The sequence below is a fragment of the Mustela erminea genome, chromosome 10 (assembly GCF_009829155.1).
Source record: "Mustela erminea isolate mMusErm1 chromosome 10, mMusErm1.Pri, whole genome shotgun sequence".
In the NCBI taxonomy this organism is placed as follows: Eukaryota; Metazoa; Chordata; class Mammalia; order Carnivora; family Mustelidae; genus Mustela; species Mustela erminea.
In genome coordinates, this window is record NC_045623.1 from 658,847 (window position 1) to 802,666 (window position 143,820).

The following is a 143,820-nucleotide window of genomic DNA, read 5'->3' on the forward strand; positions in this document are numbered from 1 at the left end:
CTATCAAAAATTCTCGAGGACCAGACCAGCTTTATTTCCCAGTCTTCAGGACTGGTCTGCGCACAGTAATTATGTGTCCAGTAAATGTAACAGATTCCATTTTCTTGTATGTAAAGTAAAGGAGTTCAGCTCGATGGCAATAAAATGTATCAAATAACAGCAGTCCCAACTGAGCAGGAATGCCCGGATTTTTTCCAACTCGGCTTCACAACCTAAGAGCACGAGTCGCCAAAGCTCATAGACTACAATTCCCGTTAGCCCTCGGGGCATCACGTGGGGCCTGCCCATGCCTTTGCTGCGTAGCCAGGACTCCATTTCCCAGCGTGCCTCAGGACGCGACGACAGCATTTGTCCGAGAACTTCGGGAGTCCGGTCCGTGAGCCACAACTGCGGTAGCCAAGGCTGAGCGGAAGGTAGAAAGGGTCCAGCCTGGGGTTTAAAGGGGACACTGGCTCAACCACAAACCCCGAGTTGCGCGTACCCGGTCTTTGCAACCCCTGCCCTCCCTGCTAAATGGGCCTGCTAAATGTGCCTGCTAAATGTGCCTTGCACTTCCTGCTAAATGTGCCTGTTCGCGGGCCCTTTCCGATCCCTCGTAGGCCCTCTGCTGCCGGCCAAATTCCCCCACGTCACACAGAGGGGAGGGTTGGTGTCTGGAGTTGAGGCGGGCACCCTGCAGGAGCGGAGTGCGGATGTGGGCGGTTTGGGGTGGGAAGCCCTGACCCTCACTGCTCTGGGCCTTGTCTCTGCGGTAGCCGATGCTGAGTGGGCAGCTGGTCCGGCGCCTCTTCTCCATGGCTGGTCGCGTCTGTTTGTCCCGGAGCAGCACAGGACTGGGGACTATCGGTCCCGTCGAGGCAGCCATTCGCACGAAGTTGGAGCAGGCCCTAAACCCCGAGGTGCTGGAGCTGCGTAACGAGAGCGGCGGCCATGCGGTCCCACCAGGCAGCGAGACGCATTTCCGCGTGGCGGTGGTGAGCTCTTGCTTTGAGGGACTGAGCCCCTTACAACGGCACCGGCTGGTCCATGCTGCCCTGTCTGAGGAGCTGGCTGGGCCAGTCCACGCACTGGCCATACAGGCGCGGACCCCGGACCAGTGGAAGGAAAACCCTCAACTGGACATGAGCCCCCCTTGCTTGGGTGGGAACAAGAAAACTCGGGGAACCCCTTGAGCCCCAGGAGAGGGAAGACCAGGATGCTAATGGTTTGTGAATAAACTACGGGCTTTCTTCCGGTCAATACAGTCTGGTGTTTGTAAGGGATAAGGATTCTTGGGCCCCATTCAGCCAGCATATATATATTCTCTGGAGATAGCAACTCATTTCAGATCAGAGCTTACCCAAGGAAAGAGTAGCCTCGGGTGATCGAGGAAGGGCTTCCCTGGGGGGAGTGACCTAATTGGATCTTTAAAGGAAAGTCTACTTAAACCGGAAAGGAGAGGAAAGATGTTACAAGTAGGGGGAAGAGCTCAAGCAAAGGCAGAGAAGCTGAACGAGACAGTGACTTGCTTGGACAAGACAGGAGTTACAAATACATTTGAACTGTATTTCTATCAACCTGTCCATTTCCAAAAGGATTTGCCTTTTTTCTCAGAAAAATCCTTACCAAAACAAAAACTAAAACACACTAAGGCAGTGCAAAGATGATATTACAAAAAATGGATATAGAAGGAGAAAACTTCATATATAGTTCTTTTCTTTAGGAGTCTTTTAAAGTTGTACTTCTGAGGGGAGCTGAAGTGATGTCCAGATAAACAACTTTAATGACCTCAATGTGGTAATAGACTCTAGATACTAAAGAAAAAGATGAACATAAATCTTGATCATTTTGAGCTATAGTTTAGACTGCATCTGGTTGGACAATAGGAAGTCAGAGTTTTGAGGAAGGGCATACCACAGAGCATTCTGGGGCAGAGTGACCTGGCAGTGATGTGTAAGTGAATTGGCATAGGAGATGAGAGGCACAGAGATCAACCAAGAGGGAAGGTGGGACCCTGACTTCAAGGTCAGCTGTAGGCATGGAAAGGATGGAGTTTTATTAGAGAGCTACCATTTAAAAAAAAAAAAAATCAGAAAATGGCTTGATTAGAACACAGCACAGACATAGCCATTTGGGATTTTAAGGATTTATTTCCTTTTTATTTTTCATCGTAATTTTTCATTTCATTTTTCACATCAACAGAGTTGAGTTTAGGGGGGTTCTCCAGGAGAGCAGGAGAGATGGATGGGTCCCTTCAGAGGGCACAAGGGAGAAGGCTGCGTCCAGCAAATGAAGGGTAAGGAAAGGGGGTACACACTTGTACACTGGGCACTGGAGAAGGTGGTCCTTTGAGCACAGACACCAAAGAGTTAAACAGTCCCCACCTGGTTCAGTGTTACAAAATGGGGGGAGTGACCACAGGGTGGGGGCACCAGACGCAGCACGAGGAGGGTGAATTTGGATTTTCTTGTTGTTGTTTTCACTTTTTTCCTTTTAACTTTTTTTTTTTTTAACATTTTACAAACAGCTAAAAACTACAACACGTCACAGCTACAGTGGGGGGAGGGGGAGCAGGAGGGCACCAAAGAAAGCAGCCACACAGTGGGGTGAGACAAGGGCAGCTTAACTTACTGGGGCTATCATGTAGAAAGGGTGAAATGGGGAAACCGAGGCTTCTGGTCCCACATTAGGAGGTCCCTGGCTTATTGCCCAACCTCTTCCCACTTCAGAGGAGTTGCTAGGAGGGCCCCTGCTTTCTGCCCCTGCCCCAGCTCCTTGTGCTTTTTGATCTGCTGGTTTGACCCCATGCCTGGTTTCTTTCCCTCCCCTGCTACCCTGCCTGTGAGGGGACAGGTTGGGGGTGGGAGGGCAGCTGTGCCGTCCCTGTCTGTGCTATTGTGGGTAGAGCCTCTCACTCCAGAGGCCTGTGCTTCTTGAGAGGAGGTGAGGAGATGGACGTTGTCAGGTGCCCTTGGTCCGGCTAGACTGCAGGACTCATCCTTGCCTGACCTGGGACTCCTCCCTCCTAGGCCTGGCCCAGAAACAAGATTAGGGGAGGGACTATGGGAGGCAGGTAGTGTGTGTATCCACAGAGATCACTCTTGGCTTATATCTTAGGACAGTGACACCCTGCCCCATGGCACATACATACACATACGTGAAGTGTTACACACACAATCACATACACACAGGCCTGCTGAGCTGCCTCAGAACTTAATATATAAATAAATAAGAATCAGCTAATTTCATAAAACTCAGGCTCCTTACTTGTAGCCCAAATTGGGGGGTTGGGAGTGGAGGCCAGGGGGCTGAGGTTTATTGCTACTCCTCCAGCATCTGACAGCTGTGAGAGGGCACCTGAGGCCCTTCCAACTCTGAGAAGTTCTTTTGGTCCATGGACTACACAGAGCCCCAGCCCCCCACCAGCCCACAACCACATGCCCATGGTTTCACCAGGGCCTAGGTAGAGGGGATGAGGGGGAGGGCAGGAGGCCTGTTCTGGACCCCCTAGAGCCGGGAAGAGCTAGGACCCCTCACTAACACTGGGGGAGAAGGGGGAGCCCGAGCCTTCTCCTGTGCAAAGTCAACGGGGGGGGGGGGGGGGGTAGGAGGTGGGGAGGAGAGCTGCATCCCCAAATGGGGATGAAAGAGCCTTCCCTGTAGTTCCTGCCCACGGGGTCACACACATGCACACGCGCACGCGTACACACAAACACACGGCTAAGACACGGAACACAGGGGAGTGGGGAGTGAGGCTGCTTGGGCCGGGATGGCAGGGCAGGGAGGGAGAAGGAGCCGTTGGCCTCACAGTGTGCCTGCCACCCTCGAAAGCCCGGCGGCCCTCTCACTGCAGCACCTGCCCCCGGGTCTCAGGCAACTTCAGGGCCAGAGAGCTCCCGAGGGCAAGCGCAGCCGAGGCAAAGAGGATGGGGGCAGCCTTGGTGATTCCCACAAAGGATGTGAAGATGCTGATCCCCAGCACGGCCGCCAGTTTACAGAGGGCGTTCAGGAAGCCGAAAGCTGTGGTCCTGCTCCAAGTCCCCAGGGCAGTCCGAAGAGGAGATAACGAAGAGGCACGGGAGGATTTGTGGGGGATGGGCAAGTAGGTGGGAGGGCAATGAAGAGATGGCAGGTGGTGTCCAAGAAGGAGAGGAAGGATGGAAGGAGAGGTGAGGCATGGACATCAGGGAATAGAGATTGGGAGGCAAGGTGAAAAGAAGACCAAAAAATTTGGTTAATAGCTAAGACTTCAAGGAGCAAATACTAAAGTTAACAGCCCTTAGAGGAGAAACTCCATGGGAATGTGCATCCTTCTAACCCTAAAGATGATCTCCCATTTAGCCCACTTCCTTATCCCACCTCCCCCAAAACCGGCGGCCCTGCCCCCACGACACTCTGACTACCTCTTGTCCGAGGGGTAGAGTTCAACGGTCAACACGTCCAGCGCATTCCAGGATGCAATGCTGACCCCCCCAAAAAGGCAGAGCAGGGCGATCATGGCTGACTCGCTGTTCCCAAAAGACAGGAAGAAGCAGGAGACACAGGACATCACGCTGGAGCCAGCTGGAGCCAGGAAAGGAGGGAACATGAACCCAGCCACAGTGATGCCCATCCACGACCCACCCCATGCCATCAACCAGGCTTGAGGGTAGCCCAGGATAAGACTCTTCTTCCCCAAGGACTCAAAACGAAGGCTCCTCCCTCATCCCCAACCTCCCTTATAATTCTCTTTCTACTAGTAACGTCAGTAACAACCATCTCTTCAATGACAGCTATAGGCCAGCGAGCCTGATCTTTACATGCATTGATCTAGTGCATCAGGCAGATACTGTCATCACCCCCATTTTGCAGACAAGACACCTGGGCTCAGAGAGGTGAAGTAAATTGCCCAAGGTAGGTGGCAGAGCTGAGATTCAAAACCCATAGCCTCCAAGCCTGCGTGCTCGCTATTCTGCCTACTCCTTTACCCCCCCAGAGAAGCTTCCACGCCAGGCCCCACCCCACCTCGCAGCCAAGACCTAAACAGAAGAGAGAACCTTCTCTGACTAAGTTTTTCCTTCAGTATCAGGGGAGAAGCGTGTTGACAGCCTCGCCCTGGGTCCCCGGCCCCCGAGTCAGTTCTGACACACCACCACCCACCAGCCCCCTTACCAAGCATCCGGAGCCTGCCAATCTTGTCCATAAGCAGGGCAGACACGATGTTCCCGGGAAGCACAGCCAGTGTCCCCAAGAAGCTGACAAAGTACACCATGTAGGCACCTTCGCCGGTCCCTGTCACGTCCAGCGGGCAGCCCTCCTTGTTGTGCAGGAACGTACTGTTCACCAGACGGCTGTTCACAAACTTGTACTCAAACAGGTCTGGGGGCCAAGACCAAGGAAGGCAGGTGGTCAGTGAAATGTGATAAGGAGGCTCAAGGCAGGGCTCAAGGCGCTGCCTTTGTGGGGTTAGTGGGGCAGGGCGGAGGGGGTAGTGGGGGGCAGGGCTCTCAAACTTGCTCAGGGCATTCATTATAAAATATCAAATGAGAGCACCTTGGCAAACAGGATTGTTCCTATGGTGCAGGAAATGACCACAGTCTATGAAACGGAACAGTGGTACCGGCTGTTTCCAAGTTATCTCACTAATAATCTTTGCTTCTTAGTCATTCCTTTTGTCTGCCCTAGCTGACTTTAAGCAGTAGTGGTGCTGTGGGTCTAGGAAAAATTCCTGAGCCAGATATTAAAAATCATTAGAAGTCCTTTCCATTATTTTTCCTTGCAAGGTGGGAAAAACTTACCCAGTACTCCATTAGAGGTGGGATCCTCAGTCTAGCTGACAAAGCAGCAGTTCATGTTTGAGAATCACTGTTTTAAAAACTGGACTAATGTGGGGTGGGGGCTCACTGAGTTAAGCAGCAGACCCTTGATTCCCACTCAGGTGGTGATTTCAGGATAGTGGGGTCGAGCCCTTCGTGATGCTCCCTGCTTAGCAGGAACTCTGCTTAAGGCTCTTTCTCTCTCCCTCTGCCCCTCCCCGCCCCACCCCTCAAATAAATGTTTAAAAACAAAACAAAAACAAAACAAAAATAAAAACAAAACAGGGTGCCTGGGTGGCTCAGTTGGTTAAGCAATTGCCCTCAGGTCAGATCGTGATCCTGGAGTCCCAGGACCGAGTCCCACATCTGGATCCCTGCTCAGCAGGGAGTCTGCTTCTCCCTGTGCCCCTCCCCACCCATGCTCTTTCTCTCATTCTCTCTCTTTCAAATAAATAAATAAAATCTCTTTTTTGAAAAGATTTTATTTATTATTTATTTGACACACAGAGAGAGATATCATAGGTAGGCAGAGAGGCAGGCAGAGAGAGAAGGGGGGAAGCAGGCTCCCTGCTGAGCAGACAGCCCGACATGGTGCTTGATCCCAGGACCCTGAGACCATGACCTGAGCCAAAGGCAGAGGCTTTAACCCACTGAGCCACCCAGGTGCCCCCACAAATAAATAAATAAAATCTTTAAAAAAAAAAAAAAAACACCAAAAAACAGGCACTTTAAAAAAAAAACACACAAAAAAACAGACTAATGCAATGATTTCCAAACTTTTACCCACCAAATATCCCTTTTATGATTTTTTCCCTGAAGACCCTGTTGGAATGAGTTTTGCCCTCTTCAAAAGTGCATTCATAACATCACACAGTTACTTGAATTCCAGCTCAAAGGCAAAGAACTTTGATGTTTTTGCCAGGTAGTCTTAAAACAGAGAACGTTTACAACGTTTAATTACAGAGAATGTTCCATTTCCGTTTGATTTTTTGAATTCTTGGTAGTAGCTCACAGGCCCGCGTACCACCTTCCTGCAGGGCCCCACAGATCTCAGCTTGTGAACCCTAAGCTAAGGAATGAGCAAGGTTCCTTCTCCCCCCTTCAGGGTCCACCCAGACCTTTGGTCTGACAGCCACCGGCCACACCACCTTACCAGTGTTATAGAACACAGTGTTGATGAACGTGCAGTTGCGGAAGAATGTGTTGCTCGAAGTGACATCCTCGAAATAACACTCCTCAAACAAGGAATCCTCAAAGGACACTGACTTCAGACGCAGCCCGATGAACCTGGAAGGCCAGGATGATGAGACATACTTTCCCCTCATCCTCATACCCTCCTCCAAGACTCATTCCTTGGAAGTGAGGAGAAACCCCAGGTATTTACCCCCCAAACACCCTGTCTCCGAACTCCCAGGCTCATACAAGAGGTAGAAAGGACAGGGATGAGGTGACATGGAAAGCTCCCCATGTACTTGTCATTGAAGTACTGTCCCCCACGGTGGATCTGATTCTCCAGCGTGAAATTAAAGGTCACGTGCTCCACACGCTCCCCAGAGAACAACTTGGTCCGGGCTGCGTAGTCCACCGCCTGGAGATGGCGGATCATATCAGGAAACCAGACAGTCAGGCCGTAGTAGCTGGAGAGTCATGGACGATGGAATCAGACAAGGCTCAGGATTAGGACCAGAGGGTCCAGAAATGAGGGGGGAGAGAGGACCTTGCTCACCTCTCTAGCCTCATCCCTCCCCCCTCCTCCCTTCACCAACTGCCCAGAGTCTGGGGGGACTTCACATTGGTCTACTCACCCACTGCACTCTTATCTCCCATGCATCTGCTCTTCCCTCGGCCTGGAACAGTCTCCCCACCCCACCCCCAGCCTGTCTAACTTCCATCTGGTCTTCAGGACTCTGATCCCCACCACCCCCACACACCCCCTCACCTGAATGACATGGTGAACCACACGCCCATCATCATCAGAGTGATGCGTCGATATTCGGGACCAAAACAGGAGAGGAAATTGCCCCAAACCTAGGTGGAACAGAAGAGTCAGACGGAGGCTGCACTAACTTCTAGTACCCCCAGGTCCCCCCTTCTCTAACTCAACCCCTTCCCTTCAGGTCACCCACCATCCCCACACACAGGCTCCAGCCCTGCCTTCACCTCCACCTCTCCCGCTCCCTTCTCTCTCTTCACGGAACCATCCCTCGTTACCTGCCCCCCCAGGCTCAGGGCCCGGACCCCCCAGCGCTGGTACCAAGTCCCCGTGTCTGACTGGATTTCAATCAACTCATCCTCCTGATGAATCGTCTTAATGTGGGTTACCTGGGGTCAAGAGAGGGGGTTAGCCATCATATAGTCTCTATTTCCCAACCCCATTCTGGAGCCTCGGTTTCTCCTCCGGGAGCAAAATGCAAGCAGGGGGCGGGGGACAGACGTGCCACGATACCCCAAGAGATGACATCGAGGGAGGGTATGGGGTATGGTTGGAGAGGTCAGGGAAGGTAGAGAGGGGCTTGTGGGGCTGGGACCGGAGTGCTATGGAGGATCATGGGGAGGGCTGTGGCTTACAGAGAAGACTCGCTCAGGATGGCCCTTGGCTCGCATGTTGGTGTCATGAACCTGCTTCAGCACCATCCAGGCCTCATCATGCTTCCCGTTCTAGAGCCACAGACACAGTTCCCATATCTGCGTTAGCTCCTGCCTGAGCCAGGGCAACAGGCCCCCTCCCTGTGGCTTCTCTAGTCCCAAGATACAAAAAGGCTCCCCCCACTACCTCCAACCTCTGGGCACAGACATCACCTGCTCTGAATGAGGCCCAAGAAGGGATACGGCAAAATATAATTGGACTTGGGCCATAGCAGGGGGAGTCCCGGAGACAGATACAACTACAGGTCCTAGGGATCCATGGAGACAATGAAAAGAGAACTGAAAACAAGGGAATTGATGGTCAGAGGAAGAGCAGCTTCCTAACCCTGCTGGACCAAGATCTACTTGGAGAGGGAAGAAGTAGAGGATGGGAACGTCTCTTGAACTCTAAAGTCGGGACCAGGCCCACTGCCCACAACATCTTAAGCCACTCCTGGGTGAGGAGGTACCCTCGTTTCTCTGTGCACAGAGACCACCCCCTACAGAGATACAGCACCAGACAAAGGAAGCAAGCCAAAGTCCCCAGAAGTATGGACCCTGCGAGGGTCCCCTAAACCAAACCTACCGTGAGTGCTTGAACACAGAACCCCCTGCCTCCCCTCCCCCAGGCCACCCCCCACCCCACTCACCTCCAGGAAGAAGCGGGGGCTCTCCGGCTGTGTGGTCAGTGCGCCAATGGCAAACACGGAAGGGAAGGCGCAAACAAGGACAAACACCCTCCAGCTGTGGAACTGGTAAGCAGACCCCATCTGAAAGCTCCACCCTGGCAGGGACAAGTCAGCATCAGCAGAGAGGCCTGAGGCTGCGGGGGCTCCCACCACCAGGCACCCAGGCGAAGAGGGAGACACTGGGGCACGTTCCCTGGGGGCTGCTCACCGTAGTGGGGGATGATGGCCCAGGCCATGGCAGCGGCATACACTCCACCAATCATCCAAAACATGCAGAGCCAGCTCAAATGCTCCCCACGTTTCTCCTGGGCCAGAAACTCCGAGAAATAGGAGAAGACAATGGGGATGGACCCTCCAATCCTGGAGGGCATCGCAAGAACTGAGCATTAGAAAACAGCCCGTTCCTGATCCCTAGCCCCAGCGCTCTGCATCCCTGAGCGCCTTTCATCTGCCACACCTTAGTAAAAAGATTTCGCCCACAGTGCCCTGCATACTCCCTCCCCAGGAGCCAGGAACACCCATCCTGGGGACCCTGAGAGACAGGCAGGGAGGCCTCAGGGGCAGAGGAGGCACAAACGTTGAATCTTGAAGATGACTGCAGAGTTGCATGAGGGAAGATAATTATGGACAAGAGGGGAAATGCCCAGAGGAGAAAGATGGGAAAAGAGTCTGAGGGTAGGCCTGTGGGGAGCAGGCCAAGGACAAGAGCTTGTGGCCCGGGCAATAAACACATGCTGGTACCTCAGGGAGTGTGGGAGTGTGATGGGTCAAGGCTTCCAAGTTCTGGCCGCTGTGGGTGTTAGCAAGGTCTTTTGTCAAATGCAGGAAATATGTCAGTAAGAAAAGGGATAACTCAAGGGTTTGCAGGCACCCAGGGCTAAGGCTGAGACCCACCAGGCCTCTTCATGAAGCCAGTCTCAGAATGGAATTAGAGGGTGGGTGGCAGACTGAGGAGTGGACCAGACAAGGGATGGTGTTCTGGACAGGCGGTAGATGGGTCCTGGACAGGGGGAAGCGGGCCTGAAGTTGGTAGGAGAAAGGAATTCATTCAACGCATACAGATTGGAGGGACATCTGGTATGCCGGCACTGTGTTGGGCTCTAGAAATACAACAGCGACCATGGACGGTCCTCCTTCAGGACTCCTCCAGGGGCTTAGGAAATGGCCACTCACCCAACCCCGGAAAGGAGGCGGCAGAAGAGGAAAGTGCCATAACCCTGGACGAAAGATGAGAAAAAGGCGAAGACGCTGTTGACCGAGAGCGAGATGAGCAGACACTGCCTCCGGCCCAGCCGATCAGCCAGACCTCCCCAGAGGAAGGCTCCCACCATCATGCCCAGGTAGACTATAAGGCCTGAAGGAGGGAAACAGAGGCAGTAGGGGTATGAGAGGACATGCTTCCTTTCTCGCACTTTGTGAGCATTAAGTGGGATAGAGCTGCAGCAGAATGGATTGAGGAGCTGGAGGACTTCTAGAATAGCTAAGTCTATCCAGAGATGAGAGCAAGTAAGAGAAGGTGAAATATGAGCGAAGATGGAAGGCCATCCCCGCAGGCCAGGGATTCAAAGGCAAGAAGGCAGACATGAGAGACCCAAGAATTCTTTCTTTCTCGTCCCACCCCCCCAACCCCTGCTCTCTCTTGCTTGCTCTCAGCTCTTGCTCTCTGTCTCTGTCTCTCTGTCCCTCTCTCTCTCTCTCACACACACACACCATCCCCATCTCTGGCTTGCCTGGAAGGAGCAATGGATTGTCCCACTCTCCCAAACCCTCCTAGGGTCACCTCTCCCCTCCCAGCCTTGATGCCCTCAAAGCAGCAGGAGGGGTCTCTCGTGTACCTGGGAAAGCAGCTCCATTCCTTCTGTCCCCCCCATGAAATCCCCCACACAGAACCTGTCTTTTACTCCTCCTAGCTCTAGGGCTTCTGGACCTAAAACTCTCCTGTTTCTTACTTCTTTCCTATATTCGGAGTTGGAGCTGATCTTAAAAATCATCTACTCCAAACTCTGCATTTTAGCCATGCTTCAGCCAAGCCCCAAGGAGTGGGGATCTGCCCAAGGTCTCATGGCAACTTGGGAGCAGGGCAAGAACGAGAGATCCTTTGTGGGTGAGTCTGGGGAGTTTCCTCCCTCAGGGTTCACATTAGGAAGGGCCATTAGAGACCACTCACTGGCCCTTGAGCACTCCCAAGCCTGGCCAAGAGCAAGTATGACCCATCTTCTCTGGCTGAAGACAGGCCTAGGATTGTTCCCCTATCCTAGTCAGCCCAAACTGACTTCCCATCTAAACTAGGAAGTTTAGACACTGATTTGTTTCCCAGATCAGGGAAAGGGTCAAGTTGACAAAAGAGAAGTGTCCAAAGAAACATGGCCACCTCCTGGAGAACTAAGCAGACCACCACCCAAGCCCCAGCCCAGCACAAACGACCTCACTGTGACCCAGCCTCAAGAGTAGGGTGTGTGAGGGGAGAGTGTGCAGAGGAACTCCAAGCTCTCTGGGCACATCTTGGGACCAGGCTTCTAGGAGCCCAGTGGTAAGGTCAGGGGTTCTCACGACCAGAGGTGTTTCTAGAGTTTGGGGCAGGACAGGGCTAGAGTGCCTCCCCAGTGTGTCTTACCTAGCATGCCTTTGTTGGAGTCTGACAGGCACATGTCTTTTTCAGCGCTGGGCAGCACAAAGCCCACCACAAAGACTTCGACACCATCAGCCATCAGTGCCAGGCCAAGCACGAAATAGAGTGTCCACTGGAAGCGGCCATGGCCACACTCCCGGAGGATGGCTTCATACTGCTGAGCTAGTTCTTCCCGTTCTTTCCGCCGTTGCGCCTCCCCCCGGCCGCCAGGGGGGCCCTCCCCGTCACCCAAGCCCCCCCTCCCTCCAGCCAGGGGAGCCCCATCTGCCATCCGCTCGCCTTTGCCCCCAGACTCTGCCCGGGGGATGCCCTGATATTCCCCCTCATAGATCTCATCATCCTCATCGTGGCCCTCAGTGGCATCACTGGACGCACCACCTTCCTCCTCGTCCTGGGCCCCTTCCCCACGGTAATAGCCATCAGCAGGGGCAGGGAAGTCATCATCATCGTCCTCCTCCTCAAAGCGAGAGTAGGATCTACGGGAATATTCATCCTGGACTCTGTCCAGGCCCTTCACCACCTTCTTGGCCGCATGCTTCTTGACTTCCTTGGCAATGTCTTTGGCCCCACGGATGAAAGCTGCCCGGTCTCTGAAGCCTTCTTCCATGATGTCTTTGGGAATACTTCACTATACCTCCTCCACTCCCTGCTCCTTATTCAGATTTTGTTCAAGGATTTGTGAAGTTAGAAAGCCTCCTTCCTCCAGGTACTTAGATGAAGTGTGTTCAAATATCTCTAGCCACGGAATGAGAAAATAGGAAAGTCTAGGAGGGGAAATGAGGGTGAGGAGTGCTGGCCAATTCAGTTGGATACATGGGGAAGGGAGATGGGGAGCAGGGGAATAGGAAAGGAGAGGGGAGTCAGGTTGTGGGGGCTAAGACGAAGAGCCAGGATAACTCAGGAAAGTCCGCCTACTTTTCTTCTAGAAGCTTCGGGAGATCTAGAAAATATAAAAGGAGGGGGGGAAAGGAGGTTGTGAAGCCTAAGATGGTAAAGAAGGCCAAGATAGAGCTCCCATCAACCAGAGCCCCTCTGGGGCCATGTATTACAGATGGTCTCCTTGCTTCAAGCCCACGCTCAGTAAAAAGGGGTGATTTCCTGGACCAACTGTGGACCATTCAGTATAAGGCCCCTTACTTTGACCTTGGAGATCAGCCCTATGAGATTTCTCTAGAGTCAGGGTCACCTAGAGCCCTCCTCTTGATCCCCTGTCCCACATAAAGATCAGATTTCTTGCTTTACCACCAACCTGCAAAGAACAAAACAGGAAATATGGGAAACCAGAATTCTTTATTCTAATCCGCTCTGGCTTTCTAACTTGGCGCAGAGCTTGGAAAGAATGTGTATAGGGACCAAGTCCTCCTAACTGTTGACTTCAGTCACCTGAAGTGAGGCTTCTGCGCTCCTCCCCTCAAGTTCTATGTTTGTAGGCCTCACGGGGAGGGGTCTTCTCAGTGGGTAAAAGATGGGTTCCAGAGTTGGAGAGACTTAGGTTTGACTTTTTGGCTTCAACACTTACTAGTTAAGTGACCTCAGGCATAACTCTGAACACCCAAGCCTCAGTTTCCTCTTCCTTAAGAAGGGGAAAGAAAGGACTAAATGACACAATATGTAGAAGTTCCTTAGGATAGTACCCAGCACATACAAAGTGATGAATAAATACTAGTCATTACTCCTTGCAATGATGATAATACGGTGGGATCCTCTCCACTCCATCACGAGACCCCAGGACAAAAGCCACCTCTGAATGTTCATGGAGAAAGCTGGTTTAGGGCAAAGCACACGACAGTTATATGACCTCAGTTGAAATCCCAGCTCTGCCATTTACTTTACTGACTGCTTTTGGGGAAATTATTTAATTTCCCTCAACCTCAGTGTCCTTATATTTAAACTGGGGATAATTTTATTTTTCTGAGTCCACAAGAGAATTCAATCTCATAGTAGATATTCTACAAATATTAGTTTCCCTCCTTCCTACTAGACTTAAAAAAAAAAAAAAAATGTGAAGGAAGCAGGAAGCAGCAAGGGAAAAACTGAAGGTTGTACTTGGAGGTTGTTGTCCGGTATCCTCCCAAAACAGAGTCCAAAGACCCCTCTGTGTTCGAATTAATTCCAGCAGATGGGCCCACACTGTCTCTCTCCAGACAAACTAGGAAAGACTCAAAAAAGGGGAGACCTGGAACCTGAGGTCATGGAGAAGAGGCAATGTCTGGCTGCTGCCACTTTCCCTCAGGACATCATCCATGGCTCCTTACCTGGTGTGGGCAGGAATAGAAATGGCTGATCAGATCTATACTTTTCCAGCATGGGGGTCTAATGTCCATAGCTGTGACTCTTTTCTCCAGGGCCTCCCTTCCTAATCTCCCTTAATCCTTTCTGCTCCTCCTCCAGGAGTCAAGGAAAAAGGAGTCCACAAATACCGCACTGCGTAGGAGGCTAGGAGAGAATGAAGGGGGCCTTGGGCCTCCCCCCAAAAAAGACATCCTCCAGAGGGAAGCACAGGAGAAACCCCTTTCCTTCACAGAAAAAGAGGAAGCAGGATGAGATTCTGATCAGAGAACATTCCCCTAAAAATATCCTGCCTCCTGCTCCCACCCATCTAGGGCCTTCCTTAAATGTCACACATGCATACAGAAGCTTGGGTAGAAGGGTAAGTCACACTACGTGGCTCAGAGAGAAGCACTGACAAGCAGGGCCTTAGCCCCTTGGGCCTGATGAGAGCAGTAGACCACAATGACCAAAACCAGTGACCCCTAGGTCACCTTCTTTTCTTTGTGATTCAAGTCCCCAACCATCCCCCATGCAAGAGAGGGAAATGTGGAGTCCCCTCACTGCATATCCTTTTGCTTTCATCTCTTTTGATTTCCATCTAGGATCTCCCGCAACCCCCAAACCCTGAAGGAGACAAATGGACCCATCAGGAGCCACATCCTGTGTTTGTCAACACTAGTTACCCCAGAGAAGGTATATGGAGGGTAGGTAGATAAGGCCCCAGAGCCACAGCCGGATATGATGGCTCAACAGTCAGCTCCCCCAGGGCCAATGAGCCCAGGAGGTCAGAGGGAGAGAAAGAAGAAAAATTCTTCGAGTTGGTGAGGAAGTGGTGCTATTTTTAGCCCCCAAAGCAGCACAGGGTGGCTAAGCCTGTGGGAGAGAGACAGGACTTGAAGAGGTGGAGGTTATAGGAGACAAGATTCAGGGTTACACGTCCCTTTAAGGTTGGCTGGCTCCTCCTGACCGGAAAAAATGGGCCCAGGAGATTTTACGCAGAACAGGGGAGGGGGGCTCCCGAGCAAAGGCTTCCCTTCTGGACAATAAGGAGAGGGTCCAGAAGCCCCCACCCCCCATCAAAATCCCTGACTTTGGGAGTCACCCGCATTCCCCAACCCTCCCTAGTCCAGGTGACAAGGTCATTAAGAAGCAGTCAGTTAAAACATCCACCAACCGGGGAGGCTGGGGGTAAGACAGGAGCGGGGGGGGGGGGGGGGACAGGGCTGGAGCTCCCCTTCTTGTTACAGCTGGGTGACTGAGCCTCGGCTCCCACCCAAGATGCCCCAGGCTGCACCTCCCCTCCTTACATCCTATCCCAGGCTTAGGAAGATGGAGCATTCGCAGTTCGGAAGGGGAAAAAGATGAAGGCACAGCGGAGGAATACGGAGACGCTGGGCGGCAGGGAGAGACCTCCACAAGCACAGGCATAGAGACCGCCTCGACCGGCATTTGCAGCAATAGCCAACCCCCTAGCACCCCCCACCCCATCTCCCCTCTGCTCTGGCATAAAAGAGGAGCCCCTAGAATTGACTGAACCTATTCTCTGAGTGCCTCCTACCCCCCCCCCCCCCACCACCCTTAGTCCTGCCTCTGGGCAAGTGCCCATCTCGCTCAACACCCCCCGCCCCCGCACTCGGGAGCAACGACCCAAAGCCCCCTCCATGCGCGCTTCAATCCCGGTGGTTTACCATCTTTCTACCCAGCATCTCCATTCTTCCTTTCCCTTCCCTCCCTCCTTCACCTGCCCTTCCTCCTCTGCCCCCACCTCCCCAACTCCAGGCAAGCCGACTGAGGCAGTGTCCATTCTCTGGCCCCAGCCAAGGTCACTTATCATTGCGGGGGGGGGGGGCGGCGGAGGGTGTGCAAGGTGAGGAGGGCATTGGACTTTGAAGGAACGCTAGCCCACCTAACAAACCCCCCACCCCGTCCATATCTGAGAGGTAGTAGCGACTTGGCTAAGGTCGAGAAAAACACCCCTACTCCATATATGTATTCTGATCCTCAAAGCCACTGAAATAAATATCCATTCAGACCACCACCAGCCCCCTCACCCCTAAAGTGGGGACGGTCAACCCCCCTCCCCACCCCACCCCCCACCCCCAGCAAAGCATCGGAGGATAAAATGGCTGCAAGGCAAAGCAAGGATGCTTCTGCCCCGGGTGGGGTGGAGGTAAGACACTGAGAGACGGGTCTCACCTGGCCGGGGCGCCCCGGGTAAGGGGAGTCCCGGGTGCGGGCGGGGGTCCCGGGCGCAGGGCTGGCGGCAGCGTCGACTGCTGCTCCGGGTACCAGGGGAAGCGGCAATGCAGACCGGCCCCCCCCATACACGCTCCGGCCCCGCCTCCGCCCGCCTCCTCCCCCCCCACTCCCCCCCCCCCCGGCGCCACTGAGCACCGGGAGAGACCATTGTTGGGGGGTGGGGAACGGCAGAAGAAAAAAGGAGGGGATGGCCTCAGGGCATCGGGGAGCAACGATGGAGGGGCTAAGGGGGTTGTCACAGACACAGCTAGAGAGGACACACAGCACTTCCCCAGCCCGCTCCTAATAAAAGATGAAAGGAACTAAGGAAGGAATAGTGATGTTAGGAAGACAAGTGGGCAGACAGAAAGGGAGGTGGGGAACAAGGCAGCCCCTTTCCCAGCGCCCCATTCCTAGTATGACACGACTCAGGAATTTCAGGGCTTCTCTCTGCCTCCAGAACACCTCCCTTCTTCCCCTTCTCCACTAATCCCAGCCATACCCTTTTCCCACGACCCTCTCCCCAGTCCGGAGTGCTCAGAATCCAAGTTTACCTGGCCGTTTTAGAGAAAGCAAGAATAGCAAGGTTTTTGATTCTGAACTGCCAGAGGTGAGACTCGTGGAGAGATCCCTGCCATCTTTTCCCAGAAACAGAAGCAGCCCTCATTAGTTATTTCCAGTGCAGACCTCCCCGTCCTCCCTTCAGCTGGTGGTGGCAGAGGTGAGTAGGGGAAGAAGTTGAGGGCGATTTACAGGCCTAACCAACTAGGCATTAACCCTTCTATTCATTTGCTCCAATGACTTCAGAAGGGACTCCTTTGACGCCCCATCCCATTCCTTTTACCACACGTGTACACACACACACACACAATTCTGCTCTGGGGGCAGGAGATCCAAGACATACCCCTTAGTGACCAACCCTGCTCCAGAAGGGAGGGGAGCCCTGTGGTTTGGGGATATGCATACTGAATGTCTATTCTAAGAGGTGAGGGCTTAGGATATTCTGGACAGAGCACTGACCAGAGGCTCCCACCTGAGTTCTCACTTCGGTAAGCTGTGGGCTCTTGCTCAGGTTCTCTGCTTCTGGGAACCTCAGTTTCCTCATCTGGAAAATGGTGCGCTTGGCACCCTTTCCAATCTAGCAGTGTGTGATTCTACTTTACCAAACAAACATGGCAGTTTCAGAAGGTGGGAATATGGTGGATGGAGAGGCCCAGCCGGCTGCGCCCTGAGAGAGCACTAGGAAGGATTTGCAGTGTTGGATGTACCACTAACAAGAATGTCCATCTAAAAACAAGAAACCAGTTCAAAAGTCAGAGTGTTTATTTCAGATCAAAGAATTACAATCCAGGGTACATTGATTTCGGTTGAAACCCAGACAGTGTCCCAGTTACAGGAGGTGGACTCCAAGTTTTTTTGGGGGGGAAAAGGAAGATTAGATAAGTTGCTTTTATTTATTTATTTTTTTAAGATCTTATTTATTTATTTGTCAGAGAGAGAGAGAGAGAGAGAGCGCACAAGCCGGGGGAAGGACAGGCAGAGGGAGAAGCAGGTTCCCCACTGAGCGGGGACTTGATCCCATGATCCCAGGACCTCAGGATCATGACCTGAGCTGGAGGTAGAGGCTTAACTGGCTGAGCCACCCAGGCGCCCCTGGACTTCAAAACTACATCTTGGAAGTACTTGATTGTGCCAGTGAAGTTTACAATCAACTGAAATATGAAGCATAATGTAGCAGTATTAATTTACCATGAGAAATTTTACTGTTGCTCAGACTCATATCCAGTAATTCTCTTCTTTAAATCAAATCAGAATCAGAATGTCAACATATAAATGCACAATGACATAATTGAACAGGAATATTTTTATCTTTAATGGCATCTGGCCATCCCCAGTAAGGAGTCGTGCCAATGGGTTCAGAAAACTCTTCTTGGCTACAATTCTCCACCCCCATCTCTGTTCTATGGGCAGCTTTGCCAATACTCCCGGACTACTCTAATTCTGTTGGCTAAAGCACTCTTTCCAGGATGGTATTTAGTAAGGCGGTGCCCGCCTGGGCCTCAGGGACTCTCCCTTTACTAGGCTTCCATCGCTGACCTCTCTTCAGCTTGATACATTCTTTATTTAAATATGTTAATATTTTCAATTAGGTTACAGCCAAATCTTGCTGGCAGAGAGCTGGTTCTTCTCTTTAAGGTGACTTTGCATACTCTCCACTTATCCATTACTTGCTAAAATAGAAATATTATAGTCATACAGAGAAAGATTGTATATATTTTCCAGTTCTCAGGAAAGATTTGATTATTTTTCCCAGGAACTACAGACCCATGCACCCCAAAAGCTACTCCTTCACTGTCTCTCCTTTGCTGGGTCCATTAACACAAGAGTTCCTAGTGGATAGGTCCTGGCCTCTTTCCCCCTTCAATTCCCCCTTCCCCATTCTCACTTGTCAGATCAGATAGTCTCATGACTTTAGTGACATCTATATGCTGATGATTCTCACATTTATCTCTCCGGTGCAGATATTTCTGCCAAGCCCAAATTCAAAATCTCTACCTGTAAACTCAATATCACTGCATGGATATCTCATTAGCATCTCAAATGTATTATCTGTAAACAAACTTCAGATTGAGGTCTTTCTCAACTCTTCACCAAGGTGCTCAGGCCAGAAACCTTGGAGTTATCCTTGTTTCCTTTCTATATCAAGTCTTGTTAGCCCCACTTCAAAATATATTCTGAAATCTGTCCCTTCCCTGCTGCCCCCTAGTCTAACTCACCACCATCTCTGTCCTTTGCCACAGCAGCCTCTTAACTGATGTCCCTACTTCCAGCCTTTCTCTGCTAAAACCCATTACTCACAGTGGTCAGGGTGATTCTCTAAAATCAAATCTAATCCAACAGACACTCTCCCAAGAGAAATGAGTGCCTATGTCCCGCAAAAAAGACAGGCAAGGGAGTTTTCCTAGTGGCCTCATTCATCATATTCAAAAACTTCAAACGTCTATCAGCCAAAGATTGGTTAAACGTAGATAAATAAACTGGTATATTCATATAGGGAATACTACATGACAAATTTTTTAGAGACTAAAATACTATAGGCAACAGGATAAAAAGATCTCACAAACAAAATATTGAGCAAAAGAAGTTGGACCAAAAGGAGTACATACTGTATGTTTCCATTTATACACTGTTCAAGGAAAAGCAAATTAATAGTAGAGGCTACCACCAGGAAGGGGAAACTGACCGTGGAGGGGCACAAGGGAACCCTCTGGGGGCTGGAAATATACTAACATCTGGTTAAAGGGGTACTTACATATGTAAAAATTCACTTAAAACCAATGTGTTTTTCTGAATATGTTAACCTGCAATTTTTAGAGAAAGGTTTTTTTTTAATTTTTAAAAAAGATTTTATTTATTTATTTGACAGAGATCACAAGTAGGCAGAGAGGCAGGCAGAGAAAGAGGTGGAAGCAGGCTCCTTGCTGAGCAGAGAACCCAATGCGGGGCTTGATCCCAGGACACTGGGATCATGACCTGAGCCGAAGGCAGAGGCTTTAACCCTCTGAGCCACCCAGGCGCCCTGAAAAAATTTTAATGAGATTTTACGACTCCCCTTTCTTTAAATCCTCCAATAGCTTCCTACTGTACTAAGAATTAAATCCAAACTCCTAATCATGGCCTCAAAGGCCTTGTAAGATCTGGCCCCCAGCTGCCTCTCCAACCCTCTTCCTCATATCTCTGCTTCAGCCTCACTGATCTCCCTGCTGTGCCACCAACATGCCCAGTGCAGACACAGCAGAGGACCCTGGCACTTGGGGGTCCTGCCGCTAAAACTCCCTTCTCCCAGATCTTTGTCGCATCATTCAGGTCTCCACTCAAAAGTCACCTCTTCAATTGGCCCTCTTAACTCCACAGTCACTATCCTATCACCCTGCTTTATTGTTTTTTCTTACAAGATATCCCTCTCTAAAATTATTAATTTTCTTTATTTACTTTTTAAAAGTTTTGTCTTCTCCTACGTAGATTGTTGGTTCTAAGGAAGCAAGGACCTCATCTGGCATATTTACTGGCTGACTATACCCCAGTATCCATCAAGTAAACATGTAATGAAAGAACATTCCAAATAAGTTAAAGACTATTACCTTTAGTGCCAGTGATAGGTGTTGAACTAATAGATAAAGAATTTGTTTGATGGGGTGCCTGGGTGGCTCAGTCAGTTAAGCGTCTGCCTTCAGCTCAGGTTACAATCCCAGTCCCCCCACATTGGGCTCCTTGCTCGCCAGGGAGCCTGCTTCTCTCTCTGCTTCTCCCTGCTACTCTGCCTGCTTGTGCTCTTGCTCTGATTAAAAATATATATATATATATATATATATAAAACCTTTGAAAAAAAAATCTGAAGGAATATAAGTTAATTGCCTACTGAGAGTTGCCCCATTTTTAGTCTCTTTTCCACAACGGCTTGTATTCGGTGAGGGAAATAAGACTATGGCCCAGGAGGTGGTGAGTGGGTATGTGGTAATGATGGTTTACCTTGTTAGAGCCTGACATGGGCAATTTTCTGACCACTTAACATCGAAGAACTCACCCCACCTCCCCATTAACCCTATGAGATAATCACCATTTACAGGTGATGAGATTGAGGCCCTGAATGGCTAAGCAACTTGACCTTAATCACACAACTCAGAAGTGGCAAAACGAGGATCAGAACCCAGGCAATATTGACTCAGCGCCCTAATGCTTTCAGAAGGTACCCATCTAAAGCATACGGTTCAATGGGTTTTAACAAAAGTCTGCACCCATGTAAGCGCCCCCCTTGATCAAGATAAAGAACTTTTCCTTTATCCCTCCAAAATACCCTCTGCAGTCCATATCCCCATCCCTGGCAACCATTGATCCCCTTTTGGTGACCATACATTAGATCTGTCTTTTCTAGAGTCTCATAGAAGTAGATTCATACAGTATCTAGGTGTCTGGCTTCATTGTTCTGGGTCTTAGAGCTTCCCAGGGTTTTTAACCACTGCCTTATATAAAGCTTCCTGGTATGGTTTCTTTGCCACTTACCTACAAACTGGCTCCTTCACATTAGCAACCCCCCTGCATTCCGTCAGCCTTCTCCCCACCACACTGTAAGTACATGAGATTGTCAGGATGGGGAGAGTAGAGGGACAAAACAGGGTCAATGATGGCACCTCCAAGATACCAGAAAGTTCCAGGACAGATGCTAAAAGCACAAAAAGAGCTCCGATCCTTTAGGAATTTATAAACCGGTTAAAAGGGAATGTCTTATAAGAAGAGTATAAGTGGGTGCCTAGGTGGCTCAGTTGGTTAAGCGTCTACCTTCGACTCAGGTCAGGATCCCAGGGTCTTGGGATGGAGCCCCGCATGAGGCTCCCTGCTTCGTGGGGAGCCTGCTTCTCCCTCTCCCTCTGCCACTCTCTCTCTTTCTCTCTCTCATGAATAAATAAATAAATAGTCTTAAAAAAAAAAAACCCTGATAAGTACCAAAGGAAAATATTCATTCATTCAGCAAGTAGCCAGTAAACATAATATATGACTACGAAAGTGGCTCTAGGGCTGGGGCAGATCTTGGTTCAATTACTGCATTTCTCACTTCTTAGCATGTGACCGTGCTCAAGTAACTTAATATCAGTTAGTTCCCTGATCTTCAAATGGGGGTAATAACAAAACCTAACTCAAGGGATTGTTATGAGGATAAATGGAGATAATGCAGATAAAACACTTAGGACAGTACCTGATGTATTAGTAAAAGTTCAGCAAATATTAGCTGTTATTATTTTTACGATTATTATTGTATAGGCCAGGTACCTTTCAATATTCTCGGGAGACAGATTAAAAGAATGAGATTCCTTAAGTGTTCAGTGTCATACAGGGATACTTAGATTGGGATCCATGAATTTTATGGAATTTTTGCTTCAGGGTATTGGATATATACGAAAATGTGTATTTTTCTTGGGTAGGGTCCATAGTTTTTGTTATATTCTCAAAGGACTGTCTGTGGCCCACAAAATATTAAGGACCCATGGTCTAGAGCATGCATGCATTCTCAATTGACCCCAAGGGGTCAAAAACTGGTTTGCGCAGCAGGAATCTTAGATGTAACAATGGTTTGTGTTCCCCTGAAAAGGGCCCTAGTACATAAACAGATACACAGCTTATCTGTGTATTAAAATTTCATGCAGGGGTGCCTGGGTGGCTCAGTGAGTTGAATCGCTGCCTTCAGCTCAGGTCATGATCTCAGGGTCCTGGGATCAAGTCCCGCATCAGCCTCTCTGCTTGGCAGAGAGCCTGCTTCCTCCTCTCTCTCTCTCTCTCTGCCTGCCTCTCTGCCTACTTGTGATCTCTCTCTGTCAATAAATAAATAAAATCTTTAAAAAAAAATGAATTAAAAAAATTTCATGCAGGGGGGGTGGAGACCAATTTGAAAACAATGTCTCCTGGTGGGAGTGGTTGGGGGGGGCAATAAAAAAATTGTTGAAAAACCCTGGTTTGGTGAGTAACAAACAGATGTGTGGAGTGAAGTAAGGAAATGTAGGAACAACACTGGTTCTGCACAGAGAACCGCTGAGCACTGGCATCTGTAATGGTAGGGGAGTGGGTAGTTAAACTCAATGACTGGAGGAGGCACTCCAAAATTAGCACTGACTGAATGAAAGCTCAGAGATTCTAAGAGTGAGCGCCTGAGGAAACAGTGATTCCAAAGAGGGAAGCAGGGTATTCAGCAAAGGCACGAATTCACTCTGTGAGGGTGGTGAATTCATCCACATGCCATCTATCTATCAGGTAACAGCTGAAAATGCCACACAGGAGCTTATATGAAAAAACAAGCAGGTAATCATCAGCACGAGGGTAACCGTCATTGACGTCCTCATGGATGATCAGTTAGAAGTCTGATGCCGTGGAGGCAGAAAGGACACAGAGGCTGAGACAAAGCCTCCCACCACCTGGGGCTGCTGGAGTGCCAGCCTGGGGAGCCTGGGGCCAGGAGCCAGCTGCTAGCTGTGCCGGGTTCCCAGCGCAGCCAGGGCCTCAGCTTCTGGCCACTGCAAAGCAATTGTGTAGCAGAGCTCTGTTTAAAATGGAGAGGTCAATTTATCCCACTGGGATTTAGAAGCCTGGCATTCTTAGTCATCCACGGTGTGAAATAATCATGCCGGAACTTCCTCAAGCTTTTGACAGCTGTCCACTAGATGACCCCACTTGCCTATGTCCATTCACCTCAAAGTCAACATACCTGAAACTGAACTTACCATTTCCATCTTGCTCCCCAAAATTCTTCCTGCTGCATACCCTCATCCTGATTCCGCTCTCCGTCATTTCACAATACCCATTCTAACACCTCATCCTGCTACTTTGCCTTTTAATAAAATACCTCCTGGGTGTATCCCTTCCTCTGCATCCCGGCTCGGCTCCTTTCACAGCCCTCGTTTAGGACTTCGTCTCTCACCCGAATTATTGCCAAATGCCCAGCTTGGCACCTTGCCACCAGTCATCTCCCTCAAACTACCTTGTTTCTAAAATGCAAATCTGTCCCTCCCTTACTTAAATCCCCACTGTGGCTTCCATTCATGGAGAGCAACTTCCTGCAACCTGTGTGCGTGACGGGGTGCTCACATGGGAATTCCCTCAGCATGTTGGGCTGCTAAACAGGGCCTGGACGGCAAGAATCCCTGAGCCATTAATAGCTTCTGGCCTGAAGCTGCCTTCTCTGTCAGTGCGGTTTCAAATGGTTCTCTGCCATGTGAGAAAGGACAGAGAAGCACAGATCCGTGGGAGCCCCCCCTGCCCCACCCCGACTAGGTCCAACACTAAATCCAGTGCGTTTTCTGTTGTGCCATTCAGCAATCTCTGCTTCCACTCAGGAATATTCCATCCATCTGGAATGAGCTTTCCTTTCTTCACCTGGGAAACTTCTGCCCTTCCTTGAAGATTACATGCAAATGTATCACTTTTTTCCCAGGAATTTTCTTGGACTTTCATGCTCCGTTAGATACCCTTTCTCATGCTCTCATAATATTTTGTTTCATAACAATCTCTTATGTGTCAGCCTACTCCCTTGGTAAAGAGCAGAACAGAACTGCCTTGCTTGTCTGTGCATTACTTAGCAGCCACCAGCGGAGGTTGCGTCGCCATCAAGTCACGTGAATGAAAACTGCAAGAGAATGAGGGCCAAGCTCACCTTTTTCTACCTAGACTTCAGGAAAGTTCATGATCACATAAACCAGAAAAAGAGCTTTAGGAAGGGTGCAATATCAGGGGATTAAATGCAGCAAAGAACAGAAAGAAGGCCTTTGGATTTGGTCTAATTACTGAAAGTCTTTGAACACAGATTTAAATGGGATGGAAGTCAGGTCTGGAAGGACTGGGGAGAAAAAAACCAGGGATAAACCCAAATACCTTATTCCTGATGTCTAAAGGTAGACAACGTAAGAAAGTAAAGGTTTACTGAGTTCCTACAGTCCCAATTTCAACGGTTTTGCAATTATGTAAGACACTTATATATATGGCGTCAAAGGAAACCGAGTTTAACACAGTATGCTCAAAGAAATCTGGCTTCCTTCCATATCATTCCCCTCTCCTCCACCCCTGCTGTGGGATCAATTTCCATTCATTTTTATCTGTTTTTAAAATACAAACAAATGGGGGCACCCGGGTGGCTCAGTTGGTTAAGCACCTGCCTTAAACTCGGGTCGCAGTCCCGGGGTCCTGGGGTCCAGCCCCGCATCTGGCTCCCTGCTCAGCAGGGAGCCTGCTTCTCCCTCTCCCTCTGCTGCTCCCCCTGCTTGTGTTCTCTCTCTCACTCGCTCTCTCAAATAAATAAATAAAGTCTTCTAAAAAATAAAATATAAATAAATGTATAGATGATCACATACCACCTCTTAGATGTGGTGGCATACTACACTTTCTGTTCTGGTACTTTCTTCACCTGATGTATGCTAGAGAGCTTTCCAAATCACCACGTAGCCTTTCCTCACTCCTCTCTGCTGCTGCTACACAGATTTACCAGTTTATTCAACAAGGTCCTTACTACCGATGGATAGAAAAGTTGCTTCCAGCGTAATGTCATTACATACAGTGCTGGGATGGGTGGCTTTGCACACATTACCTCGTATTTTTGCCAGCACTATCCCCAGGAACTTTACTTCTGTCCTCGCGTCATGGTCACAATAACCTGTGTCATGGCTTCTGGGTCTCAGCTTACAAACAGAGCCTTTTAAAAATGTGATAAGCACCCTCACTCCTACCTTACCATTCTTCTCCCAACATACTTCCTAGAGAAAAGAGAGAAAGTTACTCTGCCAAGGAAAACAGCATGAAGCATAAACAAGGAATTTAGTTTTATTTTCTCTGTGCATTTGCAAAACACATAGGACCAACATAGAAAAAAAAAATAAAACCTCCTGTTTAAAAAAAAAATTACACCTAAGGAAAAAAAAAAGGCCTGAGAGGGATTAGTGCCTAAGCCCTACGGAGCTACAGCAACTCTGATTGGTCCAAGGAATTGAGAAGATATTGGGAAGATAGAACAGGAGGCAAGACAATGAAAAATTATTGCGGAAGAGGGCCTCGAAGTGGGCCACGAGGGGGAACTGGAGGACGGGGGGTGGGCCGGGGTGGAGGGAGGGGCCCCCGCTGGTAGCCATAGGGGGGGGGTCGTGGAGGCCCAGTGTATCCATGAGGAGGCATCAGCGGAGGAGGTCCACGCATCCCATGCGGAGGCATAGGACCTGGGTGACCTGCACAAAGGAAAAGAAAAGTCAGTCAAGGCAAGAAATAGGAAGTGTTGATGTGGGGTGAACGCACAGAGAACACTAACAGGGAGACCATGAGCAGAAATGCAAATAAAAGAAAAGCGAGGGGACAGGGCTGTGACAAGGGAGTTGTAGGACTCTGACACTCAAGGATGACAGAGGTGGCTAGAGCCTACTCACCCATGGGAGATCCGAACGGAGGCCCTCGAGGGGGCATGCCCATTGGAGGAGGTCCAGGATGAGGCATTCCAGGTGGTGGTCGCGGTGGTGGCTGCCCCCCAGAGCCTGGAGGCCCAGCATGGGGGTGTCCTAAGCCATGAGGGCCATGGTGGGCCAGCTGCATCTGAGACATCCCTGTGAGAACAAAACAGACACAAAGAGCAAGGAGACAAAAGGAATACAGAGAGCACAGAAGACGGAGAAAGGAAAAGAACAAAATTGAGAAGTCAGTCACATCAGGACGTCTCAAAGAGAAGGCTGCTATGAAGTGCCTTTATCCTCAACCCCATTCCAAGGGTACAAATAAGTCAACTACTCCCAATCATCGGTCACCCACTCCACTTGTTCCTCCCACAATTTAAGACGCTCTAATAGTGCTGCAGAAGTCTGTAACAAGTGGAATGATTATTCCACTGACAGGATTTGGGAAGGAAGCAGTGATCCTGTCCAAGCCAAGATCTAATTCTAAAGAACGAGTAAGAATTTTTCAAGTGGACAAGAGTGGACTAGAATAACCCAGGCAGGAAACGTTAGCATGTGTAATTCACAGGGGCATCAAACAGCTAGTTATGTTCAGGGAAAACCAGTAACCCAGGAATGGAGAGCAGCATGTAGTCAGGGGAGTAACTGGCAGGCACTGATCACGAAAAGCCTAGAATGCTATGGTGACAAGTGTGGGTTTTACTCTGTAGGTCAAAGGGAGCAACAGAAGAATCTTGAGCAAGGGTGTGTAAATGTCTGTGTTTTAGAAAAATAACTCTGTGCAAGTGGATCAAAGATAAGAGAAACGGGAGGCAAAATATTAGAAAATTACTATAATAAATTCGGTGTGAAATAATGAGTATGAAGGGGCCTGAACGAGGGCACTGGCAGTGGGAGCCAATGCCAGAAATATTAGTAAGACTTGGTATCTACAGTGGGGTGATAGGAAGTAGTTAAAAATAGTTCCCAGATTTCTGGGACGCCTGGGTGGCTCAGTTGGTTAAGCAGCTGCCTTCAGCTCAGGTCATGATCCCAGCATCCTGGGATCGAGTCCCACATCGGGCTCCTTGCTCAGCGGGGAGCCTGCTTCTCCCTCTGCCTCTGCTGCTCTCTCTCTCTCTCTCTCTCTCTCTCTGGCAAATAAATAAATAAAATCTTAAAAAAAAAAAAAAAAGTTCCCAGATTTCTGAATTAAGCATCTGAAAACAAAGAATACTAGAGGTATAATAGGTTTGAAGGGCAGGATAGAACAGTGGAGCTGTCAGGCAGTAGTTGACTTAAGGTCACGGACCAGGGATACGTATCTTGGAGGCATCGGTGTACAAGTAACAGCACTATGTGGAAAAGAGAACTAAATACAAAAAACCTAGCTACATGGAGAGAGAGAAAAGCCTATTAAGATTAAGGAATCAGGGTGCCTGGGTGGCTCAGTGGGTTAAGCCGCTGCCTTCGGCTCAGGTCATGATCTCAGGGTCCTGGGATCGAGTCCCGCATCGGGCTCTCTGCTCAGCAGGGAGCCTGCTTCCTTCTCTCTCTCTCTGCCTGCCTCTCAGTGTACTTGTAATTTCTCCCTGTCAAATAAATAAATAAAATCTTTTAAAAAAAAAAAAAAAGATTAAGGAATCAGACATAGATGAAGACTCCAGAAAAACCAAGGAACAAGATTTTCAAAAAGGATGACATGCCCAGTTTCAGGTACACCAAAGGGCAAACCAGATAAGAATGGAAGCACCCCCTAGATCTGGCAATCAGGTTACTGCTTTGGGGTAGAAGTCACAGGAGAGAAATTAGTAAAAGTTAAAGGGGAAAAAAAGCAAGTAGTTATATACTCTGGATAAATTTAAATAAGAAATGGAGACAGAGTGGTAGCTGTTAAAGTAAACAGAGACCAGTATTTTGTATGTTTTTATAAACTAATGTCTGAAGAAAAGTAGAGCTCTGGAACTATCTATTACTATTATTGCTGGGCAACAAGGGCAGCACCATACGCAGCAAGAGAGCTCCTCCACCAGGCTCCTCCCTCCCTTCCCCAGCAAAGAACACCCACCTGGATGGGGCATCCCACCCGGTGGGAATGGGTGAGGATGTGAGTGCCCATGTCCAGGATGTCCAGCCCCTGGGGTTCCTGCTGATGGTGGGCCATGCCCTCCAGCCCCAGGAGGCATAGGTGGCGGGGGCATGGCTGGGGGTATCCCAGGTGGAAGGGCTCCAGGAGGCGGCACTGGGGGTGGGAAGGACCCAGGAGGAGGCATGCCTACAGAGGAAATGGAAGAAAAGTTAATGAAAGTAAGGAGAGAATGTCTTCAGAGAGCCTGTTCAATGCAGCCTCTTTAGGCAGGATAAGCTCTTTTCCCTTCCTCCCTGCCCTCAAAAGTCAGAAGCAATACTAGACAACTCTGAACAACTTTCTTCCCCACCACAACTGTCACCACTCACTCCTTTTCTCATCACCTACTGACCCCACATCCCCCTTTATCTGTTCTTTTTCCTTCCTTTTGCCCCACCCTCACCACACCCCAAACCCAAGACAAAAATATTCTGAGTAAAAGCTTTACCTGGAGGAGGAAGCCCAGACCCCAATGATGATACCACAGGATTGGGGGCTGAGGGCGGAGGGGGTGCGTCTGCAAACAGCTGATGAGGACGGTCAGCCTGGGAGAGTGGGTTCTGGGCTGCCAGAAGTCGTTCAGCTGCTGAGCCATGGCGCTCACCCTTGGAGTCCTTCTTGAAGGCATAGGACACAGTGATAGGGCGGTTACAGAGATACTGCCCATTCATAGCCTCAATAGCTGCATCCGAAGCATCAAATGAGGCAAAATTAATAAAGGCATAACCTTTGGAGTTGCCTGTGTCAGGGTCCCGCATAATCTTCGGGGTTTGTAAGATGACCCCAAAAGCGCTGAAAGTATCATAAAGCAGCTTCTCATCAATCTCCGGGTCCAGATTGCCAATGAAAATGTTGGCTCCCACGTCCAGGTTCTTGTTGTGAGCTGATGCCTTGTTCACCCGTATTGGTTTCCCATAGAGTTTGATCATGTTCATGATCTTAATGGCATAGTCAGCATCTTCCTCACTCAAGAATTCTACAAAGCCATACCCTGGGAAGTAGAAGGGTGGAGATTAACAACTTAAGTAAAGTGATTTTAAATGGGGTATAACTCATTCACCTCCCAAAGCACAAAGAACATGAAATAACAACCTCACTTCAACTGGAAATGGTCCCGGAAGCAAACTGTGAGCTACCCTTAAAGGAAAGAATCTGCAGGTGATTTATTCCAAAACAGATATGAAAACTGCTGGAACCCTCCAGGGGCAGTCTGTCTGGCAACAGGTAAACATTCCTCTTGTCATGTACTCACCTTGGTGCTGACCTGTGACTCTATCTTTTGGCATGTGGGTGTTGACTACCGGCCCTGCCTGGAGAAATAGCTCCCACAGCAGCGGTTCGCTAACCTTCTCGTCCAGGCCCCCGACATAGACAGTGGCATCTAGAAGATAGGAGCAGATTAGGGGAGGGATGAGATAATGACAGGAAAAAAGAGGTGACAGGCGGGAGAACTGCGAGTGCACATGGGGTGTAAAAAGCAAAAAAGTAAAAAAGCAAGATTAAGCCCTTACACCTCCCTCATTCTAGAACTAGAGAACCTTAAGTCCAACTGAAGGTTCTGCAGCAAATTCTTTGTGAATTGCTTTGTTTCTGGTTTTTGTTTGCTCGTTTGTTTTTGTTTTTGTTTTTTTTTTTAAAGAGAAGGCAGAGAGGATCGGATAGAGCATCACACCTACAGGCCTCAGTCGGCACCCGGCTCCCCGCCCCCAGCAGGCACGAGGGCCGGTCTCCCGCCCTCCGAGGGGATCCGATCTCCCAACCCCGGCGGAAACACTGCTGGCCCTAGTCGAGGCCTCCCAGCTTCCCTGGGCCCATTCCCGGCTGGTCCCCTCCAATCACCCTGGTTCCGCTCGGAGATCGGCCCGGCCGCCATGGCGAAAGAGCTCCCGCCGTCTCCAGGCAGCGATCCCACCCCCTGACCTTAGTCACTACTTCCACTTCCGGGGCGAAAGCGGTCTTGAGAGCGGCGGGCGGGGCCGCAACGGAGGAGGAGCCGGAAGCGGCTGCGGCCATCTTAGGAACCGCGGGGTCTACGCTATTTGTGCGATCAGCTATTCCTGTCCTTGGTTTTGTTTAGAGTCGCCGCTGCGGGCCATCAGAGCGAGGAAGGCGGACTGGAAATGCCCAGACCCTCTTAACGCAATGCTAGACGTTAAAGGACCACAGTTCTCCCAAAAATGTAAATTCGACAGCTAAAACAGCAAAACTTTACCTTTTAAAATACTGTGTTGGCGGGACACCTGGGTGGCTCAGTGGGTTAAGCCGCTGCCTTCGGCTCAGGTCATGATCTCAGGGTCCCGGGATCGAGTCCCACATCGGGCTCTCTGCTCCAGAGGGAGCCTGCTTCCTCCTCTCTCTCTCTCTCTGCCTGCCTCTCTGCCTACTTGTGATCTCTATCAAATAAATAAGTAAAATCTTTAAAAAAAAAATACTGTGTTGGCAAAAGATCCTTCTTTCTGTTCCCCGGAGAAGGGTGTGCTGTGGAAACCTCCCCTTCCCCCATCCCAAGGATTCGGCTACCTTAGGGCATGGAGGCAGCCCTCCACTCTGTCCCGCAGTCTTTAGGAAGCGGCGGCCTCAACAGACCCTGGCCTTGAGGCGTTTCGTTTTTCCCCAGGGGAGAGGATTGTGGAACGTCTGAGCTGGGTTCATGTCCGAGCTCACCTAGTCCTATTGCATGAGGGGTGATGGAAACCTGAGACTCAGAGGAAGTGTGATAAAAGCCGAGGGGTGGTTGATATTAGAGCCCAGAGGCCTCAGTTTCGACCGTCAGAACACCCCGGGCCCAGCAACCAACGTCTCAGACGGTATGCTCTTTGCTGATCTAAGAAGATGCATGTGGACTTTGCCTGGCCTATCCCCGTATTTCCTTAAGAATAATGTGGTGGGTCGCATCCTCTCCTGGTTTATACCCAGCAGTTTCTTACCTAGGATCTTTTATTCAGACACAAGAGATAATGCCAGCAACATGTATAAATAACTGTGCTTTAATGAACTCCTTAAATAGAAATGTCACTACAAAATATACAGTTGTCAGAGACAGGGTGCCTCCCATACCCACGACATACCCATAGGAAAGAAAGGGAAGAAACAAACTGGGAGTAAGCAGCAGGAGGAAGTGAGAATGAGTTCTGTAGACCATCTTTTTAGAACTGACAAACAGCATCTCCCATCTCACATTTAACAGCTGGATATCCAAAGGGATAGAATTGCCTTGAAAAAAACAAAGGTAATCTTATTCAGGATTGCTTTTGTTTCTTAATTCCTCAAATCCTAAGAAACATCTTGAGCAACAAAACAGGACAGGGCAAGAGTTGGGAGGTTAGCACCACCCATCTGCAATGGAAAGTTGATCAGTGAGCTTGCTGAGGGCTGGAGTGTCAAAAGCTGAGACAGCAAGACCAGATAATAAAAATTGGAAAATTAAAAAGAACCCTCCCTCACCCCCGACCGCCCTCTGCCAGGCCCATAAAAAAGACAGCAATTTCAATGGGATTGGGAGAGAATGGTATGTGAATCTCTTTTCTTGGAATGATCCTCAGGAGATACTCTTGGTGTCCATTTCCTTAAAAGTTCCTGAAGATGGGATAGCTCATCCTGGAGGCCAGAGATTGTGGGAGCTGAGAGGCCTTTCTGGGGTGACGAGAGGCAGAGAGGAATATTATTATAGCTTTAGTTGCCTGTTTTATGAGAGCTGTCCATTACTTCTGCCATCTTTTTCTATTATTACTATTACAATTGACATACAGTATCCTGTTTCAGGTGCACATCCTAGTGATTTCTTCATACTTTTATAAGATTTTGTAAAATTATACTTTTATAAAATAGTACTTTTACGTAATTTTTATACAAAAAGTTGATCTTTTTATATATTACAAAGTGATCCCCGTGATAAGTCTAGTTCACATCACCTCTGGCATCTTTAATTCTCTTTCCCCCTCCAACTACCCCCCTCTCAGCTCTAGGTTCTACTTGATCTGAACCACAAGCAGTCTTTCCCATACATACACACATACTCCCAAACCTATCTACTCTGATACCAACAAGAATGGTACTTCAACCTCAATCCTCCTCAGTCTCTTGGTTTTCCAGCTCCTGGTTTCTCCCAGAACATTTGGTTTAGCAGTCAAGCCCCTTCTCCCACTCCTAATCCCTATTCCTGTCTTCCCTCCTCACCTGGACCTCAGGCCTTCCCCTCAGGTAGCAGCGTCTCCACAGCCTGATCTGGGGTCCCAGATATCCAGGCAGCAGCAACCCCGGGGGCAAAGGGCAAGCTCCCCAGTGTGAGGGGAGCCCCCACTCCTGATCAGCCAGGCTTTCAGAGGAGATAGCTGGTCGAGGGAGCCAACGAGTAGAGACACCCAGTAGGGAGGGGCTGTCCCGCCAAGGACAGAGCTGATTCAGGGGGGTCAGGGCCCCTCTGGAGAAGAGCCACACAGAACTGGGGGGTCCAGGAACCAGGAAGCTTGTCTAAAGGGAAAAGAGAAATCAACTGGCAACCTAGAAACCAGATGACCCCTCTTTCACCAAACTGGGTCAAGAAGGAATATCTAGCTGCCGCCTGCTCACACTGCATTAGTGATCAACCTACCAGACTCCCCCCTGAGAACTCTTTATCTACTCTCCTCATTAGGCCTCAAACTAGGCCTCAGGTCTGATTAAAGTCAATTTAAGGGAAACTTAAAAAATGTGTATAAGAAAGGGGTTACTGGGTGGCTCAGTCAGTTAAGCATCCAACTCTTGATTTCAGCGCAGGTCATGAACTCAGGGTTGTGAGATCCAGACCCACATCGGGTTCTGCGGGTGCTCAATGGGGAGTCTACTTGAGATTCTCTCTCCCTCTACCCTCTCCCCAGCCCCACCCCCACTGGCATTCACATGCTCTCTCTTTAAAATAAATGACTCTTCTAAAAAATGTGTGTCAGAGGTAGAAAAAGATGAGGACAAGAAGGACCCCCTCTGTGCTATTCTAGGATTTCTGCCTTCCTGGGGACAGTCAAGGACTCTGACAGCTACAGAAGTGTAGGGAAGCTTTCCCTGGGGCACTCAGACACCATGTCTTTCCACTTCTCCCTACCTAGTAGGATGAGCCTGTGAGAAAGTCGAGGGAACCTAGGAAGTGTAGACACCTCACCTGCTGTCTAGGGAGCCAGGAATCTGGGCAGTATTCCGGGTCATAGCCAGGATTATGGAATTGTAGTATCTGTTCACTGCTGTAACGTAAATCCCAGTCCCAGACGGACAGTTGTGGGTTAAGAGAGTTCCCAGCAAGGGGTTGGGAGTACCCTGGGGTACAGATTTGTGTATAGGAGTTGAACTGGACAGAGAAAACAAGAAAACGGATGGTTAAGCAAAAAGTAATCCTTTTCCCAAGTCTGGAGAGAAATCGTAAAAAGCTCACCTCTTCCTCTGGGAAATCAGATGTGGGGTGAAAGTCAAGTCATGAGAATGAGCACCAACTCCCCTCTTCCCCCAGCCCCACAAATTTCACTTTCCATAAATCAAGACTAAACAGAGGGTATTTCTCAAGAAGAAGAAAAGACAGCTCAAAAATGGAAGTCACTGACTGACCTGTCCGCTCTGCTTTCCGCGCTCCCAGGGAGTATTTCTCAAGAATGTGAGAGTGTCAGGAACTCTGGCACTGTCGTGAAGAGCAAGAAGGAAAAATTCTGAGAATTCAAACTCAGCTGGAAACTGCTGGAGGAGCTGCCAGACACAATCAAGGAAGAGAAGAAACACTGGAGCCTGAGAAGAGGGAAAGTGAGAAGTTAGAAGGGATTGTAGGGGGAGGATGACACCTAAAGGGGGAGGATGACAAAATGATGGGGGACAAGGGACAAGGCCAACAGGGCCACTAAGGTCAGGGAATGGAAACCTAGATTGAGGGTTCTAAGGGGTTGTGGCGCCTTATTCATCTAGGTCTCCCTTCAAGCTCAACCTAATCTCAAGATCTTTCTAACCCAATTTTACTTCCAGTGGATTATACTATATAGTTTTCTCATTCCCTTATACCTTTAGTAATAATCTCCCCCCAGTACCCTCCCCAAATGATCTTACCTCTTCACTGGCTCCAGTTACTCCAAGTCGGGTCAGGAAGGGATGTCCAGCTGCCACCCACTCTCGCTGCACTAGTGATTGGAAGCCAAGCAGTGTTCGGGCTCCAGGGGCTGAAAGCAGCTGGACGAGTGAAGAGAGGAGGCCATTGAAATCACGATCACTGCGCTCTGGGTGACAAAGAGGGAGAAGGGACAAAGAAGGAGGGGCCAAGAAACTAGGGCAGAAGAACATGAGAAAAGGAAACGTGGCAAGAAGAAGAGAGGGACACAGAGGAGAAAAGTGTGGGTTACGGAGGATTGAGAGGACAAATAGAAGTGAAGAGAAAATAAAGACCTTGAATGATTCAGTTCATAGACTCCACCTAGATAGCAATACCCAGCTTCAGTGTAGGAGGCGGAATCATAAATCTCAAACCAGCCTCCTCACTGTCCTTCCCACCCCAACCCAGTCACCACCTACTGATGGAAGGACAGGAGCAGCAGGCAAAGAACCCTGCTATTAGGGACCACAAGCTATTGTAACACTACAGCTAGTAGTAATACTACTGCTACTGGGAGGCAGGGTAGCACTGAAGGATGAGTTAAGGCCCATGGGTAGTTCCTAACGACAGGAGAGGAGGATTGTAGTGCTAGCTGGGGACAAGAAGACTTAAAGATCTTCCTCCCATTGGCTGGGTAAAGGAAAAAGGAAGGCATGGAATAGGTTAACCCAAGAAACTCACCTTGGAGTACTACAGAGCGAACCCTGGCTGTCACTAAGACTGAGATGTCACTGGCCTTTCGAAGACAAGACCTGAGGGGGCAGATAAGGAAGAGGAGGGAAGAATGATAAGCCTGGAAGAAAGGAGTGATAGGTCATGGGATGGAAAAGAGGCAGACTCCAAAATTCTGCCCGTTCTTCTAAGGAGCAGCAAATAAGAGTTTTCTTGGGAAATCAAAAAAGCTTATGAAAGGCCATTCAGGAATTCAAGTTAACAGAAAATTGGGGTAGGTTGAATTATATAAATTGTGGCTGGAAAATGCAGGTGTACCTGACATAATCCAGCCATCGTGTTCCTTCCAAGGCTGAGAGCCATTTCTCCTCAGCTGCAGATGAATCTGAGAGAGAGGACAGGGGTCAGAAGGACAAAGGGATCCGGAGAACTCAGAATTTATGATTCAGGGTCTGCAGCCTGAGGTTTAAGGATAAGTTGGGTAAGGGTTACTCAGGACTGGGGATAGAAATAAAAAGTAACTGTAAATGGTCATGAGGCTACTACAATTAAATTGTGGGGGCAGTTGTACCACCACGTAAATGTAATAAAATTCACTGAACATTTAAGATGGGTGAAGGCTAGATTTTATGGTATGTAAATTGTATCTCAATAAAGCTGTTAAAAAAAAATACACCAGGGATAAGAAGACAGGAAATCAGTGAGTCTGTGGGAGATGGGAGTTGAATAGAAAACTGTGGATCTTTGGCCTGAAGGGTTGCTCATACTGTGACAGGCAAAAGGGTAAACCAGGTTAGGGTGAGCAGACCTAGGTGTGGGGGTAGGGGTCAGAGGTCATCTCACCAGGCAGGCAGAGGGCCCTCAGCTTCAAGTGGGCAAGTTGAACATCTGTAAGACTAGGCAGTTCATCCACAGCGTCCACCAGCACAACATCTGAATGCCCAGCCTGGAGCATTGACTCCACTGCTCTGGAGAGGAAGAAGTCACAAGGTAAAGGAACAAGTGTGGCCAAAACCTCCAACGATTCTTCTGCTCATCAAACCTCCCCTCACCTGATATCCTCTTTGTTAGGGTCGCTGGCTGTATAGAAGCCACCACAGCGGAGAAGATCACTGCCCCCAGGGTGATGCCAGGACAGGCGCTGCAGATGGTGGGAGGTTAGGATCACCATGGGAGAAACTCCTAGCCCCACCCTATCCCGCACCCATCCTGACATCCCTCTACAAGGACCCCCCTCTGACCTCCCACAACCATCTAATCCCCAACCACCACCCTGGCCCCACACTGACCGGTCCACGGCCCTGATGGAAGTGGCCAAATGTTCTCCTGACCTCACTGTCCAGAGTTCGCTTCGGGACCCAGAAATAACGGGGGAGGCTATGAAATTGAGAGTTATAGTCACAGCTTGGCTCAATGAGCTCATTATAATGCAGACCTGTCATTACAAGGAAGTTGCTCAGGAGGGAATTATTTCAAGGGACCCCAGGTTTAGAGATCTAGGCAGTAAGGAGGATAGCTTTACGGATCTCGTAAGAGGCTAGGGTTTGTGGGCAGTCCCAGCTCTAGAGGATCTGAGAACTGTGGGAAGATCGGGAGGGCAGCGGCAGTTGGGGTAGACTGGGGGATCACCTGGTGGCTACGTCGAACCTCTCATTGACAGTGCTGACTCTCCAGCCCTTGGCCCCCTGCTTTTTCCGCTCAGTCTCCCAGTCTTCTGATGTCTCCAAGAGGGGGATAGGTGGTTTTCTGGACCCTGAACTCTGGCCTAGGGCAGGAAAGAAGCACAGAAAAGAAGGAAGAGGAACCAGAGAGAGCTTCTCAGCTCTACTGCCCTCAGCCAGCCTCTGCTCTTCCCGATTCTTTACCCTTTCCTACCCTAAAGCACCCTCACTCACCAGCCTTGCTCAGGGATATCCCTGCATACTGTTGGGCTTGACTGCTCTGAGCTCTGGCTCGGACAATGGCCATGGTCACCTGTGGAGGAAAGGGCATCCCAGCCTTTTGGCTCAGACTGAAGAAGTGAAGAGGAGGACATTGGTCCCATGTGTTGCTCAACTGCCTTTGCCACCAATAGGGAACCGAGAATACCGTCCCAAGGAAGGGAGCGTCCGCAAGTGCTGGGGACTAGGGTTAGGAGAACACATCCAGAACCACAGAATCATGGATTGTCAATTCTGGGAGGAATTTCTGAAACAATCTCATCCTGTTTTTCAAAGGAAGACACTGTCATACTCCTGCTAATTGGCAGTGCCGGGTTTGAATTAAGGCCCCTTACTCTCATTACAGTATCCTCTATCCTAGCCTTTTAGCCTCTCCTTGAGGAGAGAAGCAGACAGAAGGATGAGGGGGGTCCTAGGAGATAGGGGAGTAATAGGAATGCCAAGGAAAGGATCCCAAGGTTCTAAGGGGAGGAGGAGTCTTACCTGAAAGGCCTGAGGCTCTAGTCCTCCAGCCTCAAAAGCAACTCTGAGCAGCCGGAAGTCTCGGCCATGAATGAGAATCTCCTCAGGGATAAATTTAAGTGGGGACCCTGGACCGAGAAGCTGGACTCTGGACAATCCACTCACTGAAACCAAGAATTAGAAAGCAGTGTAGCCATGGATCAGGGTCCCTCTACAAGGAAGTCTTCCAGCCCATCCCACTCCATCCCTGCTGCCCTCTAAGAATAGAGGAAGGATGAGGAAGGGTGAGCCCCCAGTAAGCCCCTTCACCAACACCTCACCCCCCACATCACCCCACTCACCAGCCTCTAATCGCCCAATGTTGACCAGGACAAAATCATATTCACTGCTCAGGGGAGTCTCCTAGAGGAAGCGCATGACTGATGCTAAAGACATCTGAAATCTTGCTCATTATCCTACCTTGGCAATCCCTAACCTCCCTAGAGACAACCCCTTAAGCATAAGTCTCCCTGTCTCACTTATCTAAATCCTCCTAGACTCACCAATCCATTTCTCACGAACTGTCCTTTCCATTGGCCTAACCATCTCACCTGACTCCGTTGCCATCCACAGGGCTGGAAGGTGACCCTCAAGTTGGTGCAGATCAGGGTTCCAGGCAATTCAGGTTCCAGCCCCTTCCTTACCCCTGGGGCCCATGCTAGGATCTGCTCCCCTACATGGGAAGGGGGAGGCCAGGTTATGACTATTCCCAGTGTCACCCACACTGGTATACACCTACTCCCCTGAGACAGAAGGCTGTAAAGAAGGAAGATTAAGATCCTCCCCTAACTCCACTAGAACAAAAGTTTAGGAGGAGGTCATTTGTATTCTTTTACTCTAGAGCTTAGAGCAGTGCCTGGCACCGAGTAGGGAACTCAAATAACTCTTGAATAAATAAATGAGGAAAGGGAGTAACAGAGTCTGGACCGTCAAGGTCCACACTCCTCGCCAGCTCTGACAGAGAAGAGAGCAAGCCTCAGCCAGAAGCACTTTGAGCAAGTAGAGGAATACAGAGGTATCTTTGGTGAGGTTTGAAGCAAAGTTTGAGCAGGATGAAATCTGGAAGAGTCTTTGGAGATTGGAAGTATTGGAAAGGAAGTTATTACCTGGGAGGCATCCCGTGGCCAGCTGACGGCCAAGCTGACAACTCCTGGACTCCAGCATCCCAGTCCTCTGGACGGACTTTGGCCCAGAGAGCTGTGAAGGGTGTAGGATTAATCCCCAGGCCTCTCCAATCCGGGGATCCGGGATTACCTCAGCGACCACGGTTGGAGGCCTACACTCAAGACTCTCAGGGGAAACTGAGATCAGCGGTTGTGAGGAGCTTAGGACCCAGTTGGCAGACAGTAAAGGGAGGGGCTGGTTAATGGATAATGAGACAATGAACTTGAGACTGTGAAAAAGACAGACCGAGCTCCATCAAGAAAAGTTGATATGGGACACACCCTCCTCCTCTTCTAGCTCCTTTCTTAGCTCCTCTTCTATCTCCATATCCTCCTCATTTACACCGTCCTGCCCATGGTGCCCTTCCCTCCCAAGCCCAAGTCTCCCCCTCCTTACCCCCATGTCTGGCTCCGCCTTCTGGGGGGCGATGTTGAAACTCTGGCCCCGACCCCCCCACCACATTTCTCTGGCTCCATCCGGGGACGGAGCAGTGAAGGGGGGGAGACCTTGAAGATGCTCAAACCCCTTAGGGAGAGGCTGAATCTTGTAGTTAAGAAGAGGAAAGTCAGGGAGAGGGGCAGGGGACAGCACCAGGGAAAAGAGCGTTTGAGGTGCACAGAGCGCGATTAGGGGTCTTTTGAAAGGTGTGTCCAACCCAGCTAGGGAGGCTCCTCGGAAACTTCAGTCGACTCTGGAGAGGGCGGGAGAGATGCCCAGCCCCTTAAAGGGGAATACGCACAGTTTTGGAAAAGTGAAGAAGCCTGGAAAGGGTGAGGAAAAAATGGATAACTGGGGGGAAAAAACCCAGATTCTTTCCCCAACTCTAGATCCTATGCTCCTTCTGTTCACAAGCACTGGAAAGTATTTGAGGGGAGCAGTAATACCGAGTATTAACCCGGAGTAATTTGGGCTGGGTTTTTTGTTTTGTTTTGTTTTGTTTTGTCTTCTTGAAGTGGGTGGTGCAGTGGGAGGAATGCAAAAGCAGTTCAGGCTTCCTCGCTGCCTCCCCTGACACACCTGTTAAAGTAGTAGGGAGTTGGGACTCAAGGGATTTTTTGCCTGGGGAGGCCCAAGAAATGAGGGAGAAGAGTTAAAGCATGTTGTATATGGTTCTCCGGGGAGCATGAAACATACCTCGTGTGGAGGGTGCCCTGAGAACACTGGAGAGAGAAATGGAAATATCTCTTGGTCACAGACAAGTACAGGAGGGTATGTGCAAGTTCTGGGAGTAGAGGGAGGCCCAAGGAAGAGATCTTACTCCAAAACACACACACACACACACACACCGTGGGAAACCAGAGCCCATTCCAGGTACATGATCCCTCCCTCCAACCCAGACATCAGATCTCCAAATTAATGATTCATGTTCTGGACCTGCAAAGCTGAGGGCTTAAAACCTCTCTCAGTTCAACAGCCCCATCCCGCCATGATCTCCCCTGCAACGCCGCCCTGCAACTGGAGAAGCAGAGGTGGGTGGGGAGGACCCTAGGAGGGAAATAAAGGAATTGCAGTTAATGGCGCCTGGGTAGAAGGCTAAAGTCTGCATTTAGATGCAGAAAAAGACAGGAAATGCAATACAAAATAAGGGTTAGCGAGCTGCTGTTTTATTGATGTTTGAGTCTATACAGAGGCAGCAGACCTTAGGTGGGCCCCAGTTTTCCAAAGTGACACTCAACTCTCCCCTCAGCACACACACCCTTCCGGCCTCAGCTGTAAAAGTTCCCTGTCTTGGCTGCTACTGTGGAAATAGTGAAGATATTGGGACACAGGAAGTTAATTTGGAACAAAGAGGCATATACCTGCTAGGAAGGTGGCCCAGAAGCCTTATTCTAGAAGTCCTAAAAGCTCCCAAGCACCCCCAACCCCACCTACTTCCCATGGTCCTCAATCTCTTAAGGGAAGAAATACTTCCCAAGGTCTCTTGCCATAGGAAGAGCTGTGCTCCACAATTATAAAATCCCATTCCCCATTTTCCTTCTCCCCACCACCCTTCATTCAAGAGCCTCATTCTATTCTTCATATTTTGAGGTATAGCAGCAGCAGCAGCAGCAGAGGAATCTGGGGGGGGGGGGAATCAGGGGAATGGGGGGAGCTGGAAGCAAGAAAAAAGTTGGTGACTTGGATGAGCAGGGGAATGAAAAGGGGAAGCAGCTGAGGGCTAATGGGAGGACCACCTCTCCGTATCCCCCACACCAGCAGAGGTTTTAAGTGGATGAAAGGATGCAAAAGCATGGGGCTAAATCAGATTTTTCCATTTTCAGGATCCTGGTCTGGTTGCAGGTCTGTGCCAAGAGTGAAGGCTGCTGGGAGGGGCAGCTGGGGGGGGGGCGGAGCTGAGTGACTCACTAGATGAGTCATAGATCCAGTTATAAGCGCAGAAAGAGGCCGTCGTCCTCCCCACCCCTACCGCTACCGCTACCGCGCTATGGTTACCGTCAGCCAGCTTCCGTTCCTCTTTCCTACCGCCCCTTACCCACGTAGCCAGTGAAGGGCGGTGGCATGGAGAGTCTCCATGAAGACTCATAATATTTTGTTAAGCTACTTAAGTACAGGGCCAAAACACCCTGAGATTTGCAGGCTGGGTATTGACAAAGTGAAAGAGACAGGAGTGCCTGTGTGACTCACTGAATCTGCAGTTGAAGGGCCTGGAGGGAAATAGAAATTAGAAAAATCTGGGGTGCAGGTGATTCCAGGCCGGGAAGGGCTTCCAATGCCGTCATCCCATCTGTGTCTAGGGCACTGACTGGAGAAAGACGACGACCCAGAGTCTAGAGTCACTGGTGTCTGAGTAACTCAGAGACCATTATCTCCAAAAGTGTCTTCATGGGAAAGACAAATGTGGCTGGAATCCTGGATGTGTGGCTGTTTAGAAAGGAGACCATTCGGAACCAGCTCCATTTCTTCTACTTCTGTATCACTTCCCAAATAGGAAGGCATTGCTAACTTTTGTTTTATTGGTCTGGGAGCTTTAGTCTCTCTTGAGAAGAAACTGAGCCAAAAAGAGTGCTTCCCTCTAGGCCTTGTACAGCACCAAGTTTCACACCATCCCCACTCCACAGAGAGATTGAATCTTTAAAAAAAAAAAAAAAAAAGTTTTGATATAATCTTTTTATTTTGTAGATAGAATCCAGTATGGGGGAAAAACTTTGTATTAAACCTTGTAACTCCCAATAAAACGAGCACAGATTAAGGTAGGAATCTGGAGACCTATCCTATAGAATATCTGCTCCATCAGGGCTGGGGTGGAGAATGTAGGGTTGAAGGACAGCACTGTCTTAAAAGGGAAAAAATAACAACCCCAAATATTTCCCCTCTCCAGTAAAAACCTCGGTAGGTAGCCCAATGCCCTGGATTAAAGGAACTAAGTGCACTTATTTAAGACCAAGAGATCCCATCCATCAGCCAGGATTACAGGATCCGCCTTCCCCTTCACCCACATACCCCTCCTTAACCAAGGGATTCTTGCTCATTCTGGGTGCACATCATGTACCCCTCTCCTCCCCTCTCCCCAGCACAGTAATTGCATGGGCTTGCCTCTCCCTCCCCCTCATCTTCCCAAAATACCACAAACCAACCAGAGTCTGTTTTCATTTCCCAGGCATTATTTCTTCACCCTCCATCCCACACAACCCCTCAAAGAATAAAGCAAAACAGTCTTTACTCATCCCTACAGAAAAACATCCATTGACTCAGGGCCCCTCATCCTTAGAATGGAGATTTTTTTTTTTTATGCTTCAATATATATGTTACCTTCCCAAATTAAACAAAAATAATTTCATTCTGAATAAAAAGCTACAGGGCCTAAATAAAGCCCTATTCTATCATATTCACCCCTAGACAACCCCCCAGAATTTCTTTTATTTGAAAAGAGGTCAAATAAACTGGGATTGGTTAGTTTAGAAATCAAAACAAAAACAAACATGACACATGGTTTCTGTTTTTGTTCATTTGTCCTCAGTTTTTAAAAACAAAACTATTAACTAGAATCTAGTAACAAATCAAATCCAAACACAGCAGTCCAAAGGAGAATTAGAACTTTCCTGGTTTTACTCTCTGGGAAAACCCCTGGTTTGTTCCCATTCCTCTTGGTCCAGGCCAGAATCCTGTGCAGCAGACAGGCGCCGATGGGAAAGCTCAGTGAGCTGTGCCAGGCGCGAGCTGGGGCCACCTGTTGTTTGGGTGCACGTAGGGGATGGGGATGGAGGCTCAGAGGTGATGGTCTCACCAGTGTTGTTCTAGCCCCAGAGTGAGGTGAGCAAGGCACTCACTTCAGGCACAAAATTTAAGTGGTGCCCCAAAAACTCAATAACCAATATACCATTTTAACACAGTTATTTTTTGAACATCAAAACCAATGTAAAACATCCACAATGAACTAGCTATCAAAATTGTAAAGACAGGAGTCAACCCCATACTTGCTCAGTTCAGCTTATTTCCCCGACCCTAGTCTCAATCCCATTTGATTCTTAAGATTTTGATATTTTATTCATCATGCAGGTTTTTTTGCATTGTATTTTAAATATTGCATTAAAACAGTATTTATCTTAACCACTGATATTTCTGTACCCCTTAAAGTTCTGTACCTGAAAGAAGTGCTCATCTTGTACTAGTCCCAGCCCTGTCCAGAAATATGTACATCCCCCTCCTTTGGAACTGATTTCCTTTAACATCAGTGCTTCCTGAAAACCATTCTATTTTCAAATAAAAGCCCAAGAATTAATAGCCATAGGAAATGATTAAGTCAACAGACTATCAGATTTGAAAAATGAGTGACTTTCGAGTCTGCTGAGGAGAGAGGAACCTTTCTAAACTCTGAGCAGTTCCAATGAAGAGGATAGTCTTGACAGGATTTGTTACCAAGGGGGAAATGGGATGACAATTTTCCTGATTGGGCAGAAGCAACATATGGCAATTACAAATGTCCCCAACACACACACACACACAACCAGCCCACATCCAGTTTAGAGCAAATCTGGGGATGACATTCCATGAGATGGGTTAGGAGTACATACCTCAAAAGAGAAATCCACATACAGGAAAACAGCCCCAATTAACACTCTGAACACTTAGGTACACTTATTCCCCTTCTTCATATTTACCCAGGAGTGTATACAATTGCATAGTTGATTTCCCCCCCCAGGGGGGGGAAAAAAGGAAAGAAAGAAAAAGGAAAATTGGCCCAGGATAGGTCCTCCAGTTTAAAGCTCTTAGAAGTGGTGCTGGCCAGAGTGAAGGCTGTCCAGACTTAGGCTTTGTGCAAAATGCAAAGGCACTCCCCCATTCTGTGTCCATAGGCCCATTCCCACGCTCTGGGGAAAAGGGCTGAGTCAGGGAAAGGGGGAAACCTAAAGACAGATCAGCTCATTGGGAGTAATCTGTGATCTGTGGTTACAGTTCACTAAAATATATTTCTCTACCTTTTTATAAACTGCCCCTGTGTTTCAACATCAATCCTATTATCAAAAATATGTCTTCTTACAAAGTATTTTTTGTCTTATTTTAATAAACTAACCACAGATTAAGGTCAGCTATGGCTTAACAAAAGAAGCCGGGATGTTAAGTACATTCTCCAAAAGTAGATAGGAAGGAGAAAGAATCACTTAAATAGGAAGAAAAAAAAATCATTTTTTAAAATGTTTTTGCTCACTGGGGTTTTGTTTCTTCTCCTTTAAAAAAAAAAAAAGTTAAAAATAAGTTGCTTCCTACAGAAACACAGCAGCAGAGGATGGTAGTACTCTATTTAGGTTTTTGGTTTTGTTTGAAACAGTCTGGCCAAAGGTCTGTCCTGCTCCCGCCCCAGAGTGCACTCACAACCCAATGTGTGGTTATTGCTAAGTAGTTACAAATGATCCCCTGTGCACCCACTCACCTGGAGAAGATTCAGCCCACACAGCTGTTCTTCTCATCACTCTTCCCTTCCCTTAGGGAACTTTTTTTTTTTTTTAAATAAAATTAAAGTCATTAAAAAAAAAATCACAATCTTAACTTAGCTGAGCTCAGCCCTCAAAAAGGATGAGCAAAAGATACAGGGCAATCAGCAATCTCCTCTCAAACATGACAGATGGCTGTTTAGAAGGAAATAAAACTTGAGAGGAAAAGGATTCCCCTTTTAAATTCTTCCCTTTCCCATCTCAATAAATGGATGTAAACTAACCCCCCTCCTAATAAGCACCCGTGAGCACACATTACTGCCTTGTCTTTCCAGATCCTTCAGGAGGAAGAATTGATCCAACCCTAATTTTTACCTTAATTCAATTCAATAGCAAATCTAATTCCCCAGTTTCCCTCCACACTCCCAACTCCACAGTCATGTGCTTTTTTCCAACCTACAAGAACTTTGGTCTGTTTTCTCTTTTATTGACTGAGAACCTCCTTTGCCTGTTCCTGCCCTGGACGTCTGCCTGCCTCCCCACCCCCACACATTAAATCTTCCCCTCGTTTCCCTTGGTCTTGGGGTGTACCCAAGCAGTTATGAGACAGAAGCATTGCCTTTTCCCCTTGTACCTCCTCAGTCCCAGGAGGGCTGACGAAGGACAAGCACGGCCCTCCAGGCACCGTCCAGCCCTGACCTGCTCTACCCAGCCTGGCAGCTCTCCAGCGCACACACACTTCAAAAGTTTCCAGCCAGGCTCCCACCATCACTGCATTTGCCCCATCCGCATGGGGGCTGGGTCTTGATGAGCTAATTCTTTGAGCTTAACTCTCTTTGTTTAGCCCCCCTTGCCCTCCAGGGCCCCCCCTCAGAACCTGTGCACCAGCAGCTCCCCACCCGGTTCACGCTCCCTCCTCCGCAGTTCTTCCCTGTAACAGCAGGAGCAGAAGTTGTTTGTCTCCGGGTGTCCGTAGAAGCTGCAGTTCGGTTGTTTGCATTTGGTCTGGGTTGGAGGAAGCCCCCGGGGACCTCCAGCCCATCCATCTGGCTCAGGGGGCTCTCTGTAGCCGTTGCTATAGGAATCAGCCACGCGGAAGGGGGGTGGTAGCAGTGCGCCCCTGTGCCCATCCTTGGAGTGGCTGCCTGGCTCCAGAGATGGGATGCAGTCCTGATGGGGGTAGGGTCGCCCCGGAGGGCACTGTCTGGGGAAGGTGGCATAGGGTGGTAGGCCCCCCCCACAAGGACCTCCTGCCAGCTGCCTCCGGGGTTCCTGGCAGTGGACTCCAGCCCCAGCAGGGCGAGGGATCGTAAAACCCCCAGGATAGCCAGCAGAGAATGCCACTGGCTTAGATTCTGCTGGGGGTGCCGGCAGCAACTCCTCCCCGCCATCTGGCTCTGGCTTCTTGGCTGGAGGAGGCCCACTCCCTAACCCTCCATTCAAGATCTTCCTCTCCACTTCCTTCTGCTTCTGCTCTGCCAGGAATCTCTCCTCAGCATCAGAAAGGTAGCGCTGGATCATCTCCTCCTGGTACTGATGACGGTGACCCATCTTCAGGGTGCCAACAAAAATAAACTTCCCCTCCCCTTGCATCGCAATCCTCATAATGCTCAAGCTCTGCATCACCTCCTGGCTATACTTGCTCCCTCCGTTACCCACAGACTCAGATGTGGGCTTCTCAGACACGGCCCCATCCCCCACTGCCTCCTCCTTGCCACCTTTCCAGCTCTTCAGCGAGTTCTTCTTCTTCTTCTCCAGTGTCTCGGTGCCGCTGCTAACCCCTGACCCCGTCCCCACCCCTCCCGGCTTAGAGCCCTTGCTGTGCATCAGGCCTCCCATGTTCTTCTTGAGCTTGCTGCCCAAGGTTTTGCCGAAGCTGCCCAGTTTGTTGGCCACAGAATCTGCTCTCTTCTTGTCTTTCTCCCGACCTCGCTTTGACTTCTCTTTCCGCTTGCTGCCCTCATTGCTCGTAGAACTGCTGCCAACTGACTCCTTGTCTGAGTCCCCAGACTCAGGAGTGGACCGGGGCTCATCTCCAGCTGAGGCTGTGGGGGACTCAGGTTGTGCCAGGGGAGCCTGGAGGATGTAAGAACAGGATTAATGGTTCTAGTCCCAAGGAAAAGGACCAATAACATCACCCCTGTGCACTCCCTCTCTGGAGTGCCTGCCTAGTTCCAGTGAAGGGCGGCTGTCATGGTGGGGCAGGGTCACCCAGGAGGGCACTGTCCTTCCCCAGCTCCAGTCAGCTGCCCCATGGACCAGGGAAAGATGTACCTACTATCTAAAATGCAATCTGACTCCCTTCTGTAATAAGGAGATAAAAAAAAAAAGAAGCCTGACATTCTTCTAGAGCAACAGGCAACTATACAACACATGGAGAGGAAGAACATTCCACAGATACTAGAATATTCTTTATTATAAATTTGTCTCTTTTTTTAAGTTTTTATTTATTTGGCAGAGAGAGGGTATACAAGTAGGGGGAAGCGGCAGGCAGAGGGAGAAGCAGGCAGAGGATCAAGTGGGACTTGATCCCAAGACCCTGAGATCATGACCCGAGCCAAAGGCAGAGGCTTAACCATCCCATTACAGATTTCTCTACGCCTGGGGTGCCTAGGTGGCTCAGATGGTTGGGTGTCTACCATTGGCTCAGGTCATGATCTCCAGGTCCTGGGATAGGTCCTGGGATCAAGTCCCATGTCAGGCTCCCTGCTCAGTGGGGAGTCTGCTTCTCTCTCTACCTCTCCCACTGCTTGTGCTCTCTCTGTCTCTCTCTCAAATAAATAAATAAAATCTTAAAAAAAAAAATTTCTCTATGCCAGAATCTGCCCCAAATTAATCTCCAGGAAGACGTAACTAACCACAACCAAGCCTAACCATTCTGCAACCCCTCAACTTTTAGATATTCAGCACTGGGGTCTGGCTGTGTGCCCTGTTCCTGTGTTCCTGTTCTATGAAGAATGATGACCTTCTCAGAACCTACTGGATCAGTCTCTTAAGGAAACTTAAGCAATTCTCTCTGGTACCTGCACAGAGGTCTACATATGTAAGGCTTGGAACAAAGTAATGACGATCCAAAGTTCACCAAAAAGTCTAGAAAGCTTTTCTTGAAGAATGTGTTTTAGTATCAAAAAGCAGAGCTGGAAAGGAGCTATGGAAAATAGAGGGCACTAACAGGTAAAAAGGCAGGAAAAAGTGTCTTTTGGAACTCATCTGATATTTTCCAGTTATTCCTAACCTTGAATGGTTAGCTATCACTCAGAAGTGATTTAGAAGACCATCGCCAAATCACCTTGCTAACCAGTCACTGACATAGAGGCCAGACAAGGGTGGGGTGGGAGAAGTCCTCACCTGTGCATCAGAGGAAACTGGGATCCACTTCACATTCATGTAGCCATGTAGCAGATGCAATTTGACCTCTAGGGACAGGATTACACTGTGAAGAAAAAGGAAGAATTAAAAACATCCCATGAGGGGCGCCTAGGTGGCTCAGTTGTTAAGTGTCTGCCTTTGGTTCAGGTCATCTCAGGGTCCTAGGATCGAGCCCACATCAGGCTCCCTGCTCAGCAGGAAGCCTGCTTCTCCTTCTGCCACTCTCCCTGCTTGTGTTCCCTCTCTGTTTCTCTCTCTCCGTCAAAGAAATAAAATCTTAAAAAAAAAAAAAAAAAATCCCATGACCTTTAAAAAACAAAGTGTGTGATCCAGTTGGGAGGATGGAAGAGGGCTACATGGCTTGGGACTCAGATAAGGTTGGGTCTGAATTATAGCTCCACCAATTAGTACTAAGCTTTATGACCTTGAGACAAGTCACTTCATCCTCCCTGACACTCAGCTGGGGTTGGTAATGGACATAAATAATATCTACACTGTAGTGTTGTTGTGAAGATTAAAACAGTATTGGAAGGGACCCAGCATAACGTCTGGAAAACAGTAAATATTGACTGAACAGTAGCCACTATTGTTGTTGGTGTAAATATTATTAAGACGGAACTTTTGATATTTAGGTGAGAACTTATTTTGAAAGCCATGAATTCTGAGTTTTTAAATCAAACCCTCTCTATTAGATCCCAATGTCAGGAGCCCAAAGAAGGAAACACTGGACAGGAGGTAAGAGAGGAGCTTTTATACCCATACCCTCTGTAGGAAGCCGTGGAAGGCAAAGGCAGAAGACTAAACCTGTTTTGGGAGACCACAGGGAGGCGGGGCTGTCAGAAAGAACAAATGTTTCTTGCTATTTAAACTCAGAAAGGCAAAAATCCAAAGCAGACTAACTATTTTGGTCAATTACTTAAAAACCCCTCTCATGGACTGCCTGGTTGGCTTAGCTGACAAAGTGCACTACTCTTGATCCTGGGGTTGTGAGTTTGAGCCCCATGTTGAATGTAGAGAGTACTTAAAAAATAAAATCTTAAAAAAAATTTTAAATAAAATAAAAACCCTCTCACTTGGGCTGGGATTAAAAAGCGTGACTTGATTATCTTGATTTTCTGATGACTGTTTTGGAGATTCTGGGATGTATCAGTAGACGACCATTCCTCATATTATAAAGAAAGAACAAGTTGCAGTCCCAGGATTTCCCTCTCTTTCATGGGGAGAAAAAGCATGTTCCAAGAATCTTAGTGCCCAACCTGTCCCCCATGTTTCCATCTTCCCAAAACTCCGGAGCTAGGATGTGACTGTCTTGCCTCTAAGCTGAGAAGAGTCTCGGGGGAAACAGATGCTGAATGTGGAAAAGACACTTCGTAGGTGGGAAGGCTACACCTGCCTCACCTGGCCAATCGGACGTTGTCATTGTCATCTTTGCCCCACTCCCAGCCCCTTCCAGGGTCCACAGCGAAGTGCAAGGGCAGCAGCTTGTGCTCTGAATCTGTAAGTGGGATCACAGCTGAGGAGGAAGAAACATGTCATCAAGGAGTTTCCTTAAGAAGAGAGGAAGGAAACTGAACACAAACTGACTTCACTAAAAAGGAGGCTAGATCGTATCACAGGTCTCAAACTGAGATCATTCCTCAGTTTCCACATGTGAATTACACTGGCATCAAAAACTGAGAGACTGGTTTTCCCTTACTAGCCAACACACAATTTAGGCCACTAATCTCCATAACTCCCCACCAGTCAGTCAACGAACACTCGTGATGTTCTTGCCAGTTAATGTGGATTCAAAAAATTCAAAGTCATTATTAAGACAAACACAGCAAAGCATCACTAGAAAGGTTCTATGACCTTAACACACACACACTCTTCACTCCAGAACAGGAAGCAGCAAATACAGGCAGGCTACTGTTTTTCCCCCAAAGTTCTTTGTCAAAATGTTTTTATATTTAATTTAAACACCCTGGAGTATCTTTGGCTTAATAAAACCATATCAGTGTGCACTGCCTGGGCTTGCATGTCACTTAGTTCTTCCCTCCTATACTCTCTCCCATTTCAGGTTTTCCAAGTGAAAATAAAGCACACCCAAAGACAACAACACCGCATTCAGCACCTTGGTCCTTGGCGTTCTCCTTCTGTTCCATGGACACAAGTGCAGAGAAGTGGGCCTGATCATAGGCGAGCACCAGAGGGGAGCGGTGACACTGGCTCGCTGGGACCTCCAAGGGCAGATAGATTCCCCCAAAGGGAATAGGGGCGAATGCTGCAGCAAACCACAAAGACTGTTATTCAGGATGTGTTCTTGCCTAGAGGGCAATCCCCAGGCCCCACTCTACCCAGTGAGCTCCCCTTTCACTCACTCTAACCCCTGGTTAATCATTCTTTCTTAAGTTAAGAATCCTCATCAATTAACCCCAACTGCTTAGCATTCAATCTCTATAGAGAATTTTCCATCGTTCTAATGTATATCTTGTCTCTCCCCAAGGGTCCATATAGCCCCTTCCTTCCCTCCTCCCAGTGCTTAGCCCAAGGCTCTGCAAACAGAAGGTGCTCAGGGCAGGGAGGACTGACTCACCTTCCCCTCCAGAGTCCCTCAGCATGGTGTCAGCCACAACGACTATGGGCCTCCTAAGCACATGGGCAAGGACAAAGACGTGGAATTCTTCTAGGCTCTCATATACAGGCTCCTCTGAACTCTCCACCCTGGAGTTGCAGAGGGGAGACAGTGGAAGGGGTACAGCGGGGGGGGAGGGAGGAAAATAAAACAAGACACCCCTGAAGACCAGTCCCACAAAGAGGAAAAAGAGGAATGTCCTTTCCTGGTTTTCTAATCTTAAGGCTGCCATGGACATAGCTGATTATTTTATGTTACCATGGCTATTTCTATTCCTGTTTCAGAGATGAGGAAATCCAAGAAAGATCTGAAGGCCCTAGGGCTAAAGTAGTGTTAGGAATCTGGAAGTAATCCCTTGGTTAAAACCAATCTTGCTCAATAGCCTTCCCCAATCTGTTTTATCCTATAGCTCAGGACACAACTGTGTAGCCTCACTTGACCACTTTACCACTTCCACCACAACTGCCCACACATGCATCAAGTCCTACAAAAAAAGGGGGAAAAAAAAAAAAAAAAAGGACACAAAAATTCCTCTTCCTACATTCCCTTACGTGAAAAAGAGCATCTCACACCTCACCATATCTACCTAGTAGCCTAATCACAAATCTGAAATAGTTACTCTTCTTTATCTCTCATCTTAATTAATCACCTAGCTTGACCAATTCCATCTCTTACCCGTCTCTTGTGTCTCTCTCCTCCCGCCTGTCTGCAACCCACCACTCTTGATCACACCCATGGCCTGTCTCCTGGATTACTACAACCACACCCAGTCTCACTGTCCTCTTCTTCATCAGCCACTCTGCTAGCAGTGTGTTCAAATACACGAATTTGCTCCTATCACCCAAGTATACACAATTCAGTGGCTTCCTGCCCCCTGCAGCAACATGATTCAATATGGGGTATTTGGTACAAACGCAGATTTCTAGGCCATAGCTCAGTCCAACTCAACTGAAGTTCCTTAGGGTGGGGGCCCCCAAATCCACAACTTTAGCAAGCCTCCCAGATTATTTTTATGCACACTGAGGTCTGGATAGGTTATAATTTTTAACTTTGTATTATAGAAAATTTCAAAATTTTAAACATTCAAAACTATAAAGAATATTATACCTAAACTCTCATGTAACCATCACCCAGCCTCAACAATTATAAAACACATGGTCAGTGTCGTTTCATCTAGATCTTGATCTATTTCACTATAAACCCCCACTCCAACCCATCAGATTATTTTGAATCAAATCCTAAACATCATATCATTTCATCCATAAATTTTTCCGTTTCTATCTCTAAAAAAAGAGAGGACTCCTATTAAAAACAACCACATAATCATTAATATCAGACTTTTAAAAAAATTTAGTAATAATTAAACACATAGACATTGTTTATGTTTCCCCAACTACCTTATAAACAACCATATGTTTCCACTGGCTGATTTGTCTAAGAGTGCTTAAACTTGGGTTCTCTCTCCTTTATTATTTTCTTTGCAATATATTTATTGAGAAAACAGAGTCATGTCCTGCAGTTTCTCAAAGTCTGGACAGGGTACAACAGAACCCTCAACACGGCACACATGACTCTAGTTATCCAGTCTTGTCTAGCACTCTAGACCATGTACCCTGTATACTAGCAATGCCCAACTACTTGTAGTTCCCAGAACATAGCATGACATTCTTATACCCTTCTGTATCCTTGCCACAGCCCCTCTCTTTCCTTCTGATATCCTCTTGGCACGAAGTTCTTTGGATGCTGAGGACTCAGTAAAGACTACTTCCTGGGGCACCTGGGTGGCTCAGTGGGTTAAAGCCTCTGCCTTCGGCCCAGGTCATGATCCCAGGGTCCTGGGATCGAGCCCTACATCAGGCTCTCTGCTCAGTGGGGAGCCTGCTTCCTCCTCTCTCTCCCCCTGCCTCTCTGCCTACTTGTGATCTCTGTCTGTCAAATAGATAAATAAAATCTTTAAAAAAAAAAAAAAAAAAAAGACTACTTCCTTCCTACTCCCTTGCTGAGCCACACTTACCCACCACAGTTGGCTCCATTGGTACCTAGATGCATGCGGGGTTCACTTGAGGCAAGCTTGATCAGCTCATTCCATTCCTTCTGCCATTCGTCCTCTGTATACACCAGCCCTGACTGTGAAAGACAACAGGGGAGAATAAGCAGTTAAAGACCAGGTTCACGAGGCAGCAGCAATTCCAACTCACTCACGCTGCCCCCTCCCTATCCTCTTAGCACTTGGCTTATAATATGTACTACAAAGTCAAGTCTCTTCTCCCTTTCCTAGTCAAGGTCCACAATTTCTCTTACAGTTCTTTTTCTTCCATTCTTTTCCAGCCCATTTCGGGCCAGCTTGTTTCTGTCCTCCGGCCTATACACCTTACCCCACTTATACCACTTCATCTAACTGACTCTGGCAAAGGACAATGACCTTCTAATTGCCAAACTCAGCAGACTCTTTGGTTTTCATCTTTCTTAGTCTTCATGTAGCATTTCAACTCCTCATTAAACTTTTTTCTCCCTCAGCTTCTGTAACTTCTTCTCTCTCTCTCAACTCTGTCCAACCCTAACAATATTGGGTTTGTGTCAACAATATTAGCAGCCTTGGCTCCTTCTGGGTGATCTCTTCTACTGCCATAATCTCATCTACTGCCATCTATACTCAGGATGCTAAAATCTCCCTCTCCATCCCAGGCCTCCTCTTAATTTCTATATTCACATCTAGCTGCCTACTGAAGACTGCCAACTGCCCTTGACTGCCTCAAAGTCTATACAGTTGAAACTGAACTCTTGGGCGCCTGGGTGGCTCAGTGGGGTAAAGCCTCTACCTTCGGCTTGAGTCATGATCTCAGGGTCCTGGGATTGAGTCTGGCATCAGGCTCTCTGCTTGGTGGGGAGCCTGCTTCCCCCTCTCTCTCTGCCTGCCTCTCTGCCTACTTGTGATCTCTGTCAAATAAATAAATAAAATCTTTAAAAAAAAAAAACCAAAAACTGAACTCTTGCAAAACCCACTCTTCTTCCTGTATTCTTGCCTTAGTGAAGAGCACTGAATATCACCCACCATCCAAGCCAGAAACAAGGGACTAACTGAAGACTCCTCTCCTTTTACCCACCCCACACCTGATCTCTTATTCAACAATTATTAAGCATGAACTACTGCAATGGTCCTTAACTGGTTTTACTACTTCCAGTCATGCATTCCACTGATCCATTTTCTACAATATTACCAAAAAGATTTTTCTAAAATTAAAATCTGATGTTTGCTTCCTGCTATAAATCATTTTAAGAATCATCATGACCTGGGGTACCAGGTGGCTCAGGTCATGATCTCAAGGTCCTGGGATCATGTCCCACATCAGGTTCTCTGCTCAGGGAGTTTGCTTTTCCCCCTGCCCCCTGCCCCACCTCATGCTCCCTCTCTCTCTCAAATAAATATAATTTTTAAAAAAGAACTATCATGACCTATTAAATATAGTTCAAAATCCTTAAGCAAAGCATACGAAGTCCACTTCCTGGCCCTACCCACCTCTCTAATACATCATTTACTTAGCTGTAGTTCCCTGAATGCACTGCATTGCTTTATACTTGAGCCCCTGTCTAGCTTGTTCTTTCTGCTTGGAGCAACCCACCCCCTATCCACCTGGTGACCAATTTCACAACTGTCAGGGCAGAACTCAAGTATTTCTTTCTTTCTTTTTTTTTTTTAAAGATTTTATTTATTTATTTGACAACAGAGATCACAAGTAGGCAGAGAGAAAGAGAGGAGGAAGCAGGCTCCCCAAAGAGCAGAGAGCCTGATGTGGGACTCCATCCCAGGACCCTGAGATCATGACCTGTGCCAAAGGCAGAGGCTTTAACCCACTGAGCCACCCAGGAATCCCTTAAGTATCTTTTCTATGAAGCCCTTCCTAAATCTTCCCGGTAGACTCACTCTTTCCTTTGTGCCCTCCCTCCTCAACTGCTATACAGCCTTTATCACAGTACCAAAGTAACCTATTACTTTGGTACAATCATGTATTTACATGTCCATCTCCTCCTACTACCCTTAAGGGCTGGGACCATGTTTCAGGCAATATGCTAGTGTCTACGATGTGATCAGTAATTAATAAATAGATGCTGAGTAAAACTATAATTTTTATCAAAGGAATGGGGAAAGTGGTACAAACAATTTAAAAATATCATTTGCAGGTGCCTCGTTAGCGCAGTAGGTAGCGCGTCAGTCTCATAACAATATCATTTGCCTTTAAGATGTATATGGTAATATGACAGACAAGTCTATGTTATTCATTGTATTCAGCTTACACTGGTATTTAAATGAGTTTATAAGGCTTAAACACAAACTGACAGTAGAAAGAATCACACTGAAAACGTGAGGGGCATGAGCAGCAAAATTTAAGAAGAATTAAAGAGCTGTTGTAAGCACATTTTAGTTTATGTTTTTTTTTAAGATTTTATTAATTTAGAGCCTGGCATCAGGCTCTCTGCTTGGTGGGGAGCCTGCTTCCCCCTCTTTTTTAGCTCTCTTTGAGAGCTAGCTCATGAGTAGAGGGCAGAGGAGAGGGAGAGCTCCCTAAGCAGGGAGCCTAAGGCCAGGCTTGATCCCAGGACCAAGGGATCACGACCTAAAGGCAGATGTTTACAGGACTGAGCCACCCAGGTGTCCACATTTTACTTTAATAATAAAAAAAAGACAAAGCTATGTTCTCTTTGTAAAATGCTGTATCGAAGCTTTTCAATTAAATATTGAAATACACTGAAATATACTGTATATACAGTATATACTGAATATACTGTATATACTGATTGGTCAGTACATACTGACTAGGCATTCTGGCCACTCTTCCTCTCACCTATTTCAGCTTCCTGTTTTCATACACAAAGCCACTAGGTGGCGTACCCTGCCAACATGAAACCTTCCCTACTGGTTTGATTTTTTTGTTGTTTATTTATTTAAACAATCTCTACACCCAACATGGGGCTTAAATTCATGACCCTCCCAGGTCAAGAGCCACATGTTCTATCTACTGAGCCAGCCAGGTGCCCCCATCCTCACTGGGCTTGACCACTAATTTCAACAAAAAACAAGGCCTGGGAAATCAAAACCAATTTAGTTTGTGTGGTGTTTGGTCCTTATTAAAAGAAGACCCCCACAGTCCCTCACGCCTCCCTCTATTCTCATGCCCAAGGTGCAGTATAATGCTATAACAGTCTCAACTAAAACAATTCTCTAGGCTACATTTCCAGTATGGAACTTTTAATGTGCTGGGCAAAAGAAGTAAAATATTGTTCCTTTGATAGCCACTATTCTCTATGCATGTATTTCCACTGGGGACTTTGAGGGGGAAAGGTGGCTGACCAAGAACAGAACTTGGGTATTTCTAGGTCTCCTAGCTAAATCCATAATAATCTAACCCTATCTTTAAAATTACTACAATAGCTTAAGAGCTGGAATTGGGCATGCCCATTCTCTGACTGTTGCTGTCACTTTGACTTAATAGCTGAATGCTCTAGTTTGGTCTTTTCTTGACTGTGGAGTGACCAAATGTAAGGTTAGGGATGGTGTGAGTTAAATAGTGAAGAAGGCAAATTTTCAGCTGGCTCTAGTTTAAGCAAAAGAAGCTCTCCACAAGGTCCAGGTCAGCTCACCAGGAAGCCATGGGACCTGGCAATAATAAAGAATGCCATCTACTTGGCCTTGCCCCTGTGCATTTATTTCCCCTCAGGAACCCTCTGGAGCAGACTAACTGATCAAACACACCATTCTGAGCTTAATACCATCCCAATTTTAACAATTGGGTTCTTTGTTTTTAATCTTCAGGATATAAAATTCTAATAACTTAAAAGAAAAAACCTCTTAGTTCTATATAATGGCCAGTTATGACAGAGCAATAAAAGGTGACAAGAAAGAAGATGGAAAGGAAGAGGGCAGTATCTGAAGAGACAGTCCCATATTTATGCTAGAGCACCCAGCCATATACATGGCAAAAAACCACCAGATACTCACAAAGAGCACAAGATAAACACAGAAGACAGAGCGAGAACCAAGAGAAAAGAGGGAGACCTGTTATCTTTATGTAAGTGGACAGTGTCATTATTTTTTTTTTTAATATTTTATTTATTTATTTGACAGAGAGAGATCACAAGCAGGCAGAGAGGCAGGCAGAGAGAGAGGAGGAAGCAGGCTCCCTACTGAGCAGAGAGCCCAATGCGGGGCTCGATCCCAGGACTCTGAGATCATGACCTGAGCCAAAGGCAGAGGCTTAACCCACTGAGCCACCCAGGTGCCCCGACAGTGTCATTATTAAAGTGAGGGGTCAGCAAACTCTTTTATTGCTCCGTCATAACCGTAGCTAGTAAATCTTTTAGGCTTTTTGGGCCACATGCAACTACTTGACTCTGCTGCTGTTCTAGTCTCCACAAGGCAAGCACTAAACATAAACAAACATACATAAATGAATGGGCAGGGCTGTGTTCCAATAAAACTTTTTTTTTTTTTTTTTTAAATAAAACTGTTGGTGGGATTTGTCCCACAGGCCATAGTTAGCTCAACCCTTGTTACAGGGATGGAAAGTACAAACAGTCTATTGTTACTTTCTTATACAAAAGCAGTCTCAACATCTGCTAAATTTCTGAGAAGTACCATTCAAACTCAGTTTAACAGGCATGTTTTTAATATTTTTAAACAAACAGGGTATGTGAAAAGCAAATAGTATATACAGCCAACGGAATTTTTAAGGAATTTAGCATTTCTATAAGAATTGAAAACATAGGGCGCCTGGGTGGCTCAGGGTTAAGCCTCTGCCTTCAGCTCAGGTCATAGTCTCCGGGTCCTGGGATCAAGGCTGGCATCGGAGCCTGCCTCCCCTCCTCTCTCTGCCTGCCTCTCTGCCTACTTGTGATCTGTCTCTCTCTGTCTAGTAAGTAAATAAAATCTTTAAGGAAAAAAAAAGAATAGCAAACGTTAAGTCCTTAAAAACTGGTCTAGCATTATCATAAGCAAAACACCCCCAAACAATACAAAAATCCTGTGGACCTGTCAGATCTTATTTTGTAAAAGATTACTACTGGAGACTTGCTGAGCATCTTTCAGGTGAGAAGCACATTGTTAGCTGCCTCCTCTATGGGTCTCAGCTTCTCCATGCTAGTTCTCAGGACTGTATCAGAAAGGCATGGGCCCTGTGGTGTCTTCTGCATTTCCTACAACTTCCAGGATTACAAGGAGAGTACCACCAGGAGACACTGCCTGTTGGTACGCACTGAACATTTCCTATAGCCAACTCTGGAGGACAAGGTGCTCCCACCCAAACTCCCTCACCTCTTTGTTCTGCTGTGTCTGCTGCCACCTCCAGCGCCGTTTTAATGCCTCCTTCTCGGCTCCCTTCTCCATCAGTGCATACAAAGCTTTCCGCAGCATCAGGTCCCTATCGTGGAAACCCCACATGCCTGTGGCAAGGAAACATACAGTAGGATACCTTACCTTTATTAATTATGATGCACATACCCTAGTAGCAAGGAAATCAGGCTTAAGGCCAGGTTCAAAGAAACCCCTGTGACTTAGGGGAGAGGTGAAAAGATGTTCCTACTCTGGAGGTTCAGAAACTCCGGGAACTTACAAGTGGGGGATACACCGCATCCTACAAACTCCTGACAGAAAGCCCCTTACTAATATGCAAGTCTAATAAACTAAAATACAGAGTAGCAGCAGAAAAGATGGGTCTGGCACATGACAATCAGCATCAAAGCTAGAGGGAGGGTTGGAAAATGAGGACTTTTTAAAAATCTAAGGCAAAAAACATATTGAATTATAAATAAGTTTTATAATTAACAAATTTCACAAAAACTGATGAAAACATCTTTTTTAAATACCAAAAGAATAAATATTAAGGAGAATGATATACACATAGAGCTTTATCCTGCTTACATACTTGCTGCTCAATACTTCTGCAGGGTAGCTCTCCAAGTGGGACCCCTGCTAAATCCTAGGTTCTACGTATGTTCCCTGAACAAGAGACTGAAAATCCAGGGCAGGGCTCTCTTCCAACCCCTCCTGCATGCCCACGCCCATGCACACGCACACACACACGCACACACACACATGCATGCTATACAATCACTTCTGCCTAAGATCAAGGTTAGTGGATTAAATCCTGCACATGAGATCTAAATTCTGTTGCTTTCTTTCTGAGGGTGTGGAACACCATTTTCAAGACTCACCCAGAGAGGCTGCATGCAGGAGGCAGTTTCCATCCCCAGTAGTTGCCAAAGGAAGCAGCCTCTGGCAGGTAGGGTCTACACTCACCCACCAGTTCAAACGCCCTACAGAAACAGGAGGAAAAGGAGAGGAGCAGATTATCCATAAAGCCCTTCCCACTTCCCGAGCTCTCTAACAGACTCCAAACTTGCCTCCCCTAGGAAGCCAACCCAGAATCCTGCTACTCCTTATATCTTCTTCACTTACACCTAGTCAATCAGAACCTGAAGAACATGATTGGTGAGATCAGCGGTTCTTACATGGGGACCCCTGATCTAACCAATATCCAAGGGGACATTTGGCAATATCTAGAAATATGTTTGGTTGTTACAACTGGTGGGGGGATGCTACTGGCATCTAATGGGTAGAGGCCAGAGAGATTGCTAAACAAAATATAATGCACCAGGCAGCTCACACAATAAAGAATTATCTGGTCCTAAATGTCAACAGTGCTGAGACTGAGCAAGTCTGGGTTAGATGATGGGGCCTAGGTCATAGGTTGAAATTTGTGTTGGTCACCTGGTCTGACTCCTTCACTCTGCTCAGGAGACCAGTAAACATCATAACAATGAAGCTCAGCACAAATCCATCATCAGTAAAAGAAAAACAACCCAAAGCATGTATTCACAGGGTCATGTAGGTATCATCTGCACATATGACAGCATGTCGGCTTATATGTGGTAAGACTTTAAAGACATGCGCAACAAGATAGCACATGAAACACCTTAGAAAATGAGCCTCTATTCTGTCTAGTCATCCGTCTTCCCATTATTCACATGAGGAAAATATTTTGTGAATCACACTTCAAAGTCTCCTTGAATTACTGAAAAGTCAACAGAAAGAAAAACTGACCTATAATCTCACTAGCCAGGTAACCTGCTAACTTTTTAAAAAAGTATAGAGAGGCACACAGTTACTATAGAAGGGTGCAAAAGAAAAATGCAAGCTTCTTTCCCATGCCCCCACCTACCAGCCCCCAGCCTTTCTTCTAAGAAGTTTAACACCTGATTAGCTTTTCCCAGAATTCAAGCAGCCTCGCCCCACCATATTAACTAATTTTAACAGTAATTTAAGACAAATTTAACTGTAAAGGCAGATAAATCTTTGGGGAAAGCTCATGTAAACAAATGGGACTTTTAAATTAATCACCATTGTGCATCATCTGTAGTATTGGTTCTTTCTGGTCACAAGGGTGTTCCAGAGCCAATTATAATTTATTTCTATTTTTTTCTCCATGTATGGATTTTTAGGTACTAATTCCTGTGCCTTTCATGTGTATATCTGGTTTCCCTTCCATCATATGGGAAATTTCTGGGGTAAAGTGTCTAATTTTATGTGATACGGTGAGTGCTGTGAAATGTGTAAGCCTCACAATTCACAGACCTGTACCCCTGGGGCAAATAATACATTATATGTTAATAAAAATAGTTTTTTAAAAGAAGTGTCCAATTTGTGTCCCAAAAAGAAGCACCTAGCTCAGTACATGTTGATCTGACCAACTCATGACTTTGCAGTCAGCTCCCAGACTTAAACTAGAAGCTACTGGTCAAGGCCAGCCCCTCCATGTGGCTGCCTACCAGCGCAGAGCAGAGGGAAAAGCCCATGAAAAAGAGCACTCACTGACCTGCCTGTTCCAAGGCAACCAGCATGGACTGTTCAATAAGGTCTCTCTCTATGAAGCTGCGGAAGTCTTCATTGTACACAGTGAGATCCGGAAGCTGGAAGGCACAGATGGGCATTTCCAGGGGGTGCTCACTGCTCCCCCCACCCCCACCATTGGAGGAGACATGGGACCGGGCCAGGGAAACAATGCTGGAGCTGGCGTGGGAGATGCCCCTAGACAGGCGTTTTTCTGCAATGAGAAACGGAGTTACCTTAGAACATACACAGCCCAGAGAACATTCCACTCATGTGGTGATGATTACCCCTTGACAAGGCAGGGAAAAACTGTGAGTCCAACTAGCTACCAAATTTCCCAACCCTCTTTCTAAATCCAAATAGAAGTAGGGAAATATGGAGAGTAGTATTTTTGCAGGCACTTATATTAGCACCAACTATACATTCCTCTTTCCACCCTTTTTAAAAAATTTGCCTGAACTTCTCCCCATGACTCTGTCTTCTTTCACTTCCATTTCCCAACATAACAGGGACTCATTCATTTGGCAACTTGGTCACTGATAGGATAAAGAGGCAATAAGGGAAATGGGGTTTCATTTTGCTAGGCTACATCAAATAATCACCCTGATAATTTTCACAGTTTTGGAGAATATAGGAAAGACTTTCCATTATAGAAAATTAATGATAAGGGTGCCTGGGTGGCTTAGTCAGTTAAGCATCTGCCTTTCACTCGGGTCATGATCCCAGGGTCCTGGGATTGAGGATTGCGTTGGGCTCTCTGCTCAGCAGGAAACCTGCTTCTCCCTCTGTCTCAGCCTCTTTCTCTCTCACAAATAAATAATCATTAAAAAAATTAATGATAAATCTTATACATCTGGAAACTTTCTTATCTACCATTAATAGCATTTATTTACATTATTTACTACAACTTCTCTGGATTCATATTTGTCAGAAATGTATAGGTACAGTCATTCTCAATATATTAGAGAAAGACAGTAATGTACACAGTGCCCCAAATTATTTTTTTTTTAAAGATTTTATTTGTTAGAGAGAGAGAGCACAAGCAGGGGGAGTGGCAGGCAGACAGAGAAGCAGGCTCTCCACTGAGCAAAGAGCCTGGATCCTGGATCCAGGACTCAATCCCCGGACCCCAGGATCCTGACCTGAGCCAAAAGCAGATGCCCAACCAACTTAGCCACCTAGGCAAAGGCTGTGATCATAATCTGCCCAGTGTCATATTACAATCCATTTGCATGACTTGAATTTATATATAAAGATTATCGAAAGCTAAAAATTGTGTTGGGAAGTAGTTCTTAATCCTGTACTTGCCAGAGATAGCATACAAAGTAAGTCAAGAGTTGTCTAAAGTTATTTTATAGTGATGTTATTTTTTAAACAATTTTTTTAGGTATTTAAAAAAGTATCATAAGCCCATGGTAAAAAAGCAAAACATTAACAAAAGATATAAAGTATTACAAAGAAATCTCCCCTTTATTCAAAATTTCTGATTCCTTCCCCAGAGGCAACCTTTTGGATCCTTCTAGAATTTTTTATACACATAAAAACACACATAGCTTTGGGCGCCCAGATGGCTCAGTCAGTTAAGCGATGGACTCTTGGTTTCAGCTCAGGTTGTGATCTCTGGGTCATGAGATAGAGCCCTGCATTGGGCTCTGCACTTGGAGTGAAGTCTACTTGGGACTCTCTCCCTCTCCCTCTGCCCCTCCCCCTGTGCGTGCTCTCTCTCTCTCGCTCGCTCTCTAAAATAAATAAATAAAAATTTTTAAGCCCGTATAGCTTTTAAAATCATTTTTAAAATAATTTATGTTTTAAAAATATAAATAAGAACATACTGTATAAACTGCACTGCATCTTACCCTTCTCAATAGATTTTAGAGACTTTAAAAACAGCACATCAGGTTCTACCTAATTCTTTCCAGTGGCTGCGAGCACTCCGCAACATAAATGATTTTATTTAACTACTCCTCTACTAATGGACATTAAATATTGTTTCCAAGCTTTTAACTTTCAAGCTTTATGCTGCATATGTGTATGTGCCCACTGAGGTCTATTTATTTAAAGGAGATATATATATATATATATATATATATATATATTTTATATATTTATATCTCCATGTGCACATACACATATATGATAAATTCCTAGAAATCAAATTGCTAAGTCAAAGTATACATGCATTTCAAAATTTTGATACATACTGACAAATATTAACCTCACAGGTAGATGGCGTGATCCTCTGAATTCTACATTTATGTACTTTATCTCGACAACTAGATTGTTCTCCTTTATCCATTTCCCTCTCAGTATGTGAAAAAGGCCTTCACAGAGGGGAATACTCAAGAAACAGTGGGACAGTGAGGGGCTCCTGCACCGAAACAGACTGAGGCCACTTCTGAACAGTTTGTCAGGGGAGCGGGGAGAAGAATAGGAGCGTCTCCAAAAGATGGCTCCATTTAGCAGTCCCCTCACTTCCTTTCTACTCCCGCCTACAGAAACAGCCCTCAGTTACCCCAGTACCTTGAACGATGTCATCCTGCCGCTGCAGGGTGGGTCGGGGAGGGCGGGCAGACTCTCTATCCGAAAACCCTTTCTCAGGGGTCCTGGAACCACCACTCCCTTCACTAAAGGGTGGGGGCAGGTTCCCAGCATGGACTTGACGTAGCTGTTCAAAATCACTGAGGGCAGCACTCATGTCCCAATTCTTTCCTGGCAGGAGACAAAGCAAAAAATGAAATGGGTACTCAGAGTACAGGGAAACTGGGGAAAGACATAAAACAATCACTCAAACCACCCTCTCAAAAATAACAAGCAAAATTCATGCACATTTCCACCATTCTCCTGTTCCTAATTTTCTTCATTAATACTTCAGTCTGCAATACCACAATTTCTTTATTTACTTGTTGTCCTTCCTAAGTCAGTTCTGTGAGCATTGAAAATTTGTGTCTCTGATCTGAAAGGGCCCACAGAGGCCACAGATAAAACAGAGGAAGCCTAAAGAAGTAGTGACTTGCCCAAATGCACAGCTAGCTTGCACCACAGAGATGTGTGACTAAAGCCCAGGTCTCTTGATTCTGAGATCCAGAGAGTGCTTAGCCTAGACATGCATGCACTATAATGTCCTATACCATACAGAACTATATACAAAGGTATAAGTACATGCATTTTTCTAAAGAAAAAGAGCTGAGAGCTGTCATCAGATTACCAAAAGGAACTGTTAACTGCCCCCAAATTTAAGAATCACTACTCTACTGAAGAGAAGACCCTAAATGTCATACTGGATTTTTCTGTTGCTTTCTCCAGTTATATTATTCAGTAAATAATATATTATATGATTGTTCACATTTCTTTCTATTCTATTCCACCTGCTACCCCCTCAGTTCAATTCCTATCATCCACTGTTCCACCTCCGATCCACTCTAAAGTATCCCATGAGATAAATCTTTCCAAAGCACAGTTCTGTTCTGTTTCAGTTCTGTTCTGTTCATTTAAGTTCCAGAATCAAAACTGCTAACTGCCTGCCATTGCCTACAGAGTAAATTCTAGGCCCTTGTGTCTGACATTCAAGACTTTTTATGACCTGGCCTATTTCTCCAGCCTTTTCTCTGTGCTTCAATTTCCCTGGCTGTGAAAGTGGAGATGATTCCATGTAGGACTGTTATGAAGATCAAATGAATTAAAAGCACTGATACACAGAAAGTGGTTTTTTGTTTTTTTAAGATTTTATTTATTTATTTGACAGACAGAGATCACAAGTAGGCAGAGAGGCAGGCAGAGAGAGAGGAGGAAGCAGGATCCCTGTGGAGCAGAGAGCCCGATGTGGGGCTTGATTCCAGGACCCTGGGATCATGACCTGAGCCGAAGGCAGAGGTTTTAACCCACTGAGCCACCCAGGCGCCCCCACATAAAGTTTTATATATGTCTTTATTGCTGTTGCTGTGATATCTTGTTATTACTCTGATTTTCCAGTTAAGCTGTATGAATCATTAATACCTGATGAATTTACTTCTGAGCCATTACATTCACCACTTGTTCCAACTCCCTTTGCTCACACCACTTCAGTGGCTCTGGCCTCTTTACTGTTCCTACAAACATGCTAAGACTGCTCCCACCTATGGCCTTTCCAACAATCTCCGCGCTGCCTAGAAGGCTCTCTTCCCAATTTATCTACACAGACAATCCCTCAACTCTTTCAGATATTTGTTCAAATGTCACATTCTTAACAAGGCTTGCCTTAACTACCCAAGTAAAAATTACAACCTGCCTCTCATCATTTCCCATAGCACTTCACACCTTAACACACACTTTACAATGATTTGGTTATCATGTTTATTATTTATTGACTGTTTTTCCTGCTAGAACATAAGGGCTGGAATTTTTGTTTTGTTTTGTTTTGTTCAGCACCTAGAACTTGGCACACAGTAGCTACTCAATACATATCTGTTGAAAAATGAAGGACTTTTGTCCTGACTCAACAAATAAATAAATGAATGTTTACCACACAGTTGGAAATACAGAACATGTATTGAACGTTGGCTCTGTATTTGCAGTTGTATGGTAAACTCCTTAAAATCAGCTCCTAACAGCCAACTTGTCCAAAACTGAATGTCCATCATTCTCCTTCCTAGGACTTGCTTCATCTTCTCTTTCTCTATTCCTCAAATTGGTAATGGTATCAAAAGCCGTTCAGGCCAGAAAATTCCGCCAGAAAATTCCACCAGAAAATTCAGTTCCTCACTACTCAGACCCAACTACTTCTCTGCCCTCATTATCTAGTCAGTGTTTGTACTCATGAAACATCTCTCAAATCTGTTCTTTCTTGTCCATTTTTATTGTTACTGTGCCCATGCAGGCCCTCAAGATTGTTCCCTGGTCTTTGGGAGAGGTTCAGCTAGTCTCTCTTCCCCTAGCATGTCCCCTTTCGAATTCGTTCTTTACACCAAAGTTAACTTTTAAAGGGAAAAGCAAGAGATAAAGACAGAAGCAGGGAGAAAATGAAGATCAGGCCCTTTGACTTCCCTTCTAAGTTCTATCTTAAATCCATCCACTCTTCTCCCTTTTGACACTATAGTAGTTCAGGCCCCCACCATCTCTCACCTCAACTGTAGCAACAGTCTTAACTGGGTTGATCACTTCTCTGGCCACAATTCAATTTGTTTCATATCCTTCAACGAAAATTCAAATCCCATCACATCACTCCCCTGATTACAACCCTTCACCAGCTTCCGACGAAACACGGAATGACATTTAAACTCCTTACCACAGTCCACAAAGGGCCCCAAATTCTGCTTCCTGCCTTTTCTACTCATTTCCTATCACTCTTGCCTCACTCTTCCTGCCCAGTGCCAAACTCTTTCACGTTGGGTCCTTGTGTAAGCTTCTCTATCAACAAACACTCTCTTCTCTGTCCCTTTAGTGTTGCTGCTACTCCCATCCACCCTTCTGGGTTTAGCTCAAATGTCACTTCCTTAGAAAGGCCTTTCTGCACCCTGTATCTAAATTAGGTTTATCTCTTACACTCGTATAGTACCTTCAACCTTTCCTTCATAGCACAGAAATGTATGCACATGTGTGTGTGAGAGGAAGAGATCACACAAATATTAACTGTAACCTAAATGTTAAGAGCCAGCCTCTGAAATGAGATCGCCTGAGCTCAAATCCCACTTAACTTCTCTGAACCTCAGTTTTTAAAACTATGAAAGTGGGATAATAAAACTTATATTGTAGAGTGACTATAAGAATAAAATAATATATCTCAAGTACTTCACACATACAGCATTCAACACACGTTACTACAGGAAGAGGAGGCATTTGAGCTGAATCCTGAAGGATGAGGAGAATTTCAGGAGAATAATGAAGGAAGGAACACTGCAGACTTAGAAAACAACTTAATATGACCAGGGAAAGGTGACAAGTTGGGCCAGGCAGAAGCATAAGGAGGAGAAGGTAGTAGGAAATAAAACCAAAAATGCCAGTCAAGGGCAGAGTCCTACTGGATTAGCAAACTGGAGTCTAAACCCAGATCTTCCATTTCTCTTCAGGCTTAGCGATCTGTGTCATTATATATTTCCATCCTCAAAAAACATCTGTTAATTATGACTCCAAACAAAGAATTCTACTGACCTGATTCCAAGCCTTAAAGACCTTAAAATCAGAATGTTCACACTTATGTGTACATACAGATTTAAGTAAACAAAGGTAGCAAAATAAAAACATTAACTTAATTCACTCTACACAGAGTCACCTATACAAATTAGAGAAAGAAACAAAGCCACAAATGATCCTAAAGTCATTTATATGTAAAGAAAAAGACTTACAGATACAGAATTGTACTTTTAGTGGATTAATATAAAATTTCACTTACATTACCTGAGCATACATCCACAGCGGAGAAAGCTACACCAAAAATTCAAGGTGAAAGGGGATTTCTGCATTTTAAAATTATGGTGAGTCACACATAGGTGGATTATTAGAAGCAACTTAAATGTAAGGCCTGCCACACACAAAGTATCTTTCTGATCACCGTTAAATGTTCCAAGTCATCCTAACAATAAACATTGTATTTTACTTTCTCTCTTCTCATCTTTCCCCTCATTACTCCTTACCTTCCAGGAGATCTCGGGCCAGCCCAGGCTCTGCGCCTGTGGAACGGACAAAATCTGACAAGACAGCATCCATGTCCAGGGTCATGTGATCATTAAGTACTTTCAGGCAGCTGAGGTAGGGTGGACATAGATCAAAATTCAGCCCTCCACCTGAGGAGGAAATAAACACATAAGGCTCAAATTACACTGAAATAGGATGATCATAGCCCAATTTCAGCAGCTTCCTTACCAAATGGATAAATGATCCTGGTTCATTCATTTCAGCTGAATTTATTATGAAGAGCAACATTTAGTTTCCTAATTCCTCATTAATTTTTTTTTAAGATTTTATTTATTTATTTGACAGACAGAGATCACAAGTAGGCAGAGAGGTAGGCAGAGAGGGGGAAGCAGGCTCCCTGCTGAGCAGAGAGCCCGATGCGGGGCTCGATCCCAGCACCCTGGGATTACAACCTGAGCAGAAGGCAGAGGCTTTAACCCACTGGGCCTCCCAGTGACCCTCCTCATTAATTTTTTAACTACTAAATTAATCACAGACCTAATGTCATTCTGAGTATAATGCTTTTCTTCTACCTCTCTAGAGTATTCCGTTTCCATCCATCAGTTTGCTTATCTAAGCTAATGGAAGAAAGCAGCAGACTACCACCCTGAAGAACTCCCCACCTTGTTTATTTCCTTGCCGGCACTTGATTTAACCTGAAATTATTTTAATAGATTGCTGTCTAGGCTCCCCCTCTAATACGTCAGTTTCTTGAAAGTTCAATGCTTGTGTGTCTTGTTCATTACTGTGTCCTCAGCATGTAACACTTGGCACAGTAAATATGTGCTGAATGAATGTATAAATGAACAAATGAATACTATACACTGAAAACTTTAGAGTTGACTAGTGTTCTGAGGCTAGCTGAGGACATGGAAGGAGCAAGCTGATTAAGCTTAAACTACTCAAAATAAAATAAGCTTTTACACAAAGCAGAGTGGAGATCTCCAAGGTACACGAAAGTTAATTTTTGCCCACTAATTTCATGAACCCAGGAAATATGCCTTTCTCCACTGCGGACAAGTGAGCCAAGTAAGTTCACCTGAAAAAGATCTCTTCTTTCAGACTTGACTTTGGCAGAAACTCTGTCCCTGACCTGATAGCCTGGCACCAATCCACATTCCTCTAAAGTTAGCAGTCCCAGCTGAGGAAGCAATAACAGAGTGAAGAACAATCTCTGACCAATTCTACCACATTACACGGGTTCTCTGGAAAAGAGGGCCTGATCCCAAAGCAACCATAACACACCTGCCCCGCCACAACCATCAATCCCTCGCCTTTTAGAGAAGACCAAAAGTAGAATTCTCAAAGGTAAAAGGTGACTCAGGTGACTGCAGAAACAGCTCCTCCTAAACAACCTGAAGTCTAAGGGTGACTCAGATCCCTTTTCTTCAGACCTCCTCCAATCCCAAAACACAGCTTGTCTGGTGGTATGATCAGATCCTGATTTTCTGCATTCCTTAGAAATATTAAGCAAATAAAGAGCAATGATTTGTGGGTCATAAAACCAGGAAGTCACTAATCTGAGTGCAGGGACGTGTTTTAGTCATATCTGTAGCCCCGACACCTAGCACCTAGCACAGCACCTACAACACTGCAGGCAGTCAATAAATGCCTGATGAGTAAATGATTAAATGACTAAGGGAACCTTCCACACCAGCCAGCACCAAACCAATCCATTTTCGGTTTAACTTGGCAAATGAGAAATTCTAAGGTCTTTCGGACTTCCTATCACCCTCAATTTCTAAGAGTCTTCCATGGTCCCAATCCATTTCTCCGTTTCAGAAACTCTTTTTTCTTTTTTTTTAAAGATTTTATTTATTTATTTGACAGACAGAGATCACAAGTAGGCCGAGAGGCAGGGGGAGAAAGAGAGGAGGAAGCAGGCTCCCCGCCCAGCAGAAAGCCCAATGCAGAGCTCGATCCCAGCACCCTGGGATCATAACCTGAGCTGAAGGCAGAGGCCTCAACCCACTGAGCCACCCAGGCGCCCCCAGAAACTCTTTTCTGAAGAGATATCTGTACTGTCACTAGTTCCACCATCCCTGTATCGTAAGATTTTTACCTACACCTATATACGTTAGCCTGGTGGCTTTGGTCCAATTACTTACAGGGTTTCAGGTGCATCTTGTTTATCCTAGACTTGTTATTCGATGACCTCTCAGATCCTTCCCAGGTTTAAAAAATGAACTTCTCCTGTTCACTATAGCCTCATAAACCATGATCCTGACATTCTCTTTTAGTCTGTGTATTATCGATATCTAATTTCCTTCCATTTCAATATCCTAATTGTCAGAAAATGCTGCCAATACATGGGAACTTTTGGCCTAACAACCTCAAATTCAAAATGTCAAGTTATAAAATAAACTAGTTCCTTTCATTTTATACTTAAGAATTAAATTCCTTCAGAATTCATAAATGAATGAGTGGTTTCTCCCTCCCCTAATACAAGCAAGAACTTCTTCTCCAAGCCCATTTCGGTCACTTCTTAGAGGTCACAGGAGATGCAGCCCAAATACTTGAAAGTATGACTAATCCAAGACCAAGAGCATAGCTTCAAAATGATTTCAACCTTCTCTCTTTAAAAAAAAAAAATATTCAAAGGAACTCAGTAAAGCCACTTTAATAACTTTCTGGAAAGACTGTGGAAGGTATATAGTAAGCAGACAAATAGCAATCAGAAAAAAGATGCTCAGCAGAAGAGAGAAGAGTTGATTAAGCCATGGGCATGTAGGCAATTTCCCAGCCAGACACAGGCCAATAAAAAAACCATCAATGTCACAGCATCACAGACCTCATTTGCCAATACAGTAGGTCTTTCTTCAAAAAATTATTTTTGAGAAGTAATTCAGAGATCCAAAACTATCTAGAATGACTTGCCAAAAAATTCAAAGCACTAAACCAAACTTCTTGGCAGCACATTCATTCTTCTATCTGATGCCTCCAGGTGCAGGCCACAGGCTCCACCCGAACCCCACCCAGCAGGTGAGGACAGTGGCTTCTGTTACGTCACCACCAACACTTGGCTGGCACTTCTCAAAATCCAAACGGGAAATAGTCACAACATGGACTAAAACACACAGTCCTTGGCTCTGTCTCAGCACACAGGAAGAAAAAAAAAGAAAATACTGGCTTTTAAACTTTCAAACAAAACAGAGGAGACACTCAAACATCTGTTGATTGAATGGTGTTTAGACAAATCTCAACTGCGGGCAAAACCCTCCAGTCCTCCAACTGGATGAGACATTAGTGATTACTTAATTCAGTGTCTGCCCCCAAGCAGAAATCCTTCTTTTACATCTCTTGACAGAGAAATCACCCAGTCTTCACATAGATACAAGCCTTGATGGAGGACTCATTCCTTTGCCACCATGTCCATCTTACTTTGAACAGACCTAATCATTACAAAATACTTTTCTAAATTAAATCACCAGCCCACCCCCCTCTGTGACTTCCACATAATGGCCTGTGTTCTCTTCTCCAGAACAATAAAACCACACCCAAGAATGATGGCATTTGCATAGAAAGCATTTCTTCACATAAAAATGTATTAACAGAGAAACAAACAAGGCTTGAAAAGTCGGATGCGTTGTCCAAAGTCTGAACCCAGATATTTTGGACACATGCTCTACTATACCACACCGCCCCCGAAGGCACTAGGGCATTACCCCAAAACAGGACTGATTCTTACCCACTGAATTCTTTCACATAGGAAAGGGCTGTGCCTATCTCTTATACATATTAAAGACTTAGACACCTGCCTTATATTGCCCTCATTTTAAATCCTACCATTTTCCTCAGCAAATTCAACACCCACCTACACCATCCATCCAATGTTTCTGCTGTAAGAGTTTCATAATCTCACCAAATGCAAAGACGTTCATCTCCACTCCAGCACCTCAGTCCTGGACTCTGCCATCTCCTAAACTACTACACCTCTATATTTTCAACATCCAAAATTTTACTTTGGCTACAGTCTCATCTTCCTTCCAGCTTTCCCTTTCTACTACTAAACCTGCTATCTTTTTTTTTTTTTTAAGTTTTTTTCCCTGTTGTTCCAAAGGTTTTATTTATTTATTTGACAGACAGAGATCACAGGTAGGCGGAGTGGTAGGCAGAGAGAGAGGAGAAGCAGGCTCCCCGCCGAGCAGAGAGCCCGATGCTGGGCTCGAGGACCCTGAGATCATGACCCGAGCCGAAGGCAGAGGCTTAACCCACTGAGCCACCCAGTCGCCCCTAAACCTGCTATCTTAACTCAATATATCCTCACCTCAGACCAAGTCATCCAATTCCTTAACTACTTTGTTCACAATTCAACAAAAACCATGGTGTGCCTACTATGTGTTAGGTGCAATATGACCAAGACTAGAAACACAACAGTGAACTAGACAGATATAATCTTTATCCTCACAAAGATTCCAGTCTGGAGGAAAAAAAAAAAATTCACAGAAAATTGTAATTAAGAAATGCTGGAGAGGTGGGTGTGATCTACAGGGAGTCTGAAAAAGCTTTCCCAAGGAAGTGATATTACATCTAAGGACAAAAGAATGAGTAGGAATTGGAGGGACAAACTGGGAAAGAAAGAATGCTCCAAGCAGAGGAAACATATATCAACGTTCTATGTCAGGAAGAAACACAGAGGTGAGAATGGTACAAAATGAGATTTAAGAGGGGGGCCTGCTGGACCCTACTAAACATGGGGATTTTATCCTAAAGATAATGAAAAGCCATTGATGTAAGTCACTGTTGTAAATAGGGGCAGGACATGATCAGACATGAAATATTAAAAGATCCCCCTGGTTGTAGTGAGAAGAGCGTGGAAGGAACACAAGTGGAAATTATTGCAACGACAGGATGGTGAGCTAGACTAGGGGACACGATGGTGAGCTGGAAAGCAGTGACGACTGAGGGGAAAAAAGTGGATTAGATGCCACTTTGTCCCTTCTTGCCTAACTGAATGTGAGCCCGCTGACTGATCACTTATTTTCCAGTAAAAAACTAGTTCCACTATTCTTCTATTTCATCTGTCCAACCTGATGCCTCCCACACTCAACTTCTCTGCTACTACCTGGGCCTACTAAGCAAGATAAGATCAAATAATCATGCAGAGGAACCCAACTACAAATAAATGGCAGTCAGTCTCATTACTTTCCATGGGACACTGCTGCCTTTTGCTTAACTTGGGGACAAGTCAACCAATGTTCTCAGCTACTATGCCACACCTCCAGTATTCTCCTACTCAATTCTTATCACTCCCTAACTCCTGATGCATGGCCTTGCCTTCAACTTCATAGAAAAAAAATATGAAACAAAGCAAGAGGAGTTCCTTTAGGTTGACTCCCCTGTTCCTACCTGCCAGCTGTTCTTCTCCTCTACCCTGTAAAACTCCCTAAAATCAACATTCACATGTTACTTTCTCCTCTAGATGCAGTGCTCATCCTACCAAAATGGGCTTCTATTGAAGAAGAATGGCACTGACTTACAATAAGATCACAATTCTCCTTACTGCTTATCTAAAATAATCTCTTTATAGCACGTGATACTTATCACTCTTCCTGCCTCTCTGGCTCCGTTTCTTGGTCACCTTTGCGGACTCCTCTTCCTAACCAATGGTTAGTGCACTGAAGGTTCTACCTCAGGCCTTCCATCTTCTTAATTCATATCATCTCCTTGAGAATTTCATTCATGCCCCTGAACACCAAATGCTGATGACTTCAAAATGTATTCACAGCCCCAAACTCTCCAGCTCACCTAGGAATCCCATATGTACTTCAAACTCAGCATGTTAAAAGCATGAGCTCATTCTCTCATCTCTGCCCTTCCCCCTTTCAAACTACCCCTCTTCCAGTGTTGCCTATTCTAACAAAAGGTACCATCATCCGTCCTCTTAGCCAAGTCACAAAAGCCGGGGAGCCACCCTGGAATTCTCTTTTACCTTATCCTCATTCACAAACAGTCCTTTATGAAGGACTACTCATTTCACCTTTACAATTTCTTAAATCCATCCCACCCTCTTCGTAAGCTACAAATATTTTATTCTCTCAGGTTTTTATAACCTGGACTCCAGGAAATAGCTTCCTAATTTCTCCCCCTTTCTCTCTCCAGGCATTGGATGCTGTGGAGACTGATCAATCTAAATGCAAATAGGCCTTATAGCTCCAGGCTCTAAATTCTTCAATGACTAAAGCATCAGATCCCTTCACAATCTGGCTCTGCCTAACTCTCCAGCCTCATTCACCTGCCACCATTCCCCCTTCTGTCCTGGTAATTCCCCAGGTACACCAGGTGCTCACATTTCAGTTCCTTTGCCCTTGTTGTTCCTGCTGCCTGGAATGACTTGTGGTCTAGCAAGTGATTTCTTACCTCTTCTATGAAACTACCCTGAGTACCACCTCATTTGCAAAACTGTCTCTGGGTTCCCAACTTAAATTGCTCTCTTCCTCCTTGCTGCTGCACCTGCTATTACACCTGTGATTTTATTTACACACCACAGAGTACTTGTGTTTATTTACACATTTATCTCCCCCACTAAACCATGAGCAATTTGAGGGCAGGAATTTTGTCTTGTTCATCCTGTATCCCTAAAACCCAAGCACCACTCAGTTTTTGTTCAAGTAAACTAAATTGTATTTGTATAGTACCCCACTATGCACGTGTCTGCGCACGCACACACACACACACACACACACACACACACACACACACACCAGTATTGATGATGATCAGATCATCAGTGTTGTAAACAGGCAGGTCTCAAACAGTGGCTCATTTCAAAGACATTTGCTTAAGATTGTTATATGACATTATTTGCAACAAGTTTCTTTTCCTAAACATTAACTCAGACTAACATTACAATCAGTCTGCATGCTCTGCATGCCCAACTATTTAGTAACGGAGAAAGATGACCCAAAATTAAATACTGATTATGGATAACTATTATAATAATAGTTAAAATGCCTGAGAAACTACTGACCCTACATTTTCTCATCTACTACATCCCCAAGCATCCACATTCTCACACTATACCCTCTCCCAGTCCTAGTGATGCACTACAGCTGTGCCTGAGTCCCCTCCAACTCCTCCCAAAACTCACTGGAAAACCACAACATTCAAGACTGTCAAGAATTTTCAAAGGTCAGAGACTCCTCCATGTCTATGACGTCAGTCCCAAGGAATCCAGACAGGGAGAAGGAGAAGGGACAAAAACCCTTAGAAATTTCACACAATTCCTGATTAGGTGGGAGGGAAAAATGAAAGACTCTCTTGGCAGATTGTTCTTAATTAAAATGGGTCCTTACAAGTGAAAGAAGCAAAATATAACCTTCTTTTAAAAAAAGAGAGAGAATATGACCAAATTCCATACCAAAGAGACCTATGCAGACCTATGTTACAACTGAGAGACAGAAAGATGGGTCTAAAAGGAAAAAAAAGAAGTGACAGGAAGTAATATGTGTTAAAGCTTCAGATATTATTTCATTTTAACTTCCAAGTAACTCTAAGAGATTTGTTTGTATCATTAACCCTACCTCACCAGATGAGATTGCTAAAGCTCACAAAGGTTAAGTAATTCACCTGAGATTACAAATGGAAAAAGCCGCAGAGCCAGGATTTTCACGAACCCAGCCTACTGGACCCCAGAGGCCAGACCCTTGCACCACAGCACCCCTAGTCCAGGGAGGCAAATGGCAAAAGCACGTGCCATCCACCCATGTGCCAGTCTACCCTCCCAGCTGCAACTGCTTTCAACACAGAGACAGAGAGACAGTGAGAACTGGCTCTGGATTTGGACAGATTTAGGTTCAAATACCAGTCTACCTACTAAGGGTTGAACTATGGGTAAATAATATAACCACTTGGTGCCTCCATTTCTTCACGTATCAAATGGAGAAAATATCTGCATTTCAGATCTTTTGTTAGCATTAACTAACTGAAAATACATTAGGGCAGTGCCTGGCACAAAGTAAACACTCAAAAAAGGTCAACTGCCTTTCTTCTGCCTAACTCCCTCGACATACTCCACCTCGCTCCACTAGTACCCAGTACAGCCCCTGTACCTTTCCTCCGAAAGCACTCTCTACTCATCCCCAGCAAACCCTCCAGGCCCACAGCCATTGCAAAGGTACCACCAACACATGCACACAGGACCCAGTCAATCATTTCCATTCCAATGTCTTTCAAATTCGTTAAGCCTCCAAGAAAATGTTGCAAAAGGACTTCTTGGGCTGTACTTTCTACCAGATGGTCCCTCAAAAATAAGAGCAAAAGAAAACTGTCCTCTCCTCGATGTATAGACACAGCTAAAAAGCCCATTCATTCCCAAATTTCCAGTAATAGCAAACTGACACATATTTACTGAAATTCTAATGCCTTAATCTACCAACCCTACCTCCTCCCCACGTTTATCCCTTACCACACTACTCATTCCAGATTCAAAGATTTTATAATATTCTCTTAATCCCATGCATGTTGTCTATTTCTTGGGATAAAATGTTCACATCTCCTCCTACATACTCTGCACAATTTCTGGGTTGTTTTCTACCTCCACGAAACTATATGCTCAAGGAAGAGCCACTTACTCTCCCTAAATCAAACTTAAGAGAAAAACTGAACCCCAAAAACTCAATCATATAATTTACCATTCCAAAACAATTTATTAGCTTACTATATGCTACTGTGGATACAACCCAGTAAGTACTCAAGAACTGGCTTCATGGTTTTATAACTACCACTATCATGTGCATGTGTCAGAACAAGATTTAACTATTTTTTCAAGAATTTCCAGTTTGGGGGTGCCTGGGTGGCTCAGGTCATGATCTCAGGGTCCTGGGATTGAGTCCCGCATCAGGCTCTCTGCTCAGCAGGGAGCCTGCTTCCTCCTCTCTCTCTCTCTGCCTGCCCCTCTACCTACTTGTGATCTCAGTCTGTCAAATAAATAAAATCTAAAAAAAGAAGAATTTCCAGTTTGTTTGTTTTTTTTAATCAGGCCTACCAATAGCAAAATGAATCTCTAACGAACAAATCCATTAACAGCCAAATCCTGATATAAAGATCAGGGAGAAGTTCACAGAGAACTCCTTATGAACTGGCATTTGTCTTCTCAGTGTTACTGACAAAAGGCTCCTTGGATTACAATTACTTGGGAAATTTAATAATTCGGAAGATGTGTACAACAGAAGTGACCTTTAGAAAAATAAGGGTAGAGAGAGTCAGAGAGAAAGTCTATTATTATAAAATTGGCACAACAACAGTAACTTGAATAGAAACAAAAGTCATGTTAATGTTTATTTTTTTAGATCCAAACCAGTATTTCTATTTGCCACATACAATGAATTTTTTCTCTTTCAGTGAGGGTCAAAGATAGTTCAAGGTTTGAGTCTTAGTACACTCAACTTTTAAAAGAACAGTCTATAAAAATAAAGTTCTACTTAAGCCCTTATAAAGATTCTGATTACTAAACTTTTGACATGGGAGAAAAAAATAAATACTACAGATCAACAGAGGCTAGTAAAACACATTCTCTGAATCAACCAACATTCCCTAGTTGAAGACAATCTTCTCTCCCCTTCTTGATTCTTAAATACTTGTCATTTCATTGTCAATTAGAGAACTTCTACTCAAGGAAATAGCAGAAGGAAAAAAAAATTCTAATTATGAACTATCTACAATTAGTTATCTATAGGAAATTAATTCATTGTATAAACTCCTTCTGGTAAATTAACTTCCTTCAGTACACAACTACTAATTTTTTAAGAGCCCCAAACAATTAGAAAAAGAAATTTGTCTTTTATAAAATTATATAACTCCTTTCAAAGAAAGCTATCTTTTATTACTATTATTATGTTTAAAATTCTCCATCTGCAAGTTTCATCTATCCTGGCCATATCTAGACCTCATTTGAACTCCTCTAGGCCCCGTATGTGCAAAATTCACTTCCTGTTATCATATACTGCCTTGTAATATTAGTTGGCCTTCCTGATACTAGCATCTTCTCTCTCCAATCTGATTATCCATCCTTCAATCAAAATCTACTAGGTCCACCATGTACCAGGCACTGCCCTAGGGCCTTAGAGATACAAATGAAGAGAAGCCAAGAGTCCTACCTTCGGGGCACTTAAGTCTGCTGGGAGAAACCTAAACATGTTATTCATCCCCAGTGGGGTAGGAAGAGGTTTAAGAACTAGTTTACCTGGACGGGTTAGGAAGGTTTCTCAAACTGGATCTTAAAGGATGTGTAAGAGATCATCAAGATGGAAATCAAGATACACTCTAAAAAGAATTAAGATCCTTGAGGTTGGCACCTTTCTTTTATACTTAAAAAAAATTCTAAACAGGCCTAAAAAATTGCTTGGCACATAGTAGATGTGTAACAAATATTTGTCATTCTAAATTATTCAAGCTAGCCCATGTGTATGGATGACTGAGAGCTAATCTATATCTAAAATAGGCTTGTGAATTATTTACTGGTTTCAAATGTCATCATTCACCCCCTGGATACACATAATCAAGGTCTATGCAAATATATCTGTACACCTGTCTGTTCAGTAAAAATAGCTTCTTTTGTTGTAATTTCTGTTTTTAAAGCACTTTCACAAATAAGGCCTCATTTAGTAAGAATTCTAAAAATTAAATACTCTTTTTGAGATTTCTTTTTTTAAGATTTTATTTATTTATTTGTGAGAGAGAGAGAGAGAGAGTGAGCACAGGCAGGCAAAGGCAGAGGGAGAAGCAGGCTCCCTGCTGAGCAAGAAGCCCAATGTGGGACTCGATCCCAGGACGCTGGGATCATGACCTGAGTGGAAGGCAGCTGCTTAACCAACTGAGCCACCCAGGCGCCCCTCTAACCCCCTCTTTTCTGATGGAAATACATACATACAGAAGCTTACAAAGCTTAAATGATCCCCAGGTAGCAAGGAGCTTGGACCTAGGTATCCTGAATTTAAATACAGGGTTTATATTAGTTCTACAGGGACTTAAGACAAAATCAAATTGCTCTACGCATGCAAACTCCACAGAATAAGAAATTATTATTTTGCTTTTAAAAATACTATCCATATTCATCCACCCTACTAACCCCATCCACCCCACCAACTCCACCAATACAAATACATTTCTATTTCTAGGTTAGAGTTAAGAATTAGAAAATCCAGCCCAAAATTATTTGGGTCTCCTTCATCTGTATAGGTTGTGCTAATTTTTCTTTATTTTGTTTTTAAAGAGTTTATTTATTTGTCAGAGAGAGAGAACACAAGCAGGGGGAGCGGCAGGTAGAGCGGAGGGAGAAGCAAGCTCCCCGCCGAACAAGGAGGCTGATGCAGAAGATGTGGGACTCGATCCTAGGACCCTGGGATCATGACCTGACCTGAAAGCAGATGCTTAACCGACTGGGCCACCCGGGCATCCCAATAGTAACCGAACCGTGGGTACCTGAGTGGCTCAGCTATAAGCATTCGACTCTTGATTTCTTAGGTTCAGGTCTTGGATCTCAGGTTGAGACACCCAGCATGGAGCCTGCTTAAGACTCTCTCTCTCTTCTCTCTGCACCACTCCACCCCCACCACCGCGCACTCTCTCTTTCTTTAAAAAAAAACCTTTTAGGGGCGCCTGGGTGGCTCAGTGGGTTAAAGCCTCTGCCTTCGGCTCAGGTCATGATCCCAGGGTCCTGGGATCGAGCCCCGCATCGGGCTCTCTGCTCAGCGGGGAGCCTGCTTTCTCCTCTCTCTCTGCCTGCTTCTCTGTGATCTCCATCTGTCAAATAAATAAATAACATCTTAAAACAAAACAAAACAAAACAAAAAAGACCTTTTAAACCACTTTCAGTGCAGAGTCTACTTGTCCCTCTCCTTCCCCCTTTGCTCCCCTCCCTGTGCTCTCTTCTCACAAATAAATAAAATTTAAAATAAATAAAAGCAACCATGCCTCTTATATTTAAGCACATAAAATTAGTTATAAGAATATAATATAATCTGACTTCTAGTCTACCTGGGAACATAGACTGGGAACACTTCTATTTTTACATTTCGGTCTAATGTGGAACAAGCCTGGTGGTGAGATGCAGAAAGTCAGCTTATTTTCCTTGTTTGGCACTTTGGAATTATAGACATTATCTGGAATTATGGAGAATTGTATGTAGAACCAGGAGATTACTTCATTCCACACCCTCAAATTGCAGGTGAGAACCCTGGGAACCAGGTGAGTGACATTAAGTGGCTTGCCCAAAGTCACAGGGCTAACTAGTGCTAGAACTGTGTAATAGAACATTAATCTGTTGACTACTATTCTTTTTTTTCTCTCTAGAGATTTATTTATTTTAAAGAGAACGAGAAAGCTTGTGCGTGCACAAGAGTGGGGCAAGGGGCAAAAAGGGAGAAAACCTTTAAGCAGACCTTCATCTTCTCCCCATTAAACAAGGAGTCCAAAGCGGGGCTTAATCGATTCCTTGACCCATGAGACCATGACCTGAGCTAAAAACAAGAGTCAGATACTTAATGGACTGAGCCACCCAGGCACCCCTCTTGACTCCAATTCTAGCAATCTTTACCTGACTTGACATGTATCGATGACTTTCAGTTCTCCATGTGATCTACTTTGTGGATTTATCTATGAAAACTTCTTTCTTCCTGCCACCCAGATAAATCTGTTACTTCTACAGATGTGTACCAAAGAAAAAGATGCATAATTAGGAAATTTAATCACTTAAGCAAACCATATTAAGGGAAATCATCTATACAGATGGTCATGAAGGCATGCTAAAATCAAATCCCCATTTTTGTTTGACTCATCACCACTAAAGATATAAACTGCATTTGGAAATATTCTTCTAGCACTATACTCGAGGTCGGAAGTTGTGTAGCAAGAGGGTAGGATAAAATTAAGTGTGACAAAGGGATAGATTTTTCTTTTTCTTTTCTACTGATAGTCTGAAGCTATAATATAGTTCTCATATGCCATTATGGAATCACAGCAATTACTAAATTTTAAATAGAATCCAACATAAAATAAAAACCAAGAGAGAAATAAAGCATCAACTTTCAACACATGACCTCTTCCTGTCCGAGAGAGTAAATAAAATGCCCGCATCATCAAAGCAATCACTTTCCTCACATTCACTTTGATTCATGTTGATTTGTGGGAAAGCTATATCTCTTCTTCCTCTTAGGAAGGGCCACCATCAGCACAATAGCACCGGTCACTGCAATTCTCCCCTAATGAAACCTGAACTTCCTGACTCAATCATTCAGTAAGCACTTAGTAAGGACCTACTCCAAGCCAGGCAGGCTGCTAAGTGAAGGGGATGCATAACCCAGTAAACTGTCCCTGCTTTCTAGAAGTTCATCTAACAGGCTGATTCCAGAGAAAACCCCAAGATAGGTATTGGTTAACTTCCTTTATTTAACACAGATTATTGAGTTCCAGGCACTGGTGACAGAAAAAGATTAAGAGTAAACTTTTAAAAGTAAGAGTCTTTTCAAAATTTACTGAACAGGGCGCCTGGGTGACTCAGTGGGTTAAGCCTCTGCCTTCAGCTCGGGTCATGATCTCAGGGTCCTGGGATAGAGCCCCGCATAGGGCTCTCTGCTCAGTGGGGAGCCTGCTTCCCCCATCTCTCTGCCTACCTCTCTGCCTACTTGTGATCTACTCTCTCTCTGTCAAATAAATAAATAAAATACTTAAAAAAAAATTTACTGAGTAACTTGCTCTTCTGAATTATTGAAATCACATGTTCTTCTCCAAGAATGCCAATCATCAGAGGTTGACTCTAAGGGATTTTGATGGTAACACCTAGCCAAATATTTTGGTCAAAGGCACTGTTTCCTTAATCTTACCACTCTAGAAGGCCATACTGTCCTAGACTGGTACATTTTATCAATATAGGATCCATAGTAACAGAATATAGTTGATCTCATCAATGAACTGGAAGGAGTTGTTTCCTATATAGACAGATGCTTCCAGTAGAATGGACTATGTCAAACATATGACAAATCCTGTTTATGTTGCCACAAGAGTGTATATAGTACTATAGGCAACCCTTCATGATCACATAGCCCCAGGCCAAGTTTTCAGGGTGATGAGTCTCTGCTTTTCCTTTTCCCTTCCACAAAAAGCAAAAAAGGTATGAATTAGTACACAAGTCATTGTCCTCTGAGGTTTTCTCCTTGAAATTACTCCAGGAAACCAACCATCATTAGAATGAGTCCTATCCCATTGATCTTTTTAACATTATTTTATTTTCACATTCTCTGGTAGTGGTGGTGGTGTTAACAAATGCCAGCTCTGGAGTTCACAAAATACCTTCAAATATATTACATCACTGAAAAAAATGCAGAGGATAAAAGGAAACATCATAGGCCAAATATCTCAAATATCAAAAACCAAATCGAGTTTAACTGGAATTGAAAAACAAGCACTTTCAACTCTACCACAGGATTGAGAATCTATTTCTATCAAAAAAGCATAGGATTGACCCTAACAAAGCAAAATCACGAACCTCCCTTTAAATTAGGTCTAACTGATTTCAATTTGTATATGTTAAGACCACAGTTTCAGCAAGAATTTGATATAAATCTTCGATACCCCAATCCCATTTCCAAATGTTTCCCCACAGTTAAATGATCAATACATATTATTCTAAAGAAGGAATAGTTAATGATGAGAAAGCTGCCCTAGAATGACAAGCTGACAACACTCACCATTCAAGTATCTTTAAAGATTTAACTAATATTTACTCTGTACCAATCAAGTAAGTACTAAGCACTAGGTTAGACACATCCACATAAATCACCTCATTAACCTTATGTGTCATGCACAGATAAGACTAAATCCCAATCCTTAACTGACCTAGGTCCCTAAAACCCACTAGTTCTACCACTAACTACCTCGATCCCACCTAATAAATCCCTAGGATGCAACTAGAACTCAGCTTCTCAGTCTCACAGACCTAAGCATTTTTAGTGCTTCTACTAAGTAATGCTTACCACAAAACCTGTGTGCCTATTTTTAAGCTCCTAACTCCAAAACAAACACCGTTCATCCGAGATATGGCACATGGTGATAATGGACATAATCAAAAACAAGTAACTCTCTTGGATCACACTAGCTATAGACCTAGAATACTAACAAAACTGGATTTTTTAAAAATATTTCATTTATTTATTCGGAAGAGAGCAAAAGTGAGAGAGATCACAGAGGGAGAGGGAGAAGCAGACTCACTGCTAAGCAGAGAGCTCTGTTTGGGGCCCGACCCTAAAACCCTGAGATCATGACCCAAGCCAAAGGCAGATGCTAACTGACTGAGCTGCCCCATAAACTGAATTTCAGCTGTTCAGACAACACTGGATTTTTTTTTTTAAGATTTTATTTATTTGAGAGAGAGAGCAAGAGAGAGAACACGAGCCGGGCGGGGAGCAGAGGGAGAGGGAGAAGCAGAATCCCGCTGAGCAAGGAGTCCAATGTGGGGCTTGATCTTAGAACTCCAGGATCATGACCTGAGCCAAAGGCAGACGCTTAACCAAGTGAGCCATCCAGGCACCCCAGACACTGGATTTTAGTCTTCCCAACCTCAAGACTATTTTCTGGTCCTCTGAATACAGAAAGTCTTCTCTATTTGAATGAACTGCAGAAGACAAGTCTGACCCGAGAGTCCTTACTCACATACTCATCAGAGATAACTGGTAGAAAAAGGAAAAAAAATATTCCAACTGGTATGACCACATTACAACGTTAACAACACATTACTCACCATCATGCTACAAGAAAGCACTTGCAAGTGGGCAAGGAACATTCAGGAAGCCAAGGAAACAAACAAAACTCTCCCAGTCCTCAAAACACAAACACATCCACATGCCAAGGAAGGTTACACCGTCCAGTTTATACCGAGGTATGAGCAAGTGGAGAGGGAATGGGGAGAAGGGAGGGGAAGTGAGAAGCATTATTTGGCAGGTGTGCTTGTCAGCACCAACAGATTTCTTTCTTGGACTCATGAAGAGCCTTTTTTTTTTTTTTTTAATTATGTAAAGATCCCTTGATTTTTTTTTTTTTTAACATTTTATTTGTTACAGAGAGAGAGCATACGAGTAGTGAAGAGGGGCAGGGGAGAAGCAGACTCCCTGCTCAGCAGGGAGCCCAACACAGGGCTCTATCCCAGGACCCTGGGATCATGACCTGAGCCAAAGGTAGACATTGAAGCTTAACAGACTGAGCCACCTGGCACCCCATGGAGAAATTTTTTAAACAAAGAAATACTGGGAGACGCACCCATCTTTATAATTTGATTTATTTAAGTAATCACAGAGAACATGCAATATATATAAATGGCAGCATGTTAGAGTAGTTGCATACATTCCCTCTGAAATTCACCAGATCTGTATGTAAATCTTAGCTTTGTCACTATCTTGCTGTGTGACCTTGGACAAGTTATTTAACTTCTCTGTGCCTTAGCAGGGACCTCATCTGATGGTCACTGAGCAATTTCAACAATACTTAAGTATCTTGGCTGAACTGGTAAATATCTTTATTAACAGTAATAAATATGTTAGATGAATTAATCTGTAAATAGGTACAAGAGTATCTACCTTATTGAACAGTTATGAGTATTAAGTGAGGTGATATATAAAGTACTTAGTATAACTCATGGTAGGGTCTCACTATTAAAGAGTAAAGTTTTCTTCCCTTTACTTCCCAGCCAGGTCAGAAGTTAATAACAGAAGAGTCGTGGCAAGGATTAAAATGCGGTAAGAACTATAGAACCCCTGGGACGCCTGGGTGGCTCAGTTGGTTAAGCAGCTGCCTTCGGCTCGGGTCATGATCCCAGCATCCTGGGATCGAGTCCCACATAGGGTCCTTGCTCAGCAGGGAGCCTGCTTCTCCCTCTGCCTCTGCCTGCCGTTCTGTCTGCCTGTGCTCGCTCTCTTCCCTCTCTCTCTCTGATAAATAAATAAAATCTTTAAAAAAAATAAAAAATAAAATAAAATAAAAGAACTATAGAACCCCAGTGTTGCAAAATGTTTACTACTAGGGCCCTAGTCATAAAATCTAGGAATATTTCATCTTATCAGATGAAATTAAATAAGAGACCCTTGTAGTAGGTACATAATAAATGTTAGTTGATCCAGATAACGCTATTTTGAGTCTTCAGGTTATCTGTTAATACCAGATACAAGCCCGGCAGAATAAGAAAAGGGAAAGAAAAGGGAAGGAAAGGAAAACAGAAGGGAAAAGAAGTGAGACTGAGTTACATCTTAAATAAACCAGACTATGTATTTAAAAACCAAATATAAAGGATTTTTTATAAGACTATTTAATTCTCCAAAAACTTCCCATTAGCGAAAACACTCTATTGATTCACAGTATTTACCAACCTTTTTAGGTAATAAGATCTGTGTAACTAAATTGTTCTTAACTGCTGACACGGTAAATAAGCTTGAAAGATTTGGGTCCAAAACTCTCCTCCTCCTTTTACTCCAAAAAGACTGATGGGGCCTTTTGAGGCTACCTCACCTACAGCCTGTAACCACAGCAACCTATCTACATGCAGAGGAAAAGACATTTCACTTCAAAATGGGGAATCAGAGAATATATGCAATTAAATCCAAAATCGGAAGGAATCTTTTTCCTTGACTACGAAGAACTGAATGTGAGAAGACAGCTCTAAGGAACTCGGGTCACTGTTGCCTCATGAGCCCGACAGTATACACATGTACTGTCTGAAGATAAGGAAAACCTAAGAGAACTGAAACGGCTTGTGGGTAAACCTCATCATGATGTGCTCTTCAACTTCGCATTTCACTTCCCAGGCATCTTCCTCTGTGTTTTTAACCACTTGTCTCATCTCCTCTTAAGCAATAGGATATAACAGAGCACTGGCCAAGAGTCAAAAGAATGGGCTCTACACCAAGTTCTACTAACTTAGGACGTGTGCAAACTTAAACCGGTCATTTAAAATATGTATTCAGTATCACCTGAGAATGTTGGGCTAGACTCAGGGCTCTTGAAAGGCTTCCACCGAAGCATCCCTTTGAAGAGCAGATGCATTAGAAACCAGCCAAACCCAGCTCCTTTACTGCTACAACCCAGATGGAGAACACACGCATTATTATCATCTACTCTTCTATAAACGCAGTTACCAGGGGTGCTTGGGTGGCTCAGTCAGTTAAGCGTCTGCCTTTGGCTCAGGTCACGATCCCAGGGTTCTGGGATCAAGCCCCACACTGGGCTCCCTGCTCAGTGGAGAGCCTGCTTCTCCCTCTCTCTCTGCCTGCCGCTCTGCCTACTTGTACTCTCTGTCAAATAAATAAATAAAATCTTAAAAAAAAAGCAGTTACCAAATTCTATTTACTTTTCTTCAAATCACTGGACTCTCCTTTCTCTCTCCATTACTCTAACCCCTGTAGAGACTCCTTCCCCCAGGACTATCATAACCGCTCTACCTGGTCTTCTTCCACTTTACACTGCACAGCTGAAATTCATTTTCCTAAAATACTCATTTACATATAAAGTTCTGTGCTTGGTGATTTTTCACTGTAAGTATAAACCAAATTCTTCTGCCTGAGATTTAAGACCCTCTCCTATTTACCTAACTCTCCAACTTTATTAATCTTGTTGCTTGTCTACTTTCTCTACCCTCAAAACAAAGCAGGCATAGTTCACTGTTCTCATGCCTTAAATGCTTTCTGAATGCTCACTGTTCTCACGCCTAGCCCTCTGAACTTACCTAGTCTCCTCTCTTCGCTAAGATCTAGATTAGCCTAAGTATAAAATTTTCCCCTACCCATTCCCTCTAAACGTCTATATAATTACTGGGGCACCTGGCATGCTCAGTTGGTACACATCATGCGACCCTTGATCTCAGGGTCATGAGTTCAAGCCCCACATAGGTAACAGAGCTTACTTAAAAAAAAAAAAAAGTAATTCTGACAACTGTACTCCTCACTTGACACTTTGTATCCATGACTTCGTATTATTATTCATCTTTTTACGCAAATAATGCAGTCTTCACAACTAATTAAGTTCTTCATGACTTTAACTCTTTGTTTACTGAAGCCTAAATTTTCAGAGAGCAAATATTCAATAAAATGTTTGCTGTTCAGAGTAACTACTACCTTGGACAAGTCAAACTTTCTGGGCCTCATTTTCCTTATCTAGAAAATGATAATATGTAAATTTCCCTTCAGTTCTAAAACACTGTATGTATATAGTAGTATATACTCGTAGATACTATCTAGTATCTATATATCTATATCTAGATATCTATCTGGTCTAGATATCTAGATACTAGATAGTATATACTAGTATATATTAGATAGTATACATACTACTCCATAGTTATATTTGTTTCTCATCTTTCTTTTTTTCTATATATCTATTTATGTATATGTAACTATTTCCCATTTAACACAGAATACAAATTCCCAAGGGGCCAATTCTCCTACTACTTATTTAGTTTATTTGCTGGGTAGTACTTCCTTAGCATCTCCTTAGAGCATGTTGTCCAAATTCTGGTACACAGCAGGTATTCAGTAGAAAGGAATTTATAGTCTCAAGCTGGCAGCAAACAACAAGAGAAATTTATGTAGATGATTTTCTATCTCAATTTCCATAATGAACTAGCATATTACAAAAAACTTCAAAGATGATGTGAGAGAGAAGGAACTTAATGTTGTTAAAACAAGAGGTCACCTTGTGCCAAATAGCTAGGAATTTATTTTAGGCAACCAAAGAAACCAGGATGCAGCAAATATTAAGTCTAACTTTCAAATTCTATTTTCAGAATTCTGAGGAGTTTGAGAAGTCTCTACCCCTAGTCATCAAAAACGGACCAAGTATTCTTCATGTCAGATAATTTCATTCTTAGTGCTGATGGAGATTTTCAGAAAATGAATAGTCTAACACTCAGCCAAGTGAGCTCTTTGTTCAAAGAAGATGAAAGCAAATACTCACAAAGGAATTCATAAGAGCAGGTAAGTTTTTAAAATAAATAAGAACTTGCTGTCTAAAATATTTTTGTTAGCAGTGTGATATTTTCCCATTGTCTTTCTCAGTTATTCACATGAGACTATCTTCGCATAAAGACCAAGACTTACTAAAGGCTCAGAGTTATTAATGATTCAAAAGACAACAGTAGACCAACTCATTTTAAATGACCCTGACTTTTCAAAGAACTATTTTAGAACACAAAACTGTTATGTTCAAAGCTGAATTCTATATATGATGTTTTCCAAACAGGTATGTGGCCTGGATATAAGTTTGATATAGTTAAGGTACAAGGGTTAGAAAGACTTCTAAGCCATGTTTTGAAGGATGAGAAGAAACAGCCTCTTTAAATTTTTAAACCTATCCCCATTTTCCATTCCTGTTCCCCAATCCTATTCCACAGTATCTGCTAACTCCCACTATCTCTTTGTTGTTTCACTCTCAACTACCCCCACCCCCACGCCACCCCACACCCCAAGGTCCCCTTAACCTAAGAACTGCTTAGAGAACCATAAAGTAAGAGGCTGGTGCCAGGAGCTAGCGCTCATACCATCTTCCCTGTTAAGCCTCCAAATAAAATCAAGGGTCAGGTAATAAAATCAGGTAATTTTCTCTTCCATAGTTTTTCCCCACCACTGATCTCCCTTATAAGACTTAAAGAGACGATATGGGGGTGGCAGGAAGTGCGGGCTGGAGGTTCAACTCAAAGAAACTGAATGCTCCTTAAAGCCAACTCAATCCATTATATGCAGCTACTGATAGCAAAAGTTTTCATTACAGGCTTATCTCTGGCCTACAATCCTCACAGAGTCCCCGACAACCTTCTCCAGTATCTACTAAATATGTGCTGAGAAATACAAACATTTTACAAAAAACTTGAAGCTTAAGATAACTACAAAAAAAAAAAAACTGGTTACAAATTAAAGTTCAGAAATGCATTTTAGAATTATAAATGGATTTGGGATTATCCACCTTGAAAAGGTCCATGATAACGTTCTGCAGAACGCCAAGAGAAAATCAAGACTGGATGTATATGGTTTAACCATACAAAACTGCAAATACAAAAGTATTTGACTGCTTTTGCCTACAAAACTGCAATTTCATATAGTTCCACTTAATATTTAATTTCTACTTGGCAAGTGAGGGAAGAGCTTCTGTGAGGCCGAAATAATGTTATATTGGGACTGTACCTTCTAGAATGAAAATATTCTGCGGAGATACAATCTGGTTTCAATAAAAAAAAGCAAGTGTTAAACATATACGTACATATATACATACATATGTACAAATGTGTCTATTAGGCTTTCTTCTTTAGGTACCAAAGAATTCCTGGTTCCCAGCAGTGTTTATGAAGTGAACAGAAAGGCTGCTTTTTCTCAACACCAGTATCCCATGGCCAGTGAGGGTGTCAAGACCTTGATGACAACAGCAGAATTTGATAGCTAGTGAAATGAGTCTGGCCACAGGAGAGCAGCGCCTCACAAATGCCATCAGGATCAATTCCCAGGAGTTTCCTCATTGGATGATATCACCAATCAATTCCCATTTCATTTCTCAGGGAATGTTTGCTCATCTCTTGCAAGAAGTTAGTCTTGACTACTCTCGACAATTATGTGCATTTTATTTAATTTTCATTGCTGAATGTTTCTTTATAAGCTCTATTTTAATGGGGCCATTATCATGCTCATAACTAACAGTTCATCAGTGCAAAGGATTTTTTTTGGGGGGTTTTTATTTTTTAATTCATTGATTAACCATTTAATCACTAATAGTGACTAAATGCCTACCATGTATAAGTTATTGTGGCAAGCCCCAGGAGAGACACAGAAGATAAAAGAAATTCCAGGAGCTCATAGGGTAGTAGAAATGGCATCCGAAGGGCACAAATAACAAAAACACAAAAATATACAACTACAAACAGACAAGTATGAATAAAAGGATAGAATTCAGAAGTGGGAAAGATCACATCCTGTTGGAAAAAAAAAAAATCGGAAAAGTTTTTATGGACAATATGACTTAAACGGGGACTTTGATAGGTAGGATATTTTTTAACAGGACAAGTGAAAAGGGCAATGGAGGTAAGAGGCTTAAAGATTAGATGATCAAGTAAATTAGATCTACATGAAGACATATCTGAAAAAAAAATGTTGAGGAAAAAACTGCAAAAGGATACATACAATACAATTCTGTTTATGTAAGATTTCAAAACTATATGTTGTTTGTGTATACATAATATATAAAAAAAAAAGTATAAAACATGGAATTGAATGACAGATAGTAAATCAGACCAGTAGTCATTTCCCAAGAAAGAGGAAAGGGGAAAGGAAGCATAGTAGGACTTAGCTATATTTAACATTATATCTTAAACAGAGTTAGAGATCTAAGACAAGTATGACAAAATGTTAATATCCATTAAATTTGGGTTAGGTGCTCAAAATGTTGGGATTTTTTCTCCCCTGGACTTTTCTAAATATTCAAAATATCTTATTATTCAAAATTTTAAAATTAAGAAAGGGCCAGGTGAATAGAAAAACAGTGAAATCACTAACCCAAAAATAACAGTCAGGAGGAGCAAGATGGTTCCCCCAAACTTTCAGGTAACACTTGATTAGTTCAGCTTTCTACAGAACAAGATCCTTCATATCCCTCAGAGAGTGCACAGAGGGTACTCAGAACAGGGTGGGGTGAAGTCTGACAGATATGGACAAGAAGTAAGTTCTTACTGCCATCCTAAATCAGATATCCGAGGGGAGCGATAACCACGAACCGACACAACATAAATGCCAGTGTAACCAAGTCATCGCCCCCCCCCACCTCCCCCAAAAAAGCCAAGTAAATTTCCAGATACATAGGAATTCTGATAAAGACTCACTGTGAGTAGTTATTCCGTGCCTCCTCTCTCCCCTCCTCTCCCCAAAACACTCACAAACAAAAACAAAATGTACCCTTGCCCACTTGAGAAAGAATTAAGAATTGGCAATTCTGCTAAAGTGGATAGTTTCCAAACTAAGGCCCATCTCTGAAGAAGATGTGGACAGAGCCCAGAGCAAAGAGTAAAGAAATCATAACTCAGTTAAGTTTTGAGGAAGACTTATCAGTGAAAGGTACCCATCCCAGGGCGTCTGGGTTGCTTAGGGGGTTAAGCCGCTGCCTTCAGCTAAGTTCATGGTCTCAGGGTCCTGGAATCAGGCCGGCACCGGCTCTCTGCTCAGCGGGCACCCTGCTTCCCCTTCTCTCTCTGCCTGCCTCTCCGCCCACTTGTGATCTCTCTATCTGTCAAATAAATTTTTAAAAACTTAAAAAAAAAAAAGAAAGGTACCCATCCTTCCACACCCCCTTGTGTCCCAACTTTCCTCAGGGTAGTCTAAGAATCTCTAAGATATCCTTCTATCCTGTCCTGTTCTTCTCCAGCAAAATGACTAAAACATAAAACCCAAGTTTAAAGTTAGCACTTCAAATCCAAACAATTTCCCTTCATGAAAACCCAATGAAGGGGCACCTGGCTGGCTCAGTCGGTAGAACATGCAACTCTTGATCTGGGTGTCATGAGTTCAGGCCCCAGGTTGGGCCAAGTGCTTGCTTTTAAAAAAAAAAAAAAAAAATATATATATATATATATATATATATGTATGTACATATAATTTATATATATAATTGTATATAAAATGTATATATAAAATTGGAGATATATATATATATCTCCAATAAAATTAAAAACACAGGAAAGGAAGACTTAGAATACAAATGTAATAAACAAATCTTGTTTTTTAAGATAAATATCCTTTTTGTGAATAACCAATTTATTTCTTCTACCAAAGTTTCACTGGCACAATTTAAAATTAAGTTTTAAAGAACTTGAAGGGAACTTAGCAAGAGAGATAATTACATCTGCACATTCAGTAAAATAAATAACTTGACATTCTTCTATATCTGCATCATTAAAGATGAATAACCCTATCATCCTATTCACTCCCCTCCAGGGCACCCAACTGCCTCAGCTCAAAAGCCCTATTCCCTGAGGTACTCTCAGGGCAGATCTTCCTCATTCAGACCTGGGAAAATGCCACCATTCACTTCGGACTGGTAAAAACAACAATGGAATGGAATGTCTTCTAGCACAATGAGGAGTAGCAGGATGTAACAAACACTGGAATGGGACACGAGAGGATCAGCGAGGTGAAATGATATTTATTAATCTCCAACCACATTATAGCCACTGGAAATGGAATTCCAGACGAAGCTATCACAAAACTGCTTCTGTGACCCTGAGTAAATCTCAGGTATGTCCTCTGAAAATGAATGGGAGACTAAAACAGTCCCTATAGTTCTCTGATTCCATGAGTCTACAAATACCAGCACTCAATAAGAACTGTTACTGTTAAGCATAATAAAGGTACTTAAAAAGCCTTTTGCTCTGTTCCTCTCCAATGTATGCCCTACACCACTGACAAAATAATCTTTCTACAACGTGAAACTTAATTCTCCACTCGATGCTTAAAAACCCTGAAATGCTCATCATACTGGAGCACAAGCTAAAGCTGTCCATGATCAGCCTTAACTACTTCTCCAGCCTTATCCCTGCCCTCCAACCCTGTCCTCCAGCCACAATCATTACTTAAAAGTTACCTGAAGAAGTCTGGCTGTTTCGTTCCTTTAAGCTTTTACTCATGTTGTTTTCTCAGCCTGGAGTGTACTTCTCCCTGTCTTCTGTAGGCTACACCCTTAACTCATCTTTCAAGACTCATCTCAAATGTCATCTCTTCTCGGAGGCACTTTCCAACCTCTGCATGCCCAAGGCAGAACTGACCTTTAGGTCCCTACCATCCCCCCTACGTACTTCTATCTCAACAACAGCTACACTTCATGACATCTATATATTTATGCATCTGTCTCCTCCCCCTGGGCCCGTAACTCCCTGTAGGTAGAGACCTTGTCTGACTCATCTGTTTCCTCAGTGCCTATGACAGAAAGAGACATTCAAGGGAGGTTTGCTGGCATTGGGAGGAAAGGAACAGAAAATGAGAAAGGACAAAGAAGAAGTCAATTAAGATGGCCCGAAGAGTGTAGAATAGTGTCTATCACTCTACCACTATCCCCAGTCTTTTGCTCTTTCCCTAAACTCTAGTCATCAGAGAGCTTATTCATTCCCTTGGCTACAGCTCCCACATCCATGCTGAGCAGCCACAAAACCGCGCTTCCAAAAATACTAACCCCTGCCTCTACTCTCCACCAGCTTCAGGTTCATCTAACAAATGGGTCAGCTTTCTCTTGGGTGTTTCATTCCTACTTCTCATCCAATACCTTTCAAACTGAACTCATCAAATTCCCCTAAAAAATGAGGAATTCTTCCTAATTTCCTGATCTTAATGTCTCAGAAACCCGAGCTTAACATGTTAAAGTCATACTTGATGGATCACTCTCCTTCATCGGCTACATCTAGTCGTCACTGACTTTAATTTTTACTTAACAATCTCTTTTTCCCTCTTTCTCGCCTTATCTCAACCCACACCCCAACTCTAGCTCAGGTTTCATCACCTCATACACCCAAGGAGCCAATCTCCCTTCCCTCCCAGCCCACCTGTTTTCTACTATCATCATATTGCTATTACTATCCTCAAAAATTCACAGTGGTTCACTATTTTCTATGATTTAAAAATCTCAATTTATAAGCCTGCCTTTTAAGACCCCTCTAAAACACAGCTCCAAACCAACTAAACCAACCTGCTCAGGTCAGTCTCATCACTGCCCCAGGAACACCCAAGCCTAGTCCAGGCTTTTGCTTGATCCTTCTCAGCTCCAAAATGAAATGACTTTGTTGTTGTTGTTGTTAAATGCTTCATCTTCACCCCTTGTACTTGATACAATTTTATTTTTTTAAGATCTGAAGTAAGTTACAATTCCTCTGTGATAGCACTCATAACTACCTGAGTGCTCTTGTCCCCAAAGACATACAATATGAGATCTATACTGTGCAATCGATAATATAATTTCTCATTTTCTTCTTCTTTTTTTTCTTTGTCTGGCATATCAGAGGTTCAATAGGTATTCACCCCTTCCTATACTCCTTATTCCCAACTAGACTGTAAACGCCTCAAAGGCACAAAATCATTTTTCCTAATCCTCCACATTACCTAACATAAAATTGAACTCAACACAGGTCACCAAAAATAATAGCTCAGTAATTTTTTCTATCCAAAACTATTTCTTAGAGAAATAAAAAGATGAGACAGAAACCTAAAAAACACAGTTGAAAATAATCCTGAACTAAACTATATAAATTAAGATTCCTGACTTCCACCTCTGATCTCCCCTCAAAAATACTACAATCTCCTGACTCAAGAGGTAAATAATAATCCTGTGCTCATGACATCATAAGCACATAGTTTGGTAATGACTGTGAGAAGGTAGAGGGTAGGCAGGGATGAAGGAAAGCAAGTCAACTGAAAGAACAAGGTTGGAAGAACAAGCATGTGATCCTGTGTTTATTAAATGTGAACACTGCTACTCATTCCTTTTTTTTTTTTTTTTTTAAATTAGCCATATTTTCAAACAACTTAATTTCAGGAGGAAAAACCTGACAGTTTTTTCGGCAGAGTCACTATCTGGAAGAGCCTCTACAAAGCCCAAGTGCTCTGAAAAAGCCACCTTCATCTTCATCGATGCAACATAACAAAATAGGATTCCTCCAGATACTGTGAGTAAACACTCACTCTGACTATAACACAGACATCATTTATAAATCGCTTAGGCATAAGGCAGACAACCTAAGTGGTCACAATAGACCTGCACAGATTTTGAAAAGAAACTGGTCTTCATTAACATACTCATATAATCCAGTCTTAATTATCCATAAATGAATTACCCAATTTACAGGATTTCTGAGGCATAATCTTTAAACCAAGTTTGACTGTTCTTCACCATCAGTATATACACTCCTCACCATCAGGTAATATAGGCTTAGAAACACAGATTCATTTCAACATCAATATGATCCTCAAAACATTAAAATAAATCTGGCTTAAGAAAATTATGCATTTTCAAACCAAGAAATTTTCATATTAAATTCTGAATTACTTAACATTACTGTACCCTACAACAGAGATAACTGGAAGTTAATGCCCTTAAAACATGATACTGTCCTTACCATAAGCTCTTGAAGATAAGGCAGCCACAGCCTACAGGCCCACAGTACAATGTGAGACAAGCACAAACAGAGCTCAGCATAGTGAGTAAAGTGTGAAGACAAAAACTTCTACAAGAATCCTCTGTCTCCTGGATGATCCCTTTAGGCCAAGATGGTCCAGAAGAGAAACCGAAGAGTTACAATGTACCGGTGCCTGCCTGACTCTTTGCCCCTGAGTTCCTGGACCAGAAGGCCCAACACTTTTTAAATTCATCCTTTGTTCAAGGACCTACAATGACTCTATTGACCCTACCATGAACACCCAACAGAGTCTGGCCTCTGAGTCCCCTCCACCCTCTTGCCTGCTCTACCCATGATTTTACCACCCACATTCTCTCCAGTCCCTCTCATTTATTACCCCAACAAACACAACTTAGTCATTCATACCACCACTGCACACTGTACATTCTATACTTTTTGCCTGGAAGATCTTTCAGTTTCTTTTACTCTTAACACAGAACAGCTATTTCATTTACTTGAACGCTCACACATATTTCATAGATAAGGATGGACAAGTAAATTGTCCAAGATCACACAGTCCAGACTTGAACCAAGTTCTACCTCCATTGGCCATGCCTCTTTATGACTCTAATCCACAGCCTCCAAGTCCATTTCAAATTTTGCTGATTCAGAAATCTTCCCTAATTAATTTCACAGATTCTCTTACTTCTAGTTTTCTAGCCTTTACATATTCCATTTGCAGCACATTAAACTTGGTTCTGTTTATATGTTGTGTCCTAAATGTTAAAGCTTGTAACAATGTGCCTTCCCATTTATAGATACCACCTTCCACAACCCCACCCCTGTCCCAAAGGCAAGGACACTTGTCTTTATATCCTTTCTATCTTCCCAAAGCCTGTCACTGGAGCTTGGAGACAGCTTAATCCACAAGAATGCTCAATCATTATTCAGCAAGGATTCCTTACTTAAAAACAAAACAAAGCCCAGAGGCACCTGGGTAGCTCAGTCAGTTGACCATTTGACTCTTGGTTTCAGCTCAGGTCATGATCTCAGGGTCATGTGTGTCCTGTGTGAGACTCTGCACTTGTGTCAGACTCGGCACTCAGTATGGAGTCAGCTTGAGATTCTCTCTCCCTCCCCCACTGCCATTCCCACTTGTGCTCGTGCTTGCGGGTGCTCTCTCTCTCTCTCAAATAAATAAATCTTTAAAAAAAAAAAAAAAAACTTTCTTCTCTCATATTAAAAAATCAACTGAGTTCAGGCATTCACACAACTGTCCTGCATCTATATTCCAGTTACACAGATTTTAATTAATTGAATTTATCAGCGGCTGTTGAGATTTCACAGTTCCTAAGTTTCCATAGGAAGACGCTGCTGAAGCCACAATTCGAAGCACTTTCTCAAAATTCTTCCTTGATGGGATGAATGTTTGGGTAAAAGAGGGAGCCTCACAAGGATCTGCCAGGATCCTTGGCATGCTTGAGCATGCTTGAGAAGCTCGAAAACTTTACAACTGGCCCACAGTGCCCCCATAACAATCCGAAATTTTATTTTTAATACTGTTACTCCATCATATGGTTATATATATTGAATCTCGAAACCCCAAACAACGATTTCTGAGAAATGGGAATAGTGGCAGACTATTAGGCTGCCCTAGGCTTATTCCTACTTATTCAACTGCTTCAATTCCCACTCCACCAGCCACCAAATAATAAATGTAAGAGGAAGTTGATATAAATAGACATAAATACACTTTCTGCCTGGGGACACTGTTCTTTTCTTATACTCCTAACAAAGAATAACTATTTAATTTGCTTGAATGCTCATACATATTTTATAAATAAGGATGGAGAAGTAAATTGTCCAAGGTCACATAGTAAATGCCATAATCAAGATTTGAACCAAGTTCTATCTAACTTCACAGGCCATGCCTCTTTATGACTCTAATCCACAGCCTCCAATTCCATTTCAAATTTTGCTGATTCCAAAATCTTCCCTAATTTATCTCATTGATATAACTAGAACTTCCCAGACATCACTAGTATCAGCATCAACCGGGGCACCTGAATGGCTCAGTGGGTTAAAGCCTCTGCCTTTGGCTCAGGTCATGATCCCAGGGTCTTGGGATTGAGCCCCACATCGGGCTCTCTGCTCAGCGGGGAGCCTGCTTCCTCCTCCTCCTCTCTCTCTCTCTGCCTGCTCTCTCTGCCTACTTGTGATCTTTGTCTGTCAAATAAATAAATAATCTTTAAAAAAAAAAAAATCAGCATCCACCGACTCAGAAATTAAAACAATTATTAATAGTCAACAGACTCAGGGAAGGTGATTGTGATTTTTAAAAATTTGATCTTACCCTCCAAATTCAATCTTTTTTCAACAGGGGTCCCCAAAAGTAAGAGATTAAGGAAGTATTTCCAAGTTGTTGGTGACCTAACTCCACCAAGTCCAACTAAAATTACCATTCATTACTGTTCAGCCTGCCTTATACAAGTCAGCAGACAGCCCTTTCCCTGGCAAAGGTTTACATTTTTTTTTTTCCCACAAGGGAGTCTCTGGCATTAAATGAAAGGGATAAGTCAGGCAACAACAAAAAATTAGTAATAGTTTGGGAATTATCTTCCTTCCATCTTTCCTTCCTGCTTGAATGCTTAATGCCCAAAGTGGATATCTGTTCAATTCTAAATTATTCATGTTAATGGATAATTATCGGCAGAAAGGTGCTGATAATCCGAAATGGAAAAAAAATTGAAAGATAATCTATTCCAGTTTTGGAAGATCTTTTCAGCATATTTACCTTCTCAATTATTCCTAGCATGAGCTAATATTTGTATTCATTTGCGATCACTAAGTACATAGTAACTGGCCACTTATTCAGGGAGGTGCTCTGAGGCATGCGGGGTAAAGAGTGGAAATTAGAACAAGAGTGGCATTCACACTCCAGATAAGCAACATCAATTTCATTTATTTTACAGTTCTGATCAGCCTTCAAAATATCAATAGACTAGCACAGCAGGTTGGTTCCTAAACTTTAAAAGAACTGTTCAGAAAAACAATGAGGACAAAGAGTATAATTGTCTGCCTATAATGTATTCATTTGTAAATTATGCACAGCAAATGTTTAATTATAAGTTTGATTCTCCCTAGTCACCCAGTTTGTTCCTGCTGTCTTCTCCACCCCACAAGAAATGCAGTCTCGTTCACTAGGAAAGAAATTTTCTAAATGTTTTTTAAAAACTTAGGATTTGCTACCTTTTTGGACTAGCCTCACGACTACCTCTTCTTGCCCTTTTCCACCTTGGAAACAGATTCTGAAAGACAAAGGGATCCAACCTCCTCAAGGACCTCCTAAACATATAGAGGACAAGCCAAAGACTGAAAAATTACCAGCTTCTGGTTGTTCTAAAAGGCATTTTACATAGTTATAAAAATGAGGAAAATAATAAATTCTTATATAAAAATATGAGTTAAAAAAACAAATTCTGCTAATTCTTGCTTTTGCATTTACGAAAGGAAACCCCCTGAAGAGTGTGGCGGAGACTCTCTTACATATAATTTCACCAGTCTACTTCTTTCAACTTAATTTCCTATCCGTTTTGTGCCCAGAGGAACCACCCAGTTTAGACAGACTACCTAGACGAGACAGAGGGAGCGGGCGGGCGGGGAGACGGAGAAAGAGTCAGAGACTCAGGGAGACTCAGAGACTCGGAGCTCTGGTCCTTGTGAGCCGACAAGCTAAAAATACGCCGGCCCAGTAAACAAATCCCATTACATCCCGAGCGGAGCCACACCGTTAACCTAGTAATTAGGAGAAGAGGAGTGAGATCACGCAGCCCCCGGCTTACTCATCATCAGCTTCTAAAGTTTCCATCGGCTCATGGCAACTTTTCTTTTTTTCTAAAGTTCATAAGCCTGCCCTAGAATCAATCGATCTCTCTTTCTCTCTCTCTCTCTCTCTCTCTCTCTCTCTCTCTCTCACACACACACACACACACACACACATTCTTTTTCGCTCCCTTCCTCCATTCCTGGACGCACCTCATTTTGTCTATCTACAGGGGAGAACAAGCTTGTTTTCTTTTAGTTGCACTTTTATACTCAGACTTTACAATGAACTTTATCTTACTACAGGGATAGGACAGGGGCTCCGCACTCTTAACCACCTTAAAACTCCACCATCCCTCCCCGAAAGTCTCGCTGACAAGGGGGCGACCGTCCAAACTGCCCAGCACAGCTTAGGAAGAGAAGCCAGGAACCGGGGTGGGAGCGAGGAACACGGGACGCAGGTGAAAGGGAGAAGTAACGGGGAAAAGGTTGGGACGAAGCAAGGCACAGTCGGGGCGAGGAGGGGGTGCCGGGAGGCGGTGGCTCCGGGTGAAATATAATCAGAAAGGAGAAGGGGGACAGTGGAGATCAGAGGGTCGGAGTTTGGGAGTCTCAAGAGACGGGAGGGGCGGGAGCAGACGGGGGGGAGGGTGACAGGGCAGGGGGCTCCGTTACCCTCGCGACTCCCGGGGCAAGGCCCTAGGCCGGGGCGGAGCGCGGGGCCCGGCCGCCTCTCCTCATTCCTCGGCTGTGACCCCGGGGTCCGGCTGGCCCCTCCCCCGACGACGATGGAGGCGGAGGCGGTGGCGGAGACTGCGACCGCGGCTGTTGCTCCGCACAGGATCAGGAGCTGGAGCCAGACGGCACTGATCAGGACTGGCCTCCCCCAGTGGTTTTTTTGCCTGCTCCACACCCCGTCGCCACTCCGACTCCGGCGACTGGTTCAGGATCGGTGGCTTTCGGCCGTCCGGCCGGAAACTAGCGCCAGTTTCCGGCCGGAGCGGGTTGGTGGTGACACCCAAGCCGCCCCCAGGCCTCCTCCTGCCCGGCCCCGCCCCGCCCCGCCCCGCCCCGCCCCATAGCAGCCCCGCCTTTAGCGCCTCTCCCCTGGCTCTGGCCAGTTTGGCGCCTGCCCCGCGCGTGACCCCGTGTTTTCCTAGCCAGTGTTTTTGAGCCTCTGATCTGGAGAGTTCTTGGAGCGGTGCTGGAGGGTCCAGAGACTCTTGAGACTTTGGGGCAGAGTCAGTTGGGTACAACCCTTTGGGAAGAAGCAGAAAGAGGCGGGTAATTCTGGAAAAGTGAGAAGGGTGAAAATACTTTCGAAGTAGAAGACTGAAATTCTAGTTACTCTTCGCGGTCATTCTGGACTGACCAGAGGAAAATTAACAGTGCTTCTTCCAGAGCAAGTCTCCACCCAGTTTTGCAGTCGTCTTCCGTCACATGTGGAATGAACATACCCTTCTCTTTTAACACTCAGTACTTACTTATTTGCACAATGATGACATGTATGCCTCAGCCCAATAGAAAAAAGTTAAGTATCGCTGTTTTATTAGTGCGTTTTAACAGCATCACAGCATAATTCAATTCAAATATTTGAGTCCCTACTATGTGCAAGATACTGTGCTCATTGATATTGGGGACACAGAAATGAATAAGACATAATTCCAGGCATCAAGGATCTCACACTTTAGGGGTGCCGGGGTGGCTCAGTGGGTTAAAGCCTCTGCCTTCCGCTCAGGTCATGATCTCAGGGTCCTGGGAGCCTGCTTCCCCTCTCTCTCTCTGCCTGGCTCTCTGCCTACTTGTGCTCTCTCCGTGTGTGTCAAATAAATTTTAAAAATCTTAAAAAAGGGCGCCTGGGTGGCTCGGTGGGTTAAGCCACTGCCTTCGGCTCAGGTCATGATCTCAGGGTCCTGGGATCGAGTCCCGCATCGGGCTCTCTGCTCAGCAGGGAGCCTGCTTCCTCCTCTCTCTCTCTCTGCCTGCCTCTCTGCCTACTTGTGATGTCTCTCTGTCAAATAAATAAATAAATAAAAACCTTTAAAAAAAAATAAAAATAAAAATCTTAAAAAAAAAAAGGATCTTACACTTGAGTAAAATACATGAAACTATATTATATAACACAGCTCACATGTGTGCTCTGTGAGGAACAATGGGCTAGGGCATAAACTTCAGCATATAGCAGACCTTCCATATTTATTGAATAAACAAATAAATAAATATTAGGAGACTGTGAACTAAGAAGAGCTATTTAATCAATACCTCTTTGTGACAAACACAAAATGGGGCCAGCCCCTGCTATAACCTGACTAAAGAAATCCTGAATTTTAATTTAGATTCCTAGCATCGTGGCACCTGATCTGCATATTCAAAATGTTTATTGTCTAAATTGTGCCCATTAGGCCTCCTTAAGAACGAATACTGTACCACAGTCAACTTTTCCCCTTAATACTTCCTGAGGTCCTTAGTCTCTAAATGGCAAGGGTGGAGCATAGACATTTTGGAATTACCCTGCTCAGGACTAGAAAATGGACGTCTGGAACAGGAAACTGCCTAAACGGGTAGCTATATCTCCTGGAGACACCCAAGGTTTAGAGTTGATTTAGGGCTGTGCCAAGGCCGAGAAGGTCAGAGTGTCTTGCAGGAGGCACACCCAGGACCAACAGCACAAGCTGGCAAGCAGAGCCATTTGGCCTGGGCTTCAGCTATGGGGGGGACTGCAAATTTGGGCTACTGTTCCATGGCAAATTTGAGGAAGACGGTAGAATAAGACTTGGTCATCTAAGTTGGTTCTAAGTGAACTCCATTGATCACAACCATCCCTTGCTAGCTAAATCTGAGGTAGGAAGACAGGTCCACAGATGAGGAGCCTCAAAAATCTATATTTTCTTGTTTCACCAAAGCCCTCCCAGGACGAGGTAATGCTGATCTGTTGACTATGTCTTTCCAGTCTTAAATCCACTACGACCACCTTATTAGAACCAGGTACAGAGTTCAAAGACACTCTCCAGCCTCATTACTACAAGGCAGACTTTTACTTTTGGCAGTGACCACAAAAAGTTTCCATATTTGAAAGCAGGGCCAAACTCAATTAAGTAACCGCAAATTTACAGTCTTGCCTGGAAATTTAGGGGCCAGGAAGTGATGGGGTTGCAGTTGCTTTGTGCCTGTTTCTTGCTCTGACCATCCATCACTCATTGTTGTTTGTGCAATTGCTCAATGGGCCGCTTGTTTTGGGTCAGCCCAGGCTATGTGGGTAGCAGTGTGGTCAGCCAGGCTGGGAGCCAAGCCACCTGGATTCTGGTCCCAGCTCAGCCAGCCCCTGAGCCATTAAGTGACTCCCTTCCTATTCCTATGTGTCAATTTCTCTGCCTAGAAACTGGGGACCTCTTCTGTAGTGATCTGCAGCCATTTGAGCTGTCACATGCTCAGAAGCAGCTCTCTGATGTTGTCAGCTGCCAGAACACAGCTGATTATTTTTTGCTGCCAGGTCAAAGAACAGTTAAAATAAAAGCAAGCAAGCAAGCAGCAGAGAAAATTCTACAAGTGTACCAAGCCACATACCCTCATCTGCCATTTAGTACTAAGTTCTCTTCCAGTCTAAGGCCTGTTTTTGTTTACTCATCTTAGCAATTCGAAGGGATGCTCCAAGGAGTTCCCTGAACTTCCACTTTAAGCAAGAACAGAAAAAACAGAAAAACTAAAAGGAGCATTGCACCAGAAAAACTAAAAGGAGCAACTATTTCAATACTAGCTAATGGATAGAGTGGGGAAAATGTTCAGAGAAAGCTATTTTCCAGCCAACCAGGAAAAAAAAAGAAAAAAAAAGAAATTGTTTGCATTTATATGCTCTTGTGGTGGGACAGAAAGAACACCAAACCAAAATAACTTCCTTTCCACTACCACCACTATAATTAAAACCAGTGGTCCAGTGGAGTTTTAAAACAGCATATTGTACGTGCCTAAGAACCTCAGACTGACTGAGAATTTGGGAGACTGAAAACCAGGAATCTAAATATTTTTAAAATACACACAGTTCCGGGCACCTAGGTGGCTCAATCAGTTGAGCATCCAGCTCTGAATTTTGGCGAAGGTCGTCATCTCAAGGTTGTGGGATGGAGCCCCACATCTGGCTCTGCTCAGTGGGGCATCTGCTTGAGATTCTGTTCCTCTCCCTGTTTCTGCTCCTCTCCCTGCTCATGCGCTCTTTCTCGTCTCTCAAATAAGTAAATCTTTAGTAATAAGTAAATAAATCAATATACCCACAGTTCTTTTTGCTTTTCTAGGTATAATTATCTTACCACATTGTATCAGCTTCTGCTGTACAGCATAATGAGTCAGTATTTGCGTATGTTGTGAAATGCTCACCACAATAAGGCTATCCATTATCATAGTTACAATTTTTTCTTGTGATAAGAACTTTTAAGACTTACTCTCTTAACAACTTTCAAATATGCAATACAGTAGTATTATTAACTGCAGTTGCCAACCTTTGCATTACTTCCCCGGGACTTACTTATTTTATAACTGCAAGTTGTATCTTTTGACCCCTTTCACTGGTTGCCCACCCCCACCGCACTCCTCTCCTCTGGCAACCACCAATCTGTTCTCTGTATCTACAAGCTCAAGCTCAGCCTTTTTGTTCTGTTGCTTTGTTTTGTTTGTTTGGGTTTGTATGTTGTCGGTTTTGGTTTTTTTTTTTAGATTTCACCTATTAGTGAAATCATACAGTATCTCTCTTTGTCTGACTTATTTCACTTAGCATAATACCCTCAAAGTCCATCTATGTTGTCACAAATGACAAGATTCCATGTTTTTATGGCTGAATAATGTTCCTATATATATGTTATATATATAAAAACATGTTTGTGTAAGTATATATATATATGTATGTCGGTATACCACAATTTCTTTATCCATTCAGCTATTGATGGACACTTAGGCTGTTTCCATGTCTTGGTTATGGTAAATAATGCTGCAGTGAACATGGGGTGCATATATCTTTTTGAATTAGTGTTTTCATTTTCTTTGGATAAATACCCCAAAATAGAATTGCTGGATCATCTGATAGTTTTATTTATAATTCTTAAAGGAAACTCCATCCTGTTTTCCATATTGGCTCCACCAATTCAAATTCCTACGAACAGTGCACAAGGGTTCCCTTTTCTCCACATCTTCACCAACACTTGTTATTTCTTCTTTTTGATGATGACCACCATAACGTGTGTGAGGGGATAGTTCATTGTGGTTTTGATTTGCATTTGCCTCATGATTACTGATGTTGAGCACTTATTCATGCGTCTGGGGGCCATCTGCATGTCTTCTTTGGAAAAAATGTTCAAATCCTCTGCCCATTTATTTTTTTTAAGATTTTATTTATTTATTTGACAGAGATCACAAGTAGGCAGAAAGGCAGGCAGAGAGAGAGGAGGAAGCAGGCTCCCTGCTGAGTGGAGAGCCTGATGTGGGGCTCAATCCCAGGACTCTGGGATGATGACCTGAGACGAAGGCAGAGGCTTTAACCCACTGAGCCACCCAGGCGCCCACCTCTGCCCATTTATTAATCAGATTGGTTTTTTGCTATTAAATTGTGTAAGTTCATCATGTATTTTGGACATTAACCCATTATTGGATAGATGATTTTGATTTCCTTTGCTCTTTGCATAAGTTTTTAGTTTGATGTAGCCCCTCTTGTTTATTTTTGCTTTTGGATTCAGAGCCAAAAAAATCAAGACAGATGTCACCTATGTTTTCTTGTAGGAGTTTTAGGGTTTCAGGTCTTAAATTCAAGTCCTTACCCCATTTTGAGTTTATTTGTGTGTGTAGTGTAAGATATTTTGTGTATTGTAGTTTAGCTTCATCCTTTTGCATGTGGCTGTACAGCTTTCCCAACATCTATTGAAGAGACTGTCCTTGGCCCCACTGCAAGTCATAGAATATGTGGGTGTCTTTCTGAGCTCACTATTGTGTTGCATTGATCTATGTGTCTGGTTTTATGTCAATATCTTACTTTTTTATTATAATAGTTTTGTAATATAGTTTAAAGTCAAGGAGCATGATGCCTCTAGGATCTTCTTTCTCAAGTTTACTTTAACACCTCAGGGTCTTTCGTAGTTCCATACACATTTTAGGATTGTTGAAAAGTGTTATCGGAGTTTTGATAGGGATTGCACTGAATCTACGGATTGCTTTGAATAGAATAGACATTTTAACAATATTAATTCTTCCACTCCCTGAGCATGGACTATTTTTCTATATCTTCTTCAGTTTCTTTCATTGATGTCTTATAGTTTTCAGTGTACAAGTCTTTCACCTCCTTGACTAAATTTATTCCTAGTATTTTATTCTTTCTGATGCAATTGTAAATGGGATTTTCTTACTTTCTTTTTTGTAATGTCATAAGTTAGTGTATAGAAATGCAACAGATTTTTGTATATTGATTTTGTATCTTACAACTTTATTGAATTCCTTTATTAGTTCTAACATACCTGGTTCTTATAAAGCTAAACACATTTCTACCCTATTACCCAACAATTCGATTCCTGGGTATTTACCCAATGGAAATGAAAACATATGTACACAAAAAGCTTATACATGAATATTCAAAAACTGCTTTATTCACAATTGACTCAAACTGAAAATATCCTAAATGTCTACCAGCAGAAAAATAGACAAATAAATTGATCAAACAATGGGACACATATCTTAAAAATGAACTCCCTTTAAACACAACATGGATAAATCTCAAAATCATTCATTGAGCAAAAGAAGCCATTTATATGAGGTTTGAGAAGAGACAAAGGTAATCTTGAAAATAGAAATTAAACCATGGTGGCTTGGTTGCTTAATTAAGCCACTGCGTTTGGCCCAGGTAGATCCTGGAGTTCCGGGATCAAGTCCCACATCGGGCTCCCAACTCTGTGGGGAGTCTGCTTCTCCCTCTGACCTTCTTGATGGGGTTCGTGATCAAAGGAGCGAGACTGATACAAAGCGAAGGTCAAGCAAAACTTTATTTTGCGCCAGCACGGAGAATCAAACCAATTGACCAGTGATGTCTCTTACGGAGAGATCGACCACCCCCAGCTTCACAGACTAGCTTTTATAGAGCAAAGGCCATGTGGTTGAGCCTGGCCAATGAGATTGTCTCCACCTGACCTGACCCATCCTTGTATTTGGGCTCTGTTAGCAAGGACTGGTCGACCATATTTTACTGGTTTCCCAGATTTGCTTTTAAGTAAGTTCCTCAGGGAAGGGGTGGGGGACAGGGTCAGTTTAAGTTTTACTGCACAAAACAACAAAATGGCTGTTTAACCGAGATAAAGTCACTCTGGCTAAGTAGGCCCCTACACTTCTCACCTCTCATGCTCTCTTTCTCTCTCTTAAATAAATAAATAAATTCTTAAAAACAAAAACAAAAACAAAAAAACCCATGGTTGCCTATGGCAGAGGGTTGGGGGAAGTAGGAGGGCATGAAGAAACTTTCTAGGATGATGGAAATCTTCTCTGTCTTAATGGGGTAGCTGTTACACATGTACCTCAAATCGTATACTGAAGCTCTGTACATTTCACTGTGTGAATTTTACCTCAATTTTAAAAAGAGAAAACAAATATCCTGGGTTCCTTTGCAACACTTAACCAAGTTATAAATTCACATTTACTTGTGGATTATTTTACTGATATTTGCTTCATCCATTAGATTGTGAAGCTCCACAAGTTCATCATTTTGTTTATAGTACCTAACACAGTGCTTGACCCATGCTACACATTCATTAAATATTGAATGAATGAATGAATTGACAGTTGAGAACCACTGATTTGGTAGCACATATCAGACTCTTAACAGAGTCACATCCAGGGATGCCTCAGGGCTTAACTGGTTGGCCAGATCCAACTGGATCTCACCTCAGGTCTATATCTTCAGGCCCCACATTGGACTCCACGCTGCGTGTGCAGCCTAGTTTTAAAAAAAAGAGTCACAGCCAGACTCATAATAGTATAACTGAGTCTCTATATTCGTAGGACCTCTGTGTCTTTGTGTACTATTGCGAAATTATGCTTCCTAAAATACTCCATTGATATTTTCTCTCTTTTCAAAAGCTGCAGCATCCTGTTCTTTACTTAACCAATGTCTGTGCCCCTTTTTCCTCCTTGCTTATAGAACCCTGATTACATTCAAGTGGCCACCCTTCTGTACATGACCACAGGCTACCGAAGAGATTGGCTCCAGTACATAGGTAGAGGCTGCATGGAAAGGAGATGGGTGAAACACTGAGAGATCTGAGCCAATTATGAGGTTTCAATCCCCTTGTCAGTGCTTGGTTTAGGCATATGATAAAGTTCTGACCAATGTGAGGTTCAGGGAAATGTGCTTGACTTCTTTGCTCTTATAAAGAGATAGAGAGAAATTAAAAAAGACTCTCTGCTGCTGTTGACTGTTGTTGGATCTGGAACTGTTGTCCTGGTCAGGGGACAAAACGACATACGATGGCCTAGCAAAAAGATGAAAACAGCCTGGGTCTTGGGTGAACTGCTGAATTAGCCAACCCTGAGGGGTCCTCCTTGGAATTCTTATTATATGACATAATACATCTTCCTTATTGCTTAAGCCATTTTGAATTCAGTTTTTCTATTATCTGTAACCAAAAGCATCTCAACTAATAAAAACCCATCAACAGCTCTTTAATATCTATAGAATAAAGTCAGAAATCCTTAGTCTGTCCTGTAAGATCCTATATAATCTGACCCCAGCCTAGTCCTAACTCCAGAATATGGCTTGCCAATTTGTGTTCTACATTCTTCACCACCAGCGGTATGCTGGTAAATATTAACAAGCAGCTTTCCAGGAGGAAAGAATTCCGACTTTTAGCATTTACCAACTTCCATGCTGTAAATACGCCTATCCATTACAATTTCATGCTACTACGTCACTGAACATGAACTTGGAAAAGAGATGGGCAATCAGCACTAGCAAGCCAATGAGACCACACCACCATACTACCATCCAGCTTTCTCTCCTCTGGCCATAAATGTTCTCCCCAGAATTCAAGGCCCAACCTGTATCATTTCCTTTTAAAGACTTCCTGTAAAATCCCAAACTATGAATGTATTTACCAGTTGGAATCTAACAGTTGCCTTGAATTGTTTTTCACAGGTATTTTCTAATAAGCCAACTATTTAATCAACTAATTGAAAAAACCTAGGAATAATAAAACAGCAAGAGAGAAGAGTCCAGTGAACCATTTTTGATCCTGCAGCTTCTAAGAGGTTCCTAGCACTAGGCTTTAGGGGAGCTCTGGTAGAAAGTCCCGGCCACCAGGACTTATGAGCACTAAAGATTGCAGGAGGTACTTTGTTGTAAATAGGACTTATCAGCTCTCAATTATTCCAAGTGCTGGTTCCCGGGAGAACCACGTTAGGACATTATCTAAAGGGCTCTTGGCAAGGTTGGGCGTGTTCCTATTCTGGTCCGGACAAATCCCCTGAGGGTGTGAGAATGGGCTTCTTTGGCCATCAAAGGCCTAGCAACAGGTGGGTGAGGAAGAAAAGCAAGTTCCTGAGGCTTTGCAGACAGCGAGTGCAACCTTAACCTGATTGGAACACCCGCCAGGTGGGTCAGCCTCATCCGTATCTCACAGGCAACACACCCTCCGCTTTGGAGAAAATGCAAATAATTAGACTGCCAACATTGGCTGAGGCAATGAGAAGAGGCAAGGCAATGGAGTGACTAAGTCGCTGTGTCCCCTGACTAGGTCAGACCTGGCAGACAGGCCAAATTCAGGCTACTGGAAACTGACAGAACATTCAGGAGATAGAAGATGTGAAACTGCACTGAACTGCCCTTTTTTGTGTGACTAATGGTGCATGTTGAACTCTATAGGTGCTACACACAAAGAATGTTTTCTAAATTATAAATATATGCTTTCCCCCCCGTATCAGAGAGCTCCAGGATTGAGTGACTATATCAAACTGGCTTCTACCAGAATCTTTCTCAGTAATATATCCTCTGTCTATTGCTTTCCAGGTTACTGAAATGATGAGCATTAGTTCCCACATAACTTATGGTCTGTGGACAAGCCTGGGCATCATAGCAACTCCTCACAGAGAAGTAAACAGATGATAGTTTTTTGAGCTGGAAAATAATCTGGAATTGAAAAATGTCATCATTGGGGCACCTGGGTGGCTCAGATGGTTAAGCATCTGCCTTTGGCTCAGGTCATGATCTCAGGGTCCTGGTATCACGCCCCACGTCAGACTCCCTGCTTAGCAGGAAGGAGCCTGCTTCTCCCTGTCCAACCCGCTTGTGCTCTCTCTCACTATTTCTTGTTACTATCTGTCTCTCTCTCTCAAATGAATAAATAAAATTTAAAAAAAAAAAAGGAGAAGAAAAATGTCATCATTACTTACGTTACCTCAGGTTACACTTGCCCTAGTGTGTTAGGGAATCTTCCCATTTGAAGAAGAGATGAGACCCTAAGGTCAGAAGAAATGGGTAGAACAAGACCAAGAACTAGGGAGGGATCTATGGATGAGTAAAGTACTACAGGAGTACCTAAGAGAAAAGTGTAAAACCTGAGGGACATTTAAAAAGGAGGCATCGACTACAGGAAGAGAAAGGAAGGCAAACTAAAGGGCTGACTAATGAGACCCAGTTAGATGAAGGTCGCCAAGTGTTAATGTTGGACCTGTCACAAATTCTAAGTGGGCTAGCTCCCCACAGGTGGTGCCCCTCTCCCCCTCCCTCAGGCCGGAGATCACACACAGCTGGCAGCTCTGCTCTTACTTGCCAGTAAATGATACTGAATATAGCACCAGACCACTTGCCTCCTTGTCTAGATCCTCTACAGGAGCAACAAAACTCAATGAAAGGGGAATTAATACAATTCAGTGAATTCTGTCCCTATTTTTAAGTGCCCACCATGCACAAAGCATACAAAGATATAATCATCGCCCTCAGGGAGCTTTCATGAGCAAGACTAGGCTTTAGTAATCCAAATCCTTCTGTGTCTGACACATGTCCTTCACCTTATCCAAGAAGGAAGATGGAAGGTGATACAGACTCAACAAGACAATGTGGCCTTTGACTACAGACATTCATTCCTGAAAGAAGCTGTAAGAGCTGATTATTGCTACCCGTACAGTACACTTTGCCATTGATTTCCTGCTTCCTCCAAGGCTTTCCTTTTGATCTTTAGTTTCCTCCTCCTCTCCTTCTCTAGACGAAAAGTATTTACAGGCCCTCCTGCAGCAAACAGCTTCTAACACTGAGAAAGAGTGGATGACAGTCACTTAGCACAGAAACACAACCCAGGGAGTTGGTGTTGCTCTGGCCTATTCCAGGTGTTATCTTCACCACTGGACAAACACAAAACTCAGATTATACTGCAGATTCGGCTCGTTACTAGTGTCCCTCCCTAAACCTAGGCTAGTTGTTTGGAGTTTTTTTAAACGTCTGAATCCATTGTCAATACCTCTGCGCTGAGTCATTACCTTTTCTCCACAACCACAATCTTAGCTCATTACCTCTGACCTCAACTACTGTAAAATAACTCCCCAGCTGTTATCTTGCCTACAATCTCTCTCTTCTCTTACCACTCCTCATGCCTTGCCTAAAACTAAGGTCTAGCTGGGGCACCTGGGAGGCTCAGTTGGTCAAACTCAAGTCTTATCTCAGAATCGTGAGTTCGGCTCCACGTTGGGTGTAGAACCTTCTCAAAAAAAAAAACAAAAACAAAATAAGGGACGCCTGGTGACTCAGTTGGTTGGGTGTCTGCCTTCGGGTCAGGTTTGATCCCAGGGTTCTGGGATCCAGCTCCCTGCTCAGTGGGGAGTCTGCTACTCCCTCTCCCTCTCCTGCTTCCTGTGTTTGTGCTCTCTCTCTCTTGCTAATAGATAAATGAAAATCTTAAAAATAAATAAATAAATAAATAAAACCAAGGTCTAGTCAATCATTCCCCTGCTCAAAAGCCTTCAATTGTCCTTGAAGAGAAATTGATCTACTGCCAATAGTAATAATTATTGTAATAATTATTCCTATTTTAAGTATCTGATCATATAAAAAATATTGTAATTAAAATTACACTTATTATAATACACTTATAATATTATTATTATTATTTTAAATGTAGTTGGTACTAAACATAACTGAGGAACTAAAAGAATTTAGAGATTATAGATTTCTTTGGGACCACTGTGTAAACTGAGAAAGAAAACATTGTCATTTAAAACCAAAACTGACTATAGATGCTGCCTTTTAAAGGAGATGATATAATTCATAGGGCAAAGAAAACATTTCTCTCACTGCCTCCTTTCCCTCACAGAACTGGAAAAAGGGAGTGGTGGCCATTGCAAGCCTCTGTCATTTCTTCTGAGTCTCAGGATGGGAACTGAAACAGATAATCCATAATTCAGAAGGACACATTAATGCATTCTGGGCTGTAATAAAATAAGGAAAATCAAATTATAAAAGGGAAGCACCATGGTCAGGAAAATGAGGGGTCTAACGGAAAACAAAGGACCAAGCAATACGAAAATATAAAACTTCCCCATTGCCTCCAAGTCTTCAGCAAAGCCGAACACATAAGCTAATAACCTATGTGAAGAGTATTTTCTGGGGAAAATGAAAAGAAGTTGTTCTGCATCTTGGAGCGATGTGATGCAAAACAGCAATCGCACGGTAGGGACCATGAAACGATAGACCCATTGAACCAATCAGGAACAAGGAAAAGCACAAGGCCCGCCCCCCAGCCCCAGAATCCCTGGTGGGGGACGGGGTGGGGGGTAGGAGTGGGGGGGGTGGAGCTTAACCCTCCAGAAGGACGGGCTTTGGGCAGTTTCCTTTTAATCTCTCCGGAACCTTCACACCGTCATGGGTTACAGTTTACTGAGACGTGTGTATTCCCTTTTTAGTCTCTCTCCCTGTGAGTTTGATAGGGGCCCTCTGTGGTGCTCTGTGCCCACCAAATACATACTCATGTGACGATGGTCTTGACATTCATTTTTCCTTTTCCTTTTATTTAAAATGGTTTGCTCAGAGGCCCGGTCCATCATCCATTTTCTGGTTCCCCAGCTGTGGCCAGCAAGCAGTGGGAATGCTGCTGGGGCCACAGCCTTCCCTCCCCCAACCCGCGACCCAAGGGGTGGAACCTGCCACAAATCCTGGGAACAGTTCCAAAGGCCTTCACCTCAGTTAAAGGAAAACACAGTCTCTTCCCAAAGACTTACTGCCACCCACGCTCTTTCTTCCGTGACAGGCCTCCCATGGGTAAACTTTGCTAATAAAAAAGGTCCCAGATAATTAGTAGAGGGAATTGGAATCAAAGACAGAACTAATGGAAGACACCATCTTTGTGTCCTATTTAGTAAAACTAGTATCTGAGCAGAACAATAGGAAGCTTCTGTGTGTTCTGAGGGGAGACAATAGACCAGAAAAGACAAGGACAGGGAATTAGTAGTAGAAATTATAAACAGTGATTCCCAGGTGACAAATCATACCACCCTCAGGCTAGTACAAGGGGCTGCTCTACTCTGAGACCTGAACTTGAAAAGGCACCATTCTGACCTTCTTCTGGCCATATCTCTCTAGAATGAAAAGTCTATAGAATCTGGAGACAGGCGTATCCAGCAGCCAGGTACTTTTTTCTAGAGCACCCTCTGGGTACCTGGAAGTCTGGAATTCCCGGTCCAAATATTATGAGCTAGCTTCCAGAGCCTGCATAGGACTCTTCCCTGGGTCTGGACTCCCTAGGGTGAACACTATCAACAATAGGCCAGCTCACCAGGCTCTGCCATATTCCAGGAAACAACCCCAGGAGTCCAGTTATTCTAAATTTGAACCTGGCCTTCCAAGTTATTATGAAAATGAATTTGTCAAGGTGGGAATAAAATGTTTTTATCTAACAACTTGCTAGCTTTTATTTTTAAAGATTTTAAGGATTTTATTTTTAAAGATTTTATTTATTTATTTGAGAGAGAGAGAGAGCATAAGAAGGGGGAGGGTCAGAGGGAGAAGCGGACTTCCTGCCAAGCAGGGAGCCCAATGTGGGATTTGATCCTGGGACTCCAGGATCACGACCTGAGCCGAAGGCAGTTGCTTAACCAACTGAGCTACCCAAGCACCTCTAACTTGCTAGCTTTTAAATATTTAGACATACGGTATATAGGGTCTCTATTTATACTCTTGCTCAGGCCCCACAAATGTCAGCGGTGGGCCTCTTTAAAATAAAAAGTGCTTGGAATGAGACAACTATATATATTTTATTTTATTTTATTTTATTTTATTTTATTAATTTTTATATATATATATATATATATATATATATATATATAATTTATTTATTTGTTAGAGTGAGAGAGAGAGAGCAGTCAGGCAGAGTGGCAGGCAGAGACAGAGGGAGAAGCAGGCTCCCTGTGGAGCAAGGAGCCTGGTGTGGGACTCGATCTGAGGATACTGGGATCATGACCTGAGCCAAAGTCAGCCGCTCAACTGACTAAGCCAACCAGACATCCGGAGACAACTATATATTTAAGAGAAAATATGTGGGAGCTCCCCTCTACTTGCTATATGGGATGCTGTCTGACTTGTGAATCACTTAATAAAATCAATTCAACCATCAAATTAAAAAAAAAAAAGAAAAATATTCTTCTCTGCTATTGATTAAAAGCCTTGACTACAAACCTAGATTTTTATTGCAGCTACTGATTTACGTGGAAATTTTTCTCTAAAACCAAGTAGACCCCTATCAAATAATTATCTGTATCTAAAGATTACACTTTTCCTAAAAATGCTTAGTGTAACAAAATAATTATTGGCACTTGGTTTCCTAGATTCCAAACAACGGTGTGGATCCAGGCTTCTAGTTGCCTTATCTCCCAGAGCTCTGGGGTCTGCTGGGGCTGCTCCTCCCACCTCTTCTCCCCAGCTTGGCCTCAGTCTCCCTCATCCCACTTCCATTAGCCAGCCTTCTAATAAATCAAAATTAATATAGTTTTTAAGTACATAATTCCTTTTTTTATTTTTTTTTTATTTTTTTTTTTTTATTTTTTTTTTTTAAAGATTTTATTTATTTATTTGTCAGAGAGAGAGCAAGTGAGAGAGCAAGCACAGGCAGACAGAGTGGAAGGCAGAGTCAGAGGAAGAAGCAGGCTCCCTGCAGAGCAAGGAGCCCGATCATAATTCCTTTTTTTAAAGATTGATTTACTTGAGAGAGAGAAAACATTTGCCCAGGCGCACAATGGGAGGAGCAGAAGGAAAGAGACTCTCAAGCAGACTCTGAGCTGCTGATAGGCTCTGTCAAGCCTATCTGGGTCTCAATCCCAGGGCCCAGAGATCATGACTAGAGCTGCAATCAAGAGTCGGATGCTTCACCCGGCATCAGGGGAAATGCAAATCAAAACCACAGTGAGATACCACCTCACACCAGTCAGAATGGCTAAAATTAACAAGTCAGGAAATGACAGATGCTGGTGAGGATGCAGAGAAAGGGGCACCTTCCTACACTGTTGTAGGAATGCAAGCTAGTACAACCACTCTGGAAAACAGCATGGAGGTTCCTCAAAAAGTTGAAAATAGAGCTACCCTACGACCTAGCAATTGCACTACTGGGTATTTACCCTAAAGATACAAACGTAGTGACCCGTAGGGGCACGTGCACCCGAATGTTTATAGCAGCAATGTCCACAATAGCCAAACTATGGAAAGAACCTAGATGTCGGGGTGCCTGAGTGGCTCAGTGGGTTAAAGCCTCTGCCTTCGGCTCAGGTCATGATTCCAGGGTCCTGGGATCGAGCCCCACGTCGGGCTCTCTGCTCAGCAGGGAGCCTGCTTCCTTCCTCTCTCTCTGCCTCTCTGCCTACTGTGATCTCTGTCTGTCAAATAAATAAATAAATAAAATCTTAAAAAAACAAAAAAAAGAACCTAGATATCCATCAACAGATGAATGGATAAAGAAGAGGTGGTATATATATACTATGGAATACTATGCAGCCATCAAAAGAAATGAAATCTTGCCATTTACGACGACATGGATGAAACTAGAGGGTATCATGCTTAGCGTAATAAGTTAATCAGAGAAAGACAACTATCATATGATCTCCCTGATATGAGGAAGTGGAGATGCAACGTGGGGGGTTTGGGGGGTAGGAAAAGAATAAATGAAACAAGATGGGATGGGGAGGGAGACAAACCACAAGAGAATCTTAATGTTACAAAACAAACTGAGGGTGGCCAGGGGGAGGGGAGTAGGGAGAGGGTTGTGGGGTTATGACATTGGGAGGGTATGTGATATGGTGAGTGCTGTGAGGAGTGTAAACCTGGCGATTCACAGACCTATACCCCTGGGGCTAATAATACATTATGTGTTTATTAAAAAAAAAAAAAAAAGTCGGATGCTTAACCGACTGAGCTACCCAGGCACCCCAAGTACATAGTTCAAAAGATTTTTTATTCAGTGGCAAAAGAAATGACTCTTATGTTCCTTTCTCTCAAAAGAAAAAAAAAAAAGAAAAAAACCCTAACAATTTTTTTTAAGTGACTCAGATTCTTTTCCCCCCTTCGGGTCATATACTTTAATAGGAAACATGTTCCATTTTGCTATATTAAATAGTGTATTGTGAAGGCTTTCAGTGTCTGATTATTCTTTTCCCAGGGGGTTAAGGAGGAAGGCAGGCCAGGCTCGGGCAGGAGTCTAGGGGCAGGGACCCGAGTATTTACTCACAGGCAGCTGGCAGGGAATGAAGCCAGAGGGTGAGTGTAAAACTATATTGGGGAGGTGTGGCAGGGGTTAAGTATTAATCTAGAGAAGTAAACTCTTGTCATCAAGTCCCAGGGTCAAATTCAGAGCCAAAAATAGAAGATGATATCAGAGGTCCGGAACTCAGTCTACTTCATTCTGTAGCACTGGACCCTTTCACCTCATACCTGCTTTAATCGTTGTACTGAGTTTACTGAGTTCCAGGGCTCCCTTTTATGGGATGAGCAAACATGGGCTGAGCCCAGGTCAGGTTTAGTGAAAGAGCACATGACGGCACCAGCCCGATGGAATTCAGACTCTGGTGCTCAATGAATACTTTTCAAATGATGAACTCAATCTATTAATTTGTCGACAATATTTATGAAAAATACGCAAGATTTATTAATATGGGCATATTGCCAGCAACCTCAGCTTCTCTCATGAGAAGGAGAAGGGAGAGAAAGGTGTGAATGTAGACATTTAAAATTCACCAACATTACAGACACAGTCATTTCTCTAGACCTTTCTCTTGCCACCAAATACACCATCTAACCCAGTCATTTAGCAGCAACAACAGTTTCTTATTCAGGAATAAAGAAAAATCTAGTCTCTCTCTCTGTCTCCCCTACTTCCACCCCACTCCCCGGCCTTTTTATTACTCTTTCTGCCTCCCAGCCTGAGTGGAACTCAGAATGGAAGTAATGAGTCAGGGTTAGTCCACAGTCTTCACCTGGGACAAATGCTATAAAATTGTATGCCTGAGTCTGAAAAGCAACTGACTGATCTAGCTGAGGGTACAACTCCGGCCCTTGGTAACTAGGACTGTCTAGAAGTGCTGCATCCTCATGGGCTCCCGTGAGCAGAGCATGTACGTCACATGGTTCTCAGACAAGCAACAGTCCATGACCTTGAAGCTCACTGGAAATGCAGACAGTAGACTTATGGGCATAAAGAGACACCACAGGCCATATAATGACGTCTTATCACCCAGGGTTCTAAAACAGATGCTGCAAACCACTATGGACAGATGGGGGAGTCCATCCTCTGGGCAGGTCAGTCAGAAGTCACTCTCCATTTACCCTCACTTTTATTCAGCTCTCTGAAATCTCACTAGACTCATCTTATGTCCAGTAGTATATATTTTTAGGAACCCAGAAGGAAAAAGAGACACCTCAAGGAGCCTATTACTAAAAAGTCTGAGGAGTCTCTTCGCTGAAAGACCAGAACCTTCTCATCAGTAGCAATAGCTGCGGGAACTGCAGCCACAGCTTAGAACATTAACACCTAAAAAGTTTTTGTCGTTCACCATTGTTGTGGCACTAGTTTTATCACAAATGATAGCTGGCAGTGGGGAACTAGAAAAGACAGAGAAACTCCTCTTTCCTGGTCTCTGTTCTGAAAACAGAATCAGGAAGTGTTGTCTTTAAACAGGAAAGGGTATAGTAACCTGACTGAGTGACATCAACATTGTCTGTTTTTTCTTACACGTGTTAGTAATTGAAGACAGAATTTAACTTCTTTAGCTGAGAGCAATACTATTCCTTCCTAATTTTTTTAAATTGAGGTATAGTTGACACACAGTGTTTTATTAGTTTCTATTCCTTCCTAGTTTTGACATATCAGGGTTCAGTGCCAGAGATTTGAAAGGCAATTATTTCTCAATGGAACACCATTAGGTAGCATATTAACAAAAGCACTTTTAGAGCAATGGAATAAATATTCCATTCTACAAGTTAAATGTAGTCCCTGGTTAACTTTCCTAAGCACCCGAGCCCCTTCAGATAGAGTAATTTTTACTTTTGTTGTTAAGGATGAGAGCGGGGCAAACTATGATGCCTGAGGTAACAGTCTTTCTGGCAGGAGTTTGTCCCTGATTATTGCCTCTGCACTTCGGGGAATAAGGGATCTCATAGGCTTATGAGGGGACATTAGCTTAAATAGGAAGAGAACAATAAAGAGGATAAGGGATTTGAGTACAAGGTGATAAAGCCTAAGAACAGATGGCTTGATGAAGAACACTAAAGAAATTTAAGACATTGATCTATATGCTATTTTCCACGCTCTTCACAAAACCTAGAAAAATTATTCGTGACTTTTTAGGAGTTAGCCTGAATGACATTATATGACAAGAATTGTAAAAACATAAATATAGATATTTGAGAACAAATTTCTGTAATTGTGGGAAATCTCTACATATGAGTGACCTCAGGAAGAAGCAACTGACTGAAACCAAGGACTGAAATATTTCCAGAATTCTCTCCAGGCTTCATCATGACTTCTTCCTACATTTAAGCTTTATTCTCACCCAATACAAACTGGCTTCTTTCACACAAGAAGTAGTAACAACTCCGGAGCCTCACATCTCACAGTGCTCTTCACCAGAGAGCACCTGAGACCAGCTTTCCAGGTCCAAGTTAAAAATCTGGAGGAAGGGCTCTGATTGGACCATACTGGGTCAATGACCATTGCCAGACCAATGAATTATGTCTAGTATGGGGAACAGAGAATTATTACGTTTAGGTCAGGGGTCTAGCCCTAGACCAACAACTGTGGTCAGAGAAATAGAGTTATACAAGAACATGGAAGCCTCTGTAAAAATTATGTGGTTGGACAGGGCGCCTGGGTATCAGTCAGTTAAGTGTTCAACTCTTTTTTTTTTTTTTTAAAGATTTTATTTATTTGACAGAGAGAGACACAGCGAGAGAGGGAACAGAAGCAGTGGGAGTGGGAGAGGGAGAAGCAGGCTTCCCGCTGAGCAGGAAACCTGATGTGGGGCTCGATCCCAGGATCCTGGGATCATGACCTGAGCCGAAGGCAGATGCTTAGCAACTGAGCCACCCAGGCGCCCAAGTGTTCAACTCTTAATTTCGGCTCAGGTCATGGTCTCAGTGTCCTGAGACCGAGCCCCAAGTTGGGCTCTATACCAGTTTAAGATCTTCTCTCCTTCTCTCCTTCTGCCCCTCCCCCACCACTTGTGCCCTTGCCCTTGAGCATTCATGCTCTTTCTCTCTCTCTCTCTCAAAAAAAAAAAAAAAAAAATTATATGGTTGGAGAAGGAGATGTGGTCAAGAGCTTGTGTTCATACTTGGGGCAAAACAGTATAGGGGATGCAAAGCTGGGAGAGTCTATTTATAGGGTTGCAAAGGGATCTGGAGAACCCTCTGAGGCAAGAGTGGCTTTGAATGAGAACAGCTACTGCTTCCAGTGTTCTTCAAAGAGAGGTGGAGGGAATGAAGAAGTACATGTTCCCTCCTTTTAGAACATCTCCTTGAAGTTGCACACAACATTTCTGTTTTTCATCATTGGTCAGAATTTGGTAGCATGACCACATCCAGCTGCAAAGAAAGCTTATAAATGTATGATTTATTCTGGGTGACCATTTGACAAATTAAAATGAGAGATTATTTTACTAAGGAAGAGGGCAGAAGGAATAGTAGAAGGAAACGAGTGATATGGATTATTGGCCATGCAATGAATATTTATCATTTTGTCTGACTACAACAGTACTTGTTTTCTTTGGAGACATTTCTCTTTCTTACTGCAACCCTGTGATTTTGGAGGGACATGCCACTAACAGTATTCCACTTCCCTGGTCACAGAGATGAGCTCCTGACCCAGATGGTTTCAAACATAACATCTCATCCACCTTGACCTCAGTGATTAGTGCAAAGATGACACATAACCCAAATTTGACCCATCAGAGCTCCTCCCTGGGATTTTTTAACTGGATTTTTCTCAGGTTATGAGGTCCTGAGAGCATAAGCTCAGGGCTACTGAAGACTATGGTTGAAATATGTTGACAGCGACTTAAAAGATTAAAGCCAACACAGAGAGAGAAGCAGAGGTGAGATGTGACAAGAAAGAAATGAGGAGATTCCAGATGATACCAAAGCTCTTGGAACAGGTCATCTATGAGAACACTCTACTCCCACCCTTTCTGGAGTTTGACACTAAGAGCCAATACCTCCCCCTTTTTTGCTTAAGTTCATTCCATTGGGATTTATGTAATTTGTAATCAAAAGTATATTAATATTTGAAATTTAAAGTTAAGATATTAATTTTTTAAAATTTCTAGACAAAGCTACTCTAGGTGCATAACCAGTTTATGTCATTTAATCATGTGATGTTCTCCTGCTTTAAATAATCTTTAACTTCCAGGCTTCAGATAAGCAAACCAAATATACTGTGTTGTAAATTGAATGTATTGTATCGTATTGAGTGCCTTTGTATTGAGTGCCTATAGTATTGCATGCACCCCATTAGCTAGATTCTGGGGGAACAAGATTAGGTCATTATCTCTAACTTTAAGGTGCTCATCCTTTGAAGGGTAGGTAGAGTGGAAATAAATAATTACAATAGATACATGTAATAGGTAAGCTATGACACGAAAGTAAAGTGATCAGCTCAACTACCACAGAAGATTCCTTATAATATTTAATTGGCTACTCTACTATATCCTTTAGTGTTAAAATGATAAGTGCCAAGAAAATGTGCATTCTCTTAAAATCCCAAATTGGAGGAGCACCTGGGTGGCTTAGATGGTTAAGTGTCTGCCTTCGGCTCAGGTCATGATCTCCAGGTCCTGCGATCGAGCCCCACATCAGGCTCTCAGCTCAGTGGGGAGTCTGTTTTTCCCTTTTCTTCTACCTCTCCCCCTGCTTGTGTGCTCACTCTCTCTCTCTAAAAAGAATAAATAAAATACTTTTTAAAAAATTCTAAGTTGGAAATACTTCCCTTCTTTATTACTTCCTTATGAAATATATTAGTTCTATGCTATTCTATTCTATCATAGGAAGTTTCAAGTGTAAAAGTAAAAAAACTTCTTCAACTATTTTGATGAGTTCAAACTAAAATGTTTAATTAACTAAAACCAAAAGAATTTCTCAGACATGTTTCCATACAATTTCCTGTATGGAAAGAAAAAGGCAGGGTCCCTGGGTGGCTCAGTTGGTTAAGCATCTGCCTTCAGTTCAGGTCATGATCCCAGGGTCCTGGGATGGAGACCCACACTGAGCTTCCAGCTCAGTGGGGAACCTGCTTCTCCCTCTGCCCGCTGCTCCTTCTGTTTGTGCTCTCTCTCTCTGAAAAATAAATAAAATCTTTAAAAAAAAAAAGAAAGAAAGAAACGCTTTCTGAAGTAGCCAAAATGATAGTCAGTACCCAAATCACAAAACCATAGCTTGATATTGAATTCCTTAAGATAGGAAAATCTATTAATTTACTAGATAGCAGGTAATATTCAATAATATTCATGTTTTCACTAAATCAGCTATATATAACCATTTTGCCCCAAAGAGTTAATTTTTTTTTTAAGATTTTATTTAGGGGCGCCTGGGTGGCTCAGCAGGTTAAAGCCTCTGTCTTCAGCTCAGGTCATGATCCCAGGGTCCTGGGATCGAGCTCCGCATCGGGCTCTCTGCTCAGCAGGGAGTCCGCTTCCCCCCCACCTTGCCCGCCTGCCTCTCTGCCTACTTGTGATCTCTGTCTGTCAAATAAATAAATAATAAATAAACAAATAAATAAATAAATATTTTATTTATTCATCCAGCAGAAAAAGAGCACCCAAGCAGGGGCAAGGGCAGGCAGAGGGAGAAGCAGACTCCCTGCTGAGCAGGAAGCCCTATGTGGGACTTGACCTAGGACCCTGGGATCATGACCTGAGCCGAAGGCAAATGTTTAACCAACTGAGCTACCCAGGTGCCCTGAGTTAATTGTTTTAAGTCAAACAGATTTGGGAAGGCTCTAGGATGCTGTTGTCAATGGTATCCTTAATACAACAGACACCATAAAGCAAAGCACGTGGAACCAAGCAGGCATACAGCAGGAACCAAGCTGTATAGAGCTCTGCTTAGACTACAGTAACCACCAGATTAAATTCTATCAAGATCATTTAGTCTAATATAAGATCTTGTGATTCCCAGGAGAACCTGGGCAAAACCAAATCAGGAGAAAAGACCAGGTAAAAGAAAAATTAAGGACTGTACTGTTTTGTGAATTAAAATTATATATTAATAATCTTTAGTATCAGTTTTATTCAATGAATAAATAAGGATGAGTAAGGAAACTCAACTTGCTTCCCCAGGCTCGTAAAGATATGAAGGACTGTGTTCGTTCACGCATATCATTAAATCATTCATTTTTATCAAAATTGTAACAAGAAGTTTTCCTTGATAAAACAAAGTCTAGGGCATACTGAGTGGGTGACCATCCACTCACAAAATGTTGACTGATTAAACCCATTGCCCAGAGTTGACACTGGCAGGCTCTGGAGTGCTAACGATTATATCTATACTTGCATCGTGACTCAAGTGAGATTATTCTCAATATTCTCAAGACTTATTTCCAGCAGATAAGTAACAAATGACTACATGTCATGCAACAAATGACTACAGATACAATCCTATAACTCAAGGTTGCTTTATTTAAAAAATTTTTTTGATTTATTTATTTGAGAAAGAGAATGTGCATGCACATTCGGCGGGGGGGGTCGGACAGAGGGCAAGGGAGAAACAGACTTTCCACTGAGCAGGGAGCCCAACATGGGCCTCATCCCAGGACCCCGGGATCATGACCTGAGCCACAGGCAAACGCTTAACTGACTGAGCCACCCAGGCACCCCCTCAAGGATACTTTAGATTTGTACTACCAATAGCTTAAAAATGAACTTACTGGGGGCGCCTGGGTGGCTCAGTGGGTTAAGCATCTGCCTTCGGCTCAGGTCATGATCTCAGATTCCTGGGATCGAGTCCCGCATGGGGCTCTCTGCACAACAGAGAGCCTCCTTCCCCCCATCTCTCTGCCTGCCTCTCTGCCTACTTGTGATTTCTCTCTGTGTGTCAAATAAGTAAATAAAATCTTTAAAAAAAAAAAAATGAACTTACTGAAGATTCCAGAAGCTTCGGTAGTTGAACCCACAGCAAATCTAGGAACGTATTTATTTGTAGCTGCCTGAAACAGAACCTCTCATTCTTTCAGGCTCCATAGTCTCTGGGGATAAACAATTTGGTGGTAGCATTCTCCTGACTTCCCATTTTTCATATAATGAAACAGAGGATCAGAGAGATTTAAGTAACTTAACCTCAATCATATAGGACACCACAATGGGTTCTCCAAAGCCAATGCTCCTTTTACATGGTCATCTCTGAAGTCTTAAAGTCTAGTAATCCACACCCTGTAGCAATCTCCTACCCCTCCAGCTGTCTCACCCCTGTACTCTCCATACATGTCCTTGGCCATCAGAACCATCTCATGTTCTACACGTCTTTGTTTCCTCTGAGTCCATCTGACCTTTCTTGGCAACACTTTCTTTCCAGGGAGCCTGGGTCCCATAATGAAACTATTGGTGCACTGTCTCCTTCTTACCCTTACTTTGTACATAATCCCTAAAAGTTAGTTTCCCTGCTACTACATTCTAAGCACAGTGGGTAAAAATTACACCTGTGGATCAACACCAACATAAAAATTTAATAATCAGCTTAAAGTTATAAAGCTTCTCTGATTCCTTCAGTCACTATGCCCAACACTCATCACCATCTTCCCTTTAAAACCATCACCTTGTTCCTTCTCAGACGACCAAAGAGCCCGCTTCACAGAGAGAGCTGAGGCCTTGGTGGGAGTAGAAGCCCTAACCTCCAGGCTCTGCACTTACAAACCTACAAAACTACAAACCTACGTACAACTGAATGCATCCATCTTCATCCTCCATAAGTTTCTGGTTAAAAGCCTTTCCCTCTGGGTTTAGGGGAAATGCCCCTTCTATTCAAGCTTAATCCCCCTAATCCCTGGCCCTGTTTTGTACAAATTTCCATCCCCTGCTGACTCCTCAGGGAACTTTCACTATTAGTATTCCGTTTCACTTCTGTCTTCTATACTTTTCATTTCTCTGTCTTTCCCGGATCCTTCCATGCAGCCCATCTCACCCTCATCTAAAAGCAAACACCACCAAAACCAGCCTCACAAAATATTCATTGGACCCTGCCTGTCCTTCACAGCCAAGACTCTCAAAGTGTACACCCCATCTCTTGTCTCCACTTCCTCAACTTCCATTCATCCTGCAACCCACTTAAATTTGGCTTCTGTTCCCACCCAGTCATGGGAACTGCTCTAGCAAAAGGCCACCAATATTTGCAGCATCTGTAACCGTCACCCTTGTAATTCTTGCTATTGTTAATTTATGTAGCTTTTTTTTTTTTTTACTGAACATCGTCGTTACTGCTATTTAATTATTAGATTATATAGATTTGGACTACTAGATTAGATTATTCTATTATGCTTTTTTATGTCTGGTGGGAAAGGAATTTTTTTTACTATTCTGTTTTCAAAGCGATTATTACTGGTGTAGAGAAACATTATTTTTGTACATTGATCTTGTCAGTCTGCTCTGATGGGTTTCAATAGTTTGCCTGCTTGTTTTCTTTTCTGCGTGGATCATCATGTTATCTTCAGATAAAGACAATTCTCTTTTTCCAGTCGATATATCTCTTATAGTTCTCACATTACTGCATCGGTTTAACTTCTAATAAATGTTAAATAGTGGTGATGAACTCCCCTGTCTGGAAATTCTTCTAAAGATGTACCATTAAGTATAATGTCTGCTTCTACATTAAGAACTCTTTATCAAGTTAAGAAATTTTCTCTCTGTTCCTTTTTTTGCTAAGGATTTTTATTATTTATTCAAGAACAACATTGTGTTTTATCAAATCCTTTTTATCCATCTCTTAAAATGATCTTACCCTCTTTAATATGTTAATCTATTGAATTCTAAGTATAGACTTTCTAATATCGAACCATTTTATAAACCTAGAATAAATCTCATTGGTCATGATGGATTAGCCTTTGAAAACTACTGATTTTATTTGCTAATATTTCCGATTTTACACATATGTTCATAAGTTAAGAATGACCTATAATGTTCTTTTATGGGGCTAATTAGTATGGGTGTTTTTAAGATTTTATTTGTTTATTTGTCAGAATGAGAGAGGGAGAGCGCATACAAGCAGAGGCAGAGGGAGAAGGAGAAGCAGGCTCCCTGCTGAACAGTCCCTGATGTGGGACTTGATCTGGGGGACCCTGCAATCATGACCTAAGGTGAAGGCAGACACTCAATTGACTGAGCCACCCAGGAGTCCCTAATAGGTTTTTTGTATCCTGGCTTCGCCAGGGTATAATGTGAACTGGGGCATTTTCTTTCTTTTTCTGTGCCTTTACTCGAGGCTACATTATAATTACTTCTCTATCTTCAGTGTTGGACTGTAAATGCTCTGAGGGCAGGGACCATGTTTATCTCACCATTTCCTCTCTTCCCAGTACCTAGAATAGTGGCAGAAGGTCAAAGACTTTTGGGATAAATGAAGCTCCCCCTGAGAATCTAAGGTGTAGCATGGTGACTCTAGTCAACAATACTGTATTATATTGGGACACCTGGGTGGCTCAGTAGGTTAAGCATCTACCTTTGACTCAGGTCATGCTCCTGGAGTCCCAGGATGGAGCCCCACAATTGGGCTTCCCTGCTCAGCAGGGAGTCTGCTTCTCCCTCTGACCACTGCTCCACTCCCCCCAACCCCTGCTCTGTGTGTGTGTCTCTCTTTCTCAAATAAATAAATAAACAAAATCTTAAAAAAAAATACTGTATCATATAGTTGAAAGTCATCAGGATTCAATGTTCTTACCATATGCACAAATGTTGATTGTGTGAGATGAGGGAACTGTTAACTAACCTTATTGTGGTAAACATTTTGCAACATAAATATATACCAAATCATCACCTCATACACTTTAAACTTGCACAATGTTATATATCAATTATAGCTCAATAAAGCTGGAAAAAATGATTAAGTTCTCCCCACTTTGACTTCTCAAGGTACACAGAATCTTTTTAGTGGTAATGATCATACTCTAGTAGTCCCATATCTCCGTTACTAAGTTACAGGTTCCTTTGTTTTTTTTTAAGATTTAATTAATTAATTAATTAATTAATTTGACAGAGATCACGTGCAGGCAGAGAGAGACGGGGAAGCAGGCTATCCACTGAGCAGAGTCCTATGCGGGGCTCCATCCCAGGACCCTGAGGCCATGACCCGAACCGAAGGCAGAGGCTTAACTCACTGAGCCACCCAGGTACCCCAAGTTACAGGTTCCTTATATGACTTTTCATTGCACATTTGTGCCTAGCAAGGTGGAATCTAATGAATATTTGTTAATAAATTTTTTAAAAATCTACGTGACATGAAAGTGATATATTAAATAATATTATCATATTTTAAATGAGGTATAGGGTCAGTTCCAAATAATACTTGTCGGTGGTAACAGCCACCCGCATTGCACTCATTAACCTAGTCTTACCGTTTCTGGCTCAATGCTCTTGGCTGTCCCACAGAGCCTGTTATTGACATACTCTTCCTTCCACCTTCATAAAATGTATCTGTCCTATTTTTTATTTCCTCAGGGCCTAAGGTTTCAGGTAACAAATCAGACAAACTAATTTTCATTAATTGAGAACACTAATTGGAGAAGCCAAAGGGAGCACAAGCCTAGGCAATAAATGTGCACTTTTCATAAAACATGGTACTTTTTCTGATTATAAAATACATGCACCTTACAGAAAAATTTTAACCACGAAAAAATAAAGAAAATAAGAATTACACCACAAAAACCTCATACAAGTCAAATCTTTTTGGTTTTAATATACCATGACTCGACTGCCTCAGTTTGAATCCCACCTCGGCTACGTTTGAGCTGTGCAACCTTGGACAGATTACTTCACTTCTCTGTGCCTCAGCTTTAGCATCTGCAAAATGGGGGTAGTGATAGTATCGATTATTGCTCTGAGGATTAAATGAGTCAACATGTGGGGGCACCTGGGTGGCTCAGATGGTTAAGTGTCTGCCTTTGGCTTGATCCCAGGGTCCTGGGATGGAGCTCCAATCAGGCTCTGCGCTCAGCGGGAGGCCTGCTTCTCCCTCTCCCACTCTCCTGCTTGTGTTCCTTCTCTCACTCTGTCTCTCTCTATCAGATAAATAAATAAAATCTTTTTTAAAAATAAAAATTTAAAATTTAAAAATAAATGAGTCAACATGTGTAAGTGCTTAAAACAATCACTGGCACATAGTAAAGTCTATGTAAGCAAACACTTACATAGTGTTTACATAGTAAACACTTACTACTATTGTTTTGACAAATATACTCCCAGACAGATCAGACAGACCAACCAACAGACAGGAAAGGGGTATTTGTATAAACACACATATGTTAAAAAAAAAAATACTGAAATCATCTTTTACCTGTACTTTTCTTATTTGTTTTTGTCACTTAAAAGGATAGCATGTATGGGCACCTGGGTGGCTCAGTTGGTTAAGTGTCCTACTTTTGATCTCAGCTCAGGTCTTGATCTCAGGGTTGTGAGTTCAAGCACTGCACTGGGCTCCATGCTGAGCATGGAGACTACTTAATAAAAAATAGATAGATAGATAGATTAAAGGTAAAAAGGATGCCATGTATATTTTCCTACATTTTAATATTCTCCGTCAGTAGCTGTTTCAAGCTTTTAAACCTGTGGGCAGAATTCAGACTTTGCCTTTTGTCAACCAGAATAGCATTATTTTATAATTTGAATGTTAGTGCCTTCAAGCGGAACACGAACACTCCAGTTTAACACAGACCATTCACTAGCGTTTTACGCTCAGGTACATCGCATATTTGGTCTGCTGGCTAAGCACTTGAAGAAGACATTTGAGATTTTACCCCCAAGATGACTTTTAGTAGTTACATATTCTTTCATTCTATGACTAGGCTACACTTTACTTAAGCAATTTCTATTATTACACATTTGACTTGTTGTTGTTTTTTAAGATTTTATTTACTTATTTATTTATTTGTCTGAGAGAGAGAGAGACAGAGAGAGAGAGCGCACGCACAAGCAGAGGGAGCAGCAGGCAGGGGGAGAAGCAGGTTCCCCACTGAGCTGGGAGCTCAGTGTGGGATTCAGTCCCAGGACCTTGGGATCATGACCTGAGTTGGAGGCAGCCACTTAATGAATGAGCCACCAGGTGCCCCTGACTTCTTGTTTCTATCTCACTATCATAAATAATGCTGTGAAGAACATCCCCAAATACAAATCTTTCTTATACATCTTGGTCTCTTTTTCTTAGAAAAATTTCCCAAAGATAGACATGCTGGGTCAAAGTTTGAATCTGTTTAAGAGATTCAATACATATTATTGAGTTGTCTGACAAAATATTGTACTACTTTACATTTCCACCAGCTCATTTCCTTGTCCAGTTATGGATACTGGTATTATCACCTTTTGCCCAGAAAAGGTCTACTAATCAATAATATGCATCTTTCAAATATGGCCTTTTTGAGGACAAAATATTTTTTCCTCTGGCCATCAAACTTCATTCTTTTCCCTGCTGTCTGGCCAAGTAAGCGAAATAGTTGGGGGAAGATAGGAATCTGAGCTATGTCCTCAAATGATATCCAATATTACCCAAGTGACTCTATGCCTCAAAGAACTTGCTCGTTGTAAATAACAGGCTAAGATACGAGACAGCTTCAGCCTCTGCTAACCGCTATGACTAAGGCATAAAACTAACATTAGTGTAATTATTATTGTAGGTGATGATAACTGCAGGAGCTATCATCGCTGCACACTTTATTACAGTTAGGCACGATTACTACGTAATAAGCACTTCATTAATCCTCACAGTAACCGATGAAATAAGTAGTATTACAAGTATTATAATGGACAAAACTGAGGGTCACATAGGTTAAAGAAACTTGTTTCAAGTTGCACGATCAGCAGCAGCAAAGCCAGAATTTAAGGTTTGACTAGTCTTAAGTCCAAAAACCATAATACTAAAACGTCTTTAAGCATATTATTATCATTAATAATAAATCCTTCATTTAACACTTTTCTTTTCTCAAAAGGCTTTCATATACATAATTTGGTGCTGACAATGATGTGTCAGTGGAATTTGATGAAGAGGAATCATGATAAATTCATTGATTAAGTAACTGAAACAGTGCGTTGAAGTATAATAATAAACACAAAATCTTCCAGGTCCCTTGCTGTCCATTAAAGTCATAACGCATACCATACCTGCAGTTAGAACTTAAAAAGTACTCACGTAAGCACTTCTCGTTTGATGTAGATGACAGCACTATAGATCTCCCACACACTTAGGCTTCTCCTAGCTGCAGCCGGAATGCCACTTACAGAATTAAGATGGGAGTTCTGGTCTACTCCAACCCATCCTTGTTCAGCGAGTTTGTTCTTTTTCTGTTCTCCAGCTGACAGAGCTACTTTAAAAAAAGAAATCATTTCTGCAAACATTTGAAGTGGCTCATCCCTCTAGCTTTTAGCATAATTGGCCTCTGTCAGAATCTTCTAGAAATCTGTTTTCTTTTTTTTTTTTAAGATTTTATTTATTTGTTTGACAGAGATTACAAGTAGGCAGAGAGGCAGTCAGAGTGAGGAGGAAGCAGGCTCCCTGCTGAGCAGAGAGCCCAATGTGGGGCTCAATCCCAGGACTCTGGGATCATGACCTGAGCTGAAGGCAGAGGCTTTAACCCACTGAGCCACCCAGGCACCCCTAGAAATCTGTTTTCTAATGCTTGAATGCAAGTTCTTGAGTCATTATGTAAGTTTTATGGGGTTGTTATATGGCATTAGATCAGGCCAAAAATATAAGCATGAATGTAGGCTTTGACCTATCAGAAATAATATATATTAAATATTGCAGTTTTAGTGTTTTATATTTACTTAACTACCTTTTAAAAATGTCAACCTGATTTAAAGTACATGTAAGATTCGTAGCATAATTTATTTTAGCAACTTTCACCATAAGATCAACTGCAATAAAAGCCTCTGTTCTAGGATGCCTGAGTGGCTTAGTCAGTTAAATATCTGCCCTCAACTCAGGTAATGACCGCAGGATCCTGGGATCGAGTCCCGCATGGGGCTCCCTGCTCAGCCTGCTGCTCCCTCAGCCTCTGCCTGCTGTTACCCCTGCTTGTGCGCTCGCTCGCTCTCTCTCTCTCTCTCTAACAAATAGTCTTCTAAAAAAATAAAATAAAATTTTTTTCAAAAAAAGCCTCTGTTCTGGTAGCTCTCAATCTTTTTGGTCTCAGGACCCCTTTACATTGAAAACTCCAAGGAGTTTTTTATTATGGGGGTTATACCTATTGATATTTACCATGTTAAAAATTAAAACTGGGACTTTTTTTTTAAGATTAATTTATTTACTCGAGAGAGAGCACAAGTGTGAGCGGGCAGAGCGGCAAATGGAGAGAGAGAGAATTCTTAAGCAAACTGCCCACTGAGCACCCCGAAACTGAGATATTTTTAAAACTATATATTAATTCATTTAAAAATAAATTCATTATATGTTAACATAGATAACATTTTAAGAAAAATAATTATATTTACAAAATAAAAAGTTTATAAGAGGATGGTATTATTTTATATATTTTTAATTATTTTACATTTTTGCAAATCTCTTTAATATATGGCTTAACAGAAGATATCTGGATTCTCTCTCCTATCTGCTTCTACAATCAATTTGTTATGATATGATATGTTGTTTGAAAAGACTGAAATATTGGAAGAAGATCTAGCCTCACAAAGATATGTAGTCAGAAAGAGGAGGAATATTTTAATGGCCTTTTCAAATAATTGTGGATATTCTTCTTTGATACTACCCCAAAACTTAACAAGTAGTAGGGGTTTTTTTGTTTTTGTTTTTAATATTTTGTTTGTTTACTTGAGAGAGAAAGCTTAAGGGAGATGATGGAGAAGCAGGCTCTCCACTGAGTAGGGAGCCTGATCCCAGGACTCTGGGATAATGAGCTGATTTGAAGGCAGACACTTAACCAACTGAGCCACCCAGGTGTCCCAACAAGTGGTAGTGGACTCCGAGAAACAAACTGAGGTTTACAGAAGGGCGGGGGGGTGGGAATATGGGGTAACCAGTTGATGGACATTAAGGAGGGTTTGTGTTGTGATGAGCACTGGGTGTTACATGCAACTAATGAATCGCTGAACACTACATCAAAAACTAATTATGTACTATATGTTGGCTAATTGAACATAATAATAAAAGAGAGAAAAAAATAAAGTTATGGTATAAAAAAATAAATAAAAAGTAAAATGTTAGTTGCAATGTGGAATCTGAAAGCGTATCAGTGAACTTTTCATACTGTTACATTAAAACCTGTTAGTCCAGGGGCACCTGGGTGGCTCAGTTAGTTAAGCGTACAACTCTTGATTTCAGCTCCAGTGATGATCTCAGGGTCCTGGGATCAAGCCCTGTCTTGGGCTTCCTGCTTATCAGAAAGTCAGATCAAGGATTCTCCCCCTTTCCCTCTGTTCCTCCCCCTGATTTCTCTCTCTTTCTCAGACTCTCTTTCAAATAAACAAATCTTAAAAAAAAAAAAAAAATTAGCCCACTTTGTTCTTTGTATAGATCTTTTACTCATGCTTATTTTGTAACATCATGCATTGATCTTTTCAAAAATATTGGGTCACTGAATTATGCAGCTCTTCCAAATAAATGTTAACACATTTCATTGTACAACATCAAGATATTATGTTTATGAAAATGATCTGATTAGAAAATCTCTAAGTATTAGGAACCTATCAAGTTCACAATGACAGCATAATTTTTCTAAAATTGCTACATTTGTTCGAAAGCCCAGATTTTATCATTGACAACAGATTTGGTCAGTTGTTTACCTTGAAGTGGCAGGCTCAGTTTGTTAGTTTTCAAGAAACTGTCCACCATATACTTGTCTCAACCATAGACTCATCAGTCATTCTTTCAAGTAAAAATGGCATCCATGGCCAAAAAAGTAGCTAGTTCAGCCCACAATTCAAGCAACTGCACAAATGTTTTTCCACAAGACAACCATCGCACTTTGGTGTACAGCAGAAATGTTTATGTGTTCTTATTTCATCCCCCAAAATATCAAAAATAAACCTACTCAGGGATCAACATTTAATAAAATAATTTCTTCTGCTTCATCAAGATCAGTCTCAAGTGAAACTTGTCTTTCGGTTTTTTATTCTTCTTCCTTTCTTCCCTTCCTTCCTTCCTTCCTTCCTTCTTCCCTTCTTTCTTTCTCTCCTCCTTTCTCCTCTTTTCTTCTTTCTTTCCCTCCTTCCTCCTTTCTTTCTCCTTCCCTTTCTTTCTACAAGTGACTAGCACTAAAGAGTACAATGACCACTGAGTCGTATAGTTTGGGGCCACTGTTAATTTGTGTTAAGGGACTAGCAGTTTTACCTACCGTTGCTATTGCATCATCAATGTAATATCAACAGGAGTTGCGGGGGAGACCTAGCATGTCTAAAAATTTTTTGAAAATAATTTTTCACCTTGCAACTCCCCTTTAAGGGTCTCAGGGACCATCACTCTATTTATTGCTTAGTTCAAAAGTGTTTTGCTTAAGAAATTACACACTAACTCAGCACATACTAACTATTTGGTTATTTCATCAGAAATATTCCATCAGAATCATTCCTACAATCTTTTCCAATTACTGAAAACTTTTCTTTAAAAAGCCACTTTTTTAAAAATACCAGAATATTGTTTTCGGCAATTCTCTGATGCTACTTACATTGTCCTATCATTCTCTGATCCTCTCTTCTACTTCCTTCATCTACCTTTAAGGACCCTTGTAATTACATTGGGCCCACCTAGATAGATAGTATTCTTTTTTTTTTTTAAGATTTATTTATTTATTTATTTATTTGACAGACAGAGATCACAAGTAGGCACAGAGGCAGGCAGAGACAGAGAGAGGAGGAAGCAGGCTCCCTGATGAGCAGAGAGCCCTATGCGGGGCTTGATCCCAGGACCCTGAAATCATGACCTGAGTCGAAGGCAGAGGCTTAACCCACTGAGCCACCCAGGTGCCCCCTAGATAGTATTCTTGCTATCTCTTTTTAACTATAAAAATTTTATTTTTACTTTTTCCTATTTTATTGAGATATGGTTGACATATAACAATGTATTAGTTTTAAGGTGTAAAAAACAATGATTAGATATACATATACATTGTAAAATGATTACACAGTATAAGTCAACTAATAAGTTTAGTTAACATTCATCACCTCACATAGTTACATTTTTCTTTCTTGTAATAAGAACGTTAAAGATCTACTCTCTTAGGAACTTTCAAATATATAATACGGTATTATTAACTACAGCCTCACGTACTCCTTTATATTGAGAGTCAGCTGATTAACAGCCTTAATTTCACCTGCAAACTTCATCTCGAACACGACATATTCACAGGTTCTAAGGATTCAAATCCTAATGCGACCTCTTTTGGGAGTTGAGTGTTCCTCTGCTTATAACGGGAAGCTTCACCTCTGAGTTACCATGTCAAAAGGAGGCAGGCACCAGTGCCCAAAGGTCCTGTAAAACCTTCGTGTGCTTTGTAATTTCTCAGTTCTTCTTTCTGGTAAGTCCCCAAAGTGGTTTATAATAGCATCCTTAAAATGAAAAAGGCCTGGGAGGAGTGAGCCATGGGAGGGACACAGTATTCCAGTCCAGAGCTAGACTCAGGAGGGATTGAGCCCAAGCGTGTAGCATCTGGGGAGAAAAAGGCAGCCCATCTCTCTGAAGCCTGAGCCTCAGAGAGAAGAGCATGAGGTTTAAGTGTGAGTGACATGGGCACACTCACTTGCAAAATACAGTGACATTTAGAATATCTATTATCCTCTAACACAGATCACTCAGCTGCCAGGGCTGCAGTTCCCAGAAAAGAGAAAAAAACAGCATGCCAACTATACCTTTAGCACTGGGGCTGTTGTATATATATGTATATTTTTACTGTCTTCCTTTAAGGCTTAAGTCTGGTTTGTGGTAGGTACTCTATTAATATTACCACTGTGTGCCAAGGGGTTCAAGTCACATCTTCACAACAAACTTGCAGAGCAACTAACAATATACCCATTGGACAGATGGGGTCACTGAAGTCTTGGGAGTCAAGACACACAATTGGTGTAGTTGTAAACCCAAGATTGAGACCTCAGCTGCTTTGGATTCAACGTTGGTGTCTTTCTGTGACATCACACTGCCTCCCTCATGAAATATCTTTGCCTGATATTGCTCATCCATTGTTCTCTTTCGAGACTTCACCATTTAACTATGTTCATCACTATAACTTTTGTGACTGTTCAATATTCAGAGGGATAAAGCCATCATTATGTAATCAATCACTTTTGTGTTGATCATAAATAAAGCCGTGGTGAATATGAGAAAAATTGTTTTAATGGAATGATTCACAAGGGAATGAATCCAGAAAGAAAAAGTAATGAAATTAAGATAAGCTTTAGTGATTTTCATATGGATTAAAGTCATTAACTCATCTAACTTAACAAACATTTGTCCCACAACAATTTAACAATACCCACAAAACTAAAGAATTTGAGCTCGGATGTCTTTAATTCCTTCCTAGAGTTGAATTATTCATCAGGTTTTAATGAAAGAAACATAAACACTGCTGTCCGGGCCTTTAAAAATAAGAGCAAACCACTTTTCTATTGTTCATAGACATCCTATAGACACAAAATACAGTAATTTTTTTAAAAGATTTTTTATTTGTTTATTTGACAGACAGAGATTACAAGTAGACAGAAAGGCAGGCAGAGAGAGAGAGAGGGAAGCAGGCTCCCTGCTGAGCAGAGAGCCCGATGCGGGACTCGATCCCAGGACCTTGGGATCATGACCTGAGCCGAAGGCAGCGGCTTAACCCACTGAGCCACCCAGGCGCCCTGTAGTAATTTTTAAATAAAAGATTTTCTTTACTTATGGCTATTTTCAATCATATATGAGAAAATAAGGGCTAGCAAAAATTACATCAGATATGGCCCATTCAGCTCAACATTTTATTTATTTATTTATTTTTAGATTTTATTTATTTATTTGACAGAGAGAGAGCGCAAGTAGGCAGAGCAGCAGGCAGAGGGAGAGGGAGAAACAGGCTCTCCATTGAGCAGGGAGCCCGATATGGACTAGATCCCAGGACCCTGGGATCATGACCTGAGCCTAAGGCAGCCACTTAACTGACTGAGCCACCCAGGCACCCTCAGCTCAACATTTTATGTAATGAAAATAATACTGCCGATCAGTTCCCAAGAAAGCAGGCTAGCTGTCCCTGATTGATCTCAAAATATTCAAGAAGTAGCGCAAAATGTCATTCCCTTGGTTTTTTTTTTTTTTTTAATAAAAGTTGTTTATCTTATTGCTCATTCCTTAATCTGAAGAAAAGGACTGTTTATGGATTGTGGATTGAACACAAGAGTTAACCTTGTGTAAATGCCACTAAAGGAACAATAAAGATATATACCTACAAGAACAAATAGAATGGGAGAAAAGATAATAGCAACTAAAATTTGAAGGTTGGATAATAAATATCCATTTTAGCAGACTAGACACCTTAATACACCAGTTTCAAACCTCATCAAACATTTTCATTTTTTTAGTTAAAAAATTACATGACTATTCCCTAATTATGAAAAACTCAGTATGCTGGGTATAATCAGGACAGAATAGAGTTCTAGACCATGTTCTTCTCACACTATGATTGAAGTTGGCATCTGCTTCTCTTTTGTAAACCAGATCAAATTATTGCCTCGTAGTTAAGCCCACGGTCTTTACCTAAGTATTGCTCATATATCAGATATTTCCCCATCCTGAACCAACTAAATGAAACAGGATTCTACACATTCATCCATTTTCAATTTTACCTGTTTTACAAGGTGTTTTAGGTATCCTGGATACTAACCCTTTCAGATGTAAACTCATACACACAACCCCCAAACACACCCTTTGCAAGTGTCTTCTAGTATGTGGCCGTTTTTCCTCTGTTTATGAGGCTTTTGTTGGAGATGGGGTTTTACCTTAATGTAGTAAAATTAATCTTTCTTTTTCTTTAAAGTTTGTGCTTTTGGTGTTTGGCTTAAGAACACATCTTTGGTTTAAGAACAGAGCTTCCTCGTCTTGAACTCAAAATTTTAAGTTTTACTTCTTATTTTTCACATTGATGTCTTAATTCTTTTTGCCTTAACGTGTGTTGTATAGCTTTTAATTTGGTTAGTGTTTGCCTGCTCTAGCTTTTCCTATAGTTTTAGTTTGAAACATTCTTTGTTATTTTTTAAAATAAAATCTTTATATTTTACATGTATTGTAAATATCATATAGCTCTTTTAAAAAATCTAATGTTATTATTTTAAAACATTTTTTATAATATAAATATAATATGAAAATAATATGTCCTTAGGTATGCCTGTTAAGTGTCTGCCCTTGGTTCAGTTCACAATCCCAGGGTCCTGGGATTGAGTCCTGCATGGGGCTCCTTGCTTGGCGAGGAAGCTGCTTCTCCCTCTGCTTCTGTCCCTCTCCCTTCTTGTGTTTTCTTTCTCTCTAACAAATAAATAAATTAAATCTTTTTTTTTAAAAGAAGATAATATGTTTTTAAACATAGGAGCTTAATTTATTTATTTTGATTTTTGCGATCGTTGATATATTTTGGTTATTTTCCACCACCTTATATTTTTGCTCTTTAGACTTTTATCCATATCATTTTCCCCTCACTTCCTATTCTCTATTGTATTGAATGGGTTTTCCTTATTTCTTCTTTCTCCTGGCTTAGTTTCTAAACTACACATTCTATTTCCATTTTTGAAAGTTGTTATACTTAATAATTTTTCATGCATACTTTTAAAAAAGATTTTATTTATTTATTAGACAGAAATCATAAGTAGGCAGAGAGGCAGGCAGGGTGTGGGGGGGAGGCAGGCTCCCTGCTAAGCAGAGAGCCCCATATGGGGCTGGATGTGGGGCTGGATTTGGGGCTCCATGCTGGGCTTGATCCCAGGACCCTGGGATCATGACCTGAGCCAAAGGCAGAGGCTTTAACCCACTGAACCACCCAGGGCCCCCTCCTCATGCTTACTTAACTGACAAAGTCTAAAATCATGATGCTTTATGGGTTTTGATTTTTAAGTTTTGCTTAGGGAGGTTATTACCAGTACAAGAATAAAAATATTCTTTATTTCCTTGTAGTACTTTAATGATTTTTATACATTTTGATTGTTAATTCATCTATAGTTCTTTCTATATAGGGTTTCAAGTAGGGACTCTACCTTTATTTTCCAAATGGATAGCTAATGGTCTCAACACCTCTTATACTGTCCGTTTTCCCCCATTGGTTTAAAATATAACTTTTATCATAGAGCACATTTCCATTTATACATGGGTCTCTTTCTGTACATTCTACTCTGTTCCAATCTATTTGTCTTTCTTTGTCATCACGAAAGTATCTTAATTACCCTTCACAGTCTAATATTTGAGACAGCAAGTCCTTGCAGCTTTATCTGCTACCCACTGTTCTCTTAAACAACAACAAAAATCCGTTCTTTATTGTCTCTTCTTGTCTACATTCTCTCTTCATATGTCAAGTCCTTACCCTCTCAAAAGGCCCCATCAAGTTTGATTGTGATCACATCAAATTTAGAGATTAATAGGAGAGATTGACATCGTTATAATATTGAATTTTCCCATCCAAGATTATATCATCCCTTCATTTATTCAAAATGTCTTAAATTGTCTTTCATGAAATATTTACAGTATTTTTAATGTAAGTCATGTATTTCTTGTTGGGTTTATACTCTTGTTATTCTTATCAATGGAATTTTTCCCCACTACATTTTTTCATTAGTTATTGCTGGAAAGATGTTGATTTGTTTACCTTATATAGAGCCATTTTGTTGCACTCTCTTGTTAATTCTAGTTAATGTTTCATTTGTTGCCTTACATTATCTAAATAGACAATCATGTTGCCTGCATATAATGATTTTTGTCTCCTCTGTTCTAGTACTTATTTATTTTTGTTTACATTGGCTGGGGGGAGCAGGAGAGAGAGAAGCAGACTCTCCAAGGAGTAAGGAGAGCCCAATGCGGGACTCGATCCCAGGACTCTGCGATCATGACCTAAGCCAAAGGAAGCCACTTAACCGAATGAGCCACCAAGGTGGCCCTTAACTAAATTTTTTAATAGATGGCTCTCAGTTGAGGCAATTTTCTTTCCCTAGGTTAGAACAACTTTTATCAGGAATGGAAGTTGAAATTTATCAAAAAAATTTTGAGCATCTTAGAAAGTCATCTTTTTATTCTTTATTCTTCCAACATAATGAACATATTCCCTAATGTCAACCACACATTCTACATTGCCTCCCTGGAATTAAACCTATTTGGTTAATTCGACTCATTCAATTCAACAAAAATGTTATGTACCTAATATATGCCCAAGCACTTGGCATGTTTTAGGGAACCGGCAATGATTTCTCATTGATCTTATGGTCTAGCAGATGTCTATGATCTATTTTCCTTTTAATCCACTGCTGAATTTAAATTGCTAATATTTGATTTAATGTTTTTATATTTATATTCATAAATGAGACTGATGTGAGTTTTTCTTTTTTGTGCTGTGCTTTTTCCTTTCCTTGTCTTGGTTAAGTTAACCTTATAGAAATATACTGCAAGTGTTTCCTTATTTTCTATGCTATAGGGATGTATAAGTAACAAATGAATTACTCTCTCTTTTTTTTAAGATTTTATTTATTTATTTGACACAGAGAGAGCGAGTACAAGTAGGCAGAGAGGCAGGCAGAGAGTGGGGAGGGGGCAGGCTCCCTGCTGAGCACAGAGCCAGAAGTAGGGCTGGAAGTAGGATGGATCCCAGGAACCTGACACCATGACCATGACCATGATCATGACCTGAGCTGAAGGCAGAGGCTTAACCTCTGAGCCACCCAGGCACCCCTGAATTACCCTCTTTCTTAAAGCTTTTCTATAACTTGCCCATAAAATCACTGAGACCTGGGGTCTTTTCTTCTCCCTTAAATTTTTTTTTCATTTGTGGTAAAAAATACATAAATAAAATTTACTATCTTAAACCATCTTTAAGCATACAGTTCCATAAAGTATATTCACATCAATTGTGTCCTTTTCCTTTCATACATTTCTATTCCAATTTTAAGTGCATTATTTTACTATTCCTTTCACCATTCCTATTTTAAATACATTTCTTTTAGTTCCTAATTGCTTCTATGATTATTGGTTTATTAGATTCTCTACCTCTTTTGGGGGTTACTTTTGGCTTGTATTTCCCTAGAAATTCCTTTTTCACTTAGATTTTAAATGTATTGCTCTAAAGCAGTATACAATAAATTCTTATGCTTTTTAAGTCTTTACTATTTCCATGACTATGTCCCCTTTTCATTACCAATGCTATTTTTTTTTTAATTTTTCTCTCCTTCTTCATCTGTTTTTCTCTTTTCATCAGACTTGCCCAAGGTTTGTCTATTCTCTTGGTCTTTCCAAGAATCAGTTTGGATACTCAAAGCAAGTATACGCTTAATTACTTTCGACTTCATTATCTCTTTTCATTCCATCACTCTGCTTTTTTAGGTTTGTTGTTGATGTTCTTTGCTTATTGAGTTCAATATTTGGTTCATTGATTAACATTGATATTTCATGTTTTCTAAGTGCATTTCTAAAGCTGTATGTTTTCTTTTTAATACTACTTTCTGTATGCTGTAGGCTTTGCTATGTAATATTCTGCGTGTTGTCTTTAATTTCAATTTTTATTTACCCCAAAAGTTAACCCAAAAGTTATTTATCATAAGAGTTCTGTTTATCTTACAAGCAGATAATATTGTGGGGTTTTTTTTGCTACTTCTTTTTGGAGATATATATATATATATACCTCCTTCCACCCCTCATACTCATTTCCACCCAGAGAACCATCCCCCAACTTTGGGGCAAACTACTCCCAAGACCTGCCCCATCTGTTGGCCTAAAGATCAGCATGTCCTCTCCAGCCCGTGGACTTCACATTCATTTTCACCCTGCTCTGTCTTCTAAGAGTCAATTTACACATTTGTCTTTCTCACCAGCTAAGGTCTGTGGGGAAGGAATCCAGAGATCTGTTAGTACTACATTTTGAAACAATATTTCTCAACGGGAGGTCCAGAGACCTTTTGCATCAAAATTACCTTGTGATACTAATTAAAAGTATAGTTTCCAGAGCCCATCTCAGATCTTTGAAGTCAGAATCTCCATTTTTAACAAGCATCTCAAGTACATCTATTCTAGCACAGTAAAGCTGAACAACGATTGGTCTACACGATACCCTGGTAAGCTTTAGTAAGTTCAGAGCATGTCGCTCAACGTTCAGTAAGTTCAGAACCATGTCATACAAAGAATATTGAACAAACCTAGGATGTTTAAAGCTAGAAAAAAGACCTGGTGGAAGAACACAAGAGATGCCACTCCTATGAAAGATACTTTAAATGTATTTCATATAGCTTTTATTTTTTTTTTTTAAGATTTATTTATTTTAGAGAGAGAGTAGGGGGAAGAGGCAGAGAGGGTGGGAGAGACAGATCCTCAAGAAGGCTCCCCCACACTGAGCATAGAGCCCGTCGAGGGGCTCCATCCCCTGAGATCATGACCCAAGCTGAAATCAAGAATCCACTAGTGGCCACTTAACTGACTGAGGCACCCCTCCATATAGCTTTCAAAGGGTAAGTCCAACGGTAAAAATTAGATGGAAACAGTTCTTGGCTCTAAAATAAAGAACAGGGGACATCTGGGTGGCTAAGCTGGTTAAGTGGCTGCCTTCGGCTCAGGTCATGATCCCAGCGTCCTGGGATCGAGTCCCGCATCAGGCTCCTTGCTCAGCTGGGAGCCTGCTTCTCCCTCTGCCTCTGCCTAACACTCTGTCAGCTTGTGCTCACTCTCGCTCCTCTCTCTCTCTGACAAGTAAATAAATAAAATCTTAAAAATAAAATAAAATAAAGAATAGATTTTTAACAATTTGAACTCCTCAAAAATGGCATAGCCTTCTTATGGATTAGTGAGTTCACTCCTATTTGATTATCTAAGATAATAAATGACTTTGTGCCAGAGATTAAGAGAGACTCTTACATCAGACCAGAGTCTGATTTCTACATTCTCTTCCACCTCTTAGGATTCTTCAGATTCTCTAATTTTAGGTTCATGAGCTCAGTAATAGTTACAATCATTATAACATTTCCAGATAATACAGGAGGTCTGTTTCTTCATAGGGAAGGATCCAGATGTACTTGGTGATTTAATACAACATATACAAAAATTGGTCTAAAAACATTAGTTTCCCACAATTATATTTTATCAAATTTGAGAGTTGTTAAAGGTTTAATTTGGATCATATTTCTGCACCTATATGCGATGGCTAATTCTAAGAGTTAAAAACACAAAACTTGGGGCACCTGGGTGGCTCAGTGGGTTAAGCCGCTGCCTTCGGCTCAGGTCATGATCTCAGGGTCGTGGGATCGAGTCCCGCATTGGGCTCTCTGCTCGGCAGGGAACCTGCTTCCCTCTCTCTCTCTCTGCCTGCCTCTCCGACTACTTGTGATTTCTCTCTGTCAAATAAATAAATAAAATCTTTAAAAAAAAAAAACACACAAAACTTATCAAAATCAGGTGTGCAGTGACCAAATAAAACTCATTCATTGCTTACCTGAAAGTCAAGGATATGTGGCAAAGAAAACTACTTATAACAACCCAATATTACAATCTGTCTACAAGATAACTCATATACTCCATCCATCATCATAAAGGTGAAAAGATGTGATTTTAAAAAATCTGAAGCAGACCAGGCACCTGACTGACTCAGTCAGAAGAACTTTCTACTCTTAATAACGGAGTGGCAAGTTTGAGCCCCATGTTGGGTGTAGAGGTTACATAAATAAAAGTTTATATATATATTTTTTAAATATTTTATTTACTTATTTATTTGACACATAGACAGCGAGAGAGGGAACACAAGCAGGGGGAATGGGAGGGAGAGAAGCAGGCTCCCCGCTGAGCAGGAAACCCAGTGTGGGGCTTGGTCCTAGGACCCTGGGATCATGACCTGAGCAGAAGGCAGACACTTAATGACTGAGCCACTCACATGTCCCACATAACTAAAATTTTAAATAAATAAATAAATAAATTCTGAAGCAGAGACAAAATGTTTTAACCTGTGAAAATGGTTCTTCTATTGGGTGCCTTTAACTTGATTTAAAGAAAGAAAGAAACTCAGTATCAACATAGATAAATTATATATCACTATATATATGTAGTGGTTGTAGTCAAGATTCCTAAACTGAAAATTATCCAGCATTGCCAAGAGGGATCAGTAATAACATCAAGGATTTTTAGATTCAGATTTTAAATTCTCATTGAAAAAAAAAAAGTTATTACTTGTTTTTTAAACTAACTTCTCAAAATTAGAAATATTATTCAACAGACACATACCAAAGTTGAGAGAATTTTTTGGGAAAAGGAGACAGAAAAGCATTGTAATTTTCTAAAGAATTCTGCTAATATTAGAATTAAAACTTTTTATTCAATTAACTAACATATAATGTATTACTGATTTCAGAAGTAGAGGTAAGTCCTACATAATACCCAGTACTCTTTACATCATGTGCCTTCCTTAATGCCCATCACCCAGTTACCCCATTCCCCATCCCCCTCCCCTCCAGCAACTCTGTTTGTTTCCTATGATTAAGAGTCTCTTATGGTTTCCCTCCCTCTCTGATTTTCTCTTTATTTTTTTCCTCTCTTCCCCTATGATCCTGTTTTGTTTCTTAAAACACATGAGTGAGATCATATAACTGTCTTTCTCTGATTGACTTATTTCACATAGCATAATACTCTCTAGTTCCATCCACGTCATTGCAAGTGGCAAGATTTTTTTTTTTTTTTTTGATGGCTGAGTAGTATGCCATTGTGTATATATACCACATCTTCTTTATCCATTCATCTGTTGATGAACATCTGGGTCATAGGGTAGCTCTATTTTCAACTTTTTGAGGAATCTCCATACTGCTTTTCAGAATGACTGCACCAGCTTGCATCCCCATCAACAGTGTAGGATGGTTCCCTTTTCTCCACATCCTCGCCAACATCTGTCATTTCCCGACTTGTTAATTTTAGCCATTCTGACTGGTGTAAGGTGGTATCTCACAGTGATTTTGATTTGTATTTCCTGATGCCAAGTGATTTTGAACATTTTTTCATGTGTCTGTTGGCCATTTGTATGTCTTCTTTGCAGAAATGTCTGTTCATGTCTTCTGCCCTTTTCTTGATTGGAATATTTGTTCTTTAGGGGTTGAGTTGATTATGTTCTTTATCGATTTTTGGATCCTAGCCCTCTATCTAATAAGACATTTGCAAATATCTTCTCCCATTCTGTCAGTTGTCTTTTGGTTTTGTGGACTGTTTCCTTTCCTGTGCAAAAGCTCTTTCTCTTGATAAAGTCCCAATAGTTCATTTTTGCCTTTGTTTCCTTTGCCTTTGAAGACATAGAATTAAATGTTTTAATCAGATAGTAATTTAAGTACTTTCTTCTTGTATCTTGTATCATCTCTAGTTTATGTTGTTACAGCCCTCCATATGTTCAATAACAAAAGCAAACTAATTATATATCTTGCATAATCAGTATGTTGCAACATTAAGATCAGACTAATAATATAAATCCACTCCAGTGCCAATTTTTAAACTTCCTGAAATCCTACAGCAAGTCCTTAAGAATATAAAAATGTGAACAAAAACGCTTTATAGTTATCTTACAGAAGGTATAAAAATCAATTACAAAGAGATATAAGGTAGTATAATTGACATGATTACAAAAGCATTTCTAATAAAGCAGAGGCAATAATTATATTGCTTGTAGTTCTACTCTGAGTTCATTGAACCATTAAAAACAACTTCAAAAACAATCCAATACAAAGGCAAATCCCTATTATGGAAAAACAATAAATGTAAAGTATGTTTACCTTTTGAATATTGATCTGGCCTTCACTTTTCCCCACTTCATACCAGTGCTAAAGTAGATGTATGACATTATTAGATTTATATGAATATACTGCTCCCAGAAATTGAACAAGACATGTACAGTATGCAGATACAAAATGAAGAGAATGATTTCCGTATGCAAAATCTTAATTCCTATAGCACACAGGATGCATTGGAAAAGAAAGAAGCGAAAAGAAGCTATTGCAGTGTTTTATGTTAGCGGCTCATGCGTGATGTGGTAGCAGAGGAAGTGAAGGGGCAAAGGTTGCTTTTCCTCAGTTCATGGCAGCTTCGTCCTTCTATTCAGGCTAAAAACCTGGCATCTTGCTGGGACTCCTCTCTCACATATCCTTTATCTAAGCCATCAGCTAAAAAACGGTCCCAGTCCCCGGGATCCATCCTCCCTCACTACCTCCATCTCCCTGGCTAAGACCTCCCATGGCTCACCTGGATTATTGTAAATGCTCCTAACTAGTCTCCCTGCTTTATACCTTTGCCCTCTGCACTTTAGTCTCAACCCAATGGCCAAATTGATCCTGTCCTCAAAGCTCTTCCATCTCATTCAAAATTTTTAAGTCAATGCACTGACAACAGGGTCTACACACAGTTCCCCATTATCTATCTTTGCCCCTCACGCTCGCAAGTCCAGCTATACTGACCACTTTCTGCTTCCAGGAACAGGCCACTCCCACCTCGGGTTTTGCAATTGTTCTTCCTTTTAATTGGGAGGTTCTTTACTTAGAGAGCACTTACGTTATTCCTTTCATCTCCTTCAGGTTTTTGCTCAATGACTACTGTTCAGTGAATAATTCCCTAGACATCCTATTTATAACGGCAAATCTTATTCATCCCTATCCCACCATGTCCCTTTTTAAAACCTGTTTTGTTTTTCTCTGTAGAATGTATCATCATCTAACCACCATAAATTTTAGTTATTTTCTTTGTCTGATTATCCTAAATTGTAAACTTCATGAGCTTTTTTGTCCGTTTTGTTCACTGCTCTATTTCCACAGTTAGCACATAGTAGGTGTTCAGTATATGCTGGTTGAAAGAACAAATATCCTCCACAAATCCTCTAGTAATGAGTGTTGAGAACTAGGTGCTTCCACTGATGCACCTATGGCAGGTGGGGTGGGGGGACTTCATACCAGTGCTAAAGTAGATGTATGACATTATTAGATTTATATGAATATACTGCTCCCAGAAATTGAAC

General features: G+C 43.3%; 5 protein-coding genes across 8 annotated transcripts; 1 reads left to right on the forward strand and 4 right to left on the reverse strand.

Annotated features, from left to right (window-relative positions):
- The first annotated feature begins 298 nt into the window (after window positions 1-298).
- BOLA1 (bolA family member 1) lies at window positions 299-1,239 on the forward strand. Its single transcript, XM_032303387.1, has 2 exons — window positions 299-413; window positions 756-1,239. Exon 2 carries the CDS (start codon window positions 759-761, stop codon window positions 1,170-1,172), a length of 414 nt encoding a protein of 137 aa, XP_032159278.1. The 5' UTR covers window positions 299-413; window positions 756-758; the 3' UTR covers window positions 1,173-1,239.
- A 997-nt stretch (window positions 1,240-2,236) lies between these two features.
- Window positions 2,237-16,916, reverse strand: SV2A (synaptic vesicle glycoprotein 2A). Of its 4 annotated transcripts, XM_032303383.1 has the most exons (14): window positions 16,185-16,299; window positions 12,633-12,657; window positions 11,703-12,452; window positions 10,262-10,442; window positions 9,297-9,448; window positions 9,050-9,183; window positions 8,343-8,432; window positions 7,986-8,096; window positions 7,714-7,802; window positions 7,247-7,411; window positions 6,928-7,061; window positions 5,131-5,337; window positions 4,383-4,542; window positions 3,824-4,007 (listed from the first exon to the last, which is right to left on the reverse strand). In XM_032303383.1, exons 3-14 carry the CDS (start codon window positions 12,322-12,324, stop codon window positions 3,824-3,826), a joined length of 2,229 nt encoding a protein of 742 aa, XP_032159274.1. In that variant the 5' UTR covers window positions 12,325-12,452; window positions 12,633-12,657; window positions 16,185-16,299. The 4 variants fall into 4 exon arrangements, with proteins under 4 accessions (XP_032159272.1, XP_032159274.1, XP_032159273.1 ...); XM_032303381.1 differs by having other exon boundaries at window positions 2,237-4,007; window positions 11,703-12,657; XM_032303382.1 differs by lacking the exon at window positions 16,185-16,299 and adding an exon at window positions 16,781-16,916 and having other exon boundaries at window positions 11,703-12,657.
- Window positions 16,917-25,632: 8,716 nt separating this feature from the next.
- Window positions 25,633-30,244, reverse strand: SF3B4 (splicing factor 3b subunit 4). The gene is made up of 6 exons (XM_032302560.1): window positions 30,144-30,244; window positions 29,557-29,685; window positions 28,753-29,295; window positions 28,245-28,451; window positions 26,177-26,350; window positions 25,633-25,981 (listed from the first exon to the last, which is right to left on the reverse strand). The coding sequence occupies exons 1-6, from the start codon at window positions 30,175-30,177 to the stop codon at window positions 25,794-25,796; spliced, it is 1,275 nt and encodes a 424-aa protein (XP_032158451.1). The 5' UTR covers window positions 30,178-30,244; the 3' UTR covers window positions 25,633-25,793.
- Window positions 30,245-31,270: 1,026 nt separating this feature from the next.
- On the reverse strand, window positions 31,271-39,958 carry MTMR11 (myotubularin related protein 11). Its single transcript, XM_032360816.1, is given in 18 exon segments — window positions 31,271-31,801; window positions 31,803-31,937; window positions 32,481-32,774; window positions 33,439-33,621; window positions 33,876-34,049; window positions 34,362-34,528; window positions 35,083-35,153; window positions 35,392-35,458; window positions 35,917-36,041; window positions 36,126-36,214; window positions 36,363-36,450; window positions 36,703-36,838; window positions 36,969-37,047; window positions 37,497-37,639; window positions 37,817-37,877; window positions 38,066-38,187; window positions 38,621-38,711; window positions 39,075-39,958. Coding segments are annotated over 18 exon segments (2,148 nt in total). The 5' UTR covers window positions 39,141-39,958; the 3' UTR covers window positions 31,271-31,744.
- Window positions 39,959-42,258: 2,300 nt separating this feature from the next.
- On the reverse strand, window positions 42,259-98,926 carry OTUD7B (OTU deubiquitinase 7B). Its single transcript, XM_032360815.1, has 12 exons — window positions 98,660-98,926; window positions 67,017-67,166; window positions 62,932-63,120; window positions 60,398-60,625; window positions 58,737-58,838; window positions 57,838-57,965; window positions 52,546-52,658; window positions 50,493-50,620; window positions 50,031-50,180; window positions 49,316-49,430; window positions 47,897-47,981; window positions 42,259-46,624 (listed from the first exon to the last, which is right to left on the reverse strand). The coding sequence occupies exons 2-12, from the start codon at window positions 67,099-67,101 to the stop codon at window positions 45,419-45,421; spliced, it is 2,529 nt and encodes an 842-aa protein (XP_032216706.1). The 5' UTR covers window positions 67,102-67,166; window positions 98,660-98,926; the 3' UTR covers window positions 42,259-45,418.
- Window positions 98,927-143,820: the final 44,894 nt, after the last annotated feature.

Bases quoted from the DNA above. Each gene is read 5' to 3' on its own strand.
- OTUD7B (XM_032360815.1), bottom strand. From the start codon at position 67,101: ATGACCCTGGACATGGATGCTGTCTTGTCAGATTTTGTCCGTTCCACA. The intron at 57,966-58,736 runs GTGAGTCTTGAA...TCCTTGCCACAG, and splicing joins CCTGCATGCAGCCTCTCTGG to GCATGTGGGGTTTCCACGAT. The intron at 50,621-52,545 runs GTAAGTGTGGCT...CTGCAACTCCAG, and splicing joins AATGGAGCCAACTGTGGTGG to GGTGGAGAGTTCAGAGGAGC.
- SF3B4 (XM_032302560.1), bottom strand. From the start codon at position 30,177: ATGGCGGCCGGGCCGATCTCCGAGCGGAACCAGG. The intron at 26,351-28,244 runs GTGGGTGTTCTT...TTGTTCTCACAG, and splicing joins GGGTGGGATGCCCCATCCAG to GGATGTCTCAGATGCAGCTG. The intron at 25,982-26,176 runs GTGAGTAGGCTC...TCCTTTGTGCAG, and splicing joins TCCGTTCGGATCTCCCATGG to GTCACCCAGGTCCTATGCCT.
- SV2A (XM_032303381.1), bottom strand. From the start codon at position 12,324: ATGGAAGAAGGCTTCAGAGACCGGGCAGCTTTCATCCGTGGGGCCAAA. The intron at 10,443-11,702 runs GTAAGACACACT...TCCCTCCTTCAG, and splicing joins CTCCAACAAAGGCATGCTAG to GCCTTATAGTCTACCTGGGC. The intron at 7,412-7,713 runs GTGAGGGGGTGT...ATGACTCTCCAG, and splicing joins TGGTTCACCATGTCATTCAG to CTACTACGGCCTGACTGTCT.
- BOLA1 (XM_032303387.1), top strand. From the start codon at position 759: ATGCTGAGTGGGCAGCTGGTCCGGCGCCTCTTCTCCATGGCTGGTCGC.